At 44.8% G+C, this 139,222-nt stretch overlaps 14 protein-coding genes and 1 long non-coding RNA gene across 22 annotated transcripts in view; 8 read left to right on the top strand and 7 right to left on the bottom strand.

Annotated features, from left to right (window-relative positions):
- The window catches only part of LOC129593753 (uncharacterized), a 2,426-nt gene extending 2,267 nt beyond the window's left edge, over positions 1–159 (top strand). Inside the window, exon 6 of the mRNA XM_055490209.1 lies at positions 1–159. This exon is cut by the window's left edge and continues 148 nt beyond it. The gene's annotated coding sequence lies outside the window, so the exon portion shown is untranslated.
- Positions 160–2,640: 2,481 nt separating this feature from the next.
- LOC129593754 (uncharacterized) lies at positions 2,641–5,221 on the top strand. Its single transcript, XM_055490212.1, has 4 exons — positions 2,641–2,856; positions 3,696–3,796; positions 3,906–4,089; positions 4,401–5,221. The coding sequence occupies exons 1-4, from the start codon at positions 2,654–2,656 to the stop codon at positions 4,402–4,404; spliced, it is 492 nt and encodes a 163-aa protein (XP_055346187.1). The 5' UTR covers positions 2,641–2,653; the 3' UTR covers positions 4,405–5,221.
- A 20,408-nt stretch (positions 5,222–25,629) lies between these two features.
- On the bottom strand, positions 25,630–27,173 carry LOC129593704 (P2Y purinoceptor 8-like). The gene is made up of 2 exons (XM_055490143.1): positions 26,634–27,173; positions 25,630–26,046 (listed from the first exon to the last, which is right to left on the bottom strand). The coding sequence occupies exons 1-2, from the start codon at positions 27,171–27,173 to the stop codon at positions 25,630–25,632; spliced, it is 957 nt and encodes a 318-aa protein (XP_055346118.1).
- Positions 27,174–44,408: 17,235 nt separating this feature from the next.
- On the bottom strand, positions 44,409–52,415 carry LOC129593671 (fibroblast growth factor receptor-like). 3 transcript variants are annotated; one of them, XM_055490107.1, is made up of 9 exons: positions 52,067–52,415; positions 51,621–51,910; positions 51,515–51,553; positions 51,335–51,441; positions 51,080–51,179; positions 50,770–51,015; positions 50,392–50,702; positions 50,056–50,285; positions 44,409–44,932 (listed from the first exon to the last, which is right to left on the bottom strand). In XM_055490107.1, exons 1-9 carry the CDS (start codon positions 52,324–52,326, stop codon positions 44,650–44,652), a joined length of 1,866 nt encoding a protein of 621 aa, XP_055346082.1. In that variant the 5' UTR covers positions 52,327–52,415; the 3' UTR covers positions 44,409–44,649. The 3 variants fall into 3 exon arrangements, with proteins under 3 accessions (XP_055346082.1, XP_055346083.1, XP_055346084.1); XM_055490108.1 differs by lacking the exon at positions 44,409–44,932 and adding an exon at positions 47,411–47,659 and having other exon boundaries at positions 52,067–52,406; XM_055490109.1 differs by lacking the exon at positions 44,409–44,932 and adding an exon at positions 48,597–50,004 and having other exon boundaries at positions 52,067–52,405.
- A 368-nt stretch (positions 52,416–52,783) lies between these two features.
- LOC129593767 (peptidoglycan recognition protein 1-like) lies at positions 52,784–54,532 on the top strand. 3 transcript variants are annotated; one of them, XM_055490226.1, is made up of 7 exons: positions 52,784–53,097; positions 53,180–53,280; positions 53,368–53,529; positions 53,605–53,649; positions 53,744–53,856; positions 53,929–54,048; positions 54,170–54,532. In XM_055490226.1, the coding sequence occupies exons 1-7, from the start codon at positions 52,856–52,858 to the stop codon at positions 54,236–54,238; spliced, it is 852 nt and encodes a 283-aa protein (XP_055346201.1). In that variant the 5' UTR covers positions 52,784–52,855; the 3' UTR covers positions 54,239–54,532. The 3 variants fall into 3 exon arrangements, with proteins under 3 accessions (XP_055346201.1, XP_055346200.1, XP_055346202.1); XM_055490225.1 differs by having other exon boundaries at positions 53,156–53,280; XM_055490227.1 differs by lacking the exon at positions 53,929–54,048 and having other exon boundaries at positions 53,156–53,280.
- A 484-nt stretch (positions 54,533–55,016) lies between these two features.
- LOC129593763 (insulin-like growth factor 1 receptor) lies at positions 55,017–60,144 on the bottom strand. Its single transcript, XM_055490219.1, has 10 exons — positions 59,771–60,144; positions 59,283–59,578; positions 59,177–59,215; positions 58,970–59,076; positions 58,798–58,897; positions 58,476–58,727; positions 56,461–56,771; positions 56,132–56,361; positions 55,234–56,069; positions 55,017–55,076 (listed from the first exon to the last, which is right to left on the bottom strand). The coding sequence occupies exons 1-9, from the start codon at positions 59,998–60,000 to the stop codon at positions 55,856–55,858; spliced, it is 1,779 nt and encodes a 592-aa protein (XP_055346194.1). The 5' UTR covers positions 60,001–60,144; the 3' UTR covers positions 55,017–55,076; positions 55,234–55,855.
- Positions 60,145–60,650: 506 nt separating this feature from the next.
- On the top strand, positions 60,651–62,289 carry LOC129593785 (uncharacterized). Its single transcript, XM_055490245.1, has 7 exons — positions 60,651–60,950; positions 61,027–61,151; positions 61,218–61,379; positions 61,458–61,499; positions 61,564–61,676; positions 61,738–61,857; positions 61,990–62,289. The coding sequence occupies exons 1-7, from the start codon at positions 60,709–60,711 to the stop codon at positions 62,125–62,127; spliced, it is 942 nt and encodes a 313-aa protein (XP_055346220.1). The 5' UTR covers positions 60,651–60,708; the 3' UTR covers positions 62,128–62,289.
- A 663-nt stretch (positions 62,290–62,952) lies between these two features.
- LOC129593778 (mast/stem cell growth factor receptor kita-like) lies at positions 62,953–65,938 on the bottom strand. Its single transcript, XM_055490238.1, has 9 exons — positions 65,681–65,938; positions 65,147–65,436; positions 65,024–65,062; positions 64,822–64,928; positions 64,342–64,441; positions 64,027–64,272; positions 63,632–63,951; positions 63,268–63,497; positions 62,953–63,215 (listed from the first exon to the last, which is right to left on the bottom strand). The coding sequence occupies exons 1-9, from the start codon at positions 65,902–65,904 to the stop codon at positions 63,002–63,004; spliced, it is 1,770 nt and encodes a 589-aa protein (XP_055346213.1). The 5' UTR covers positions 65,905–65,938; the 3' UTR covers positions 62,953–63,001.
- Positions 65,939–66,286: 348 nt separating this feature from the next.
- Positions 66,287–68,311, top strand: LOC129593649 (peptidoglycan recognition protein 4-like). Of its 2 annotated transcripts, XM_055490078.1 has the most exons (8): positions 66,287–66,682; positions 66,745–66,869; positions 67,038–67,196; positions 67,266–67,310; positions 67,382–67,497; positions 67,577–67,695; positions 67,849–67,951; positions 68,245–68,298. In XM_055490078.1, exons 1-6 carry the CDS (start codon positions 66,441–66,443, stop codon positions 67,643–67,645), a joined length of 756 nt encoding a protein of 251 aa, XP_055346053.1. In that variant the 5' UTR covers positions 66,287–66,440; the 3' UTR covers positions 67,646–67,695; positions 67,849–67,951; positions 68,245–68,298. The 2 variants fall into 2 exon arrangements, with proteins under 2 accessions (XP_055346053.1, XP_055346052.1); XM_055490077.1 differs by having other exon boundaries at positions 67,849–68,311.
- A 2,594-nt stretch (positions 68,312–70,905) lies between these two features.
- LOC129593647 (uncharacterized) lies at positions 70,906–93,613 on the bottom strand. Of its 2 annotated transcripts, none has more exons than XM_055490073.1 (13): positions 93,375–93,613; positions 92,682–92,810; positions 92,438–92,500; positions 89,019–89,142; positions 86,308–88,652; positions 81,980–82,189; positions 81,736–81,859; positions 72,499–73,754; positions 72,280–72,372; positions 72,090–72,161; positions 71,975–72,019; positions 71,842–71,913; positions 70,906–71,579 (listed from the first exon to the last, which is right to left on the bottom strand). In XM_055490073.1, the coding sequence occupies exons 1-13, from the start codon at positions 93,487–93,489 to the stop codon at positions 71,218–71,220; spliced, it is 5,010 nt and encodes a 1,669-aa protein (XP_055346048.1). In that variant the 5' UTR covers positions 93,490–93,613; the 3' UTR covers positions 70,906–71,217. The 2 variants fall into 2 exon arrangements, with proteins under 2 accessions (XP_055346048.1, XP_055346050.1); XM_055490075.1 differs by having other exon boundaries at positions 72,090–72,158.
- A 1,947-nt stretch (positions 93,614–95,560) lies between these two features.
- On the bottom strand, positions 95,561–99,271 carry LOC129593703 (fibroblast growth factor receptor 2-like). The gene is made up of 8 exons (XM_055490142.1): positions 99,048–99,271; positions 97,936–97,974; positions 97,379–97,485; positions 97,209–97,313; positions 96,887–97,132; positions 96,509–96,819; positions 96,182–96,410; positions 95,561–96,130 (listed from the first exon to the last, which is right to left on the bottom strand). The coding sequence occupies exons 1-7, from the start codon at positions 99,269–99,271 to the stop codon at positions 96,210–96,212; spliced, it is 1,233 nt and encodes a 410-aa protein (XP_055346117.1). The 3' UTR covers positions 95,561–96,130; positions 96,182–96,209.
- A 470-nt stretch (positions 99,272–99,741) lies between these two features.
- LOC129593702 (peptidoglycan recognition protein 1-like) lies at positions 99,742–100,562 on the top strand. The gene is made up of 3 exons (XM_055490141.1): positions 99,742–100,061; positions 100,132–100,256; positions 100,348–100,562. The coding sequence occupies exons 1-3, from the start codon at positions 99,820–99,822 to the stop codon at positions 100,560–100,562; spliced, it is 582 nt and encodes a 193-aa protein (XP_055346116.1). The 5' UTR covers positions 99,742–99,819.
- A 70-nt stretch (positions 100,563–100,632) lies between these two features.
- Positions 100,633–102,926, top strand: LOC129593650 (uncharacterized). The gene is made up of 4 exons (XR_008691108.1): positions 100,633–100,667; positions 100,734–100,846; positions 100,924–101,177; positions 102,448–102,926. It is a non-coding gene; the product is annotated as an uncharacterized LOC129593650 (long non-coding RNA).
- On the bottom strand, positions 102,213–110,976 carry LOC129593648 (sodium- and chloride-dependent glycine transporter 2-like). Its single transcript, XM_055490076.1, has 18 exons — positions 110,891–110,976; positions 110,768–110,825; positions 110,111–110,318; positions 109,839–110,042; positions 109,725–109,758; positions 109,040–109,382; positions 108,925–108,945; positions 108,806–108,863; positions 108,518–108,594; positions 108,385–108,454; positions 108,287–108,320; positions 107,958–108,167; positions 107,812–107,831; positions 107,440–107,576; positions 106,969–107,138; positions 103,350–103,386; positions 103,089–103,256; positions 102,213–103,016 (listed from the first exon to the last, which is right to left on the bottom strand). The coding sequence occupies exons 2-18, from the start codon at positions 110,768–110,770 to the stop codon at positions 102,891–102,893; spliced, it is 1,920 nt and encodes a 639-aa protein (XP_055346051.1). The 5' UTR covers positions 110,771–110,825; positions 110,891–110,976; the 3' UTR covers positions 102,213–102,890.
- A 9,125-nt stretch (positions 110,977–120,101) lies between these two features.
- Positions 120,102–122,129, top strand: LOC129593672 (uncharacterized). Of its 2 annotated transcripts, none has more exons than XM_055490111.1 (2): positions 120,102–120,322; positions 120,459–122,129. In XM_055490111.1, the coding sequence occupies exons 1-2, from the start codon at positions 120,259–120,261 to the stop codon at positions 121,880–121,882; spliced, it is 1,488 nt and encodes a 495-aa protein (XP_055346086.1). In that variant the 5' UTR covers positions 120,102–120,258; the 3' UTR covers positions 121,883–122,129. The 2 variants fall into 2 exon arrangements, with proteins under 2 accessions (XP_055346086.1, XP_055346085.1); XM_055490110.1 differs by having other exon boundaries at positions 120,456–122,129.
- Positions 122,130–139,222: the final 17,093 nt, after the last annotated feature.

The raw sequence follows: 139,222 nt of genomic DNA, 5'->3' as shown, positions 1-139,222 counted from the left end.
TCTTGTTACTCTGCCAAGTGCCCACCAGTTTTTTTCGTCTCGGCATTTGCTGGACTTTGAACATAATAATACATAGGTATATCATTTCAATTGGCTGATTGTCAAAAACAGAAGTGAAAAATATGGAAAATAAATTATGTTTAATAGAGATTGATCGGTACGCGCCTTTTTAACTCGTACTTTTAGCGATGGTTGAAAAATTGTTAGCAAAATTCCTACGCTAATGTTCCTCTACCCTTCTGCAGAGAAACGAATTTTTTTAAGATTTATAGCCGGTGGCGGCGCCCTTGTATGTTAGAGCCGTTAGATGAGCCGGCCATCATGCTGCGAAGATTCTGAATTAAAACGCGTACTGCTTACTATTGATAAACTCGTTTCATAGAAGGCTGAATTATGAATACTGTAGCCGTACAAATAATATTTGCAGTGTTACAGTAATGATGATGAGCATTTCATTGGTGCTGGTTGAAACGGAAACATCTGAATGTGTACTTCGAATACTGCCTTATATGGGCTCCCCTTACATAGGCAGAAAATTGAATTCGATTTCCGGCACTGCAGGATAACAAATTCCTGGTTATCCACTAAAGGCGTAAGTACAAAGTACGACATGCAGTCAATCATTTGACCTGAAGGTCCCAGTTTCTCCATCGATTTACTGCACTTGTGACAGCTGCGCAACTGGAAACGATATTACTGATAACTATTGAAAATAAAATTATTCTGATAGTATTTCCTTACCTCATTCTGGTTTGTTAGTTTTGTGGTCGTCGGTGAACGGTTGTTGGGACTGGGTTTGTTAGTTTTGTGGTCGTCGGTGAACGGTTGTTGGGACTGTGTAGTACATGTTTCGACGTTTTTTTTGCATTTCGCATAATTTCACAATATAGATTTGCGTATGAGCACCTGAAACAGGTTATATATTTTTGGCGCTGTTCCACAGGATAAAAACTTTTCATAAATTGTTTACGTGGACGTACTTAGTGGTTTGAAAGCACTGCTTTCACACAAGCTTGTACATGGGATTCAGAAAGAAATATTAGATTTTCAATTATGGAACAACGCAGAGAATTTCTGTCTCTGGTATCCGAAGCGCGAATTTGTGTTATGAAAGTGTCTGGAATGCGATAAATGTCAAAGTAGAGATCGATTCGTTTGGGTGACTGAGAGTTACATAATTATCGAAGTAGCGGCCATGCTAACCGTTTTCCACTACGCCGATCTGGCGCACTGATTAGTCAATCTGCATCGCACATCACCACAAAGTGGCTGTCGGCTTGTATAAACATTCTCACCGCTGAAAGGAAAGACCACGACGACGCACAGCGTATTTTATCAATTTTATCAGCGTATTTTATTTTAAACGTTACTATATTTTAAAAGGTTGTGGGTGTGATGTTCTTTTATAAAAATGCTTTTTTAGAGTCCTGAATGGCAGGAACGACCCTGTTAAATGTTCAGTAACATACAGTACAGCTCGCGATGGGTTTGTAGAGAGGGGACGCCGGGAAAGATCATTAATTTATTAAATACGTTATGAGTGTGGTGCCACTCGCAGATGCAGTTTGACTTGTTGTGTTAATAATTTGGTATCGAGCAGCTGCAAGCCGGTAAAGGGGACTTTCACGTATCCCTATCCGTAGAAGAATATCAAAAATAATCTGCTGGGCTTGTAAAGTCACCACAACTCGTAAAAAACACCACAAATACGCACACAAGAGAAGCACACGCCGCAGAATTGCTGCAGGCTAATACGGGAGCAAAGCGCGGCAACGGCATGCACAAGCACTAAGCCCAGAACAACAAGATCAGTACTCGTATTGTATCACTCTAACTCGCGTAGTGTCACTCTAAATCGTAATGTTAGACCCTGTACTAATGTGCTAACATTCCTATAATATCATATAGACACGGCTGACAAAGGTCAGTATGTTGTGTATCTTAAAGCATATTTTGTCATATACTAAACTATCGTTTCCTTGTTCTTCCCATGGTCAACGAAAACTATCACAAAGGAGAGAATAGTAACAGTTTATAGAGTATTGTTTTATTTGTTTATACTATATAGTATTTTACAAAAAATTAATATTAATTTGTTGAGCCATGTAAGCGCTAATTAAGATACAGAAAACTTAACATTCTCTAATTGATTATCTTTACGCAAAAACAAATTTCTGAAAATATCATTTTTGAAAAAAAAAGGAGCTTTTGACTATGAACGTGTCTGCAGAGTGGAACGAACGCGCCTGCCACCTGATGCCATCCTTGCGCACCGTTAAATTGCCTGAATCACCGAAAGCCGTTTTTTTCCTGCGCTACATGCCGCTGACGAGGTGCGTGCCTGCAACTTTCGCCGTCTAGCATGACGTCACTTCCGGTACGACAGCTGGGAACCCTTGCCAACAACGCACCGACCACGGTCTAATGGGTTTTATCGTATCCTAATCACTGGCATTATGCAGCAAACGGTGTGTTTTAAGACGTGCCAATACGACGTCATAGGTTGGTCTGGCACTCTGGCTATCGTGACTCAATCGAAGGCACAGACGAATATAAACCTCATTTGCTCGCAAGCGATTTTTATACCTTCAAGACCTCTTCATATTTTTCAAAAAAGAGCCTTTTCTGGATAATAATTTTTAATCATTCAGCTATGGCGTCGTCAGCATGTTCAGCCGCCGGTCTTGACCTTTACAGTCTGAATACCATGCCCAATAACAACTTTCTCGCCTCGGCTTTAATGACATTTATGGTGGTGACCTATCCCATTGAGGATGTCTGTCCAGACAGGATTGATTGCGGGAGGTTCTTCAGCCATCCGCCCCGCGAAATGGCGCGTCTGCAGCACCCGTACAAGTAGGTCAAGTTACTGCGGTTCTTCTAATGAAAATATTTTAAAAATTCTACGGCATGCGTATAAGTTTCTCGAAACGGTTATTTTGCCAACGTTCAAACCTTTTTTTTGAGTTTTCATTTTATGGTATCCATAGCAAAATAACTCGCTGTCAAATAATGTTATTTATTAAGTACTGTAGCGGCGTTAACAAGTTAGACCACAGAGTTCGTTTACCGGAAAAATGCGCACTGATATACCCACGCTGCACGGGCAAAATTCACGGCTCCAATCGCGTTTACATTTACCGATCTTCAGATAGCAGATGTTTGCTTAATTCCGACTATTTTTCCACCAATATTTTTTGTATCATCAAAAAACGCCACTTTCTGCCTTCAAATGCTAAACAAAAACCGTCCCCCCAGCGTAGGGGCTACCCCAAAAACCACAACAAACCTACATGGTAAAATCAAAGCTCTAATTTGTATGCATTACTTTTAGCCTTCTGTAGTACAGTTTTTAACTAATTTTTAATTTTAGATATTATTAATTAGTTATAAAATGTTTAGTTACTCCAGAACATGAATGGTGCCCAAGGAACTCCGAATTTTTGCGTCGTGAATTTTGCCCGTGCAGCGTGGGTATATTCAGTGTACATTTTTCCGTTAAACCAACTCTGTGGTCTAACTTGTTAACGCCGCTACAGTATCATTTATACATTTACTGCTAGTAATCCATGAATGACTGCGTACTTTCTTATTGTTAGTACTATTATTAGCCAATTATAATTTTATATACTTAACTATTTTTATTTTTAGTATTGATTACTGTTATTCGTTAGTGCTATTATTCTTTTTTTCAGTTTCTTGGTTTTCGAAAACGGCACCGTTCTACGCGGGCAGTCCTGGCCGCGGCGGCAACGGGATGGTATTACGGCTCCGCTTGTCCTTGCCGTTGCCCAAGGTTAGTGCCACACTGCCACCACTGTTCCTTCACCGTTCAGCTTCTTAACACAACGAATCTGTTCTCTAATTTTTGATATTTAACCTGAGACGCTTCCATTGCACATTAGGAAACACGCATCGGGGATGCCACTTACTCTCAAAACCAGTGGCGAAGGCCATTAACTTAATTTTGGATTGTGCGGACGACCTTTACAACAGCAGCTACGCATTCATTGAAACGGCAGCCAGTGCACTACAAACTCCGTCGTTAGTTCTGCGATTCCGTCGCAGTGCAGTTAACGAAACCGATAGGTGTTTAAACTAACTTCCATACAGCCATCTACAGTACGAGAACATTATTATACTGCACAAAAAAACTGCATTAAATTAAAAATTTAACTACTTACACGCATGCATCTCTGTATTGTAGTTAAGTAAGTCTGTATACCTGTAGGCTGTATTTACATAAAACCTAAAGGAGTACGTGCAGTTTTTATTGTGTCTGAAAAATAACAAAAATTAAATTCACGCCTGCGAATATTTCGACCGATCCCCGAAGAAAACATATGTTTTTGGGATTTATTTTTTTAAAGTACTGTAATGAGAATAGAAGTTCTTTGTAGATAATTCCACCACGACCGAGCCAATGTCAAGCACAAACAACCAAACGAATACTAGCGGGCTCTCAGCCGGTTTGGCGGTAAATACTTCCGCAGCCACGGCCGCCAACGCATCGCTCGCGATACCGCCGCGTATGTCGGGATCCAACCACAGTGTCGCAGCGGCGGCGCTGCTAAACTCGTCAGCATCAGCGGCCGCTGCTTCGTCGTGGATCAGCCCGTTACCGGTCGTGAACGGAACCTCGACGATCGATGCAGCTGCACCGAATGCAACCAGCCACAACCAAATGCCGTCCGCCAGCGGCAGTGCAAGTTCAACTACCACCACGAGCAGCCCGAAGTCCGCTGCCGCGGTCTCCGCAACATCCTCCGTCACCGCAACATCCTCCATCACGGCCGCTATCGTTTTGAGTGTGGTGGCGCTGATGACGACCGCGTGGTAATTGCGGTGTGTAACTGCGTATTAGCTGACTACGTGTGTATGCACACAGCACTTTACACATTGGCCACAGCACACTTTGGGCGCCTTTAATAAACACTAGCTGCCTTCATTGCCGTATTACATTTATCGTTGCCTAAATCTGGCAAAGCAGCGGCTTGCACATTTTTTTTATTATGCACCTGTTAACTGTAGTTTCAACGTGTTCGTTTTATTATAACGCAATGTAGAAATAGCCTAATTCATTCGTCTGGCAAAAACTGTTCCATTTTATTCTATTTACTTTGTTCTATTATTTTACGTTGCGATTTTGCGTACATGATCGCTGTACCAGCCGGCTGCAATCGCTCCTGGTCGATCTCGGTATTGAGCAGAAAAGACCATTCGCTAGACCTGCTTGCTGCTTAATGTCATTAAGCAGCAAGCAGTTAATGCAAACACGTATTTATAAATATCGCACACTGTATTTATATGTCGCTCGAAACAGCATCTTTGGGGCCGAATATATTTGTTGTTAACTTGTTACTGTACAGAAATAAATAAAAACATATTAAAAGTAGGCGATTAATGTTGAATAAAATACGTAATTTATAAAGTACCACTGTACCAGTAGTAACATACACTGTGTATATTGCCAAGTGCGGCATTTCTCTGGCAGAAAATAACTACTGTTAGTGTAATAAAAAATAAATCATCATCTTAATAATGCTGCAGATTTCACCAGCAATGCTTGCAATTTTAACTGGAACCACGCATAAGATCAACATGGTTTTTGTTGTCCTTATAAAGCTGCTTCATAAAATGTAATGTACCCGTGCATTACCTGGATGACGATTTGAGATCAAAATAAATCGAAGGACAGAACCATACAGAATGAGATAAATAATTTGAGACAAAGATAAATAGAATGCAAGCTCTTGGTTTTGTAAACCAGATGATGATTAATAGTTCCTCTTAATCCGCCGAGCGCACAATCGAAGGGATATCGCAAAGGTCACAACTTCCTAACATCCCGTTGATTCACAGCGTGCGCAACAATTTTAGCGGGCGTAAATTGACAAAAACTACTGCGCTTTCAGAAACTGGTAGTTGGATTATTTCATCGTTTCTTTAGAGTGATTGCCGGTGCGCGTGCCTGGATGGCGGCGTTGCGGTGTTTAACACAGTCGATTGTATACATATACAAAATCTTGTATCACCACCGACCAACCACTTTCAGACCACGACGATGCCGCACTGATTGTGACAATCTGCATCGTACATCGCGAAGCAGCAGTGGCCACTTGCCACTTGTGTAAACTTTCCCAGGCCGCCCAGCTCAGTCACAGCGACGCCCGAATTGCGATAAAATATAAGTGTATAATTAAGTATTATTATTGAGTCGACTCGTGACAAGAGATGCTATGTCTGATGTCCTCTACTTATAACTCCGTTGGGGAACACCACAATGATTAGACAGATAAAAGTCACTCGATTGACTGCGGCACTGAATGCAAAAACGGACAGCAAGACGTTTCTGTTTTTCTGGTTTTACTACAGCATACTTCTTGTTTTTCTCGGCACATAAAACATTTTACAGTTTTTTTCAAAACAGAATAGATTTACAGCGTTTTTGTCTGCTTCAAATGCGCACACAATTTGTCTGTTTCCCAAAATGACACGTTTTTTATGAAATATCAGTTTTATTGCATAATGACATCCTGTTTGCCGTATATTGTACTGTACAGCAGACACTTAATTTTTCGTTATCGGGAGTGAAAATATACAATTTGGATTTCTGCAACAACTGAGTTACCACGCAGTTAATGAAATAATGGCACGAAGTAGTTTTTGGTACCCAACAATGGACGAGTCCGCACATTTTCAGTTGAGATAGGCACGCTTTGGCTCTGGCGTCCAGTATGCGGTATATGTTTTCTTAAAAGACCGCATGGCGCTGGGAAAATCGACGTCCATTGGTCAGCGACAAAACACCTTTTGTTTTGTAAATCATTTTGATTTCCAAAACTATTACCCAAAAAAGAAAACTGTTCCCGAAAAATGTCGTTTATTATTGTTGTTTATAGTAAAAGGAGGCAGGTAATCCATTACCTGCTAGGTCGGAAATCTAGAATGGGAATGTAAACGTGCTTTCATAATTTCTGTGTGGTCGCTCGCAGAAAATCTGTTTTGGTTATTAGCGCGTTCATACAGATACTTTGCTGTTTCCACCAAAACAGCCAAAACAGGAACACAGATGGAAAAAGTATGAGCACAACCAATGGTGTAGATGAGGCAGTCAACTTCCGCCTTTGTTATTTCAACACCAGCCACCACAGTGACCACGTAAACAGGCAAGACTTGCTGTAAAACTGCGTGATGAAAGCCGCTGGCAACTTGGCATGGTACATACGATACGCTGTGTACTTTATAGTACTAGTACAAAGAATCCAGGTAATCGCACTTTCCGATCTGATTTCGAGGTTACATGTTTAAAGTTGACTCCGCAACGCGGGAGAACACGAAAAGAACTATTAAAGAGTATTTAGCGGCCGGTCTAACCGAAGCCGACCGTGGGATAACCGCCCAGACTAGCCAGCGGGACGATGGCGTCAGTCTGCCACCGGGCTGTTTGGAAGCCGCCGATGACGGGGGCGTTAAATTCGGGCAAGCTGAGGCCCAGCTGGCGAAGGTTCGGGCCAAGGTAGTTCTGCTGCTCTAGCTGCTGCTGTTGGCGCACGGCCTTCAGACTGCGCTGTTGTTGCTGTTGCAGTCGGGTACCGACTAGCTCTCCTTCCGGGGCCAACGTCTTCGGAGCCAACCGCCAACGTCTTGGGCGCCCACCGCTGTAAATGATTTTTTAAACTTATTTTGAAAATATCGGTCTAATAGTTTATTTTTGAATATTTTAAATAATTTCCGTAATATCTGCACACATTTGAACATTTTATTTGTGCGTTATATACAAAACAATATACATCGCTTTTTAAATAAATTTGTAATTTCACCAAAACAAATTACAGATTCCACATCTTTACATTGATTATTGTTAAGTCCACAATATGTTTGTTATGTAATTAAAATCTACAAAACCTTTCCTTCAACTGGACACTAGAAAAAATAGCACTGTAATAATTATGTGCAGCTTATGCTTGCTGCATAACCTAATATTGATACCGAATACTTGGTTTCTCCAAAGCACAACGTGCGGCATAAAATTAGGATGTATTACGCGTGTACTCCTATATACAGAGTTCTTAGAATCGAATGGTTGCGATACATATCCGTTTATTTTCTGTTATTAAAGTTAAAGATTGTACACGTAACATGAACAGGATCTGAAAAACGGTGCAACATTGTTTAATGTGTGCTTATACTTTTATTTCAAACCATCACTTAAACACGTGTTGAAGAAACCGTTAAAAAACCACAACTCGTTAAACATTTCCGCTTTCCCCTCCGTGCCCAAAACAAAAACCGCGGTATCACGCTGTATCTCTATAATTATGTTTACTTACCCTCATTGTAGAAATTCGCGAGAATTATTAAAATTGACGTACCTCCGGAAGTAAGGAAGCTGACCGGGTCAATTGATCGCTGCTGCTGCTGACCGACCGGCATCACCGCTGCCACCGGGCTGCTAATTCCCGCCATCATCTAAGCAGGTTGCAGAGGAACCAGATTATATCAATAATTAGCTTTGATACTATATTTTTGAATTATAAAAAAAATTCAGAGAAGAAAAAAAATTAAATTAAATTTGGTTATACTCGTATATTTATTATATAAATTTGTTACATGTGTAGTGCATACGTACGGACTACCCTGTACGTATACACTACATTAATGTAGTGTATACGTACAGGGTAGTCCGTACGTATGCACTAAACATGTACAAGCCCATCCAACAATTCTTTGACCGCTGTAAGCGGGAATTCAAAGAAACGTGGGCTTGAGCCATTTAATGTGCTTCGACACGTCACGCCACATGGGTCTGCGCATTCAGCGTAAATAATCAACAAATCTGCATGTGTTGCAGTTATGTACTGTATCTGTGATATACATTGTAATATGTTTAGCATTGTTTATTGCCATCATAATTGATATTAATTTTATGCTTTTGTTGATTAACCTGATAATTTTAACTGTGATGATGGCTTTATCGGTGATTAATTGTGATCTGATATATTATTATTGGTTGAATATTATTTTATAAATATATCTGCCACTACACTACGATGCGTATGTGCATTACTGTGCGCGATTTATATGCGCTGCGCTTACAGCGGTCAAAGAATTGTTGGATGGGCTTGTACATACCTATATATTAAACGCAGTTTTATTTTCTATAAATTTGTAACATTTTATGAAAACTTTTTTGGCAGTTATTTCAAAACACGCGAGGAAATACAATAATTGTACGAATATCATACAAAATCGAACTGTAAAATAAATTATGTAACCCCAGTATAAAAGATAATAATAGTTTTTTAATGTGTAGTTATACCTGTTGCCTATGATACATATTATAGTTGCCGGGATAGCCGGCAACCGCGAAGGGAAAAGCGGTGTGGGTATTCCCGCTGGGCGGCTGCGTGAAATCGCACTGGCGCTGCCGCAGCAGCTCCTTCATCACTTCCCTTGGAACGTCCTCGCGTGTTCGCTCCTGCTGCGTCGCCGACAGCGGACTGGCGGAGTTGTTCGCTGATTGACCTTTAGCACACTGCACCACGGCCAACAGCGCCACGATCGCCGCTATTAAGCGCTGCATGGCAAATAAGGAAAAAGTTTCGGGATAGATTAGAAAGAACCGACCAGCGGTTCTAGACGAACTGTATGTACTATTAATGAAAAGTGGTTGCCGGCGACGAAATGTATATTTAGTAAATGAAGATGCTGGTCACGGTGGGAACATCTTTATACTGACCTAATGTCCATTTTCCCAGAACCAAAGATTGGCCTGTGCAATATGCGGATATATACAGTCTTGTACTGTGCATACGGTGGAGTAATGCAGTACCAGCTGACCTGTCCAATTCGTCGATTTTCAGCGTTATCTGGTAATAACAACGCCATTATTAATGATAAATTAGTAATACTGCGATAGGCGTTTCGATGCATATACAAGCTTGTCCGGTAATTTCTGACGATTCAGTACAGCGATTTACACAAATTTGCGTGTTACGCCAAACTTCACACTACGGCGCGCCACGCCACACTTTTTAAACACGTAACTTGAATGTGGCTGGCTGGTGGCTTGGTACACGCCATATAATTTAATAAGAATAATAGTAACTGCCTGGCAGAAGGTGGCTAGAAAATGGTCGGTGCAGTAAGCGACAATCTGACTGCGGAGCGCACTTAAGGAATTTGATAAACGTAGTGAAGTGGCCATCGTTATAAGCGCAAAATTCGCGCTAGCTGTACCTTTACGTAGGAAATTACCGGACAAGCTTGTACATATACTGTCTTTGCAGAATAACATTTTCCTATTATTTTATTATCTGTAAGTACGTACGCTATTGTGCATATACAGTTATTTTTTAAAAAGGCAATAAATACGAGAGTGTAATATTAGAATTTGTGAAAAAATTGTGTGAAAGCAAATTGACATAATTTTATCGCAAAAATACAGCTGGCATATGTGTTGTGTTACAATTAAGTAGTGCAATAATAAGTACCGTACAGATTTAGTAAGTAGCGATAATTAATGGTTAACGTTGACCTTAAGGCCGTTCTCACCGGTTCTTTGGTGAGCTACAAAGCATCCGCCGGAAGTAATATCGCCGTCCGTCAATTCGCATTGACCGAAGAAAGCGCTGCAATTCGTTTGCATTGCTGGATTACCGGCTTTGTTTTCCGCCTGTTAGTAGTACTTACATTAATTACACTGAAAATAAGACGTATTTTTAAAATACAAGTACTAGTGTAATCGTAAAAGTTCACTAAACAGTTCACATAGTGCATCTGTGTAACTATTTCCACCCTGCCATTGCATATAATTATGTCATTACTGCGTTATACGAACACGATAATTATAATCAATGCATACACATGTGTATTATGTACTATGAATAGAAGTATTAATTACTTTGATAACTCCGCAATCCATTGTGGCGGGCTCCCCAAAACGGGTTTCGCGCCTATGGATATACAAATCATTTATAATCCAAAAAAATTTAAATACATTCAGGTGTTCCAAATCTCATTATGCACCGACCTTCAAATTCTGCGTGTAAATGCCCAGGACCGTGAAGATTGTTCTTACGCCGATTCACTGCTTGTTTGGTATGTTTTTCAAATTTTAAAATAAATTTCAAGAATTTTAAAATTTATTTTAAAATTTAAAACAAATCGGGGGAGTCTGGAGCCGTGTGAGAACGATCTTCGTGGTTGCAAAGTATATGCAAAATTTGAGAAAATTTGAAGGAGATTAATCCACAATTCGATCTGTGGTGCACCTGAATGCATTTAAACTTTTTGGAATTTTGTTACCCTAATAACTCCGCATCCGGAAGTTGCGCGCGAAAACCGATTTCACGCCTCTGCACCCAAATCATTTGGTTATAGAAAGTCAAAAAGCAATCTTGAAAATTGTTTGGAAGTGCGCGAAAGCGAAAGTTCCTGTGGATATACACGAATTTTGTGCTATGTGCCGGGTCAGTGACCATTATGTGTTTAAAGCACAGTGCAATCAGCATCCAGTGATGGAATTTTAATTCGAATTCACCACAGAATCTAATGAAAAGCATTTACCATTCAAAAAATGCTTTAGCGCCGGGGACATCTGGCGTGGGCGACGTCTACGAGTAGCCGTTGACGGGGCGCTCTTTACAGTTGTTGATGTAAGGCCCATTGGGCGGCGCGCATTTTGGCGACTGCCGGAACGTGCGATATGTACCTAGTTTGCAGATGCCGTCCATTGACAGGTTCCAGCAATCATTGCAACTCAGCGGCGGTTGGGGTTAAAGCTGGACTTCTTACGCTCCTGACATCCCCAAGTAAGTATTTGATGGGGACATGTCAAATGAATTGTATGATGTAGCTTGCCAATGAACTGCAAAAGGCATTCGGCATGAGATCGCTAGTAATCTCATTGCAAAATGCTGCTTCGGTGGGTCAGGGAATAAAAGATGGCTGCATCGGTTACCAAAATGCAACTGGCCTGTACCCGTAATTGGTTATTGCACACTAGACATACACGGTTGATTGTAACCCATGTTGGCTAGTTATATCCATGTTTGGCCGGTAAGTCAACTGCTAGAAGATTTGGTGTTCAGCTCAGATTTCGGCGATATATGCGATAGTCAGCGCAACCGAATAAAATTCACTCAGTAATTTTGTGCTTCCTCGTATAGTAGTAATAGTACGTAGTTCGTATGTGATCTAGTTCGATTAACGAATTTCTCAAGTATGTCTTGTCATTTTTCTGTACATGTAGCGATACACTTGCCTTAATTTTTTATCTACCACTTTTATAATGGTTGGGTTACTGTCTTTCCATCTTGCCCTTTAATTTTCATTGCCAAAATTTGGATTTATTGTTGCTCTTTTTTAAATCATTTTTTAGCAAATTTGTAAAGAGAAATCCCTCGTTTGCTTGGGAACTGGAGTGAATTTTAAAAACGCGCTTTGCTTAACCCGAGCATTTAACGTACAAAACATTGGTATTCAGTTACATATTGTGCGAGTAATAAATTTTACAAGCCCTGGCTGCCGAGCATCAGAAAAAGCCAATGCGTGTAAGCGGCAAAGTAATGAAAGTCGGTGACTAATGTAGAGTATTATCGTGGCACAGTGGTTTCAACAAATTGGCAAAGTGGACACAGTTAAAGCATGAAGCTGCCAGGTAAAATGATCATTGTCAACGTTCCTCCTTGGCGGTATAGTCTCCAGTTAGCTTACAAAGTACATATACTAGTGATCGCAGTACATATACTAGTGATCGCAGTACAAAGCACAGTGAAATCAGCATCAGAAGAAGGGATTTTTAATTCACCCCAAAATTTAATGAAAAAACATTCACCATTCTACAAAGTCTTTAGCGCCGGGGTCATCTGGTGTTGGCTACATTGAACCTTTAATGGGGCCTGCAATGCAGTTGTTGATCAGGGGTCCCTTGGGCGGCGCGCATGTTGGCGAGCGAATGAAGGTACGATATAGACCTGGTTTGCAGACGCAGGAGGAGTGGCAATTATAGACGCATAAAGCCGACGGATTGGGGTTTTTGCAGGACCTCTCACACTCGCGACAGCCATAAGTCATTAATGGGTCGTCACACCAAAGTAGGAAGTCGGTTAATGAGGAACTGCAAAAAAATTTCAAGGCATCGCTATGGGTCTGCTAATTTTGCTGTGCTTTCGGGGGCCGTCTTTAGGCGTCTTATTATTAGGGGCAACATTTAGGCCAATCGATTACTCTATGAGAAACGCTCGGTTAATGCATTTACGGTCCGCCCCTTGCGGCCACATGAGTCCAAAAACGCAACCAACAGGTTCCGTTGTGTATTTGCTGTTAACCGCTTGCTCGGCTGAAGGTTGTGGTTCACTTTACCTTAACAGTTAAATAGTTTCTCTGAAATGTGTTTATAGCAAATTATGTTCACTTTACCTTAACAGTTAAATAGTTTCTCTGAAATGTGTTTATAGCAAATGACACTGTCGTAAACACTGTTAAATCTGGCATAGCCCTGTTTAAGTTCATGCTGCAAAAGTGCAACTGCAAAAGTCGGAATTAAAAAACGATTACAGCAATCGTACAGTACAGTAGCGATTAGGATTACAAGACATACACGGCGTTGTTCGCGTGATAGAAATAATTCTCAGATTCACATGTTAACCGACTAATTTCTTAAGAGGTCCAATAAAGTAAAACCTGCTTCCCCGTCTTAACGTAAACCGTTAAAATGTTGATGCTGCCTTACCTTCTTTTCGCTAGGTTCTTGACGGTGTCTCTTCCAGATTGTGCCGTTTCCAGTGTTGATTGTGGCATGCCCAGGTTCCACGGTGTGTTAGCAGACTGCGCGGTGCTGTAATACAGTAGCAGCGAGACGGTGGCCCACAGCATGGTGAGAGCAGCGGCGGACTTCATCGTGTACAAGTGAACTGGGCGAAGAACCGATGCGCGAACTAAGCTCACATTAAGCGTCGACTATTAAAACGGGCTGAACTGACAGACAGACTTTTATATTGGGCTGTCTAGGAACTATGTCTTCGGTTGTATGTCTTTTGATAAGAACCATTTAACAATACAGTGTTGAATTTTCAAAAAAGCAGCTTTGCTTTTTGCGCTTCTTGCCTTATACAATATATCGGTAAGAATTTGCGCTTTTATTCACAACTGGCTCTACACCACTACTCAGCCAACCACTCCAAACACGCCAAATTGGCGTGTTTGGAGTGGTTGGCTGAGTAGTGGTGTAGAGAGTTATTGGACCTCTTAAGAAATTAGTCGGTTAACATGTGAATCCAGAGGCGTGACGAGCCTAATAAAACGGGGGCCATGGCCCACCCCAAAGCTCGGCGGCGCCGAAAATTATAATGGGAGGCCCACCCCAAAGCCAACCGCGGGGGCCGAAGGCCCGCGGGCTTTGGGGTGGGCCACGGTCAAGGCAGAAGGGCCCCCCCGCTTGCCTTTAGGGTGATCTACGTAACAATTTATATGTAAACTTGAGCAGTGAAACCGGTGGCAGTCCGGAAATGAAAAAGTTAGTTGACAACGATAAGGTGATGATTTTTTCGATATTTTCTAAAAATAACTTTCGGTCCTGTCGCTTCCATGTTTAAAATCGCACAAAAGCCGCCGTACAACATACAAATAATTTGGTTTGAATGCATTTTTTAAATTTCTAACGATTTTCACAGTAAAACCGGCCGTTACCTTCGCGCTCCGCGCGAAACTAGCCCCTTAGTGAAACTACAGTACTTCTATAAATGAACTTCAAATCCCCGAGCGAAATATAGGCATTGAGTTCATCATGTTTTACAATCACACATGTTTACGAAGTATATTTATTATTTACCTATTTAAAATAGTAAACCATACTCCAAGGAGAGGTTTGTATGAAATTCATGATAATTTAATATTTTTCATCGAATTTCTCGTAATTTTCGTTGCAAAAATGTGCGTCAGCTTCGCGCGAAAGTTCACTAAATTTTTTTGAGTCTTCATGCCCTTTAGCTTTCGCTGTAAAAATATTTGGAATTATGGCTTAATGGAATTTCTAGCAATTTTAGCACCAAATCGTTCGCTGGCTTCGCGCTTCGCGCGAATTGTTGTAGTAATTTGTGACACGAAACTTTGTGTTCCACGAAAAAACCAAAACAGTTTAATTACTTCAAGAATTTTGAAGTAATTTCTACAGGAGATTAATTCACCATCTTTTGGGTTTCCGGATTCTTAGTGCCTTCCCACCCAAGCGGGTTAAATTCGCCTCTTCAGTTTGGTCATGCCACTCGCAAGCATTTGAAGCAGGTGCTACGAGTATAATTGGTCTAGCCTTGCCTATTGCTTTTCATGGCAAATCAAAATATTAATCTGATATCTCTGCATAACTTAGTGCATAAAGAAAGTTGCTCAAAGTAAACACTCATAAACACTGCAATAAATGCACTGGTTTGCCATTTCTGTTGATTCCTTTCATTATTTATTGGAATAATTATTTGATTTAAACGGGTATTAGCAATAAAAAAAAGAATTATTAATGAGAAATAACCGAGTGCCCTGTCGATTTTCGATAAACGGTAAATGATGAATAACTGGCTGCCGTTCTCCGGTAAGCAGATAAGCAGATACCCTTTAGTTTGTCTACGAGCTTGGTTTCCCTACTGCACCCCCACCCCCCGGGCACGTAAGAACGCTGCCCAAGTGTAACGAAATCGTCGTTATGCCCCTGAGTAGCCGAGCCCCAACCCCCCGTCAATTCGGGGGCGACACCCCTAAGGGGTTAACTTCGGCGCGCCTGGCCCACCCCAAACAAAAAAGGTCGTTACGCCGCTGTGTGAATCTGAAAATTATTTCTATCACGCGAACAACGCCGTGTATGTCTTGTAATCCTAATCGCTACTGTACTGTACGATTGCTGTAATCGTTTTTTACATCCGCGTGAGAAACGCAGAGCTGGCAGAAAATCTGCAAGCTGGCTGCTGACAGGTTGTCTGCTTGCTCACGGGTCACCCGACACTTCTTGAGCATACTGGCACTGATATCAAAACATGCCGTGCGCCCCAAACTGCATATCATTGCGTGTTTCGCAGGATGTGCACCTATCAGATTACCTGCGTTTAATTTTTATGCAGAAGTGATCCCTTTGTAAGCTTTGGTATGTCAACAAATCCGCTCATTTAAAATAGCACATTATTTTCGATGAAAGTCGTGTCGTCACTACAGGTTGAGGCGGTTTCACCGTATCGAAAGATATCTGAACTGGCAACTTTTTCCGTCAGCAGCAACTGCAAATCCATAGAAAACTATCAAATAATGTGCACGACCAAATATTGTATTCAGCTAACAGAACGCATAGTCCCCGTGACCTTTAATTGCCGGTTGGCACGTGACACTGCGGGAAGAACCCGGAATCAGCTTCACCTCGCTCATTAAATTGTGAAATAAGTATATAACAGTATGTCACAGCTGGGAAAGGTCTACGCGCTGAACATAAAGAACTACACTCCGATAAATACTGCAAAGAACTGTGGTAGCATGGGGACGCTCGCTGGCTACTACTCGTAAGTTCGGTTGACCGCCTATACTTATAGTAAGTGAATGGGCAATGATCGCTCGATCTAGCCTACTTCAATGAAAGTTCCTTCAGCGGTTTTTCGTCGATTCAGTCGATAACCAGTTTATAACTTTCACGAAAGCACTCCATACCATCCTTCCGTACGTTCCCTATCATCACTGACAATGTCCGCTGCTGTAAAACGACAATGCGGAGCCGCTCCGTAGGTCGTTATTGTAATAATCTTTAACACTTTGTAGGCCGACAAATGCTATTACGTACAGATCTGTACTGTATTAAGCAGCCGCGCATCCAAAGATAGAAACTTTAAAATATTAGAGTCTCACATGACCTCTTGTTGCCCAGAGCCAGAGGCAGCATTTAAATACACTATGGTTTAAGAAACTGAAGATACGCTGTCAGGATGTGACCGAAGAATTCTTCAGCTTCCGCAAGTTGCCGTTTACCAATATCCAAGAGATGGTAAGCTGAAGAAATCAAGAAATTACAATTTTAACCGTTTACGCCTGAAGCGGCACACATGAGCATAGCGGAACTTTTGCTTAACAATATTTTCCCTCCGGTCTGCAATGCATGCCAACGTGCATTTGCCTTATTACTCAACGGAAACTGATCGGGATTCTGGAAATGTGCTACAGGATAACAACAGCATGTCATGAATAAATTCGACACCATTCCGGAAATGTTGCAAAGCGTTTCTCGCGATAGTTTCAAAGTGATTTGCCAAATGCTAGAAGAAATACAAAGTGAACAGAGTAAGGCACGTCACACAACCAACAATGGTATATACGTACTTAAGTTAGCACCGCTCTAACCGGAATTCAAGCGCATAACTGACATTCCTCCTGGCGGGTATCTACGGCGTGACTAAATAATCTCATATATAAATGCAAAGCAATGTCAAGGCAAGAAACCAAGTCGCCGGTAATTCAAAAGACTATTGATTTCTTAAACATGGATAAAACGTTAGAACACTTGCTTGCATTTCGTGGCTTATCCAAGTCCACAACGCAATTTCTTCTTTTTGCACTCGTAGCGTTGCCGCTCGCCAAACCAATCGACGTCCAAATGGCCATCGAAGTGACACGTCCATTTGGCAGCACACAGGGATCAGGTAAATAAAGAAATTTCAATAGTACTAGTACACAATGCGAGCAAGTAGATAATACTACTTATCTCGTACCATACAGGAGTAGAAGTATACAATGATGGCGCGTTACATGTGACCGTTGCTGCTGCATAACAACCCATAAGATATGAAATCAATTCAAATAATTTCTTTTTAAACTTTGGCACTTTACCTATGCTTGGCTACCAAGTCTTGGTTAGTAAATTCGAGAAACCCAAGTAAGCCGTGCTTTCTAGGAAAAAACTACTGGGCAGGCACAAATGACTGGGCAGCGACACATGCCGAAATTCTACCGATCGACAACGTATCCAAACAACTACCATTTGCTCCTGCACGACAGAAACCCGCTAGTCCAGGATTGGCTGCACCGGCTCCAAATACACCCGCTCCAGGATTGGCTGCACCGGCTCCAAATACACCCGCTCCTGGATTGGCTGCACCGGCTCCAAATACACCCGCTCCTGGATTGGCTGCACCGGCTCCAAATACACCCGCTCCAGGATTGGCTGCACCGGCTCCAAATAAACCCGCTCCTGGATTGGCTGCACCGGCTCCAAATACACCCGCTCCAGGATTGGCTGCACCGGCTCCAAATACACTCGCTCCTGGATTGGCTGCACCGGCTCCAAATACACCCGCTCCAGGATTGGCTGCACCGGCTCCAAATACACCCGCTCCTGGATTGGCTGCACCGGCTCCAAATACACCCGCTCCAGGATTGGCTGCACCGGCTCCAAATACACTCGCTCCTGGATTGGCTGCACCGGCTCCAAATACACCCGCTCCAGGATTGGCTGCACCGGCTCCAAATGCACCCGTTCCAGGATTGGCTGCACCGGCTCCAAATACACCCGCTCCTGGATTGGCTGCACCGGCTCCAAATACACCCGCTCCAGGATTGGCTGCACCGGCTCCAAATACACCCGCTCCTGGATTGGCTGCACCGGCTCCAAATACACCCGCTCCAGGACTGGCTGCACCGGCTTCAAATACACCCGCTCCAGGACTGGCTGCACCGGCTCCAAATACACCCGCTCCAGGACTGGCTGCACCGGCTCCAAATGCACCCGCTCGAGGATTGGCTGCACCGGTTCCAAATACACCCGCTCTAGGACCGGCTGCATCGGCTCCAAATACACCCGCTCCAGGACTGGCTGCACCGGCTCCAAATACACCCGCTCCTGGATTGGCTGCACCGGCTCCAAATACACCCGCTCCAGGATTGGCTGCACCGGCTCCAAATACACCCGCTCCAGGACTGGCTGCACCGGCTTCAAATACACCCGCTCCAGGACTGGCTGCACCGGCTCCAAATACACCCGCTCCAGGACTGGCTGCACCGGCTCCAAATACACCCGCTCTAGGACCGGCTGCATCGGCTCCAAATACACCCGCTCCAGGACTGGCTGCACCGGCTCCAAATACACCCGCTCCAGGATTGGCTGCACCGGCTCCAAATACACCCGCTCCTGGATTGGCTGCACCGGCTCCAAATACACCCGCTCCTGGATTGGCTGCACCGGCTCCAAATACACTCGCTCCAGGATTGGCTGCACCGGCTCCAAATACACTCGCTCCTGGATTGGCTGCACCGGCTCCAAATACACCCGCTCCAGGATTGGCTGCACCGGCTCCAAATACACCCGCTCCAGGATTGGCTGCACCGGCTCCAAATACACCCGCTCCTGGATTGGCTGCACCGGCTCCAAATGCACCCGTTCCAGGATTGGCTGCACCGGCTCCAAATACACCCGCTCCTGGATTGGCTGCACCGGCTCCAAATACACCCGCTCCAGGATTGGCTGCACCGGCTCCAAATACACTCGCTCCTGGATTGGCTGCACCGGCTCCAAATACACCCGCTCCAGGATTGGCTGCACCGGCTCCAAATACACCCGCTCCAGGATTGGCTGCACCGGCTCCAAATACACCCGCTCCTGGATTGGCTGCACCGGCTCCAAATGCACCCGTTCCAGGATTGGCTGCACCGGCTCCAAATACACCCGCTCCTGGATTGGCTGCACCGGTTCCAAATACACCCGCTCCAGGATTGGCTGCACCGGCTCCAAATACACCCGCTCCTGGATTGGCTGCACCGGCTCCAAATACACCCGCTCCAGGATTGGCTGCACCGGCTCCAAATACACCCGCTCCTGGATTGGCTGCACCGGCTCCAAATACACCCGCTCCAGGATTGGCTGCACCGGCTCCAAATACACCCGCTCCTGGATTGGCTGCACCGGCTCCAAATACACCCGCTCCTGGATTGGCTGCACCGGCTCCAAATACACTCGCTCCAGGATTGGCTGCACCGGCTCCAAATACACTCGCTCCTGGATTGGCTGCACCGGCTCCAAATACACCCGCTCCAGGATTGGCTGCACCGGCTCCAAATACACCCGCTCCAGGATTGGCTGCACCGGCTCCAAATACACCCGCTCCTGGATTGGCTGCACCGGCTCCAAATGCACCCGTTCCAGGATTGGCTGCACCGGCTCCAAATACACCCGCTCCTGGATTGGCTGCACCGGCTCCAAATACACCCGCTCCAGGATTGGCTGCACCGGCTCCAAATACACTCGCTCCTGGATTGGCTGCACCGGCTCCAAATACACCCGCTCCAGGATTGGCTGCACCGGCTCCAAATACACCCGCTCCAGGATTGGCTGCACCGGCTCCAAATACACCCGCTCCTGGATTGGCTGCACCGGCTCCAAATGCACCCGTTCCAGGATTGGCTGCACCGGCTCCAAATACACCCGCTCCTGGATTGGCTGCACCGGCTCCAAATACACCCGCTCCAGGATTGGCTGCACCGGCTCCAAATACACCCGCTCCTGGATTGGCTGCACCGGCTCCAAATACACCCGCTCCAGGATTGGCTGCACCGGCTCCAAATACACCCGCTCCTGGATTGGCTGCACCGGCTCCAAATACACCCGCTCCTGGATTGGCTGCACCGGCTCCAAATACACCCGCTCCAGGACTGGCTGCACCGGATCCAAATACACCCGCTCCAGGATTGGCTGCACCGGCTCCAAATACACCCGCTCCAGGACTGGCTGCACCGGCTCCAAATACACCCGCTCCAGGACTGGCTGCACCGGCTCCAAATGCACCCGCTCGAGGATTGGCTGCACCGGTTCCAAATACACCCGCTCTAGGACCGGCTGCATCGGCTCCAAATACACCCGCTCCAGGACTGGCTGCACCGGCTCCAAATACACCCGCTCCTGGATTGGCTGCACCGGCTCCAAATACACCCGCTCCAGGATTGGCTGCACCGGCTCCAAATACACCCGCTCCAGGACTGGCTGCACCGGCTTCAAATACACCCGCTCCAGGACTGGCTGCACCGGCTCCAAATACACCCGCTCCAGGACTGGCTGCACCGGCTCCAAATACACCCGCTCTAGGACCGGCTGCATCGGCTCCAAATACACCCGCTCCAGGTCTGGCTGCACCGGCTCCAAATACACCCGCTCCAGGATTGGCTGCACCGGCTCCAAATACACCCGCTCCAGGATTGGCTGCACCGGCTCCAAATACACCCGCTGCAGGACTGGCTGCACCGGCTCCAAATACACCCGCTCCAGGACTGGCTGCACCGGCTCCAAATACACCCGCTCCAGGACTGGCTGCACCGGCTCCAAATACACCCGCTCCAGGGCTGGCTGCACCGGCTCCAAATACACCCGCTCCAGGACTGGCTGCACCGGCTCCAAATACACCCGCTCCAGGACTGGCTGCACCGGCTCCAAATACACCCGCTCCAGGATTGGCTGCACCGGCTCCAAATACACCCGCTAGTCCAGGGTTGGCCGCACCGGCACCTCAAGTGCCCATAAGCACTGCCACTAGCATATCGGTGTCGGTGTTCATTTGCGGTTATCTGTATATGCACCAGAACAGCATCAAAACTGATGTTATTGGCACTGCTTAATTAGACACTCCTGTGTATGATTTCCGCTGTATTTCTGTTCAGATATTACTTTTACCGTGTTTCGATTACTTGCCCGCTTGGTTTACATTCGGTATTGTACAATGCCTCACTACCAATGAATTGGATTTTACCTTTCATTTCGTGAAAAATCATACTGAAGTACTTTTAAGACTTCTTTCCACAGTTACGAGTTGCTCCTAGTTCTTTAAGCATATTGACGCTGAAAGCCGTACAAAGCGCTAACGCACTAAAACGATTACTGCCATCTGATTTTCGGCTCAAGAATGTATTACTTAATAAAAATTTATGATTCACTATCAGTTTGTGTGATGAGAAGGCTTCGAAGATGGATAAATCAGTATAATTGTTTTATTACACCGAACAACGGGTTCGAATAAAAAAGCATAAGCATGTTTGCGTAATACGTGCCACAACGTTGACATCTGTGCTGTTTTAAATTGAGCGTTGTGAACATGTACGTACAAAAAAAAAAAAATTTTTTTGGTGCGAAAATCGTGATCTATAAAAAAGTTATATAACGGATTTGATTTGACTATGCTGGGTTCATCTATTGCCCTCGGATGATTAATTTCCCTCATCCGTGTACGATGGGTGTCTACGAGACCTAGTCCGAAGGATTTCTTCGGAATCCCTTCGGAGGCTGTCGTGGCAGCTTGTCCCGTAGTTATCAGGCCCCCACCGTGCCGTACTCTGTAGTTTCTTTCCTCTGGCTTCCGTACTCCCCATTCTGCCGTGAGATTTCTGTCCATAGCTGCGATGACGTGGACCTGCCCCGACTGTCAGTTAATCTGCAAGCGCCAGGGCAGTCATTTAGGCAGTGGGAACTGTCTCGAGCGCCAAGCACAACGACTCGGGCGCCCCGTCGATCCTCCGCAATCCCAGGGCCAAACGCGCCGTTCTCCTCCGACCGCAACCGGGGCGTTGCCTCCTCCTTTCATTTCGGCTAGGAGAAAACTTATGCGACGGATACCGAAAGCAGCACGTGCCTCCGTTGCGATAGCCTTGGCCAAGCTTATGCGGAGCGCTGTATCTGCCAACGACTCATCTTCGTGGCTAAAGCTGCTTTCCGCTCCCTCAGCGATCCTCTCTCTCCCAGGCGCCAGTAAAAAGTCTCGGAAAACCTCCATCACATCGCACATCCGGGACCAGATCGCTAAATTTGAGAGCGGCGAACTTGACGATGAAGAAACCAAAGCCGCACCCGGTAAGCCTCGGCGCGCTACTCCCGAGGACGAGATCGCCCGTCGAGTGGGTATTCAGATTGATGATTTTAACGTCAGTGGAGCGGTACGCACTCTGCTCTCGTCGGACTCTGTAGCTGACAGTACCCCGATTGTAATAGAATCAATGAAGCTTAAACACCCAGCTGCCCCGTTACCTACACCGCCGCCCGATCCTCCAGCCTCTAGTTTCGCCCCTCTTACCCCCGCTGAGGTTTTATCTGTCCTAGAGGCGATGCCACGTGGCAGCGCAGGAGGCCTGGATTATCTGCGTCCCCAACATTTGCTGGACCTGATTGGGGCAAGAATGGATGACGCCGCATCTAGTTTGTGCGACGCTCTGACGGACCTGCTCAACCTTATCTTAGCGGGCAAAGCTCCTCCTGAGGTGGTCCCACTCTTGTGTGGCGCTCGACTGGTTGCCTTGCGTAAAAAGGATGGTGGCTTGCGCCCGATCGCCGTAGGAAATATATACCGCCGTATTGCTGCCAAGGCGGTGGATATCCGAATTAGGCCAGTCACAGCGGAGATTCTACAACCACATCAACTAGGCTCCGGAGTAAAGAGAGGAGTCGAAGGAATTATCCACGCAGCTAGAGATTTCCTGCTCGAATATAGTGGCGGCGTTAAAGCTCTTCTAAAAATCGATTTCACTAACGCCTTCGACTGCGTGTCACGCGAGGAAGTACTGCGGATAACGGCTGAAGTCATACCGGAAAATTACGCCTTTGTGAAAATGTGCTACGGTTCATACTCTTCGCTGTTCTTAGGTGAAACAATAATTGCCTCGCAGTCTGGCGTGCAGCAAGGGGATCCTCTTGGTCCGGCCTTGTTTTGTTTAGTACTTCAGTTCGTCATCGACAAGCTAAACGCTTACCTGAACGCTTGGTACATGGATGATGGGAAATTAGGAGGAACACCATCGGAAGTGATCCGTAACTTGCTGCTGATAGTGGAAGCTAAGAAAGTCGGCCTGGAAGTCAACATCGCCAAGTGCGAACTGTTTTTGTGCGGGGGCACCGAAGCACAGCGTTCATCGGCCGCTAACGAGTTCACCAGCTTGTTCCCTGGAATAGCTTTAGTAACAGCGGATAAGCTAAATTTGCTGGGATCCCCTCTTCTACCAGCCGCCGTAATCCCGATAATCAATGAAAAAATCAACCAGTTGGGAATTATGTGCGGCCGTTTGCAGCTTATTCCTAAACACCAAGCCCTGTTCCTGTTGAAGAACTGCCTTGGGGTGCCAAAAATAGTACATATCTTGCGCACTTCCCCCGCATGGATGTTTCCACAAGAGCTGTACAGACTGGACCAGGTATTTCGCGAATCAGTTGAGACCATCACCAATGTAAAGATGGATCATCCAACATGGCTGCAGGCCTCCCTTCCCGTTCGTTTCGGGGGTTTGGGAATCAGGCGAACTGAGAAGCTAGCTCCTTCTGCCTACTTGGCATCGGCTTCTTCGTTACATCCACTGATTTCCAAGCTGTGCCCGAAACTGACGGCAACGGATGTTACTACCGCCACTCGCGCCTGGAAGTTAGAGGCCGACACCGACGAAATTCCGGCGCAAGCCATCCGACACGTCCAGAAAGCCTGGGACACTCCTGTGACCTTGAATGCGTTTTCAAGGCTGACTACGCTACGGACTTTACCGGAGGAAGTCGCGCACCTGAAGGCGGTATCAGTTCCGGAATCAGGTGTGTGGATTCATGCTTTACCCGCAGCCTGCCTTGGTAATCTCCTGGAGGACAATGCCTTCCGCATCAGTGTTGCGTTGCGTCTGGGTGCACCAATAGTTACTCCACATGTGTGCGTTTGTGGAGGTTTGGTCGACGAGTTAGGTCGGCATGGACTTCGCTGTAAGCGGTCTGCCGGGAGACTACCAAGACATGACGGAATCAGCGCGGAATTTGCCCGAGGCTTGAAGTCAGCCGGTTTTCCCTCTAGAATGGAACCAAAAGGTCTGTCTGTGAAGGATAGGAAAAGGCCGGACGTGATCACACTAATACCGTGGGCGCGCGGAAAACCGCTGGCCATAGACGTCACCTGCGTAGACACGCTGGCGGTTTCGTATATCGACCGCACTTCCGTGAACGCCGGCGCAGCAGCCGAACTCGCTGAAAGGAAGAAACTCGCGAAACACGCTTGGTTGCAAGCAAGATACGATTTCGTTGCTGCAGCCATCGAAATTTACGGACCTTATGGAGACGGTACTAAAAAGCTAGTGGAAACGGTTGGAAACGGAATAAATAGCAACTTCAACTGGCCAAAAGCGGGCGAAAGAGTTTTTTAAACAGCGAATATCTGTGCAAATACAACGGGGAAACGCGATTTGTGTAATGGGTACGATCCCCGATCAGGATTGCATAGAGGAAGTGTTTCTTTTGTAAATGCCGTTTTGTTCTGGTGCATAGTTTGTACCCGTACCATGATACTTATTAAAGGTGACTATTTTGTACGTAAATATGTAGTGGCATCTGTTAATTAACCTTATTTAGCCTTCACTCGGGAAAAAATCGGGCTCGAAAAAACATTGTTACGCTTATTTGCGCACAAGCGACCAGGGTCAACCAAAATAAATTGTAACAGTAGACACATGAGAATAATTACTGTATTTCAAGTTCCAAGTTCCAACTGCACGAATACAAAGTAAATGAAAATAGCATTAATACTGCAAAATTTTGATGCTGTGCGCATTCTGCGGAAAACAGTTCCGTCAGAATGTGCGATACGGTTTTCTGTGCATATCCCGATTTTCCTACAAACGAGAACATTGAAAGAGATCCCGGCATGCCTCTCGGAGATCCTTAATTGCTATAGCGAACAAGAGCGGATCCACAGCGGAAAACGTCAGCTTGATCAGTTTGGCAAATTTGTAGAATTCTCCATTAACAATGTAGCGATTAGATAGAAAATACACATTCATCGGTGTCCAGCATACTACCACATTGGCAGTCAACAATGTCAGCACGAGGAACGACCGCGCCGAAGCCCGCGAGGCAGCCGTCTGCTCCGACACCTCGCCGGCATTTTTCACCGATTCACTGGCGCTCTGCACCACCGTGATCTTTCCCCGTATCCGGCAGCGTTGGCGCCACTTGTACAGGAAATATGGATACACAGCTACAATGATGACTTCGGTACCGATGTAGAACATGGCGCGGCATCCTTGCACCTGCAATATTATTCATCCCGTGTGCAAATCAGTACACGATACTTTCGCTGTGCTCTAGGTAACTTCATTTTTTCCTAGCGTTGAACGATTTAAAGGATTTTACCAGGAATGCAGAAAATTAATTCCAAAAGCAGCTTTCAACGAATGCTAATTTAAATGGACACCACTGCTTTGAAAATTACTCTTATGTTTTAGTTGCATTGGCTCCATATAAAGTCACAAATTAATTAAAATTGCTTGCACGTATATGCAACGAAAATTTAATTTTCAGCAAATCAGATGAATGTGGATTTGATCTGGAAAAATTATATGAATTTGGAATTCAAAACAAATGTTGAAACAGGTTGAATTGAATTTGTATCAGGGTTAGTCATTTTGCAGCACATCCTTGCAAATATACAACTTAATCGGTCTTTTTGGGGAATCAAAAAGAGCTTGTGCGTTTAGCCACCGTAGTTTGCCTTTGCCAAATCTTTCAATTAACAAGCGCAAATAAACTGATACGCTCTTTGATGTCAGCACGTACGAGATATTTTCAAATAGCGTACTAGCGTGACAGGTTATGAAACATCACGTTTTGTACATACCCAGTATGACCAATCCTGATTGGCCGTGCAGTGGACATTATCAAAGACCGTCCGGTAATACACACCATCAATGACGACACACGGGACAATGTAGGCGTTGAGGAAAACCCACATCCCAACGCAAATCCCGGCTGCCATTTTATATGAGTGATGCCGCCGGTAGGATAAAGGTGCAGCGATGGCCCACACCCGGTTAAGGGTGATAAGGACGTGCGCCACGGGGATGGTGGTGGTCAGGGCATAATTGAAGTAGACGTGGAAGGAGCAGAACAGCGCCGGGAAGGAGTGGTGGCGGATCAACCGGACGTAGAGATCCAGCGGGGTCTGGATGAGGCTGCATAACATATTAGCGATTAAAAGGTTGATGACGTAGACGGCGAAGGGACCGTGCAGTTTGCTGGAGCGGATGTACAGGAAGAGAATGAAACCGTTGCCGATGACAGTGAGGAAGATGGTGCATAAACTGTAGATGGGAGAGAAATCCCAGGTTGTGTTGGGCGGTGTGGAATTCGTCGGAGAAAATGTAGCATTTAGGGACATTTTTTACACTGGCTCGAAAAACTACCTACAGTGTAAGATTAGTAGACTGGAAAAAGGCCAGTTCACGGTTCCAAAGGTTAACAACAAAATCCATAAACAGCGCGCATAAATCGCTCGTACTGGTTCGAACGGGGACGCTTGTTTGCGCAATATCCGTTAAAACGAAACACCAGTTTTTAAAATCGTTAACTGTACCCTCTGCACGGGAAAAATATACTGTAATAAGCAACAGATTGTTCTATTTTCCAACACTGATGTCCATATGGCAAGTTGGCAACAAACCGGCAACTATCCACACATTGATGGACTTTAATGAAGCTCAAATTATAACAAAATTGCGTGCATGGTAAGGTTATTAAGGGCGCTGAAAGAAACCCCGCCGCACGGCGTCGTATGACGGCGTTGGCGGGCTTTGTTCAATAATTCACTGCCTCTCTGTGAATAAGCAAGACGAAGAATGCGTTGCACCTATGCGCGGAATTTATTGTCGTCTGGTGCGATATTTACCATATATGCACAAGGTTAGTCAGATTATCCGGAAGGAGAGCGGGATAGCGCAGCGCATTAGAAACCGTTTTGTTAGGGAATCCTCCCGGCTAAGCATTTGTTGGTGTTGCCCACTTTCGACGTAATTACCTCGTCTGCCAGAAAGAATGTCGCAGGCCCAACGGCGGTATTATGCGGTAAATGAGCCGAATAAATGCGGATTAAATTAGCAAAGGCCACTTTAATTCGAGCATACGAGATCGAAGAGAGAATGAAATCGATCGATAGCTCATTGGTAGCTCTGCACGGGATTGTATGATGGCCGTCCAATAAATACGTCCGTACTGAGATTTATTATGCATTTTCCATAAGGAGATTCATCAGGAATTCATAAGGATTGCATCCATATGGAGATTTAGAAAATCTTCATAGAATCCTCATTCTTAAAATTAATGCCTTGATGCAACTGTGCGTGAATGGTGTATCAAGAAAATGGTCATTGCATATATAGTATTATAGACCTGATATGTTTGTAACGGCTAAACTGGCGCTGACATAGGTTAAAAAAGTAATGAAGTGAAAATTAATATGGCAGAGTACAGAGGCTGCTGATGGGTTCTCATATCCCCCCTCATTAACCCACTGAATGCAATTATTCCAGAACGTACCGGCAAGATCCGGACGATACTGTAATTGTTCCTTCCAAGGCAATATAATTACAGACCGTAATTATTTACCAGAGACACCAACGGCTATTTTACCTACGGACTTCCGGCAAACGTTCTGGAACTTAAAACCGATTCGACAAAAATATTCCAGATAGTCCATTCTGAGCCCGTTCTGTGATTGAGGTTCCGAAGAGCCACGAATACGATCAATAGACCACAATTATAATGCTACTTGTGTGACCTCCGCAAAAATGGATAACAGCGACCACCAGTGCTGTTCATTACACAATGGCAGTCGTTAACAGCTTGTAAGCTGCGTTACTAGTAGGACAACGTTGTAACCCTTACATCTGCAGGCTGCTCAGTGGTTAGTAGCACTGACCAACTCTTATTAGCACCAAGATCGGATTGGGTTTGTGTTGTCTGTGCATTGTTCAAGAAGGCCTGACGTAATGCATACTAAATTCCCTGAACGTTGTACATACGGAGGCTTCAGTTATTATCTGTATTCTGTGCCTACAACGGGATTTTCACGGAATTACGAATCAGTTTTCTGATCCGATTTGTCGCTGATACACCAGATTTATAATTATCTCTAATTTCGGATTTTATTTCAATTTCCGATCTGATTACAGCGCATATTTTAATTGGAATACGTTTGTACAAAAATTACGAAGCAGTTTTCCTATCCGATGTACCACGGCTCCTTCGGCACGGTGGACGTTCTTCTGCAAGAGGGACACAATAATTACCCCCTGATTTTGTGAAAATTAAGTACGTACCATGACTGTCGGACGGCTAATATATAGACGGAAATAAGAAAATCTTCAGTAAGTTAATCTTACTTTCGAAGTTTTTGCAAGAACATATGTAGAGGAACAATAGTATGGGGATAAAAAATTATTTTCATCTGTCATGTTCAACAGTGAATGGCCAAAGAAAAATTTAAAGGTAAATTCGCACTGGGTTTGCAGGAGCATATTTGCTGCTTAATACTGGTCAATGCATTGATAGTACAGTATTCATGACATAGTCTTCTCGGAAACGGTTTATAATAGGAAGCAATACGTGTTGAACTGTTTTTTGTAAGGATCGATCGGCACGCGGTTTTAAACTCGATTAATTACTTTCAGCGATAGTTGAAAGTTTGTTAGCAGAATTCCTGCTCGAATGTTCCTCTACCCTCCTGCAGCAAACGATGAATTTATAGCCGTTTGGTGACGGCGCCCTTGTAAGTTACAGCCGTTAGGTCAGCCGGGCACAATATTGCAAAGATTCTAAATGGTTGAATGCAGTAAGCCTGGATCGATCTGTTAGATAAAAGAATACTTAAGCCACAAAATTGCGTTTTAAGCGAGCCAAGGTCACTTAACTTGCATGTACTAAATTGCAGCGGGAATGATAATACAGAATTATTGAGTGATGGAGCATTTGCAGTATTAGGTAAGCGATCTGCACGAGGGCGGTCAAATTGCATTTGTAAGGAGATTCTTAATGAATTTTCCGTAATAACCATATCCACGTAGCGATCAATGAATTTTTCATCAATTTCTTATTGCATCATTTGCACAGTGTTGTTGCAGTACGCAGAATTTAACTGTTTATGCATCGAGAAAGAAATTGTTCCTCATGCTCAATGAGGCAACTGGGCAGCTGTAAAATTACTGTAAAATATTCAGGCACATTTGACCTAAAGCTTTCCGAGTAATGCGATGATATTTTCATTTCGCTCCGATTTCACTTGTGGCTGGGCACTTATGGGTTGTGGACTGATGGACAGTATGTCTATGCTGAGTCATTCCTGACGTGTAAATCAACAGCAATTCCGTGTTGATTTATCTCCCAATTGACCTTGGCTACTACGTATTGATTTCATAAGAAAAACGGGCACTGGATTGTGTTTGAATAATGTTTTCGTATATATGTTATTTGATTCTGCGTAGCGCTGTGAAACGATACCTGTAAATTATTTTGTAATACAGATCTGCAGTGTGATATGCAATGGGATGCAGGAAACGTATTCTCTGTGTTTCTCCACATTAGAATATTTAATAAGTTTTACGAAATTTCGTGTACCAACTTGTACGAGAACATTGATTATCAAGTAATCAGTTCTGAAGAAGTTTTTGTCGTGTGGATCAGCGCGAAGAATACTGCACAGTGTCTCTGGTTTTCGAATTCATATTGTAAAATTGCCAGAAATGCGGAAAAACCGAATTATAGGAATCTACGTTGTCGCCTGTAGCACAATTTCCATGCTTGGGCAGTTTACAGTGTTCCTAACTGCGAGCTTTGCCTCTTATTTGCTCAAGTTGCATTCATTTAACAAAGTAAACATAAAACACAGCACTGATGAGCGCATGATGAGAAGCACATACCGTTTGGGAACAAGCACTGGGACGCACATAAGTTTGCACATCCGGCATATACCATGAAAGCGTTGACAGGAAAGTACCTTAACACTGAGCAGGAACATGAAAGTAAATACTGGCGAAATGAAGAGGAAAGTGAATACTGGCGTAGTCTCTAAACATGAAACAGGCCTGTGTTAACGAGTGCAAAATAAACATTACATTGTACAACACAGAAGCGCTTTCATCTTATCTAACCCAGCACCGTTCCTTTATAGCTTGAATGGACGTTTAATCCTCTTCAACTTTCCAGCCACTGTTAACCGGCATTTTTAACATTTCAGGTAGCGGCTGAAGGCTGTTGCATTCCGATACTTCATCCTGCCTTTTATTCCTCCTCCTTGTATTTAGTTGTAGTCATATGGCACTATAGCATTCGGTTTGAAAACCGTTTAAACCCTGTACGGTCAGCACAGCAATGACACCGGCGATCGCTCAACTGCGTCACGGTATTTCTGAACGCCCTTATCTTGACAGGAAGAGTACTTGCCTCTTATCCACGCCTGATACTAATGGAATGAATACATAATTCCTATGCCGTGTTGTGAAAAATGTTCTTTTTAGAATCGTTGACATTTCACCAAGTGATCCGCGTTTTCGAATTTCTTTGTGTGGCAGTCCTGAGCGATGCCTGTACAAGGAACCTGTCTTGCTCAAACAAGGGCCATGACAGTGTAAAAGAAAAAGCCAATAAAAAAAAAGCCAACGCGCTTTCCTTAATGATGTGGATTCTAGGTATGGATTCAGGTGTGGATTTTAGGTCAGATTATAGGTGTGGACTTTAGGTACCGGGGATTTATTGTGGATTTTAGGTACCGGTTTAGGGTGGACTTTAGGTACCGGGGATTTACTGTGGATTTTAGGTACCGGGAATTTAATGTGGATTTTAGGTACCGATTATAGGTGTGGACTTTAGGTACCGGGACTTATTGTGGATTTTTGGTACCGGTTTAGGTGTGGACTTAGGTACCGGGATTTAATGTGGATTTTAGGTACCGGTTTAGTGTGGACTTTTAGGTTTTGGGGATTTAATGTGGATTTTAGGTACGAGGACAGAGCTAGTATCTTCGGGAGCGCATTCACATGTGCTAGACTTTTTTTTACCATCTTTTTACCACCATTGGCTCCTAATACCACCTTTTGCACACCACTTTTGACTCCACATACCGCCATTTAATTTTTTTTAAACTGGAAGCAGAAGTGTAGGTTCTATTTAGAAAGTGAATTTTTTGACATCAAGAAACGAGGTCCAAATTTTTCCGTCTACTAGCTGGAAAAGGATGGCAAGTTTAAGGCATTTAGTATCGCAATTGACGCTATGGGAAAACAGTACGGCTTTTTCTGGATGCAGCCTATAATGTCAGCGAACACTGAACAAAGTTTCCGAAAACGGACAGTTGAATTTTCGAAAAGAAGAACTTCTGCCACTTAAAACTAGACGAGCCAGAAAAACTATTAAAAATCAGGTTTTAATACTGTAACCTCCGATACAGCATTACCGTATATGAAGCGCAGCGCGTCGATTTAAACGCGGCTGCATAGGTAAACCATTCGGATTGTCCCAGATATCATTATCATTTCATAATAATAGGTGGTAAAAGGTGGTATGCGGAGCAGACTTGGGCCACCTTTGCGTTTTCCACCTTCCACCCACCCCACCTAACCCCACAAATTTTCCGCTCCACCCCACCCCACCACGCTAAAAAAATGGCCCACCTCCGCCCGCCAACGATAAATGCTTCCACTGTCCACCCGCCCGCCCACTGGCTTTAAAAAAAATTCGTCAGTTTTTATTGCGTGTTTGGCTCGTGTTGCACTTCAAAAATAGTACAGAAATCACGTGATCAAAAAATTATTTAATTTTTCACGTGCTCAGGTCACCAAAGTGACACTGATGTCATCAAAACCGCGCGGAGCGCGGAATTTTTTTCCCGATTTGTGGCTGAAAAACAATATAATTTGATGTGGCGGGCCCGTTATCCTCCCACTTTTGAATTTTTCCCACCTCCGCCCGCGCTCGTATTTTCCACCCCGCCACCGCCCACCACCTTCAAACTTTCCACCCACCTCCGCCCTCCAAAAAAGGTGGAGGTGGGCGGAAAAGGTGGGATTTTTCCCACTCCACCAAAACGGTGGCCCAAGTCTGATGCGGAGCCTTCATCTTATATAATTTGCGCTGAACAGCTACATGCACAAACATCAGTGACACGCTCAGATGGCCAAAAATGCGTCCGAGGAAAAAACGGATCATTGAAAAATGGTCCGTTCGGCATAAGACAATATCTTTGTGTCGAGTGCTCGGACCATTCGTAATAGTCAGGATGGCAGTTCTAACTGATCCTTTGCCCATTCCCGGGTATATGCGATGTCAGTGCCGCTGATATTAGCAGCAACTATAGTTTTCAATAGGTCCTACACCCTTTCCATATGTTAAACTGGCTTCGTGGCAATCGCATCTATTTACGTTTCGCGCGGACTTTCTTTTTATTAAACAAATATTACAGTAAACGTAATAATAATATTTCTTGGATTATTCGCAGTGCCTTTGGTAATTAATTTTTGAAACCGCGGTTATTTGTCGAAGTGTACTTTAGTTGCACAAGGCGAATGCGCAAAACTTAAAGTTTAGCCAGCAGATGCACGTGGCTCTGTTTTTTCACACCAAAAGCCGTTTGTTTCGCCGTCCGAGCTTGTAACGCGACATAGTATTACGGCTGCTCTGCATGCTGCAGATAGTACGCTTGCTCTTCAAATGTAGACACACATCATGCCGGAAAATGAAATCTTTAATTCTGAACAGATGCACCAACTGAAAAGTTGATTAATGATTAAGAAAGGTCACCGGCTGCCATTTGTATTGCTTTTAACCGGCAAAGCCATTCCGTGTTGAATTTAACTGTCAATTGTCCTTGAATTGCTATGCACTTATAATTTAAATTTGCACTGGAATGTATTTAGACAATATTCTCATAAGTAAAGAGTACAATCGTACATATGTGTCACGAGCTGGCGCATAGTTTATTGGCAGCCATGGAGCTGCTCAAACGCAGACTGATATCAAAATATCAATTATGACACAAACACAATAACCGGCTGTTGCCAGGCCGCTACAATATGTATTTGTAGTTTGATTCTGCGTAGAGCTAATAAGCGGTATCTGTAAACTATTTTGTAGTACGGGGATTTAATGTGGATTTTAGGTACCGATTTCAGGTGTGGACTTTAGGTACCGGGGATTTAATGTGGATTTTAGGTCCTCGGGCAATTTACAGCGCTTCGCAATTGCGCGCTTTGCCTTTTGTTTTCTCGGGTTGCATTCATTTAACCAAGTAAACAGCAAACGTACAGCATGATGAGTGATGAGCACATGATCAAAAGCGCATACCGTTTGGGAATAAGCGCCGGGACGCACCTAAGTCAGCACAACCGGCATATACATACTGTGAAAGCAATGATAAAGTTCGAATTGAACAGGAAAGTAAATACTGGCGTCCACTCTCTAGAAAGTAGAAACAGGCCAGTCTTAGCGAGTGCAAGGTAGACAGTCAATCGAGCAGCACAGAAGCGCTTTCATGCTACATGAATGGAAATTAATCCTCTTCCAACTTTCCAGCCACTACCAATCGGCATTTTAATATTTTTGTTTATCAGTCAGCGACTCAGCGGCTTATGGCTGTTGCATTCCCGTACTTCATGATGCCTTTTATTCCTCCTCCTTTTGTTTACTCGTAGCCATATGTCACTGTCGCATTCGGTTTGGAAACCGTTTTAAGTTTTAACACTGTACGGTAAGCACAGCAATGACAGTGATCGTTCAGCTGTCTCTCGGCGCCCCTATCTTGACAAAAAGAGTACTCGCTTCTGATCCACGCTTGATACTAACGGAATGAATACATAATCCCTACGCAGCGTTGTGAAAAAAATGCTTTTCACAACGCAGAACAAAACAATGCAGAACAATGCAATGCAGAGCAATGCAGAACAGATGGCAGTTCTCCAAGTGCTCCCCAACTTTAGGATTTTTGTGTGGCAGTCCTGAGCGAGGCCTTTGCAATGGACCTTTTCCATATTACTCAAGCTTCTGTTAATTTCGCACTGTGAAGCATTTTTCTCTCCCTTACATCTCTTACTGTATTTACTTATAGTGTTGTTACGTATTTCCACAAACGCAGCAGGGTACGTACATGCTTGCATCTGTTGTCATTTGAGCCGAGCTATTAGGTTATGCGCTTTATAAAGCCGCACGCCGTCACTGCCGTACGTTGCAACGGACAAATACCCAAACAAAAAGACATCCGTGTTAATTTGATTCCATATCGACAACCGGCATTTACTTTCCTAGGTCACCCCGGGCATTCCAATCTCATCATCTGGTTTTGCAGTCTCCGCATCACAAGCGATATACACATCCTCGGCGGCAGCCGGTAGAACAGCTTCCACACGCTGGCGAATGGTGGCAAACACAGGACGGAGTTCCGGCCAATATTCCCCAGAAGTGGCTCAATCTGTACCAACATGGGATTTAAGCGTCACTGTCGCGTTGCGGACCAAGTTTCCGCGTTTTAGCGAACATTCACAGCGCAACAGGTCTTATAAGCCGCAACACGCAGCAACGGGCCGCAACAGTGCTGCCGTGCTTGGCTGGGCTATGCCAGCGCAACGCCGCAACAGGCGCAACACGGCTTATTAGCCGCAACACGCAGCAACGGGCCGCAACAGTGCTGCCGTGCTTGGCCGGGCTATGCCAGCGCAACGCCGCAACAGGCGCAACACGGCTTATAAGCCGCAACACGCAGCAACGGGCCGCAACAGTACTGCCGTTAGCGGCTGGGCTATGCCAGCTAACGTCGCAACAGGCGCAACACGGCTTATAAGCCGCAACACGCAGCAACGGGCCGCAACAGTGCTGCCGTTAACTGACTGGGCTATGCCAGCCTGGCGTCGCAACAGGCGCAACACGGCTTATTAGCCGCAACACGCAGCAACGGGCCGCAACAGTGCTGCCGTGCTTGGCTGGGCTATGCCAGCGCAACGTCGCAACAGGCGCAACACGGCTTATAAGCCGCAACACGCAGCAACGGGCCGCAACAGTACTGCCGTGCTTGGCTGGGCTATGCCAGCGCAACGCCGCAACAGGCGCAACACGGCTTATTAGCCGCAACACGCAGCAACGGGCCGCAACAGTGCTGCCGTGTGGCTATTGGCTATGCCAGCGCAACGCCGCAACAGGCGCAACACGGCTTATTAGCCGCAACACGCAGCAACGGGCCGCAACAGTGCTTGCCGTGCTTGGGCTATGCCAGCGCAACGTCGCAACAGGCGCAACACGGCTTATAAGCCGCAACACGCAACAACGGGCCGCAACAGTGCTGCCGTTGGCGCTGGGCTATGCCAGCGCAACGTCGCAACAGGCGCAACACGGCTTATAAGCCGCAACACGCAGCAACGGGCCGCAACAGTGCTGCCGTAGCTTTGGGCTATGCCAGCGCAACGTCGCAACAGGCGCAACACGGCTTATAAGCCGCAACACGCAGCAACGGGCCGCAACAGTGCTGCCGTGTAGCTATTGGGCTATGCCAGCGCAACGTCGCAACAGGCGCAACGGCTTGATAGCCGCAACACGCAGCAACGGGCCGCAACAGTGCTGCCGTGCCGGCTGGGCTATGCCAGCGCAACGTCGCAACAGGCGCAACACGGCTTATAAGCCGCAACACGCAGCAACGGGCCGCAACAGTGCTGCCGTGTTTGGCCAGACTATATGCCAGCGCAACGCCGCAACAGGCGCAACGACTTTAGCCGCAACACGCAGCAACGGGCCGCAACAGTGCTGCCGTGCTTGGCTGGGCTATGCCAGCGCAACGCCGCAACAGGCGCAACACGGCTTAGCCGCAACACGCAGCAACGGCCGCAACAGTTGCCGTGCTTGGCTGGCTATGCCAGCGCAACGTCGCAACAGGCGCAACACGGCTTATAAGCCGCAACACGCAGCAACGGGCCGCAACAGTACTGCCGTGCTTGGCTGGGCTATGCCAGCGCAACGTCGCAACAGGCGCAACACGGCTTATAAGCCGCAACACGCAGCAACGGGCCGCAACAGTGCTGCCGTTAGCGGCTGGATATGCCAGCGCAACGTCGCAACAGGCGCAACACGGCTTATTAGCCGCAACACGCAGCAACGGGCCGCAACAGTGCTGCCGTGTGGCTTACAGACTATGCCAGCGCAACGTCGCAACAGACGCAACACGACTTATAAGCCGCAACACGCAGCAACGGGCCGCAACAGTACTGCCGTTAGCGGCTGGGCTATGCCAGCGCAACGTCGCAACAGACGCAACACGACATAAGCCGCAACACGCAGCAACGGGCCGCAACAGTACTGCCGTGCTTGGCTGGACTATGCCAGCGCAACGTCGCAACAGGCGCAACACGGCTTATTAGCCGCAACACGCAGCAACGGGCCGCAACAGTGCTGCCGTGCTTGGCCGGGCTATGCCAGCGCAACGCCGCAACAGGCGCAACACGGCTTATTAGCCGCAACACGCAGCAACGGGCCGCAACAGTGCTGCCGTGCTTGGCGGGGCTATGCCAGCGCAACGTCGCAACAGGCGCAACACGGCTTATTAGCCGCAACACGCAGCAACGGGCCGCAACAGTGCTGCCGTGCTTGTGGGCTAATGCCAGCGCAACGTCGCAACAGGCGCAACACGGCTTATTAGCCGCAACACGCAGCAACGGGCCGCAACAGTGCTGCCGTGTAGCAGGCTATGCCAGCGCAACGTCGCAACAGGCGCAACACGGCTTATTAGCCGCAACACGCAGCAACGGGCCGCAACAGTGCTGCCGTGCTTGGCGGGGCTATGCCAGCGCAACGTCGCAACAGGCGCAACACGGCTTATTAGCCGCAACACGCAACAACGCCGCAACGGTGCTGCATGCTGGCCGCTGGGCTAATGCCAGCGCAACGTCATAACAGGCGCAACACGGCTTATTAGCCGCAACACGCAGCAACCGGGCCGCAACAGTGCTGCCGTGTGGTCGGACTATGCCAGCGCAACGCCGCAACAGGCGCAACACGGCTTTTAGCCGCAACACGCAGCAACGGGCCGCAACAGTGCTGCCGTGCTTGAGGGCTATGCCATGCAACGTCGCAACAGGCGCAACACGGCTTATTAGCCGCAACACGCAGCAACGGGCCGCAACAGTGCTGCCGTGCTTGGCCGGGCTATGCCAGCGCAACGCCGCAACAGGCGCAACACAGCTTATAAGCCGCAACACGCAGCAACGGGCCGCAACAGTGCTGCCGTGCTTGGCCGGGCTATGCCAGCGCAACCCCGCAACAGGCGCAACACGGCTTATAAGCCGCAACACGCAGCAACTGGCGCAACCAGTGCTAGCTCGTATGCTAGACTGGACTGCTGCAACGCCGCAACACGTTGCTACGGGCATGGGAACAGCCTAAAAAGCGCGACACAGCAACGGCGCTCTGTACTGTTTTGCATCGAATGACGGTGACTGAAGGATTTTCATGGTTTTTTGCAACTTCTTATAGGCTCTAGCAATTTTTTATAAATAGGTCTATAGCTGTAATTTCTTCTTTTTGTCGTGCGTAGTTTTTATTATGACATTTAAGCAGGTTAAGTACGTTCGGGGTAATTGAGCAGCGTGGAATTTGGACATTCTAGAACGAAAGGTAACGCAGATTTAGGCATAAGAAACTGGTTGGTCCACGAAAAGCTATTGCTTATGTTCCGAGTCAGAATCTATGTTTGCAGTAGAACGTTAATTGTAGTGAATAATTTACGTTTTCTTAAAGGAAGTGAACCGGTAATGAGCGCTGAATTCGGGTGAATAAAAAAATTTCAATCTCTCCACTCTCAAAGGCTTATTGAATCGGTTTACTGCATTCTGTAATCAAATGATTTGCTTGCAATGATATGAAGACCATTTGTGCGCCCATCATTCGGTTGGTGAATTAGATATAAAATATCTTAATTTTACTTATTTTTAAAAATGCACATCAACGAGCACAACTCAGCCTGTACTTTTATTAGGGTTACACAGACAGATAAGGGATTTGATCTAATTGACATAACATTGACTGTGCACGAAAATATAATCGAAGGTTTTTAAAAACAAAAAGGACACCAAAAGTATCATTATGGACCGATCTTTTTTTGCACAGAATCGTTCATACGCCTAAAGATCGATTTAGCACAAAATCAGACTTCCATTAAGTTCTTCCTGTTTTTAAATGTATATTCAAAATTTTAAAATCCGCTTTAGAACTAAAAAAAATTGCAGTATTCTGGTTCTGTGTCAAAACGATCTTTATGCTTACTTCATGCTTCATGCATCATTGTGCTTAATGTGAAGGAGTTCGGTCCATAACGAAACCTTTATTACACCTTCATGCGCTTAAACTTTTGCTGTTTTTTGCACCCGTAACTCCCGGCCAAATGGCCGGATTTTGCGCGCCACAACTGGTTTTTAAGCCGATGAATACAGCTTGTTTGGCTACCACATTGTGAGGAAACAATGCAACCAGGTCTAGAGGTGCAGAAAAATAAATGTTTTCGTGCATTGAACCGAATTTGGAACTATTTACTAAGTCCCCTCTCTAAGTTCTCTTTAATAAAACCCCGGGTTTTCTGTTTGCACGAGGAGTCTGTGAAGATACTGATGTTCAGGCTGATCCGCTGGTTGGTACAACTTACAAAACGGATAGAAGTTGAATACCCAGCCTGCAAAGGCCAGCAACAAACGGCAGCCAGCAATGGCATCAAGATGGTTAAATGCGATAACGTAGCGTTACTTTGCAATAAACGTTCGTAACGGACGAAGTGTATAAGTTGCAGTACCATCGCCATTATTTTTAATGCGTCGGACCACCAAAACCGCAGCGTCGCGATATGCTTCGTTCCTGACGTTGCAGCGATCGGCAGAGTCGCAAAAACGAAAATTCGGACTAAATTCAAAAGAGCCGGACCCGCAATAACACGGCAGCGAGCAATGACTTTATAGCGGTTAAATGCGCGGATACAATAGCGCGATTTCGTTACGAGTTTCTGTAGCGGAAGGAGACCTAAAGCTGTAGTACCGCTGTATATCCACGCTTCTTCGCGGCATTTAACGACGACGTAATAGACCTGGGCTGCGGTAAAATCATAGCGATCTGCTGCTTGACGTCATAGTTGTACTTACGTAACTGTACAGTATTTCGCGACGCCGTGGGATCCATAACCAACGTTCGGATGGGCCACCTGTCGTGGCTTCAGGCCTCCCTACCCGTTCGCTTTGGCGGTTTGGGGATCAGACGTACGGAGAAGCTAGCACCGTCTGCCTATTTTGCATCGGCTTCTTCGCTGCGCCCACTGATCTCCAGGTTGTGCCCAACGCTGATGGCTACGGATGTAACTGCCGCCACGCAGGCCTAGAAAGCTCTGGCTAACACGGTTGAACTTCCAGCCGAACCGCTCCGACATGTTCAAAAAGCCTGGAATACACCCGCAACGCTACAGGCCTTTTCACAGCTAGCAGCTTTGAAGACGACACAGAAGGAAGTCGCTCACCTGAAGGCGGTATCCGTTCCGGAAGCCGGAGTATGGATCCATGCTCTGCCTGCAGCTTGTCTCGGTAATCTGCTGAAAAACAATGCCTTCCGTATAAGTGTGGCGCTGCGTTTGGGAGCACCAATTGTTAAACCCCATGTGTGCGTTTGTGGAGGGTTAAGCGATGACCTGAGACGACACGAGCTCCTGTGCAAGCGGTAAGCCGGAAGACTGCCAAGCCACGACGGCATCAGTGGGGAGTTCACTCGCGGATTAAAGACGGCCGGTTTCCCAGCAAGAATGGAACCGAAAGGTCTATCCGCGAAAGATACCAAGAGGCCGGATGTGATCACACTAGTACCGTGGGGACGGGGAAACCGTTCCCAGTGGGCGTGACGTGCGTCGATACACTCACAGCTTCGTCCATGGAGCGCACCTTTGCTAACTTTTGGGCCGCAACCGAGCAAACTGAAAGAAGGAAACTAGCAAAACATGCCTGGATGCAATCGAGATATAATTTCACCGCTGCAGCGTTCGAAATTTATGGTTCATGGAGTGACGGGACTTAACTTTTAGCGCAAAAGGTGGGGAACGGTATCGCCGCTGCCACAGGCCAGAAACGGACGAAAGAGTTTTTTAGACAGCGGTTATCTATTTCAAATGCAACGGGGAAACGCGATATGTGTTATGGGTACAATCCCCGAGCAGGATAGCATTGAAGAAGTGTTTTTGCTTTAAATCTCGTTTGTTTTATTAGCCATTTTTTACTTACATGTAGGGTTGTCATCCCACCAAGGTTTTGGTGGTGGGATGTGATGGAAATGTGAACAGGAAGTGATTTGATTGGTGGGAATTGGGATAAAATACTAATTTACTGATTAATTTCTGACATACTGTATTTTTCGCAATAAAACTAAATCGTTTTATGCTAGCTGTTTATTACAACACAGAAGCCTTTCGAAAAAATGTAAAAGTAATTAACTGACGTTACTAACAATTCACTTCAGCATCCCAATCGCCGTCTATTTTGGCAAATCAAGCCGCGCCCAATTATAATGTCCATACCAAACCGCTGCACCTTTTTGCACATATTTTTAAAATAAAATTAAATCAGAGGTGAACCAAGTCACTCAAGACTAGAAGTACTGTACTCTATATCTGTACTCTGTATCTGTACTCTATATCTGTACTCTATAGAAATCGTTTGTTGCCAGTATGGTGTTGGAGATGTTTGCTCAAGGTGCATCTCAACTGTGTGATCTGAAAAGTACTACCGTAGCAGCGCTGAGTGACTTTATCACAACGCAAAACCTTCCGGTTGTGATACACGATCCAATCGGCCCTGAAATTGTAAAGGCAACAATCGAAGACACTTACGAAAAGAAAGCATTAGCGAATTATACAGAGCGGAGATATCCGCGGACTTCGGCAATTATTACGCTGAACTCTGATGCATTGGCCGACTTTCGTAACTTTGACGGGTGGGTTCTTTCAGGTTTTCCTTATTTGTTATACGGTTAGTCGGTTAGAATTAACGAGTCTGTTCCACAGCATACGGGGCATATCGCGCGGGAATCTGGTGTCCTTTTCGGAGCAAATTGCGGAACGCAGTGCGTCGCTGAGAATTCAGGACAAGAGTTCGTTTAGCTTTCTGTCCCAACATGCGGAGAAGCTGTACGTATGCCGGGACAGTGAGATTGCGTCGGTCGCACGTCACAGTGACTCAATCTTCCCCGAAGTTATTGAAATGTTGACGAAATACGGCATGGGTCAGTCAAAGCAGCGAATTGGTTTCAACATTTCGTTGATTTATGGATATGCTTGCACGGTAAGTAGTAAGCACCTGCGTACCTCCCAACACCCACTAGTCTACACACAAGCTACCGATCGTTTCGGTCCTTTTCATTTCGGCTAAAGGTTTCGGCCGTCATTCACCTCGGCCGCAGTAAATTTCGTTGACTCTCACTTCGGATTGTGTGCTCTTCGGCTGTCGTTCTACGGGCAATAAGGTTTTAATTTGATGCAGACCTCGCTACAAATCAGATTCATGAGAATTAATCAATTTCGAGAGAACAATTACCACGTGTGTTAATTAGTTTCGTTCCACGTTAATTTCGAGAGAAAAATTTGCATTTTAAACTAAGCCTAATTGAAAAAAATGTCTGTGATAACCACCTATACATATTTCATCATGTAGGAACACATTGCTGTAGATAAACTATAAAACTGCATGATCGCTTAAAAAAGGGAAGATCGCGCAAAGTCAAGCGCGAAGACAAAGTAAATCCGGGGAACTTGAAAAATACAAAACAACATGTAAGCAAAAGAAATTTAAAAAAGGTGAGCCTCAATCGGAAAAGGTGTTGCAAAAACTGACACCGTGTGACCGAAGTGTAACACGCCGGAATGATCGGACGCGCCTACACGCGCAGCAAACATCTCGCTCTGCAATAGTTTTGTCCCAGACCTTGCTAAAATATAACGGGTGCATATATTTGCGTATGACGGTGCATACATCTGCGTATTCAATGTCTGCTAGCCATTGAAACTAAAATGTTTACGTTGCTTGAACGGCTTTGTGTAGGCACTGGATATTGTGGATGTCAAAATGTGTATAAACAGGGAAGCTCTCCGTGATTTTGTCCTGAAGTTTATGTGCAAAGTAGCGGCTACCTGGCAGACGCAACCGCAGCCGAAAGCCAAGCACGCGCCTCCTCAGACACCGCTGTCGCCGAAGACTAAAGAGCAGAAAACTTCATCAGCTCCCAGCGACCTTAACACGATAATCGAAGGAGCAATCGAGAGTGCTGAACCAGTTACGGTAAGTATTTTGCAAGGCACAGAAAGCAGTCATGAAGCGCCTTATTACGTAGGCAGAAGGTTTTCGGTAAACGGGTTACGCCAGTTTTGCTTCAAGATAGCTTTTTTAAAGAATGCTTAACAGTGAAAACTTATATTGACGTTTTGCTAGATAAAAAGCAATGTCAAGATTTATACCGGAAAGGCCAAAAGTGGAGATCAAGTTGCTTTTCTGGCGTTAAAACTTGAGGCCTTTGAAGCGGACTTGAAGAGTAAAGGAAAGGATGCACGTTTCCTGGCCGGCTATGTTCCTGCACTTCGTCTAATTCCCAACGCTGAAGTTTCTCACGATGTACGTTTGGATGGGCGCATTTTAAAAGCGTCAATTGTCCCCCTGTCTTACGTCTCGAAAAGGGTTACGGAGTTGCTGGGACAAATGGGTAGGGAAACTTTCAGCGTACTCTGTATGTGGTCAAAGTAGTTTTCGTGTAAGATTTTATACCGTGCTAAAGGGTGTTGGAAATTCTGGCGAGCATACGAGAATCATTTGGACTTTATATGCAAGTCCTTAGGCTTTCATTCCTTGCTTCTGAAAGACTTATTTCGCGACTCGAAGATTACTCGAAAGGAGCAAGTTCTAGGAACTGCACAAAAATTGCAAAAGGGCAAAAAATCAATGTTTTATGCTCGTATTGGGTGGTCTTCCGGTAATAAAAAGACATTTCTTACGCATCCAGCCAATGGCTTTCATCTGCCAAATTATGACGCACATACAAATACAATGTAAAAGGTATCATGCGTACATGAATATGTAAATATAATAAGTACATTTTGCGTAAAACCAACAAATTCAATTACTTTGTAGAAAAGAATTCAGGGAAGAAAATTAAAAATGTGCTACACTATACGTAATCACCTTTTCGTGCACCCTGTGGCGTAGTATTTATGTTTTATTAAAACATATTTATTGCATTTTCCAAACAATTTATTGTTTGCGTCTAAAAGACCTGGTGTACCATACCAGTACTCGTAATGATTCATTGATTTTTATACTGAAATTTTTGTAAGCAGACATACGTAGATCAGCGCAGTTTGTATAAAAAATCAGGTAAAACTATTAGTTTGACGCGTCATTTTCTTTGTCCACAATAAGTCATTTTTTAGACTTATTGTTTGTATCCTACTTCGAAACCAACATTCAAATATGTGCGCAGTTACGCTCATGTTCTCATGCCAGTAAGAAACCTCGTAATCCAACAAACTAAGTACTATTTCCGAAAGAGGACGAATTGGGAAATCGTTTTGTTTGTCCCGACACCGTAATTTACAAACTGAGGAGCAATGGTTTTTAAAACAGAAAATCTAGGAAGACCTTCGCTTCGCTCCACTATATTACTAATCCATTAGCTGCTGTAAACAGTACATTGCAAAGTGATGCTGTCAAGTGAAATGAAGTTATCCTTCAAAATAGTTATATTTTGCTATTAAGGTATCTCAGGCACGGCCGCTGCCGGTCCTGACCAATCTCCCCTACGAACGAAAAGCCTTCGGCCTCTTCCGCTAATCAGCAGAGCAGTCTTGCCGTGCCCACCAGCGCCAATCCAGGAGGGATCACTGAATTGGGTATCGGCATCAACATCGCGCCGTCAAGTTCCGTTTTGGCAGACAACACGGATGTGACGGAGCAGTCCTGTTCAGCGGGTGGACGTGTCCCGCTGCACGAACGGATTGCATCGCCGGAAACCGTAAAGGGTAGCAGCATTGGTTGTCCCCATACCGAGCCCAAATCTTCGGAGGACGAGTCTTCTGCTGAAGGTGACGAACTACTTCCCAATGATTGCCTGCAACTGTTAATTGCTTGATTTACAAATAAAAGCATAACTGATAGCAATGAAGTTTTATGAGCTGCTCTGAATTTAAAAATATATTTCTACTTCTCGTTTCAGAAATTCCTGAACCGGAAGGCAAAGCGAAAAAGCGCAAGCTTGCCAGCACGGGTAAGACGTTAGCCTGTTAAAATTAATTGTACGTGTTTCATGAGAACGGCATGGCGGTAGCTGTGCATTGGAATTAGAGATCAGTGCACAGCTTTCGGTAGTACCACTAAGCGATAAAAATCGGATGTGTGCGAGGTCGAACAAAATAAACGCACAAATGTTAACCGAAGTTAAAATCTTGGAATAGCATGGGCCTGCATGGTAATATAGTGTTGTAGTACCCCCTGCAGATGGCAGTGTGTTAATCTGGACAAGTGATCATGACGCATGCCGCGGTCACTCGCATCCTTTGATCTGTGTAATGGTGAATTTTGACTGAAGCTGCATCGTGGTTTTCTGTTCGTACACAGGATCTCCTCCAACAACACGAGCCAGTAAGCATAAGGTTCGAGTCGTTTCGAACGATGATGTCGCAAAGGTCAGTAAATCAGTCTTTATACATTTTGTTTCATGCCACTGTGTCAGTGTTACCAGTGCATTGTTTGTTTAGTGCGCTAGGTGTGGGCTTGCGCTGGAAATCAAGGATTCAGGGATTGCATGTACGGTATGCAAGCTTGTGTTTCATTTGAAATGCGGAGATGTGAATGGCAGGCTAACGGACGCAAAGAAGAGAGCGTATAAGGGGTAATACTAATTAATGTTACTGGTACTGGTAGTGTTACTGGTAGTGGTACGATATAATGGTACTGGTACTGGTACTGGTAGTAAAAATGGTACTGTTACTGGTAGTGGTACTGGTTGTGGCAGTGGCATCACGTAATGGTACTGGTACAGTGGTACTGTTATGGTAACGTTAAAAATAAAATTTATTAGGATATGTTGTATTGGAGAACAACTTCATATAACATTGTTGCCGTATAACACCTGTTGACCTTTTACAAATTTAGGTTTAAACAATTTCGAGCAGTTTTTAATGTTTTAGTGCAGTTCTTATGTTTTAATGTGCCACTTTTGTTACCTGACATGTACTGTATCGAGTTTCACCTATCAGGTGAAACTCGATACAGTTAAACAAAAAATAAAGTGCGACAAAAGCTGCAAATCGTTTGCGGCATTTTGGAGTGTGCCCTGAGGTTTTGGCGGTAGCTATTCATCAAAAAGCAGTGGATAAATTGGTGGCGTTGTTAAACTCTCCAGCGCTGCAGAGTTGCAGTCGGTTCGGTATGTCCAGTTTGATAGAGTCGGCAGCTCCAGCGAATGCCTGTAGAAAACCACAAGGTACAAGCAGAGGAATGGGATCAAATACTCGTTCGGCTGCACCGACGTCGGTGCTTCGAGTATCAACAGTCTGCCCTTCTTCGTCTTTGACTACGCAGGCGACTGCTGCTCCGTGCGCACGTAAGCGCAAGCGTGCTGAGATCGAAACGCCTTGCATAACAATTTCACCTGATAAGCAAACGGAAAATACCGCGAAATGCTGTGGCTGCACACGAAAGTTAAAAAAAAATGATGATATGCCGCTTCGAATAGAGTTGTTAGTAATTTTTTTAACGCACCTCGCATTTACTTAGGAAATTGTTATGGTCTTATAATTATCTTCTCGGTCTGCCATTATGATGAGATGACCACTTAAGAATTATTTAGCATTTTGATTAGAAGATATACTTGTGAAATCACGACGTTACGTCGGATAAATGCCGGATAAATTTTATAATTATTATGACAGTCTACTTTTTCTGCTGTTATACTTCTGGGTAAACCGGATATTGCCTTGAAGTAATATTTCGTTAATAATAATAGCTCGTTATTAATAACGCATTATTAAAGTTATTGTGTACCAGCCTTGCGGCTCAGCATCCGTTAAGGTGTCTAGTTGTGCCGACTGCCGGTAACACAATCGGCGGTAACTATCGTAAGTGTTACCACTACCAGTACCAGTACCATTACGTGATACCACTAACACAACCAGTACCACTAACAGTAACAGTACCATTTTTACTACCACTACCAGTACCAGTAACATTATATTGTACCACTACCAGTAACACTGCCAGTACCAGTAACATTCATTAGTATTACCCGCGTATAAGTGTCAGTCCTGCAAATAGGACTACCGTGTTTGTTTGAAATCATGAATCAGTCGAACCAATACGCATATTTCTAGAGATAACGCCAGTGCTTTTTTAAAGGAAACAATGCATGTTTTTTTTAGCTTTTGACTTTACTCTTTATCGTTAGCATTTCTGTGCATTATCGCTATAACTTGCGGTTGGACCAAAAGCTGTTGGTAAACGGGTAAAGAGCCTGAATTCACTTGTACAAACATTAATTTTGATCCAATGCCTACAACAAAACCTGTAAAACTCTAAAGATTTTCGCTGTATTTAGGTATTTATTTAGGTTTGTTTTCGCTGTGAACGGTGCCAAATTTCAGTTCAGCCAATGAGCATAGTCGGCATAATCCGCCTAGTGTGCTTAACAGTTTTTCATAGACAGTTGGACAATAACGCAGAAGAGGCGTTGATGTCGATAACTTCTAGAGTAAATTTGGACAAAATTTAGATAAATCTTGCTAACCGTGGATGATCAGTCCGGTATGGAAGCCAAGATCCGCAGAAAGCTTCCACCGTCTTCTTTCTATGTACATCATAATCACTTACGTAACGCGCATCATTTGCTGCACCACTTCGTGCGTTGTCTGCTGCAGTAGTTCGACTGCTACAGCATTTATGTCATAGTGAATGCATCTTGCCCTTAATATGGTATTTATACTTAAGGCCCGTTGGGCAATTTAATGCCGTGTTACGGCTAGTTGCTGCGTGTTGCGGCTAATAAGCCGTGTTGCGCCTGTTGCGGCGTTGCGCTGGCATAGCCCGGCCAAGCACGGCAGCACTGTTGCGGCCCGTTGCTGCGTGTTGCGGCTAATAAGCCGTGTTGCGCCTGTTGCGGGGTTGCGCTGGCATAGCCCGGCCAAGCACGGCAGCACTGTTGCGGCCCGTTGCTGCGTGTTGCGGCTTATAAGCTGTGTTGCGCCTGTTGCGGCGTTGCGCTGGCATAGCCCGGCCAAGCACGGCAGCACTGTTGCGGCCCGTTGCTGCGTGTTGCGGCTAATACAACCGTGTTGCGCCTGTTGCGGGGTTGCGCTGGCATAGCCCGGCACGGCAGCACTGTTGCGGCCCGTTGCTGCGTGTTGCGGCTTATAAGCCAGTGTTGCGCCTGTTGCGGCGTTGCGCTGGCATAGCCTGGCCACGGCAGCACTGTTGCGGCCCGTTGCTGCGTGTTGCGGCTAATAAGCCGTGTTGCGCCTGTTGCGGCGTTGCGCTGGCATATTGACCAAACGGCAGCACTGTTGCGGCCCGTTGCTGCGTGTTGCGGCTAATAAGCCGTGTTGCGCCTGTTGCGGCGTTGCGCTGGCATAGCCCAGCCAAGCACGGCAGCACTATTGCGGCCCGTTGCTGCGTGTTGCGGCTTATAAGCTGTGTTGCGCCTGTTGCGGCGTTGCGCTGGCATAGCCCGGCCAAGCACGGCATCACTGTTGCGGCCCGTTGCTGCGTGTTGCGGCTAATAAGTCGTGTTGCGCCTGTTGCGACGTTGCGCTGGCATAGCCCAGCCAAGCACGGCAGCACTGTTGCGGCCCGTTGCTGCGTGTTGCGGCTTATAAGCTGTGTTGCGCCGATATTGTCGCGCAACGCATTATCTTGGTACGGATCAGACCTGGGCAGTTATGAGATTTCGACTCATAGTTAGAGTTAAGAGTTATTCGCAGCTCGCGAGTTACGCTACGAATTAAGTTAGCCGCAATAACTAGAGTTAACTGGAGTTAACTTCTAATAAAAAAAATCATGATTTTATTAATCAACTTCAAGTAGTCTTTTATGCATGCCGATATCACTTTCACCAGATTTGAGACACAGACCATTATTAATTTTTTTTTCTTAAAACTGATTTTGAAATTCATGCTTTTTCTTAGGTTTCTTTTTCATGTTTTTCCTGAGGGAGAGACCGAGAGACGCATTATTCTTGAGGGAGGAAGATAAAATATAAATGAAACATAAGAAAGAATAAGAAAGAAACAAAAGAATGAAACATAAGAAAATATAAATGAAACATAAGAAAAAATAAGAATGAAACAAAAGAAAGAAACACAAGAAAACATTCTTGTGTTTTTTTGTTTTTTCTTCTTATTGTTATCTCTCTCCCTCAAGAAAAAATCAAACATAAGAAAAGTCCTTATCTGACAAAATTTCTGCCTCTTTTTAACCACACAAAAATTCCTCCTTCTCAAAATTCCTCCCTCTATTTGACCCTGGCTTTTTACGGCCGAGCGCCGGCAACGCTGAACTTTTTTAATATGATTTAGCTTCACAAGGCTACCGAAGTTAGTGTAGCTGTTTGACAGTGTTGACCGCGTTATTACGCTTCCCTAATGGGCAGGTAGCGAAGACGCACAGACGATCAATTCGCGTGTGATTTTGGTGCGGAACATGATTTGTCCTCGCGTTGGCAAAATTTTGCTCCGCAAAAAATTACGTTCTCTGCACGCTGTTAATTTAGCTCAAATTGCACGACCACACTCACTGTCAGCATGGACTCCCCTGAGCATAATCATCTAGACAAAGCCCTGGGCGGTCATAGTGTACGTCGGCTCGAGAAATTTCGGGTACACACATACTTTTGTAATTATGGCATTTTATCCGATCCACGGTTAAAATGCCTTTTTTTCTGATATTTTCTATATTTTTATTTCATTTTTGCTTTCAACTGAAACCCGCAGAGTTACGTTAAACTCGAGTTGCGCTATATTTTTTTTGAGTTGCGCTAGAGTTAAGTTTTCGTCCTGGCGAGTTAAGCTTCAAAGTTAAGTTATAACTCGTTAACTCGAAAAAAACTCGCGTTAAGTTAAATAGTTAAAATTAACTGCCCAGGTCTGGTACGGATTGAGCCAGTCCTAATATTCCCAGCATTCACGAGTTATTTGACGGCTGCAAGAAATCGTTCCGTTATCCGCTTGTCTGGGTAGCCAGGTAACTTACATATCGGTGGGGCATGTTGCCGGAAGGTGCAGTCGGGAGTCATCTCGAAGGAAAGCACATAGCTGATCATACAGGATGCCGTTTGGAAAAACCTCCGCGTACGGCTCCGAACCGAACGTGTAGATTTCCCAGACGACCACGCCGAAAGACCATACGTCGCTTGCGGTGGAAAAGACCGCACGATTAGGCTGCAGGCATTCAGGAGCTAACCAGCGGACGGGCAAGGGAACCTACAGATAACAACACTATTAGCCATTATTTGATCCTCGACGAGACCAGGATTTGTTGCTAAAACCGCATATCACAGAAATGCTGGCGAGTTGGTTACAAAACTACTTTGTCGCGCTCCAGCGTGTATACAGGCAGCTCCTTGGCCATCCCGAAATCGGCGATCTTAGCCACTTTCTGCGCATCCAAAAGCACATTGCGTGCGGCCAAATCCCGATGGATGATGCTTTTGCTGGCGAGGAACTCCATGCCCCGGCTGATCTGGTAGACGAAACTGACCAGTTCCTTCGATACTTCAACCGATGTGGTATCCTGGTTAAATGGTTCGGATTGTCCATGTTGATTCGAGGTTCGCAGACTGTGCAAATAGGACTCTAAGGATCGTAGTTCGCAATGCTCCATAACCATCATTAGTTTCCCTAAAAGACATCATTACAACGCTGGGTGTTTAATTTTATTTACAGTCGTCAAGATGGTTCGGTGCACCTTGCAGAACCACGCCCTCTAAATTGACAATATTGTTATGTCGTCCGACTTTCATAAGAATGCTCATTTCGGACAGGAACGCGCTGGTTGCTGACTGGTTTCTAGGGAGATCCCGTAGCATTTTTACCGCCACAGAGCACGAACGCGATGTCTCAGTGGATGACCAACTGCCACGCCGTAGGTCTTTGCACTGCATCGAACCCAAGAGAACATGACCATCGCGACCGCTTCCCAAATGCTCATCCTCTAGAACCACACGCAATGTTACTACAGGAAAAGGCTGTATTATTCATGGGTGGTTTTCGTTTACTTATGTCGATTGAGCGCCGTGGTATCAAGAAGCGCTCCACTGTTTCTGCTGGGACACTTTTCTGCAGTTCGTTACGATAGTCGATAGCGCGGCAAAAGTGCTACAATAACAAGAAAAAAAATCTGGGAAAAACACAATGTATCCAGCAACTTCTGTTGGTTGATACATTGTCTCTTTTATATCTGTTGCGTTGCTTCTTATATTCTTATGTCTTTCTTTTTTTTTTCTTGTATGTGTTGTCATACTTGTGTATACCTTGTATCTGTTGCGTTGTTGTTTTCCCCGCCAATACGCAACAGCAAGTAGGATCAAGCCAATAAGCAGCGCGATAATCGATCCAGCGATGAACCCGTCGCGAAACGCTGTGAATGCAGTAAAAGCATGTGTACAAATTCATTCTGCCGATTTTACGTAATCGGCACTCATCATATGTACCTTGTGGTTCTTGTGGCGGTGGGGGCAAAACGGGTGGTGCTTTACCACAAGCAGATAAAAAAACAGATCATTATGAGTGTGTTCTTGCAGTCTAGCAAACACTTACGTAAAAGCAGATGGGGACTGACTATATAGTTGCGTATAATGGGGTTAATCTGAAAGGTCATTACGGAATGATTGACCGGATCCAACCAGCCTTGCGAGCGCGCGCACTGTATCAGAGCGTTGGCTGAGGCGGCTGTCTTATATGACATTTTGGTAAAGTCATCTCCGGATGGCGGATACTTTCCGATAAGCGCTACGCCGAAGCAGTATTCGTTGTACATGCGATTTACGAGTGGTCTGAAGGTCCAACCTCTTCCCTCGAGAACCGATCCATCGTAACCAATCAAGAAACTGCGGCAAATAAGCCATTGCGTACCAGCTGATGACGCAGTCGAAAATTTACCGTATTATATAGATAACACTGAAAATAGTGTCGTGCCGCTACTCCCGAAAATTCTGCAGTATCAAATTTACAACCGCAATTATTTAGGTGATTGACGTATGTACTTGTAAGGGATGTCAGGATGTTCGTTTGTGTCCATATTATAGATCTGCATGGCCTGCGTGATGAGGGAACAGTTGCGGGCATCGAAACAGGAAGCACCATAGGAATGAGTAAACACCATGCAGGTGGCGGGTAGCGGCAGTTTGACCATCTCCCATTCCCGAGCAGGTCGAGCGCCCCATACCGAACGCCGAATAATGTCTACTTCGGAGCAGAGTGTCGTCGCCATTGTATGCAGTATCAGTTCCGTTTTCTTTTGCATATGCGGAAGCGAGAATAATTACAAAGTATTACGGACGTCAGTGATATTATTACTAAGCAGCGTAATCATTAAGACACAGTGACGGTATGTATCATTCGCTATTCTAAACTATCCCATTGTTATGGTATCAGTTGTTTGTACTGGTCATGGCGCAGTGTTGACATTAGGTAACTGCGTCTTTAAACCCAGGTAAAACCTAACAATAATATTTGCACAAAAGTGCGGAAGAATAAGTTTTGACACAACTGTAGACTTCCGTGTACTATCACAGAAATTGACAGAATGCAAGCTCAAGCGGAGCCGCTATCGTTTGTATCAATACGTCGGTTGACTTTGCTGGATGAACAAACAATCCAGTGCCATAATTTGATTAGCAACCGGAACTGTCGGAGCTATGGGCTTTTGCATCGGTATTTTGGCCTAATAAGCCGGAACCACAACCATAAGCCATAAGTCATTCATTAATTAATGTTGTACTAGGGAGATGATTGGTACTGATGCCCTTTAATCGCTTCTCATACGAACAGAAATGAACTGTCCAGGCGTTAATATAACTACACGGTCTGACTGGGGCGCTCCCGCTTTAAACACTACTATATCGTTCTTGCTCCACCCGGTGCGGTACATGGTATACACCGACACCAAGGGGGATGCGTGTGCGGGTTTCGACATGTGTCGGGAAGTGGTCGCGGCAATCCGCGAATTCCACGCGGACACTACGTCGTGGACGTCCCAGACCGCCGCTAACTTCGTGCCGGAAATCTTCTACAAGTACATATGTAATGAAATTTCTGGTTCTGCAAATTGTAACTGCCGGTTATTAATTTAGCTTTCTGATCGGAATGGACGGTAGTGTTTTCGAAGGCAGAGGTTGGGATCGGCAAGCCGATTACCATCGCGATTACAATCAACAGGGCATCGTTACCGCTTTCATTGAGAAGATTCCCACAGCCGGTATGTACTGTGTAATGCCATATTTTGGACGACGAAATCCGAAACAATAAAACTGCGATTATCATTCATTCTTGTGTGTTTTCGCAGGGGACGGTTACAGAGCGCTAACGTACGCGGCTGCCAAAGCAGCCAATAATTTACTGCAGTGTGCACAGTGGATGGGCTACCTGAATCCGGGGAACGACTCGGTTATTGTCAACATTCATCCGCTGGCCAAGAACTACATTCTCTACCCCGAAGCTATGCAGTGTAATATTATAAACTGTCATTTTTCCTACTAAGTCCATATCTGGAAAAATCTGCATATTTTTTATGGCGTTGCAGCTCTGAACGACACGCCCACTTTGCCCAGCACCCTGGATAAGCCCAGTAAGACGGCAGCAGTCTGTCGTGATGCCATTTTAGGTTCAGCGTTCCCTAGAATTGTGCCGAAAATCTTGTAGGCCGGAATTTCCCTTTGTAGGCTTTTCGGAAGGTGTGGCCGCTGGAATTGCCTTCAGTATTATATTGCTAGTGGTACTTCTTCTGGTGCTTTTATCTCTACTCTGGCCGTATATCAAAAACGATTGGAAGAAGGTAATGCACGACATTGATAAAAGGCTTATGCTAACTGCAATTCGATCTAAATGCATAAAACTGACACAACAGGCTGATAACGAGTGTATCGGGTCAACTCGTCAACAGAAGCGGAAGTTGTCTGACATCATGTTAGGGACGTTAATGCGACTTGTTGACGCTCGTTTAGGCGGCAACGACCCCGCGGTTTCGGTTAGTGCACGACATTAAGCAGAGACAGCGTAATACGAGTACGAATGTCTTGCCAGGCTTAAACGGTAAACACGATCAGCAGTTTCGCTTAAATTAAGGTGTGTTTTGGTTTTTTTTGCAGGAAATTGCTGTGTCTCATGTGCATACCGAGTCAAGAAATTTACCACAGTACTGTACAGCGTGGACATAGTCAGACAAGGGGCCGGCGATTGCTTTGCGGAAAGATGTGGTGATTCGCTTTGAAGTTGCCAGCGAATTCTATTCTGCACGGTCAGACCTGTGTTTCAATCCGATTTCAGTAGCTCAATTGCCCAGTACGTTTTTACAAATGGCTGCACCCGGTATTAACATCACCTATTTCATATGAAAATTGCATTCCGGCAGCATGGGGCAGATTTGCTGAGTTGTCGCCATTGCTTTGCTCAGATCTAGGTTAATTGCCAAGCTTTTACGATGAACCGTATGTTTATTAAAATAAACAAAATCGCAACCATTACAAATTGTCGCCGCATACAGTTTGGCGATTTCGAATCGCCATGCTGCACTTACCCATGCGCTCCAAGGTTATCAGAGGCTAGCACCGACGCCTCGTGGTCAAAGCCTGCCATAGCGCTCGACGTCATGCGGCTCTTAAAAGATCGTACTATGAAGATTCTATAGATTGTACTATGAAGATCGATTGCACTATGGTCTCGTACTATGCATCCTTCAACATCGCATATGCCGGCCTTCTCAGAGCTAGCGAATACGAGGACAATTGGGTGCTGTGAACATACCCTGCACGATTAGGCTGCGATGAACAGCTGGTTAGCCGTAGCTCGCAACGCTACCGATATCACAGTCTGAATGCAAATGGCTTAAATTTAGCCGGCTGTTCATCGCAACCTAATCGTGCAGGGTATGTTCACAGCACCCAATTGTCCTCGTATACACGGCACCATTACCGACATCCTGCAGTAGCATACGTACGCTGATCCTCAAGGACCTCCAACTGAGCGCCGACACCGTCACAAAGTCTCTTGAATCGTCTGAAACCAACCAATACAGTCACGGTTATAAACTGCAACTGCGTAAGGCAGGGCCAGGTTCAGTCTGTCCAGTTCGTGCTTTTACAACATACGCGGCGTCAAGACTTGAACTCGGAAGTAAGCTTAAAACGCTTTCTTGTTGTTCAGAAGAGCCTACCTGACTCGTCAAAGCGTTGATCGATCGCTGGATGACCTGCTGCGTCTCTTGTCTGACATCCTCGTTACGGAACTCGAAGCTTCCGCAGCGGCGGCTCCATAACATCAGCTACTGGAGGATGCAATGACAATAAAATCCGGTGCCTGGAACGCTGGAAAAACAACTGTTTCGCCACCTATGTCTGTATCCAAATTCCAACGGATGGAGTTAGTCCTTGCGTCTGATCCTGGATGTTGTTTGGGGTATAATTGGGCATTCGGTTGCGCAGGGCACTGGTCTCTCTTCCGCCGACCTTCGGTCGGTCGGCTTGTCGCTGCCCCCCGGTCACCGCACGTAGCCGATCACGAGAGTACCAGCTGCCTACAGCCCGGGTGTCAGCGCCGATAGTGGACACCGGAAGCGGGGAACATTAAATAATAGTTTAATAATAATTTCATCACGGTAGCAGGTAACCCCTACACCTGCTGTGTTTCACATACACAGTATGGGAATTTAAACCTGGCCGAAAACAATACAGGTTCATTACCAAACTCTGCTACTGAAGGCATGTGATGCAACACACCTCAGCATTGCACGTGAAGCATACAGTGACTGTACATATTCGTAATACTCGTAATATTCATTAAAGCGACTGAACATTAATAACCGGCATTTCGCTGTCCATGATCACACGTAATGTTTCAGATTGATCATTTTTCGTACAGCAATCTACATCACAAGCGACATACACATCCTTGGCAGACACCGGCAAAACAGCCTCCGCACGATGACGAATGGTGGAAAAGCTTGGACGCCTTTCCGGTCCAAACTCCCAGCATCCAATAGCAATATCACGTCTGCAAGAAACGCTTAATGAAACAGGCAAAATCACCTACAAAGCAAACAAAATCACACCTACATTTCGGCGGGGCATATTTCTGGAAGGTTCAGACGAGAGCCGTGCCGTAGGAACTCGCGCAGCTGATCATACAGGATACCGTTCGGGAATTCCGCAGCGTACGGCTCTGAACCGAACGTGTAGATTTCCCAAACAACCACCCCAAAGGACCACACGTCGCTAGCGGTGGAAAAGACGGCGCGATTCGGCTGCAGGCATTCAGGAGCTGACCAGCGGACGGGCAAAGGAACCTTAAGGTCACAAAAATATTATTTGTCGTTACTCGTTTACGAGGAGTTTAGACTGCAAGATTTGCGAGTGCAAGCTGAAATGTCTGGTTGGTTACACACTTTGTCGCGTTCTAAAGTGTATATGGGTTGCTCCTTCGCCATTCCAAAATCGGCGATCTTGGCCGTTTTTTGCGCATCCAGAAGCACATTTCGCGCGGCCAGGTCGCGGTGGATTATGCTTTTGCTGACGAGGAACTCCATGCCCCGGCTAATCTGGTAAACGAAACTGACCATTTCCTTCTCGACATCCGGTGAGATGGAATTCTGGCTAGGTGATCCGGATTCCACAGATTCGGTAGAGGTTCGGGTAGTTTGCAAATAGATCTCTAAGGATCGCAGTGCGCAGTGCTCCAAAACCACCATAAGCTTACCTAGTTGTCGGAAATCATCCCTTATATGTTTTTGTTGTTAACAATTCTGTACACTCGTTATTTTCCGCAACCCTTTCACTCGGTGAGCTACTATATTACTGGAAAACATAATGATAACAAAATAGGAAATCACTATAGCCACCCCTTTTCACCCCTTTTTACATGGATTTTATTTCTCAGTATGTACAAAGTGAGCTTCGCTCCACAATTATAATAAAATCACCCCCTAACACCCCCTATCACCCCTTATAATCACCCCCTTTTTTATAGCCACCCCTTTTGGCTTTTCGCACCTTGTTTTTTATAGCCACCCTTTTTTACTATTCATCAAATAACGACACCCCGTTGTTGTTTTTTATAGACACCCCTTTCTAATTAATTTTTATAATTTATCTGAGGACTTCAAATTATCAGTTGTTTTAAGCCTTAATCACCCAACAGTGGGTGTGTTAGACTGATCAGATAACATGGACCGTATAACAGCAGCCTGCTACGGCCGTTACGCGCACATATTCGAACTCTTTTCTTAATCAGTTGATTCAGTTCATTGACTGGATTTCGTCCAGTACTCTTAGGACAACGCGCGATCTCTTTCTTTTTAAGCGCTTCCGCAAGCCATTTGCGCTGGGCTTCGGCTTTTGCAAACACGGTCTCGTCCACGGCCCGTAATCAATATCGGCCATGAATGAGCATACCAGCGGACCGCACTGGTTGGATTCAGCTGTCTGCAACTGAACCACACGAAATCGTGCAGTTATTTCATCCACTTCACCTCCACACAAATGGTCTCATGGATAACTGGAGAAGGACGTGTGGCGAAAGCTCACTGTTAAGGCTTTTATACATTCACTGACTCACACGAAGTCACACGAAGTATTCGTGTGCCACCTTACGTGGAAGCACAAAAGAGTGGGAACCGTACAGTGCCTGTACGCAGTCCATACCATTGTCGTCCTCGAACAGGTCAGTATATTAGTGAGCGAACGTCACATGTTAGAAGAGCGGAAAGGGCTCCTTCATTGTCCGAGCAACTGTACAAGCACAGACATCACAGCATCCTAATATAATTAAGTTACGCAAAAATGCCTATAAAAGGGGTGCCTATAAAAAACAGGGTGTTTGAAAACTTAATTAATTAACTGAGAAAAGGATGCCTATAATTAACGTGGTGCGGAAAAGGGGCGGCTATAAAAAACGGGGGGGGGGGTTTAAGGGTGGCTATAGTGTCACCCGGCAAAATAAATGCTTAATGCGGTTACATCACGTTTTCCATTAGAAGATTTCTGGCGGATTTTTTAAAGAAGTTTTTTTGACGGAAATGAAATAAAATTGTCAGCATCGTATCTGGATAGGATAAAGATTGGCCATGACGATGCCAAAGCCGCATTGCATCACTAACTAAAAAAGTTAAAAAGACGCAAATCTTCTGTGATTGCAACAATGAAGACTAATACAGTCATTCAACGTTCTTAATGCCATGCAGCTGCCGAATGGTACCATACGGCACACGGTACCATGGTAGTACGCTTAACGAATGGTGGGGAAGAAAAGCAAAATTGATCACGGTAGACCGGTAATGCAGTAGATGTCACAGGAGGTAAAACGCAGCGAATCGAAAGTAGTTTACGCAGTGCCGATTTGTAGTTTTTTCAGTGTACAGAGGTTTCTGTGGATTAATTATTTTCCATTGAATAGAAAACTTACCTTGCAAAACAATACCCTCTAAGTTGACAATGTTACGATGTGGTCCAACTTTCATCAAGACAGTCATTTCCGACAGAAAGGCACTTGCCGCTGCTCCGTTTTTGGATAAGCTGCGCAACATCTTTACAGCCACGAGAAAGGAGCCGGATGTCCCTGTTGTGTTAGATAACCAGTTGGTACGCCGCAGATATTTTGACTGCAGGACACCCGTAAACACATGGCCATCACGACCGCTTCCCAAATGTTCATCTTCTACAAGTACTCGTATACAGATTACGTCTTTATAACAACGACGACATGTCTAGTAACATATTTAACTGACTAATATCGACTGCACGTTGTGGTATCATGAAGTTATCCACAAGCTCCGATGGGACGGATTGCAGAAGCTCCTTGCGATAATCAGCAGCGCGGCAAAAATGCTGCAACAAGTGTGCAAAATTAATGGTGATTCGCTGGACCAGCGTTAGTCAATTTAGGACCGCGGTACTCACCTTGTATCTCCTGCGTTGCTGTTTGCCTCGCCAGTACACTATACCAAATAGGCACACACCGATGAGCAGCGCCATAACTGATCCGGCAATGAATCCATCGCGAAACGCTGTGGGAATCAGTTGCGAGCGTTTAATTGATAAGTACAACACTATTCATTGAATTTCCCAGTTTTACTCCAGTAAGTCCAGTTTGACCTTTCGGCGTACCTGGAGGCTCTGCGGGTGGTGACGGCGAAATGGGAGGCGCTAGAAACACAAACTTGCATCCTACATTCACTACTGACTGCAGCATTGGCTTTTAACAAACACCTACGCAACAGTAAATGGGGATTCATTATGTAGTTTCGCATAATGGGATTGATGCGGAATGTCGTCGGGAGCGCGAAACGATTGTTTGGTTGCAGAAACCCCTGTGAGCGAGCACATTGTATCAGGGCGTTGGCGGAGATAGCCGCCTTGTACGACATTTTGGTGAAGTCGTCTCCAGAGGGTGGGTATTTCCCAATAAATGCGACGCCGAAACTGTACGCGTTATATTGGCGGTGCAGTGATGGCCGGTAAAGCCAGCCTCTCCCTTCGAGTACCGATCCGTCGGAGCCGATCAAAAAGCTGCGACACATAAGCGATGACTCATGATAAGCGATTTATGATTGAAATAGAGGAAATTGACCAGTCAGTCCGCAGTTAAAAAATGTTGTAACAAAATTATTAAAGCTATTGATTTACCAAACGACTACGCCCTGAATGTATCGGTATATGCGCGCCTTTACCATTGTAGCATTGTACTTGTTGCTACTTTACTTGTATGCAATATCGGCAATCTCGTTGGTGTCCATATGATAGATCTGCATGGCTTGAGTGATCAGGGAACAATTGCGGGCATCATAGCAGGCAGCGCCATACGAATGCGTGAACACCATGCAGGTGGCGGGCAGTGTCATGGCGTAATCAAACATGTCCTCCTCGGAGACAACTCGAGCGCCCCATGCCGAGCGCGAAATGATGTCCACTTCCGAGCACTGTGCCGCCATCCGTCTTCCGCGGCTGTAATTCCTTGTCAAACAAAAAAATCAATTGGTATTACTTAATATCAAAGTAATGCCTGATCCACTTAATTCATTCGGCTATAGTCTACAGCCAGTACCATACAATATACATTGCCGATACGAATACGCCTTCGCGAATTTCCACTAACTGAAATTTTGAAAATTTGAGCAGTGCAAACTAAACAGCAGAAATTAGATTTCATAAGCACAATTACTTCGTTGTATTATTATTCATATCCATGCGTCGGACGCTAATCTGAACTTCGGACACTCCTGGTCCCCCAGCAATGGCGGCACGATATGTTTGTGTTTGTTCTGTTCACATGTTGAAATTAGGTAAACTACGTTGTAACATTAGATAAAGCGTGGTCATAATGTTTACCGAAAGATACAGAATGCCCATGTTTTGATTATGCGCGGACGATCACAGAATGCTCACTGATCCGAATGGCGCTTGTTTGTACTCGTTAAGTAAACAATTCCACTAATTCCAGCGCCTAATTTGATTACATAGCGGAACTACCAAGGCAATACGCTGCATCTCTTGTATTTGCTTACCCTATTAACCGAATTGCAGCTGCAAACAAAGTAGCGGTGTTTCGAAGTAAATGACACTAATGCCTTACTAACGCTGTTCAATTGTACACGTGCCGGCTGAATACTAATACTTACTGCAGATACAACGCTGCAAACATGGAATGTCCCGGTATCAACATAACCGCACGGTCCGCTTGGGGCGCCCCCGATCTGAGCGTTAGCATACCCTACTTGATCCATCCTGTGGCGTACATGGTGTACACGCATACCAAAGGGGAGGCCTGTACCGATTTCGACATGTGTCGGACGGTGGTAGCCGCCATCCGGGAATTTCACACGGATCCTAATTCGTGGACTGCCCAGATGGCCGCCAACTTTACTCCCGAAATTTTCTACAAGTAAGCCCAAAAATTCTCCGGTTTGTACTGGATGCGTCGTAATGCAGTATGACGTGCTCCCAATGTTCGCTTTCAGCTTCCTGATTGGCATGGACGGGAGCGTGTTCGAAGGACGTGGTTGGAATCGGCGAGCCGAGTACCACAAGGATTACAACGAGCAGGGCATTGTTACCGCCTTCATTGAGAATATTCCTATTTCCAGTACGTATGATTCTGAATTTTTTCGGCAACATCCCGATCCAAACATGCGTTTTTGCTTGGTTATAGATGACGGCTATAAAGCTTTAACTTACGCTGCCGCGAAAACAGCGAATGCTCTCTTAGTCTGTGCCCGGTCAAATGGTTACTTGAATCCAATGAAGGACTCGGTTATCGTTAATATTCACCAGCAGGCCAAAGACTACATTTTACACCCTGAAACACTGAAACGTAGGGCTAATGTCTTCTTTTGAGTATGATCTCCTGCACATAACAAACTAATGGCAAATCATCATAATGACATTGCAGCGCGGAATGACACAGATGCGCCCTTTGTTGCGGAAAAGCCCAGTAAGAACGCACAAATGACGATGGTGTCGCTCTGTTGACAGTTTCGGTTTATAACTCGTGCCAGACTTTTCGGAAGGCGTGGTGGCGGGAATTGTTTTCGGTATCATACTATTAGTGGTGCTTGCTCTGGCGCTTTTGGCTCTGCTCTGGCAGCACACCAACAGCACCTGGAAACAGGTATACATTCTGCCGGCATAAATGTCAAACCACTAGCACAACTGACAGCGTTGACTCACAGGCTGATAACGTCGGTAGCGATTCACGAAGCCACCGGAATCGGAATTGGCCTGATATAATCTGGACGGAGTTAACCCGACTTTTTCATGTTCCTGCGATCGCCAAGAATGAAGTGGTTTTGGTAAATGAAGACAAAACTATTAACCCACAAATCTTACAGATTGTGAAAGTGACGAGTGCACCGATTAGAAACCGAGATTTCATTTGTGAAAACGAAATTTATTACCAATCAGCACTGTGGTTATATTTACAGGGTTTCGCTGAATCCAGCCGATGTGAGAACTCCAATGATGTGATGCTGAACAGCCTGACGAAAAGGGGTCAATCTGATGTTGGCCACGTGGAAGAAGCGCACCATAGTCCACCTCATCAACCCGCCACTGCACCCTAATCGTTAACTAAACTCTGTGAAAAGCCTTTCAATATTTGCGTATGGCGGAATTAAGCGTGGCCGCCGTGTGCGGCTCCCTGCACAGAGCTTAAATGGTTACGAACTGTCATGACAGTCATGTTCACTATGTTCTTATGATTGTACCCCTGATGTAACCAAATCTAAATGCAGAATCGTGAAGAGTTGGTATATTTTATACAAAAGAGGCAAATGCCAAAAGTAGGAAAGAAATTTCAGAAATTTCAGGAATTTCATAGCTTCTACTGGCTCCACAAATACTTTATATTGCTAGTGCATATTGTCGAACTGGCCGGAATTGGCGATCAGTGACTGTCTGATATCGACGATCCCACGGCAAAATTATTTCAAATCCTAGTTTTATCGCAGCTTTGTTTGACTCTGGCTCATCTTGCTTTGCTTGGTATTTTCTATGGTTTGTGAACAAATGCGGGCGGCGGCTTGGCACTACGTCGCTTTACCACATTGAAACAACTGTACATCCAAACGTAATACTAGCCCATCCGGAAACAAGAGCATAAGTGAACCCGTACTGGCGTAACATGCCGTAGTTTTTCTAATGGCTCAAGGTAGTTTTTCTAATGGCTTTTCATTTTTCCCGCTTACACTCTTTGCTCTTGTTTCCGGATGGGCTTGTAGTTATGTGGAGATACTCGTACTTAACTTCCGATCTACGTCGCTGAATACCGACTATCGTCGCAACCATTCCTACGCTAGAACATATAATGACGGATGTGCACGGATTCACTTTTAAAGGAATTCAAACAAAACAACCACGTCCAGTGCACATTGCTTATGTAGCTCAGTCGATCAGCTGCTATATGCAGCATAGAATAACTGTCGCAACACTATTTTATTAAAGCGACTGAATCTTGATAACCGGCATTTCGCTATTCAAGATCACGCGTAACGTTTCAGACTGATCATTTGGCGTGCAGCTCTCTACATCACAAGTGACATAGACATCCTTGGTAGATACCGGCAAAACAGCCTCCGCCCGACGATGAATGGTGGAAAAGCTTGGACGCCGTTCCGGTTCAAACTCCCAGCATCCCATAGCCATTTGACGTCTGCAAGAAAGAGCTTCATGAAACCATCGCATAAGCATGCAAAATCGCCTACATTTCGGTGGGGCATATTTCTGGAAGGTTCAGGCGAGAGCCTTGCCGTAGGAACTCGCACAGCTGATCATACAGGATACCGTTCGGGAATTCCACAGCGTACGGCTCTGAACCAAACGTGAATATCTCCCAGACAATCACCCCAAAGGACCAAACGTCGCTAGCGGTGGAAAATACGGCACGATTTGGCTGCAGGCACTCAGGAGCTAGCCAGCGGACGGGCAAAGGAACCTTGAAGTTCACAAAACTTTTAGTCTTTACTCATTAGTCAGGAGACAAGGATTTGCTGTTTGGACCGTATATGGCAGAACAGTTTCCCAGTGCAGTAACTATGCTGTCTTTGCTTGGTTTTGGTAACAAGTTACCTTGTCGCGTTCTAAAGTGTACACAGGAAGCTCTTTAGCCATCCCGAAATCGGCGATCTTGGCAGTCTTCTGCGCATCTAGCAGCACATTGCGCGCAGCCAAATCCCGATGAATGATGCTTTTATTGGAGAGAAACTCCATGCCACGGCTGATCTGATAAACGAAACTGTTCAGTTCCTGTACGATGACTGTTGAGGCTTGATGGTTCGGATCTTGGCTATATGGTTCGGATTGTACAGATTCAGTCGAAGTTCGCAGAGTGTGCAAGTAGCAGTCCAAGGACAGCAGTTCGCAGTGTTCCATAACCATCATGAGTTTGCCTAAGCAGTGGTTATGCGATTAATGAGAATTCAGTATTATCAATTTGTCTCTGCAAGAAAGGCGACGAGAAATACCTTGTAGGACAACACCCTCCAGATTGACAATATTGGTATGTCGCCCGACTTTCATCAGGACGGCCATCTCGGAAAGAAACGCGCTTGCCGCTGGCCCGTTTGCGGATAATTCCCGCAACATCTTCACGGCTACGGGCAATGCGACCGATGTGTCGGTGGAAGACCAACTGGAGCGCCGCAGTTCTTTGGAGTGCAGGGCACCCACAAAAACATGTCCGTCTCGACCACTTCCCAAGTGTTCATCCTCTAAAATTACCTGGATTATTTTGCTGTTAGCAACCGACAAGAATTATTGCAGTGCCTGTTTTAATTTACTTATATCGATTGAACGTCGTGGTATCGTAAAGTAATCCACAGTTTCCGATGGGACCGTCTTCAGAAGTTCTTCTCGATAATTGGCAGCGCGGCAGAAATGCTATAACAGTAACAAGGGTTAGGTCAACTACTGCTTATAGGATGTTTTTAAAATAAAGTTGTACAATTCTTTTACGTGCTTTGAATATCATTTCTCGAGCGACTGTTGGCACTGCAATCCTTCGTTACGTTAGTAAAATGATTCCATGCGTTGCTGTAAAACCCGACGATGCCCTCCATCTGAATGATGAGGTATGGGGAATTAGGGCTTGTCAGAAGATTAAGTTATTGCAAAACGACTTCTTTTTAGACTCATTTTTTAGTGCGAGTAAATTCGACAACGGTTCTACATAAGCTAAGCTCGAAAGATTTCAAAACAACAATACTGCTTAAGACCTTAATACAGTATGCCGGGCAGTTTTCGGCCCCCAGTCTAATCACCTTGTAATTTTCTCGTTGTTGTTTGCCGCGGCAGTAGACAACACAAAGAAGGATTAGACCAATTAGAAGCGCCATGATCGATCCCGCGATGAACCCATCCCGGAACGCTGCGAAATCGGTTAAATAACATTACTGATCACATACAAAACTTAGATTTTATCCATCAGTTGGTAGAACGTTACTCGCTGCCATTCCCGTTTACCTTGAGGTTCTTTTGCCGGTTGTGCCGGAACCTGAAGCGCTACGAGCAAAATCCACCCATTACATCAATTACATTTCACCAGTTTTTGCTGCCCGATATACGAGTACATCATAGAATGCTTACGTAATAGTAGACTGGGGTTCAGTATATACTTGCGCATGATGGGGTTAATGCGAAATGTCGTCACAGAGTGATTATTGGCATCTAACCAGCCTTGCGAGCGCGCGCACTGCAGCAAGGCACTGGCCGATACCGCGGCTTGATACGACAGTTTAGTGAAGTCGTCCCCGGATGGAGGATATTTCCCAATGAAAGCGACTCCCAAACTGTAGGCATTGTACTTCCAGTTAACCGTCGGCCTGTAAGTCCGGCCCCTTCCTTCGAAGACCGAACCATCGTAACCAATCAGGAAGCTAGAATGCAAAATGGCTTGTTACATCCCACCTTTAAAACTATAGTTTTTGCATGCCATGTACGGTAGTCAGTTTGCTATCTAGCGTAAATCGGAAGTAAAATAATACACAGAGGGCTACAATGGATGCTTCTTTGGCTACATATATCGGTTAGCGTCAAAATTAATTTTGTAGTCCATTGTATGTTCCTCGATGGGTAATGATCCTACACTAGAAGTCAAAGTGAACGGTACAATAACTTTACTTATAAAAAATGTCCGGCCTTTTATTGGTGTCCATATTATACGTCTGCATGGCCTGAGTGATCAGGGAGCAGTTGCGGGCATCAAAACAGCGAGCGCCATACGAATGCGTAAACACCATGCAGGTGGCAGGTTGCGGCAGCATATCCATCTCCGTCACGCGGACATCTCGGGCACCCCAGGCCTTTCGGGAAATGATGGCTACTTCCGGACACAGAGGCGTCATCGTAGTACAACACAGATACCGTTCGCTACATAAATTCCCGTGTGGAATCTGTACTTCCGTAAATAATATCGTAATCTCAATAATGACTTCGTACTTGCAGTTAAAGGCACCGTAAACACTCAGACTGACAAAACTACAACAATCGCGACAATCACGGTAGAGCGGCACTGCGGCATCCAAATCGCCGCACCGGCATTATCCGTTAATTGTTTGTAGAGATAAAAAGTGACATAATATTTGCACAAAGGTGCAGCATGCCGGCATATTTCCTGCCGCTATCGGCCGATATTGCGCAGTTAAAGCACATCGAGCCGTCTACGTTATCATATAGTTATTACTGTGTCGTTCGTCTTCGCTCACTGAACAAACGATCCAACGGCCAAATCAATTACGAAGCGCAACTACGGCGTTACCTGCTACAACATTTCTGTTTGCCTGCCCTAATAACCCGATTGACCCATACAAACGTTGCAGCAGTACTTCTACTGGTGTTCATAGTTGCGACGTCACCACGCACAAAATGTAGTGTACCAAGCATGGACTGTCCAGGCGTTAATATAACCACAGGGTCCATGTGGGGCACTCCCGAGCTAAACGCTAGCATCTCGTATCTCCTCCCTCCCGTGCCGTATATGGTGTTCACCCACACCCAGGGCGAAGCCTGTACGGGTTGGGAAACGTGTCGGGACGTGGTGCTTGCCATCCGTGAATTCCATACCGATGTCACATCGTGGACGGCACAGACTGCAGCAAATTTTGTACCGGAAATCTTCTACAAGTAATAATTACGCCCATTATCAAGGATGATTAGGCGGACACAAAAAGTTATTTTTTTCTTAGCTTCCTTATTGGCATGGACGGTAGTGTTTTTGAAGGACGCGGCTGGGATCGCCGAGCGCAGTACCATCGTGATTACGATGAACACGCTCTTGTAACTGCCTTCATCGAGAATATTCCTGTATCAGGTAGGAGTTTGTTAACAGTTTCTTATTTTTGGTGCGAAGCGTGAGACTGGGGTAAAATGCGAGCAACGTGGGGCTGCGCAGTTGGTGGCCTTGATAATTTCCATAACCGTCTGCTCAGTTTTTAATAATAAACAGCAGCTGGTTGACATACGTATACTACTCGTATAGGGGACGGATATAGAAGACTAACTTACGCAGCCGCCCTGGCCGCCAACTCCCTGTTAAATTGCGCCCGGTCAAATGGCTACTTCGATCTGGACTACAAGCTTATCGTCAATATTCACCACCAGACCAAAGACTACATCCTTTATCCGGAAACCATGCAGTGTACATATTTAGATCCTTAGAGCACAACATCATGCATCTTGCTAAAAAAACGTTTTTGTGACTTTACAGCCCCGAACGACACAACAGTTATTTCCACTGCCTTTGAAGAACCCAGTAAACAACGCAAGATTCAGCATTATGTCTTTTTTCTAGGCTGGAAGTTTTTGATGGCATTGCTTCTGCAGGCTTTTCGGAAGGGGTCGCGGCAGGAATAGCTTTCGGAATTATTTTGCTAACGGTTCTTGCTGTTGTGCTGTTGGCTTTACTTTGTCAGCACTGCGAAGGCGAATGGATCATTAGGGTAAAGTCGACACTCATTAATACTCGTATGAAAATTAATATTATATCCAGAATAACAACCTACCGTACTGACGCGACAGACTGATGAAGGCCGCCATGGAGCGCAAAGTCACCTGACGAGAAAGATGTCTAGTGTTACTGTGTTATGATACAAGTGGCCCTGCGGCTGATTTCCTCTCGATCGTTCGCCTGCCCTAAGGTAGGTAACTGCAAACGATCTTTACTACTATTTTTTTATACAAATTAGGTAAACGATTAAGCCTTTGTAAAGTAGTTAATGAAGTTGCGAAAACGTCAAGGTGTAGCCACCGCTTCAAATTAAATTTGTTTCTTACTGTGCTTTTACATCCAGGAAATCCCAAAATCGCGAGTGCAAGATGACTCAGACTGTTTTCCGATGGGCAGCAGAACGGGAACAGAGCCAAGTGGTGCTGGTGTTAGACGGGAAACACCTGGTGAGACTGGGTGTCTGTTTTCAGTTTGATCTTTAACCCTGCATGAATGTTCTCTCTATATGTTCCTACTTTTTTATTGGGGTACGAGTGGCTGGAGTGGTCAGGCCATCGTCATAGGGTGTACCAGTAGGTACACTACCGGGTGGCTGAACAAAACGTCGGTCTACTGTTTTGGTTTGTTTCTCGCGAACCGGCTGCCGTACCGTTAACTACTTAGGCTCGTTCGATAGATAATTATGTTAGCCCCCGAAATCAAAAATTTTTTGATAAAATTAACCTACGCTCGTTTGCAGCGCTGCCAATTAAAATCGTGCGGACGTTTTTCGTGTCCCAGGTTGCAAAACATGTTATCTCGTGGCATTTCTTTCACGTACGGGCGTTTTGAATATTTTCAGCTGTTTTGTTTAGAGGAATACCTCTTCTTTTAAAGCAGTTGTGGTCCAACTTGTGGATACGCTGCTCGCGCTGGACGAGCTATGCAGTTTGCGGCGTTGCGCACATGTGACGTTTCCAAAAAATGCAGGTGATTTGATTGATTATTTGATTTATTTGATTTGATTTATTTTATTTGATTTTTATGGTTATTTTTTGTTAAACTTTTTGGCTACATGACAAGTTGCAATAAAAAATTCCGGTTTAACATTTTAGTTTTGAATGACACTATCTTATCAACAGCCAATACTTTCCACACTAACCACCCAGGTTTCGCTAGTCTGTCTCTTTTTCCTTGTCAGTTGACGCAGTCTTATTAAAATCACGAGATAAAAAGCCTCACTGACCATAAAGTGCTGTGATTTTGTCACAATACCCCTGCTATAGAGTGTAGAGTTCAGTAGTCATATAAGTCTGCTGCTGCGTCGTCCTGCAAGCCTCCCAATCTTCCTCGCTCTGTTAAAGCAAAGCTGTAATTTTTGCATTTTTAGTCATAATTATTATGTATTTTAATCAAAAATTAAATTAAAATTGCGGAAGGATATAATGGTTAAAAAAGCCAGCCCCGTAGCTGCTTTTGACCATGTAAATAAACGTGCAACATTGTTTATTACGGTTTATTAAACTTACTCGTACGTGCGACAATATACAGCCCTGCTCCACCACACGCGGGCAGTTTCTTCCAAAAATTGCCACAGGTCTCCGGTCGACAAACTAACTAATGTTTCATTTTCACATGATCACAGTATATATCAAACATCTTCTTGATTTATGACTTCCACTCTGAAAGCGTTTTTCAGATTACGGCGAGAGCAAAACAAGAGCAGACCTGCTTATAAAAACGGTTCGACCCTTCTGCTTTGGTTGCCTTCGTCTCGTTCAAAATCTACTTATAAATTCTGTTGATGCCGCAATCCGAAAACGTTAACTTTATATTGTTTGCTATTTAATGCTCTTCAAAATAATACTAGACTGCACCCTAATTCCGCCAGGGTTCCATGACCTTTGCAATATGACTGAGGGCACTGTTAAACTGCAGGATGACCTCCTTAAATCGTTAGCCGTACAGTCCTGGGATGCCCCAGATAATCAGTTCTGATCAAATCTTGCTTGCGGGATCCTAAGCATTAAAATATGAGTTTTCAGTTGAAGATGAAGCCCGAGACACACCAATTCGATAGGAGAGCCTGTTGCCGCCGCCAGATAACCCAAGATGGCGAAAAGACTTAGACCGGCCGTGACACTGGTTAATGTGTCCGCAACGGAAACTACCAGAGTAACCAGAGCGTTCGTGTTGATAAACACCATTTTTGATGTTAGTTTGTTAATCGCATATATCGGCGCTACCAAATGTTTATATAACTATTTTTGAAATGTAATAAGGCACACTCACTGGTAACAATTGTTGTTCCTTTGGTTGTACGATCCTGAAACGCTATTTTGAGTAACAGACCATGAGTACCCGCACAAACCTTTCGCCTGCAAAAGTACCTAGCGTTACTAACGATCCAAAACCAACGGACAGGGAGTAAAATATTTGCTCAGCAGCATCTCGCCATGTCTAAAAATGTAAGATGGATACTTCATATAAAAACATATCCGTATAAAAAGTATCCATATAAAAACCGTAGTCAGTGGCAATAAAGAGTTACATTGATTTTCAGCAGTCTGCTGAACTGGGTGTGATGAAGTAAATTATCCCCTCCGCTGCGTTTTCTTGTGCAGCTCCTGTAAGATCAGGTTAATAAAGAATACTATATTTTAAATGCCAACGGTTGACGCGTTTTATCTACAGAGTTCAGCACAAACACTTTAGCGCGTAATACGTTTTGTCAAGCTTTCTAGCAGCACACATGGTTTCCTGCAGCCTAAAGTTCTGTAGTAACTACTGTAGTAAGTACTAATACAGTATTTAGCTATCCAGCCTAGTCATTAAATTATGCATTTTTCACTTACCTATCCCGAGGAGAATAATGAGCACAATGAAAGGGAGAGTTGAGGCGACATACACGACCTTTATTTACCGAGTCAATGTAGAAATAAAACAGTATAATATTGAAACGGATGCGGAGAAGCAGGTACCTTTCCCGCTGATTTGATGCGCTGAAAGCAATACAAACCACTTTCGGTTATATTATACATATTAATTTAAGTTTTAGTAAAGCCCAGAACTACCTTATTTGTTAGAAATACAGTTTTCGTTGGCATACCTTGACTAACGACAGGATAACAGCGAGATTGACCGTTTGGAACCAGGCGATGCCACCGGCACCGCGACATGGGTGTCAACTGTCAAACAACACCATTGGGCGTTTTTATGGTCCTAACCATAAAAACGCTCAATTCTATAATAGTTCGGCAAAACATAACCAACCAAAGCAAACGCTGTGAGTGTACAGTGCATAAGGACTTAAAAACAAAGGTATTGCACTGACTACCCAGCAAAACTGGAAAATAAAGAAACATCTTCTTTATGATTTAGTAATTGATAGATAAGTGGATACCACAAAAGCAGCCTCAATTTAAGACCAATAACAATAATTTTCTTCTCCTGCCCCGGAATGTATTCACGACGGCAACCACGATTAGTAAAACTGGTTGGGCAGAAATTTATTGGACCACATCTACCGCCATGCTGGAATGTGCAGTGCCCGACCATACCGACCATTACAAACTTCCATTTTCTGCACAAGCTTGTATGAACATCCCAGCAAATTATGCCGAAACTCGAAAAACGTAAAATGCATGCATGAAGCCGGCTGTCCATTCAATCATGCTACAAGTTACATGCTCATGAGGGTACCATCTATCAAATCAGGATGTCTTTTACGCGACTAAAACGAACGGCAGTCTTCTGGCGTATCGTCGCTGCTCATTTCGACAGCCAACATTACAGTCGACTCCGACATGTTCGATGCCGATTCCAATCCCTCCTGTGCGTCGCGGTGGTTATGACTAATTAACGCAATGGATTGCAATGAATGAGACGGACTCTGCTCATTGCCAAACAGCGACACCGCGCGATGGTCGTGCTCCAGAGGACGGACTCTCCCATGTCGTTGCCAGCAGCTGAAAATACGCCGACGCGCGGCGTAGACCATCCCGAATAAGATACCGACACCAGCCAGTGCCGCAATGCAGCCATACAGCCAGTGTGGTGGATTAGTAGGCGGGGATAATCTCGTTTGATCATTGTCTGTGGAGAAGTACGGAAATGTATAAACTCTTCCAGCACAACCACAAGATACCCAAGACACATAACGTACTAGTGCCCCGGCCCGATTCACTCTCCCGTAATTTAGATATCTCTTTTATTTTTTCCTAAACTTGTGGAATCTCTCTTAACACTGTTACCAGTGAAGATTGCTGTATAGTACCACCTCGAAGGCTTGACGAATAAAGAGTAACCTTGGGCTTCATTAAAAAAAATAAAGAAACGACCATGTTGAACAAATTACCATTTCGTGGCAAAGGTGGTGTGGACAGACGATCTGGAAAGAGATTATAATCCGCCGCGTAAGGTGACATAGCTAACAAAAGTTGACGGTGTTACATCGAAAACCACTGAACAATGAGAGAGAGCGTACTAACCATGGTGAATTGGTGTCGCGTTGTGCATGTTGCTGGCTGCTGCCGCTATTCAGTATCATAGTCACCGCTTAATCCAAACGTAATTAACTTGTTTAGGATTGAAAAACAATCGTACCTTGTATGGCATGTTTGATATGGGGTGCAAATTCACTTATATTTGTCGGTAGGTGATAGCTACAATTTCCTGCTGAAAGAAAAATAATGTCAGCGGGCATGCACACCACTTGTACCAGGAAGACATCATTCAATTGGCAACAATAATTAATGGTGTAGCCAAATTAATGGTTTAACATTTTTTGACATACCGTCGCATTTGACTAACTTTTCGATAGACCCAATGCCTTCTATCTGGATAATGCACGCCTCCTCAGTTGTGACGTCATCGGCGTCGGTATTACCTGTATAAGCAAGAAGGGAACAAACACATTTATTACGAAGCGCTTGCGCAAAATATCATGAACTGCCGTTATGACTCTTCGACAACGCCGCTAGAACAATGGAAAAGAGCAAATCTGTTATCTTACATTGCGGCTCGTTGATAGAATATTCCAGTTGATAAATGTTAACCGCCGCCTCCGTTATTGGAAACGACTCGGCGCTGCAGTCCACAGGATAGTACAAATCCTTCCTGGTATATTCGTCATTGACCATGATACCATCGAGATAGTGTAGCCCCCCTCTATGAACTTCTTGTCGCAGGACCCGGTTATTGTTCCGCCATTGACGAAACTGCGCAAACCTGCAGCTGCAGTGCAGCTGGTGCAGATAGTCCATCCGCAGTCCAAACGCCACGCGACTATCGTTATTGAAGAACATGCGTGGGCTTCTGTCGAAGATGTTGCTCTCCAGACTTAGTACTTCCAAAGCTGGTAAATTGGTAAAGGTGCCCAGTTCAAGACTGCTGATCGTGCTGGTGTTAAAGATTAAAATTTGCAGTCGGTTCAGTCCGTGAAAATCAGCCTTCTTGATAATCAGCCCGTAGCACAGCTCTAGCTCTAATTTCGCCAGGTTAACGAAACCCAACAGTGAGAACACGGATGTGGAATAGCAGTCTTTGCAGAAAATAAAATGCATAAGAAGAATTTGTCGGCGAATGAGACGGAAAGCGTCCGGTGCATCATACAACGCCATATTGTCAAACAAATATAATGAGACCGCATGCAAGGGAAGCCTGGCTACGGTCGCTGCGGTGTCCTGCCAATCCCGTGCGCTTGTGCTAGCGTTGCACAAAAGCCTTATGGTTTTGGATGTGCTGCAGTCGACGGTTAATGGTTCTCCGCATTTTGCGTAAGCCAGTGTCTCACACACGTGCGCAGACATAGGACTCCGTATAAAATTGGGAACTGGTTCCAGCAGCGAATCGCTGTTAGCCGTGCAGTTGTAAGCCGTATAGAGCTTAACGATATCTTTAGCGCTTAAAGTGCGTCGCTGACCCATCTTTACGCGTTTGCCCTGGGAACCGGTTTTAGGAAGGAATGCCGGCAGATCAGCTTGCTGGCGATCCGTCAAATCAAAGGCACCGTAATGCAGAATGGACTCCAGGTCGTACTCCACGCCGTACGTGGGCATCCGCGGCAATTTACGAAGGATGACATCTGCTGGCAGCAGGTTTGTTCGATTGTAATATATTTGCAAATACGCATTACGATCCGGCCGGTGATGTTCGTGAAAAAACCCCAGGGCATGTAGGGTTAAATGCTGAATGCCGCCTCGAAAAATGCACGCCGGCGACAACTGAATATTCTGCTGCCCACCTTGCTTTCCAACTTTTGATTCGCATCTATAAAGCGCAGCTAGTTGTCTTCATGCATCATCGCCTACCCGTACGGTCGTTCGGTTGGCCACCTATAGTAAGTGAATGGGCGATGGTCGTTCAAAGTGGCCACCTTTTATTACAAATTCCACAAACCGATTTCCTTCCGGTCTTCTTCTTTACCCAATTCAGCATAACGTACTCTATACATAATATTTGGAATTTCTGAAATATCTTGAACCGTTTTCTTGCAAATGCGTCGTTAAAAAAACAGTGACGAAACACTTAAACCACGCCACGCGAGCCACTGCACTATGCCATGTTTATTGCAGTAATCGCCACGTTTGTGCGGCTGCGCAGAATAATGCAGATTCACCGCATTCACGTATTTTTAATTTGATTACTTTAATTATTGGAAATCGCTGTAGCCACCCTTTTTCACCCCGCTTTTTATAGCCACCCATTTTCGCACCCTGTTTTTTATAGCCACCCTTTTTATATAGCCATGCAGTGAACGTATCAAGATGCTTAATTTCCATATTATAAATCGAGCGACCATGGCAATAAACCGTATTTAACGTGTAAAGAACTCGTACAAGTTTTGCACTTACTTAAGGGGTGCCTATAAAAAACAGGGAGCCTAAAAAATTAATTAAATAATTAAAAAAGGGTGCCTCTAATTAACGGGGTGCGGAAAAGGTTTGGCTATAAAAAACTGGGGTGTTTGGGATGGCTATAGCGTCATGTCACCCTTATTTATTTGTTGAAAATTGTTCGTTAGGCATATTCACTTTCACTGTGCACATGTGTTATTTACACAGAGACAGCGCAGCCGCACCTGTCAGGCGGTGACTGCAGTAATCATTGTGTAGTGCAGTGGCTCGCGTGGCGTGGCTTAATCGTTTCGTCACTGTTTTTTTAACGTCGCAATTGCATGAAAACGGTTGAAGATATTTCAAAAATTCCAAATACTATGTATAGAGTACGTTATGCTGAACTGGGTAAAGAAGAAAACAGGAAGGAAATCGGTTTGTGGAATTTGTAATAAAAGGTGGCCACTTTGAACGCCCATCGCCCATTTACTTACCACAGGTGGCCAACCGAGCGACCGTGCGAGTAATTTATGAACTAAAGATTTTCTCCCTTTATCCCTCTGGAACGAACACCTTGAAAGAGCTCATCTCGCACAGCCACCACATTCAGGTTTATGATTACGACACGTGCGATTTGGTACTATGAATATTTTTTTAATATACTTTTGTCCAGTTAAAAAGTGTTTTACTGGCTATCACTGGCGTCTTGCGTGCTATGATATCAACTGAGGTTGTAAAGCGGAAGTACATTTTTTTTTACACTGTCGAAGAAGGTCGAAAACTAATTTAGCGGTTGGTCTCGTAGTATCGTTCATTGTTTTCTGTTTTCTACTTCACTAACTGGTATACTGCTTACCCAAAATACTATACCTTCTGACCGACAGCCTGCGTTTCGGCGGATTCGGTAAACGACGTTTTTTTACGTTTCTCATGAGAACTGGTATGTTTTGTCGCACAAAATACTCATACATTTACGGGAAATTTCGTTTTCGCAATTCTGAACCCTATTTTGCATTGCTTATCACATTCCGTACACAAGTCATGTCAAAAGTAAGAAAGAACTTTTGGAAGAAAGAAGTTTTCTTAGGTCAATAGTAAGAAAGAAATTTCTCCAGTTAAAAGTAAGAAAGAAATTTTTATTATGGGGCTGGAATGTATTGCATTCTTTGTACATTAAAAACACATTTTACTACCGCGCACAGTATGCACAGTTCACAATTTATTAATTTGTGTGACTAAATGGCTTTGCATCTGCAGACTTTATGAATTGCATTGCGCACACATGCAGGTGTATTGCATCTTTGCGTAACGATTGTGCTATCTACGCCGGGAGAGGGCAGACTTGTGCCCGCGTGCCCGTCAGCTGTACTGGTCTAGACTTGGAAAATTTGGCCTTTTGAGGGCCAATGTCAAAAGTAAAAAAGAACTTTTGGAAGAAAGAAGTTTTCTTAGGTCAATAGTAAGAAAGAAATTTCTCCAGTCAAAATTAAGAAAGAAATTTTGTCGATGCCAATTTATTATGTACAACAAAAATTAAATTTATAGACGTGTACAGTACATGTATTGCTGGCTGGCTCACTGGAACGATGAACTGAATACAACCGCTAGTGCACGTTATAGTAGAAGTATATATAGTGGCATACACTGTACACCGAAGAGCGGGAAGCAAGGCGATATCAAAAGCGGCAAATAACATGCTGGATAAAGCATTCCTGCGGTGACACTCAGGTGTGATCTGGTCTGATTCCTTATGATCATCCTCAAAACAAAAAAATTTTCCCAGTCTAGACCAGTACAGCTGACGGGCACGCGGCACAGGTCTGCCTTCTCCCGGCGTAGATAGCACAGTCGTTATGCAAACATGCAATGCACCCGTGTGTGTGCGCAATGCAATTCACAAAGTCTGCAGATGCTAAGCCGTTTCTTGTGTGCAGCGCATTGCCGCTGCTTCTTTAATATAAATATGGGTGAACATGTTTTTCTCAAAATATAAATTGCACAAATTAAGCCCAGAATTTGACAATCAAATCTGCCGAAATCCTGTGCTGCCTGTTTTAACCCGTGTTTGGAAATCATCTTGGAAATCGCCAAGCGATAGCTTTGCATTAAGTAGCATTCGCTCAGCAATGGCTAACATGGAGCAAGGTTATGAAACTGAAGATGCAAGCAGCGACGAAGACGCATATCCGGCGTAAGAGATTTGCTCTAATATGCCACTGATTTTGTTTTTATTTTCAGTATAGACTGATTTATTAGTTTTACGTCGCGACATAACAGTCATGAGTCAAATCCCTACGGCCAGCATTACCCACTCAAGAATTAAAAAAACACCCAAAATCAGTACTTCGCTTCCTGCCTTATATGGGCTCCCCTTACACTACTCTCCCTTATCTGGGCTCCCGGCTAGTGAGCAATACCCGTCAAATTATTTATCGAATTTATAGCAGAACCCTTTTCTACTTCTTTCAACCGGATTTACAAGTGAGCACACCAAAGAATTCCGAAATTTCACATCCGAATTATATTTATATACTTATATTATCTATATATATTTTAATTATATCTTATTATCTATATATATCTTAATTAAATTAAAATACACTCAATGCTACAAAAGTAATGGCGAAATAAGTATTTTACATAAATCTAAATTTTCATTCAGTCATAACACTTAGATAACAGCTGCAAAACTGTGAGTAATAACGTAGCCGCCGATTTAGAGGGTTGCTCATATTGCCCGGGAGCCCAGATAAGGGAGAGTAATATAAGGGGAGCCCATATAAGGCAGTAAGCGAAGTACTATCAACAAGTTTATTCTTGCCCGATAAAGTTCCTAAAACCGCAGCCGCATTGCCTTTAATAATAGCCAGACTAATACGCTGCTTTAAGAATGCCGTGGATCTGCTTTCTCCAGATCTGTCCTTGATTTTCCGCCCGAAAAAGCTGACCACTTCTCTAGCTGCTTCGCCAAGCACTCCGAGGGGTTCCACGGCAAAAGGATAAAACCAATACTGGTCGCCCAGACCCCGATAATTGTGTCGTTTACGGATTTCCGCTTGATGTGCCGCTGCGCCCGCCGCCTTTGCTGACCGTATCAGGTAAGATTGTGCTAACGTGTCTGCAAAGGTGGCGTCCCATACCAGCTGCTTTCCCTCTCGCACTGGCACCAGTGTCATTCCATCCGGGCGTTTTCCGTTGTCCTGAATACACCTTTGGGTTCCAGCTCACATGGAAACCCCGCTGCTATACATGCCCGCTCCAGTATACTGTTCAATTCTGTATGTTGGCTCCATCTACCTTTGCTGTACAGGCAGGACAATCCGTGGTGACCGTCAGGGGTTACTTGGAAGCCACATCCTGCGCATTCATGCGGTGCCACCACTTGCAAGCCAAATCGTAATCCTACGGCCACTCTAACTTGTTCGTCGTTTACCACCGTTCCCAAGCACGCTGCCGGTAACGCGTGCAACCATGCCGCTGACTCCTTCTCAGATGCCGCTAATAGTGCTGCCATTACTTGCGGCTTACCGCTGGCCTTCGCTTGTAGGCGTATCTGGGAGTATTTACGTTCCACGACCGGCCAATCCCAGCTTTTCTGAAGCTTTCTTAAATTTTCCGGGGGCATTTCGCACTTATACATCTTAACCCACTTCTCCATAGCCTGATCTAGACCAAATAACCGGTCGACGGGAAGCATTTCCAGGCACACTGGCAAAACCGAGGACGCCGAAGCGATAAACGCCGACAAAGCTAGCTCCTCTGCCCGCCGTATTCCCAGACCTCCCCAACCGACCGGAAGAGTCATTTGTATCCAGCTCTTGTCGTCGATATGGGCATTAACAATTGCAGTGACCGCGCTTCACAATAAGTTATCAAATTCCCGCAGGGCCTCGGGGTGTTCGTAGCACTGGCTGCTGCGCAACGTATGCATTAATTTTGGCACGCTGAGACAATTTCGGAGCAGGTACAGTGCTTGTTGGGACGGCAACAGTTTCAGCTTTTCGACCAATTGCTGGATCTGTTGAATTTTGCCTCTCAAGAAGGTTGGCACTGCGACTAAGTTAACAGGTGCTCCCAGTAGCGTCAGGCTTTTGCTTTCTAAAATTTCAAAATCCGGCCGTTCCCAAACCAAACGGTGCTTGGCGGCCGCTCGCTCTTCTTCAGTTCCGCCAAAGAAAAAGGCTTCACATTTGCTGTAATTTAACACGAGGCCAATCTTTTTCCCCTCTTCTTCTATTGTTCGAATATCTGCCATTACTTCTTCAATCAGTCCCGCTAAAGTTACGTCATCCAAAAAGCCGGCTTTAAATTGGCTCTTTAACTTTCGTAGCAATGGAAATGTTACCAGGCAGTATGCTAACGGTCCTCCTGGATCGCCCTGCTGTACGCCGCTTTCCGAAGCGATGACGGTATCTTGACAGGCAAGATGAGACACGGGTGCGTATGCCTGATCGAAATAAGGATGGTACGCCGGAATGAACGCCTGCACTTCTTCCAACACTACGCTTCTACTGATCATGTTGAAGGCATTTTTTAAGTCCAATTTCACCATTACGGGTGTTCCTCCGTGATCCGTTTCCAAGTAACTTCGCGCTGCGTGCACGATTGCCTCCGCACCCCCTTTTGTGCCATATCCCAGTTGGATGGGGCGGAATAGTGCACCAAGTTGTTCCTGACACCTCGCACTGACGATTTTCGAAGCTACTCTGCGTAACACTTCGCCAACTGCGATGGGACGAGTTCCTCCTGTGGGCTTTTTTAGAGCGATCAAATTGGCTCCAAACAGAAATGGTCGCACTTCGGTTGGCACTTTACCGTTGAGTACAATGTCCATTAGGCCCGTCATTGCCAAACATAGCTCGCTTTCTACATCATCCCTACGGTTCAGCATGTCTTTCAAGTGTTGGGGCTTCATTCCCGTAAAACCTTCAGCAGAACCGGCGGGCATACTGAAAACGGCGTCCAATAACTCCGCAGGAGAGACACGCGGTATTACTGGTGGCACTGCAGCGAGAGTAGGAAAATTTTCGTTGGTCGGCCGCTGAGGATGTTTATCCCTTAGTGCAGCTAAGGTTTCAGCGTTCATCCCCGCTACTGTATCTTCAGAGGAAAGGAATTTCACAATGTCCTTGGTCCGCCCGTTTTGAAACATATGCGCCACTCGTTTACGAAGTTGCTCTGTATCATCCATTCTCTTTCCCTTGTTTCCTCGTGGCGCTTTATGAGTTGGTCGACTGTTGGCGCGTTCGGTGTCTTTAATGCTCTCCTCCATCGCATGCAGATTCTTTTTGATGATAGTGCTCAAAGAATCTTTTCGAAGGGCTTTTGACTCGGGTAGTGCCAGTGCGAACCTAGAAAAATTCAGCACTGCGCTCCAGGTTGCCACGTCATTCTGCTGCACACAGCGACGGACTCTCTTTAGAAATTCCAACGCACAAAGGTGTTTGACAGCTTTGGGGATCCTGGCAGATATCTTCACGCGCGGTCCGGTTAGCAATTCCTGGAGATCAGCACCAGGTGAAGGCTGCTTAGAGGCGGACTGCCCATCTTGACTGGCCACGTGGTCCTTGGAGGCTTTGAAGCGCATGTCCAAAGAGCCATCCTTCTTTTTTCGTAGCTGAGCCTGGCCGTTTGTCGCCATGAGAATAAAACGAAAAACAAGGCGGCAGTCCGTGTCCAAAAATCAAAGAAAAACAAACAGCAGGAGGAGAAACTTACTGGGTCTCCGTTGGCGGTCGCTGGATGTCTGCGGGACAGCTGCCACCACACAGCCTCTGGAGAACACCAGTCTACCAGACTCAGGTCCCGCAGCCACCCTCCATACTGAACGGCGGGAAATTTGCCATTCAGGGGCAATAATAACAAGCCGAAATCAAAATATCAGGTTTCTTGTGAATATTACTGCTGTAAATTGTAATTAATTTACCAATAAAGTACGAGTAGTACGAGTAGCTTTTTATTTTTATAATTGCGCTTTTTACAACCGCATCTTTTTTACGTTTCGATTGTGCGTGCCACGGTTGTTTTTCCGTAGTTCATTTCTTGATGTGTCGCTACTTCATTTTGTACTTTTTTTATTCATGCATAGACAAGTTCAGCGGACGCAATTATTTTCACTTTTTACCCTTTTTTAATTCACTTAAGCCTGGTTTTAAGCAGTTTGTGGGCAAATGGGTTTTGTCAGCTAAAAAACCCTTTTAGCTGTTTTGGTGTGTTTTGGTTCTGGTTAGAATAAAAGTTTTGTGGAGAGCAAATCGTCACACAAATTGTGAACTGTGCATACAAAGTACTGTGCGCGGTAGTAAAATGTGTTTTCAATGTAGAAAGAAGGCGATACATTGCAGCAACAATAACAAAAATTTCTTTCTTACTTCTGACTGGAGAAATTTCTTTCTTACTATTGACCTACGAAAACTTCTTTCTTCTACAACTTCTTTCTTAGTTTTGACCACATAAAAGTTCTTTCTTCCAAAAGTTCTTTCTTACTTTTGACATAACATTTGTACGTTTGCACACTTTTGCACAGATAACCGCTTGCGGAGCATTGCACACTGTTGCTTTTTGTTTAGTTTTTGATGAGCGCTAGATGGAATTCTCAGAGTTTTGGCCAGTCTTTCAGCATTATGTTGTAAGTGCAATCTAAACTTTCTCCGGCTAGGTTTTCGTGCTAGGTTGTCACTTCCGTCGGGAATGGAAATGGACTATCTGCTCTGATTCAAATCAACTTAAGAATACGTACAGCAATTCAACATACAGTAAATTAAATCAAATTATCAAAAACAATATGTACATCTGCCACATCTTTTCCAGTAAAGGTAAGACTGTACGTTTCATCAATTTTCGCCAACTCTTTGAGTTTCACTGGTTTTGTACGTGTTTCTCCATGACGTTTTCTGTTGATGTACAAGCTTGTCCGGTAATTTCTGTCGTTAAGGTACAGCTAGCGCAAACTTAGCGCTTAAAAACGATGGCTATATTTCGACCACGCTTATTTTCCCGATAAACCGGTGAAGTGGCCATCGTTTTTTTGGCTAAATACATTCCGCAGTTAAATTGTGCCTTATTTCATCGATCATTTTCTAGCCACCTTCCGCCAGACAGTTACTATTATTCTCAATAAATTATCTGGCTTGTTCCAGTCACCAAGCCACGAGCCAGCCAAATGAATCTTACGTGTAGAAACAGTGTGGCATGACGCGCCGTAGTATGGAGCTTGGCGTAACACGTCAATTTGTCTGTTCCTCTGTACTCCTACTGATTCGTCGAAAATTATCGGACAAGCTTGCGCTCGTTCACGTATTTACACTGCTGATTGGATCGCATGATCTTGTAATTCTATCAATTTCTGCATACCTTCAGGATATTACTACGCCGCGGGAAGCAGTTGAATTAATAAACAAGGATTAATCAGTTACCTTTGTCCTGGCAGGAACTCAATCCAGTCTGTTTCCTTATCACGCGTTGCGAACGTTATACACTGCGAAGTGTAAGATGCAATGGACTGTAGCGCATCCTCGATTTCTGCTTTGTCGGAGTAATCTTCAAATGTAAAATGGCGTTAATCTTGGAAATAGACATAACTAGGAAGGTAATTTTTGTACAATATTATCAGCAATCTGTGAGGCTCCGCCGCTCATCTACAGCAACTGGTGTGCCTACCGAAAGCTTCGCTAATTATGTAAGGGATATTTCTGCCTTGGTTAGGCCAGAATCGGCTCTCCGGAAGGTAGCCACGGTGGTGGATGACCGGATCGTTTTGTAGATCTTGATCGTCGTAGAGGTAGGCGTGACCAGCTGCGTCAACCGCCCAAGCCGTTAGTTCAGATCTGCGTTCTTTTATAATCGGCTGATTAAGAGCTGTTGTAAAACCTGGACATATAAGGCTTTTGATGAAGACTAGATTTTGCAAAGGTACCCAAACGCGTAAGTTTTCGTGCTGGGTAAGCGCCAACAAACTTTTTCCTACGCTTATCGTTATCGGCTAATCCCATTGCACCCGTATAAGGGATCTTTTAAGATACTACTTTCGCCGATCTATAGAGAATAGTCGCACATACTATTTTAACCCCGGGTGCAAAAAACGAATTGTGCACGTGTAACCGGCTGGATGGTGGCGGGTTGATGGTTGATGATCAATGAGGGTCATCAATCGTTTTGCCACAGGTCATAAACCTTTCTCTAAACGTCATCAACTTTCTGCCAAACGCTAGCAACTTTTCTCTTTAGATCATCAACCTTTTCCTGAAGGTCATACACGTTTCTGGCAAAAGTCATTCACATTTTTGCAATGTGCTCATGCATTTTTGTTGAACCTCATCCACGTTTTCGGCAGTCCATGAATTTTTTACGAGGATAAAACAACCTAATAATAAAAATTCGTGCACACTAGAAGAGATGTCGCCATCTCTTCTTACACTGCTATCCGTGTTTGTTATTGATATCAGCTGACCCGCAAAAGGGCCGAAACGCATGCGTTGGATAGGTCTAAAAACGAATCGCTAAACTGCAGAATCTCTGCCCGGGTTTTCCAATTTTCTGTCTTCAAATGTGCGTTTGAAACTGGCAAGAAGGTAAATTGGTGAAAGGTGGACGTTCAGTGAAATTGCATCTACCTTTCTGCCAGTCTGGCAGACATTAACGGCTAGTCCACCTTCCTGTTGAACCAACCTGTCGGCGCCGATGTATCAAATAATGACGCCAATGAGTGCATTCAGGCCCAATATGAGATCAGTACAAGCCGTCACTGCCTCGGAAGAAAGGTGGAGGATGCAATCGTGTAGATACGCCGATCACATTTCTCACATCTCTCGTACCCCTCGTTTTCCATCTCCTGACAGGTTCTTAATTTACAGAGGGTGGTTTCGCAATATGCTTCCAGCATGGACACAAAGTTGCAGTAATTCTCCCCCTTGTTCCTTCCTTCACTTCTTGTCGCTTAAAAATACTTCAATACGTGCTTGATAATTCATTGTTAGTTGAAATTCTAAAAGCGAAGTAAATGGCACTCAAAAGTGATTTTAAAGCGGAACGCCCAGTTTTCTAAACTGAAACAAATTTTTGACGAGGAAATCTTTTTGCCACTTTCCTTATTTTCTGAAATTTGACATAGACCTTCGCAATCGGTGAGGCGCAGATGCAGCTTCTTTATTCGGACGGGAGATACAAAATTCCGTGCTGCCACTTTTAAGTATCGTAATAACAAAAAATCAAAATTTGGTAAAAAACGAAAACGAATGATGTTTTTTTTTCCGAAATTATTTACCGGGACAATAATGCAGTGCATGTGGTCCCTCCCAGTGTTAAAACCACCGTAGATGCCTATACTGAAAATTCGCTTAAAAAACTTCTCAGAAAAAGCAACCTGGATTTGCAGCCCGGGGAGGAACGCAAGGGGAACAGTCAAAATGGCTATCTCCCAGTTCACAAAGCTAACACAACGTACCAGTGCCTAGACTCTCACGAAGCCAGATGTTTTCTGAAGGCCACATGATGTAAAAGTTTACTAAACCTGGCACCCATAGATTGTAAATTGATGACTATTTTTTAGCAAATTTTTAATGGAAAGCATTGGAAAACGTTCTGCGAATTGTTACAGTGTTGCGCACAGACAGACCCTTGTCGGTTTGCAAAATCCCACCCGGACCCACCGTAGTCTGAATTGTTTTCTATTTCTTACAATTAATTTGTTATGATTGCTAAAAGAAAGGGCTTTCCAACTTAACGGCTTTAAAAATAAAATATGCACGGAGAGGATGGCAATAAATTCATAAAGAAAGTGGAAGCATATTGCGAAATCACCCTCTGTACGCATATTGAATTAAACTTTAGAGGTCGACGAGGAGCATAGCAGTCACGTCGCCGTTAAGCTAGTCAGCTGGCTGTCTCCATGACGGATATATAAAGGCGATTACCTTCACAGACAGGTTGATGACCTTTAAAGAAAGATTGATGACCTTTACATAAAGGTGGATGCATCACTCTACTTGCATCCTCCTCGTATTTTTCTCCAAGTTTAATTGTTTATAATCAAGGTTCAAGTTTAATAGTTTATAATCAAGGTTTAAATTAAGGTCATTCTCTGCGCCACAAAAATCCCTGGTGCGTAGTCAGTTTGCTATGCGCCCGGAAATTTGCCCGGAAGGCTGGCAACTTGCATTGTACACCATCTGAATATTATCTGAACCAACTGAATCTGAATTTTAGACTTTCGGTTGCACTGGGCGCGTTTAAAAAAACAGCATTAGTACTGACTAGATGTTTTTCCCATCCCAAAGCTCAAAGACTGTTGTTACCAGATTTTCAAAATTGTTTTTGAATTTATAACTCATTCCTGGTGCGGATAACTGCCCGTAAATTTACACAAAGGCATTTCTGTTCGCAAATAACATGCAGCACGAGGACTTCTAATTTTAGCGAACAAATACGAGGGGACGACGGTAGCGCATTTCAGCACTCCCTGTACTAGCTGCCGTAAGTCGGCTGGAGTTTGACGTTATGGCTAAACATGGTGCTTATGTACCACGCCAGATTTAGCCATATGTGCTGCCGTAACGTCACACTCCAGGCGAGTGACGGCAGCAATACAGGGGATTACTGAAATGCGCTACCATCATCTCCTCGTATTTTACGCTTGTTGTACACATATAACTGTTAAAAATTCCAAAATAAAAGATATGTGCATCAGAGGAAAAATTAAGTGGATCAGAGGAAAAATTAAGTTGCTAATCCCCTAGTTTATGGAAACGTTTAGTTCTGTTGTGGGAATAATAATCGTTGTTGTAGGAAGATTTGTGCGCTCTGTTAGTAAATAAAAACCCATTTGACTACGCGCCAAGAATTTTCCGGGCGCATTGCACTTTCGTTAAATTAAATGTTCGACATAAGTAAAATCATACAACGAGCATACTAATCACAACGCTGTTCAGCTACCGTAGCTAGCTGGTTATCTCTGTAGCCTCGTTATCTCTGTAGCCTCGTTATCTCTGTAGCTAGCTGGTTATCTCTGTATCTCACACCCTTTCTTCTGATTCAGTCCTAGATAGAACTAACAAATGTACAATGTACATTCAAAAAGGTAGAGCACATTTAAAAGTATTTTGGTACGAACAAGCTGCTAATTGTGACGAACGAAGTAAATCAGAGATAATTCACTTTTCAAAGACTTGCTCGCAGTTTTTATTAGACTCAGAAACTTTTGGTTTCAAAATACTACCAAGTATTTGCCCTTTAAAAAGTTGATCAGGTGGTTTTATATAAAACCATTCCCATTCTGTATGAACAATACCGACGGCATTCATTGATTTCACAATGGGTTTGAATGCAGTCCATGGCGTCATTGTTAGATCAATCGACGGCGAAGAATTGGTTCCGCAGATCAGTGGTTAAGTCGTACACCATTCTGCCTGATTTCGGCAGGAAGATGGATGAAATCCGCAGAAAGGTGGATAGGTCGCCTACTTTCTGCCGGACTTCGGCAGGAAAATGGATGCAATTTAATTGAGCGTCCACCTTCCTGCGGTTGCATGCGTTATGGCTGGCACTGGCCGGCAGTAAAGTTCTTTTGCTGCTTTCCTTGACCAGTGCATCTCTGAGAGCTTTGCTCAGTTTGCTGTCCACTGGGTTGAGTGGGTTCACGTATGACCCTTAGAGAAAACTTGATGACCTTCACTGATCATCAACCATCAACCCGTCAACATTCCTGCCGGCTACATGCGCGCTGCATCGGGTTGGCAGGACCTACTCTGTAGCTGAAGTAAAATTTCAAAGGTATAACATACCGATGCACTAAGGTCCTGTTATGTGTAAACCAAAAATTTTCAAAATTTGCTCAAGTGTTTTGACACGAAACCATGGCTCGAAGTTTTGGCACGATATTGAATTCTAAAATAAATTTTAAAATTTGGAAAACATTTTAATATAGATCTGGCCCAGCAAGTAAGGAGAGCCATCTTTCGTCTTAACGCTTTTGTTAGTTACTTCCAGATTACCCCTTTTCCCTTCCTCTTCACTCCCGGAAAAGCAGTTGGCGGTATCGGAATCCAACAATGCACACCGAGGCATTGTGCTATTGTTACAGGCCGGGACGTTGACAGAGAAATTATGCTGGTCGAAATTTATCGGTAGAGGCATGTCGGGGTCTTTGATAGCGGAGCAGTCAAAAGGCAGGTACAGTTCTGCTTTGTCCAGACAGAGATATTGACCTGCAACGTGGTGCGAGCGTTCATCAAGATCCAGAGGAACAATAACCCGCCCGGTTTGCGGTACTGCACTGGAACACAGTGCCTGCAAAGTCCGATTAGTATCACCATAAATAACATCGTCATGCCAGATCTCCAGAGACTGGATTATCTGCGATTGTAGCCAGTCTCGGAAAGGTGCAAACTGGCAATCACAGTGCAGTTTATGCAGATATTGGCGAAAGTGCGGGCCCATATCCGGCAGTACATAGTTCAGTTTGTACTCCACCGACAGCACCCGCAATGCAGGCAGAGAGCTGAAGCTGGACGGGGTGATATCGCTGACGGTTGACGACAGGAACAGCATCACACGGATATTTGGAACCCGCACAAAATCCGCGGCGCGCACAACCAGATCCCGACAGTTGGTTAGCGTGAACTGGATCAAACTGCCAAATCCCAACTGCGACAGTTTAGCTGTGGGCCGCTGATCCTTGCAGTCGAAGAGATGCATATTGAAGACCTGAGTGATGATGGGAGCAAAAGCTCGGTACACGATATGGTCCCCGTCCGTCAGAAGCAGATCCACACGGCGTAACGGCGGTCGGGCCATGGCAAAGGTCATGTCCTGTAGCTCCCTGATGGTGGTATCGTTACCACAGCAGTTAATCTGTAGATGCTGTCGGGCACCGGTCAAATCCTTCTGGTTTAAACAGTAGGTTAAGAGAAATACACTAATAGCATCCATGGTCGCGTACGGAACAATGACCGCTCGGCAGGTTTTGCTGAACTGCGTTAGACACTGCACGGGATCGAGGGGGGCGGAGGAAAAAGTGCGTCGCAGCTTCAAGCTATCGTAGGTGCGGTTATGGACATTCGTCGCGCAGCGGGGCTCGTTGATAGAGAACGCGGTTTGAGTGAGGTTAATCATGGTCAAGTCGGAAGGAAAAGGTTGCACTGCGCAGTTAATTGGTATATAGACATCGGTCGCGGAGACTTTTATGTTGGTCAGACCATCGGACAACCAGAAAAGTTCATATGGAGCAGCGCTACGTCGGAGCTTGGTATTGTGTTGCAGCCATCTGCGCAGCCAGGCGAGTTCGCAATCACAGTGCAGACGTTGCAGATATGCTTGTCGCGCCATCCCCAGCTCCTGATCATCATGGTCTTTGTCGACTGATGAATTGCTTGCACTAAGGACCCCAAAGTGCCGTGGCAGGTCTTTGTGCCAGGCCAATATCTGCAAATCTGGTAATGCTGTAAAGGTACCTTCTTCTAAGTACAGGATGGTCACATTGGTAAACAGTACCGCTTTCAGCTTGGGCAGAAACTGAAAATCGGATCTTTTGATGCGGATATCTATGCACTGCATTAAGTGATACAACAGGAGATTGGTAAACGAAAAAAGCGGGAGTTTGGCGGTGGGATCGCGTATGTAACAACGCATTGCCGTTAGGGCAACGGTTTGCTGCGCCACGGCCGACAGCGCATCGGTGGTCACAACATGTTCCACTACTGTGATCTGCACATATCGCAGTGGCGGCGCCGCCATCGCCGCGGTCATTTGCTGCACTTCGCTGATGCTCACCGCATCATCGCACGTGATCTCCAGCGAAAGCATGGCACTGCAGTTAGCTGGCGTGCTTTGGCTCGCGTAACAATGTCGCCCGAACTGCAGGCCGCACTGTTCCTGTGTCATGGGTTCCCCTGAGAACCCCGGGAACGACAGAGGCTCGCTGCGCCCTTCTCGCTCCTCAACCTGGCATTTGTAGGCATTGCGCAGCTTCGCCACATCCCGGACACTTAGTCCGTTGCGTTGGCCCATGCGATAGTTGGCCCCGTCGGCACGGGGGATCATCGTCGGTCGGTTGATGCTGCGGGCAAAGTCGTACGGTCCATAGTGCATTATGGAGTCCAGATCGTAGGCCGTTCCAAAGGTGGGCATCTGCGGAATAACACGGAAATTGGCTTTATGACTGTCCAGTATTTCGTCGTCGTAGACGATCACACTACTGTTGCGATCACTGCGGCTGTGCTCGTGGTAAAGGCCAAGGGCATGCAGGATCTCGTGCTGAACGGTGCCTAGCTGCATACATTGTGCACGATCCAGAAATATGGGCTGCATGCCGTCGCAAACGCCAACGCAAGACGAACAGCTACGGAGAAAAAACAGCATTTTTTGTGTACAAAGTAAGGTCGAAATCACGACGAGTAATTACTACATTTAGTTCATACATCGATTAGTAATCTATTCATAACTTCGCATCGTTTCACACTCACGCGGGAGCTTTGTGCGTTGCAGTGGTTTGGAAATTAATAGCGAACACTAAAGTTTTACGCATTACTTGAAAACTTTGCGCAGTTCTGGCCGCTCACTTCGCGACCGGCGCGCGAGGGTGTTTATGATTGAACTTTTTCAATTCAAGCGTTATTCAAACTAAACTCCCACATAACCACCGGATACGTTCTTGCTGTCACTCACTAACACTTCCGTTAGTGCGCATAGAAGTATATCAACTTACTTGTCCCCAGGTTTAAATTCAATGTAATCCGTCTCTTTCTCTCGCAGCTTGAAGGTCACACATTGAAAGGTTTTGCGTTCGATTATCCGCATGGCCTGCTCAATGATGAATCTATCCTGTGCGCCTGCGAATAAAGAAATAATTAAATTTTATTAATTGCTTTAGTGAATAATTGTTTGCTTCATTTTCCGTATTTTGGCCTCGAGATTCAACGCGGTAATCCTTAAAGTATTTTTAGAATTGATCCGTAACTTCCGTCTAATGTTACTGTGATGATGTGACATAGCAACGTATAGTATTGTGAACAGCAGCAGCATAATACGCTGCCAGTATGTGCTGTGACTTTGTGAAGACGTGACAATCTGGCGTGAGGAATCGAGCTCGTTGCCGTTTAGAGTGAAAAAGTGTTTACGAACAGTGTGGTTATGCCTTCGGGAAGTGGCGCAGCCATGCTGTCGGGAGGAAGAAAGGAGGACACTGGTGGATTGATGAGATTTGAGCCAGCCGCAATGACCTGGCGATCCTGGCAGTATCGATACAAAAACTATGTAGCACTGCACAAGGTCACGGACTTGGCCGAGCAAAAAGCGGTGCTGCTGGACGCCTTAGGCGTGGAGGCGCTGGAAATCCTTATTTCTATGTGTCTGCCTGGCAGTCCGGACGATTTCACCGCTGGCCAGCTGGCAGATAAACTGGAGCAAGCGTTTGTGAAGAAAACGCTGAAGGAGACGGAGTGGGCGTTATACTTTAGGATTAAGCAGGAACCTGGAGAGACGCTCCTTGAGTTCTCAAACAGACTACGTCGAAAGCCCACGGTGGTGGGGTTTCCGGCGACGGTGTTGGAGCAAAACATGATGGCCGCGTTCACGAACGGACTGGCAAGCGAGAACACAAGACTGCACCTGATGTCTAAATCCCGCACCAAGCTGGAGGAGTGCTTGGAAATTTGCGAGCTGTATGAGCTCGCCCGGGAGACGAAAAAGACCACGGAGGCGGTAGATGTGGCTCGAGTTCGTGATGGGCGTGGCCCGAGTAAAGGTCATGGACCTACTGGCCGTGGAGAAAGGCCGAAATGGCGAGAAGGTCAAGATGAAAACCGCCGCGGCAGGAGCGGCAGTGGGGAGCGAGACCACGAAGGGGGAAGCGAGACGCCGCGATGGCCATATAATGGTGGGTGCTGTTACGGATGCGGAGAGCGCGACCACCGCAAGGCCGAATGTTGGGCAAAAGAATTGCGGTGCAGCAATTGTGGTAAGTTAGGCCACATTGCCAGGGCCTGTCGCGCCGATCCGAAGGAGAAAGAACAGCAGAGGGATGGTGCACGGCGCACCAATCTGATTGCAGAAGAGTTCGATGTGCTACAGGTTAATGGGGATGATGATTTTGACTGTATGGTTAAACGTCGGCCTAGCTATACCAGGCGAGCCAGCAGCCGCCCTTGGAGGTGCAGCAAGGACGGAGATGCTGTTCTGGATACTGTGCTGGGCGAGTTGGCTGCCTTGCGTATAAAGGTGGACGAAATGACACGACGGAGCACAGAAGCGACTCCGCGATATTGGAGACCGGTGGAGCATCGGCGTTATCAGCCGGAGCAGAACCGGAGCGTAGAGGAACTAGCGGCGATCGACATGGCAGAAGACTGCGACGTTCAGCAAAGCGTGGTGGCAGTCAGCGATGGCGGAAACACTGACGGGGTCAGTATCGAACAGCCAGAAAATGATATCCCGCCAATCGGAAGCGTATCCGAGAAGGAAATGGGAACGGTTTCAAGCAGTGTACTGGTTAAGACTCGCAGCCAAATGAAGCGGGAGAAGAAACGGAAAAAGAAGGAAGCACTGAAAGATACCGATGATATTTTGGATTTATTTTCTGATTAATTTGGTGATAATTCTGGAATTTTATGTTCAGTTATCGTGCATTTTCTTTAGTGTGTTTCACACACTGGGGAAGGTGTGATGATGTGACATAGCAACGTATAGTATTGTGAACAGCAGCAGCATAATACGCTGCCAGTATGTGCTGTGAAGAGCCGAGTGAATTAATGACTTTGTGAAGACGTGACAGTTACAGTAATTGAAATGGACTTTTCATTATGATTATGTCAGTGTAAGCCCGTGCCTTTTGCTAAACGTGCTGAAAAAAGTTGACATTTGTTAATATCCCATGTTCGCTGCTGTAGTTTATAAAATAAATTGTTCTTGGAGATTGTACTATGTGGTATAGTGACAGGCACGCTTGCTAAGTGGTCAGGATAATCAAAATCTGCCCGATGGCCTTGTGCCGTTGGCGCGACTCAAATTCCCTTTTTCCTCCCTTTTTACGTGGAAAAATCAAAATCCCGTACGCATATATACAAACTCAACCGCGGAACAATCAGCTTTGCATAACTCTGTACCAGACAATTGCAGGCCAATCAGCATCTCAGACCAAACCCCCGTTACAGGCTAACCAGCTTACTCACCCGACACAAAAGCTGATCAGTTTGGCGCGTGTTATGCGACTTGGAAGGGCAGTTCTTCAGTTGGTCGGTTTTTACAGCGTTACGAAGTGTTTATTAAATTTTAATAAAAATCACCACGATCCCGTGTACTCTCCAGCTTTCATAACGTAGCCCAATAGCTCACAACGCCCAACATTCCCCTTTCTCGGACGACGTTCCGCGTCGTCCTCTCAATAGCAACATCAAAGTTCATGTGCGTAGTAGCGTCTTCCGTTGCTTTGGCGACAACCCAAGTGGGCTGCGACATTCTGTTTTGCGACTACTTGTCACCAAACCGTTTCGCCACTTGAGATTTGGTCGCGCCGATTCGCGCGACTTTTGGGAGCAGGGAAATTAACGAAGAGTTTATGGTTATTTGCTAGGCGAATATCAGAACAGATAAGTCCTGCGCTTATGACAACCACCATGTGACCGCGTCTGCCTGGTTCGTTCAAGCTCAAGCACGACTATCTTGATGTCTGTTAACATTGCGGCTCTGTCACCGTACAGTGGCTGTGCTACGTGGATCACACTCGGTAGCCGGTGGTTCGATTCCGTCACAGAGCCATTTTCTGAGATTTATTTCCGCTGCTGATTAAACTGATTAAACAAACAAACTACGACTTCATCTAATCGCCCTCCCTTCGCTGAAATCCCAAGGACAGCCGTTATATTTGTATGATAGCCTCTGGTGTGCGAAATTCTTTTAAAGTTCAATATAAATGTCCTGCCGGCGACTGGCTCACCTGTCACGACGGATACCCCCCATGGCCTTCGGTCTATGGCGAAACGCATCACGACCAAAAGACCCCCGAGGACCTGCTCGGCGCAGCCGTTCCTATGCATAATTATTGTGCACAGCACTGCCCAGTGCAAGAGTAAAGGACTAGTGCTTCAGTGGACCGGATTATGCTGCATCACTGCAAAGTTGCACGCTTACCAAATGCTCTGTTGATCTCATAAGGAACTTTCGCATTTTTCCATAACGTAAGGTTTCTCGCTCCTGCAAAATATTATCACTCTGTGCACAAACTAGCGGAGCAGCTGACTACGAGTTGTTTTGATAGCTTTAACAGCTACTCTAGAAGCAAAATACCTTCCTTACTCTACCTTTGGTTGCTTAACTACTGTATTTGCTTAAATTGGTGTACAGAGTACATTACTGAACACCAGTTAATTGATACCTGAGAAGTTTCCTGCACCAGAGCCAATGCCTGCGTCAGCAAACAGGATGTCATCACCAAGAACGTTACGACGGTCCAGATTGGACAGATGAGTTTGCATGGTGTCAGGATCGATACGACTTTCCCAGTCTACAAAATGCGTTCGACAGCGTGGTTCGTAGAGAAATGTTCATTTAAATTACTATGTAATAATTAACTATTCAGCAGTTATTGGAAATGTTAGCACACCGACTAGCTTAATGTTTCGTAGCACAACATTGCTGTTTTTTATCAGGCCAAATATGAGAAGATTTTTCCACATTTGAATAAGCGCTTCATCGTGCTAGTTTGAAAATTTTGTCAACGGAACACTTATCAGGAACTGAATTCTTCATCAGAATGCGATAGTTTGGAAAGGTGGAAAGAAAATTACTTCAGTTCAAAGGTTGCGTCGGCTAAAACGTCGGTCCAACGTGTATTTGTAGTATATGCCGTGCTTACCTATGTGAATGGCTGGCATTGACAGACAGTACTGAGCAAATATGGTCATCCTTGTGACCTTTTCTGCTGTCTGCTACTATCTCTAAATCTCACTCACAAGACTCCTAATATCCGACGCACAAAACTTAAATTCTCATTAATTACTATTTTCATCTGTGTCGTCTCAGTTCTGAGCAGATTTAATTACGCTTCTTTGGTATTACGATTTGTTACCGTCAGGCAGCTGCTCTGCATCATCGTCCCAATCGTCGTGGTAATCTCTGTCGTCCCAAAAGGCAGCAACGAGGAACAGAGCGCATAAGGCCACAATTATCTGAAAACAGTGCATAGCTTAACAAAATCGTAGACGAGCGCAGCAGTGTGCCTGTCGGTAGAAAACCGGTCTATATCGTGGGCATGCGATATGCTACATGCAGATCGCTGAAAAGCAACCGTCCAGCTTTTGGTGGAGAATGCTGTTATGCAACTGTTTGTGTCACTAGAAAATAAATTTCATAGCAGCTCCAGTTTTTGCTTCAAGCAAGTTTCAGCTTGCTGTATTGTGCTCGATGAAATTACGCAGACCGCTCATACCGTACATCGGTGTACAATAATGCTTATAGCACTACGTAGGCGTAGTCGGCATTTCGGGTAGCACTGCGGTAAATCAAAGATGTACTGTAAAGAAATCAGCAACAAACCAGTCTGCATTCTGGCCTGGCGAAGCGTGAGCGGAGATACAATATTAACTGTAAACAGTGTAAAGTAAGGTATTAATAGTACCATAATGTTCGATTATCATTAAGTATACACGTTCTGTAAAGTGTTGTGCACAACATGCCCAAGGAATTTAGTCTCGATAACGCGAAGCACTATGACGGTAATTACCTTTGGGACCGGTCAAGTCTTTCTCTGCCAGCCACCGGCCAAGAGAAAGCGCTGCCCCTTTCTTTTGGTTTTTCAGTGCGTCTTTTCAAAAGGCAAAAAGAATCGTTTCCTCCTTATTGATCCCACAAATTCGCTCGCCGCTGAAATTTTGTTCTCATTTTTCGGCACTGACCGGATAGCGCAACAGATAGGATAGCGCGGAACATTGCAGCAGGCATCCAGCGAGTAATCCATTGTTTTTCTGTTTATGTGTTTAATAGTTTCATCTCGGTAGCAGGTAACCCATAAACCTGCTGTGTTTTGCATACACAGCATGGGAATTTAAACCTGGCCGAACACAACACACGCTCATTACCAAATCCGCTACAGAAGGCATATGACACACTACAGCTCAGAATTGCAAGCATTATTAGACCCATGCACTGGCACAATAGACAATGGCTAAGCACTGACATAAACGTGTATAAAGCACGCAGAATAAACGCCTTAGACAACAAGATCCGTATCGTTTGGCCGTATGATGGCCCGTATCCGTAGTTGAGTGAGAAAATGGAGCGCGGGTGCTTTATCCTGATGCGACGAACGAGTTGAACCATGGAGGATCTGTTCAAGCCCAGACGTCGAAGAAACGTACACGCCACTCAGTACGGTCAGCGCTGATGCTGACTGTACCCTCCAGATGGTCATCCAGCGACACCCTTTTTGCAAAATATTCGACCAGAGCGGGGATTGAACTCCGTACCTCTCGCTTGCTGTCCGTATGGCATGACCATGACCACTGAGCCACCGTGAGGTGGCTCAGTGTGATATTATAAAACCTAAAGAAACCGCGGGGCAGGTAACTTGGCAGCAGACTTTTGCGGCAGCGCAGTGCAGGATTTGCAGCAGGCAGTTACTGGCGGTGGCAGCAGCGCAGACCTTTGGGGGTTTGGAGGCATACCTGCGTGTGTGCGGGCGCTGTTTTGCGTTTGTTTGCTTACACAACTTGTTGTTCAGTGTGTTCCACCCTCCATGAACATGTGCATTTGTGGTTCTACACCAGCAGTTAGACATAGTAACACCTAATACAAAACATCTACTGCGTTTTCCCTAGGGTAGTATGTATTATGCCTTTCGTAAGGACCCTAACCATTAGCTTATCAGAAATCATGCATTGTCCATGCCACAATGGTAACTAGAAGCAATACAGGGCATACAGAAATTCTGAATTCTGCTACTATTCTTCACCAGTTCAGCTGTGCTTTGCGTCTGCTTGCGATAGCACATGGCCATCAGAAACTGGATGACCATTTGTTCAATGCCATATGGCCACCGACCCCTCATTGATAGTGCTGACCAAATGCTCTTTCCATCATATACATCGACTTGCTGCAACGAGCAGTAGGCTCAAATAAGGCAACACAAAAGCTCCTCCGCCGTTGGCATACACCGGAAGCAGAAAATGTGGGCGTTGCAGCAGAAACAGTATATGCCAGTAGGCTTATATTCATTTATTTCACAATATGGACAACAGTGAACACGGCTCAGTAAATCCGATCAAATGAGGAACCTATCCCAATTTGCACGAGAAAGAACTGTGCACAATACGCTCATAGCTTTACCACGCATAATCTCCAAACTTAAACATTGAAACAAAAAACAAGTGGAGCGGCTCTCGCCCGTTCTAATGAACAGTTTCTTACCCATTTTCTTTAACAAAGGTACTGTAACATCACACCAAGTGCATGTCTCGCATGCAATGGGAACAACGTCTGGACGCTCTCCATTCTCTCGCAGTAGGCTATGTTTCTGTTGCGAAGATAATCTCAGACAACCAGCCATCCGAGAGTTGCGGGGTTACCTTACACGTTTATAAAGATAGGTCTAAGTTCTAACTGCCGACTGTGCTAAGGTCATCCACTAAGTTAATAATAGTCCTTCGCTTATCAGAGCCTCAAGCCTCATGGGATTTGCGAGACCATCAATTTGGCGCCCCGATCGCCGCATCACAAGCGATGTACTTTGCGATCATTGGCACAAGAGGTTCCACACGATTACGAATCGTGGAAAAATCGGGACGCCGTTCCGACCAAAACTCCCAACATTCCAGGGTCGTTTGACGTCTGAAAGAAACGATGCAGGATACGCTCGTATTTGTAGCAACAGTCACGTACATTTCGGTGGGACATCGTTCAGGAAGGTTCAGGCGTGTGCCATCTCGAAGAAATGCACACAGCTGATCGTACCAGATACCATTGGGGAATTCCATAGCGTACGGCTCTGCACCGAGTGTGAAAATCTCCCAGACCAGTACGCCAAAGGACCACATATCGCTGGCAGTGGAAAAGATGGCACGATTGGCTGCAGACATTCAGGCGCTAACCCACGGACAGGCAGAGGAACCTAAAGGTCACAGCACTTTAGTTGTTGTTCGCGCTGTAAACGACAGGTCGCGCGTTGCAGATGGGTCTTCGAGTGCAAAACCTTATATCTGTGGTTACTTTATCGCGTTCTAGTGTGTAGATAGGTTGCTCCTTTGCCATCCCGAAATCGGCGATCTTGGCAACCTTCTGCGCATCCAACAGCACATTGCGAGCGGCCAGATCGCGATGTATGACGCTTTTACTGGCGAGGAACTCCATGCCCCGACTAATCTGGTAGACGAAACTGACCAGTTCTTGTGGAGCAATTTTGGAAATGGGGTCTTCACTGGACGATTCGGATTGTAAAGGTCCTGTAGAGGTTCGCATAGTGTATAGATATGACTCCAAGGATCGTAGTTCGCAGTGCTCCATAACCATCATTAGTTTTCCTGTAAAATACCATTATAAGACTGGCTTTTTGGTTCCATTGGCCAGTGTCAGAATGGTTAGGTGCACTTTGCAGAACCACGCCCTCTAAGCTGACTATGTTGCTATGTCGTCCGACTTTCATCAGAACGGCCATTTCGGACAGAAATGCGTTAGTCGCTGACTGGTTCCGAGGGAAATCCCGTAGCATCTTCACCGCCACGGGCCATGAACCCGATGTGCCCGTGGATGACCAACTAGCGCGCCGTATGTCTTTGCACTGCATGGATCCCATGAAAACATGGCCATCGCGGCCGCTCCCTAAGTGTTCGTTTTCTACAAAATACAATCACACTAAATCGCATCGTAAGCACAGAATGACGTTTGTCGTTAGCGTTCTTTTCCTGGTTACTTATATCGATGGAACGTCGCGGTATCAGAAAGTGATCAACTGTTTCCGCTGGAATAGTTTTCTGCAGTTCGTTGCGATAGTATAGTCGGTAGCGCGGCAGAAGTGCTGCGATAGCATCAGAAAGGGGTGAAAACGTGTTAGTACTGGACCGATGGAGCTAACAAACACACCTTGAACCTTTTTCGCTGTTCTTTTCCCCGCCAGTAAACGATACCTAACAGGATCACACCGATTAGCAGCGCCATTATCGATCCGGCGATAAACCCATCGCGAAATGCTATTTAACAATACAAAATACAAAAATTTATCGAAAATGGGGTCAAATGGAATTCACAACTTCGAAATAATAAAATAAAAATTTGTTCAAACAACAATAATAATCATATTTGTGCGAAAGTTTTTGCTTTAACTAGGGCGTCAAAATGTTCAAGATTTCCAATTTTTCCGTTCCTTTTGAATATATTTATTATGGATTTATGTCAAGTTTTATGTGATTCCATGAATTTTTTTTTAGTAAGAGTTTATTGCATTTATTATTTTAACAAATATTTTCCGTTGTAAAACATTTCAACATGCTTCGCTGCACACTCGCTAAAATCAATGTTGAAACCTTGTTTCAAATGTAAAAGAACCATAAATAAGAACGAAAACATATATAAGAAACAACTAAATGCATAATTTTCTCTCAAACTTTGCCCGCTTTGACGGCGGCAACATTCCATCAAACCTTGTGGTTCTATGGGTGGTGATGGTATCACGGGCGGTGCTAGAATCACAAGCAGCGAACCATCATGAAATCGCGAAAATGCATTGCACTACAGAAAACACCTACGTAATAACAGGCGGGGATTTGTTATATAGTTTCGCATGATGGGATTAATCCGAAATGTCACCACGGAGTGATTGTTCCGATTTAACCAGCCTTGTGATTGGGCGCACTGAATCAGAGCATTAGCCGATACGGCATTTTCGTGAAGTAGTCTCCCGACGGCGGATATTTACCAATGAACGCCACTCCAAAGTTGAACGCATTGTACTTTTTATGTAAAGCCGGTCGATATAACCATCCTCGTCCTTCAAGTACTGACCCATCGTAGCCAATCAAGAAACTGCGACAAAAATATTGCAAATTGAGCAGAAGGAATTGGTAAACTTGCAGTTCTACCTGCAGTTAACCCCAGCGTTGTTTATGCTATTGCGATTATAGCCGGCAGAAACGTTTGTTGGTTACGATCAAAGAAGAAAGACAGAAAGGTTTACGTTACGTAAACCAGTCTTCCGGACTATACTGGCGGCTTCCACTGGTCCGACAATGACACGCTATGCCCATTGTGTTTTGGGCGCACAAGCTACTATAGGTGCAAGGTACGTCCTATCCTTTCACAGTAGCAAGGATTAGCATAATAAATTGACTACTCGCTTCTTTTGTCACGTTCGCTTTTCTCGCACAGTCCTGTTTGCTGTGTTCTGGTAAAAAAAATCAGAATGGAAAATAATGGGAATTTTTGAAGTTCTCCAAGATAAATAAAATGTGCTTTAAGTCGCCAAACCGGGCAGCGTCGGAACTTTCTCCTTCAATTCCGGTTTTCAGCTCTGATCCTTTCATGTTACTACATCAAGCCAGCTAGGAAGCAGGAAATCGACTGCTACCGAAATACATGTCAAATTTTTGGATTTGACTGTTTTTCTGATGTTGCTGTCAACCCTTGGTTTACTGAAATTGAATACTACGTACATCTGAAGGTCTCACGGTAGACTGACTCTTAGTGTAGACTGAATTTTAATGCGCCTTATATTTCTAATAAAAAGTACAAAGTGTGGACGACCCAAACAACTTACTTGTAAGCAACGTCGGAAATTTCGTTAGTCTCCATATGATAGTTTTGCATGGGCTGCGTGATCAGGGAGCAGTTGCGGGCATCATAGCAGGCGTCGCCAAACGAATGCGTGAACACCATACCGTTGGCGGGCTGTGGTAGCTTTGTCATATTTGCCACGCGGGCAGGACGGGCGCCCCATGCAGAGCGCGAGATGATATCCACTTCTGAGCAGCGCGTCGTCATGTTTGAAATAAACCACCTGTAAATGGTTTAGTGGTTACATCAAGAAAATTAATTCAGTTATTGTGCAAAGGGCTTTGAATGGGTAGTACTATCAGCATTATCGTTAAATAGCATCAGCGCGGTGGCTTGTACGTAAGTCAATCTGAACTACTCCCGTTAACTGCAACACCGGTTGTCTGGTATTTATTTTCTGCATTAGCCGCTCTTGTTGAAATTAGGTAACTGCGTAGCGTAGAATTTAGGTAACTGGTGAAACTCAGATAAGAAGCAGCCAAAATATTTGCACAAAGGTGCGGAAGCCGATGCCGCGGTTACATGTGCACGATGATACCTCACTGAACAAACAGTCCAGCGACATACTTTGATAACCAAGCGGAACCTTTGATAACTACGGGCACACCACGTTGCATCCTCGGTATTTGTTTGCCCTAATAGTCCAGTTGTCAGCACAAATTATTAACGCTCTTTCGCAGCGTAGTAGTCAATATTACGCTGATGCAGCAAAAATTGCCAGTGAATGTTCTAGTAAACACAGAGCATCAAGCAGCATGGACTGTCCAGGCATCAACATAACCACACGCTCTGACTGGGGCGCACCGGCTCTAAACGCCAGTATTCCGTATCTGCTCCATCCGGTACGGTCCATGGTATACACCGACACCAAGGGAGAAGCTTGTACGGAATTCGACATGTGTCGGGCGGTGGTTACCGCCATCCGGGACTTCCACACGGATACTACGACGTGGACGGCACAAACCTCAGCTAACTTTGTACCCGAAATCTTCTACAAGTACGTAGGAAAAATTTTGCTGGTTATAATTTAAACGGAACCCAAAGTTACCCGGCATTAATATACACAGCTTCCTCATCGGAATGGACGGCAGTGTTTTCGAAGGACGCGGCTGGGATCGGCGAGCCGATTACCATCGAGATTACAACGACCAGAGCATCGTTACCGCCTTCATTGAAAATATTCCCACAACCGGTACGCACAATACCAACATAGTTTTCGCGATAAACTCAAAAACAGTGTGCGTTTCAATATCAGTCCTTATTACTGCGTATCTTTACTGCAGGCGATGGCTACAGAGCGCTAACGTACGCGGCCGCTAAGGCCGCCAATAATTTGCTAAAGTGTGCACAGCGGAAAGGTTACCTGAATCCGGGAAATGACTCGGTTATTGTCAACATTCACCAGCAGGCCAAGAGCTACATCCTTTATCCGGAAACTATGCAGTGTAATCCCATAACCTGGCATTTTATGTACTGCATAACCACAGAAACTGAATAATTTGTTTTGGCGCTGCAGCACTGAATGATACACAGTGACTGTGTATCATTCAGTGCTGCAGCGTGTGTAATACACACACCTTACCCAGTGTCTTGGGGAAATCCAGTAAGACAGCGGTATTTCTCCATTTCGAGCTCAAGGTTTTCCTGAATTTTGCCAATTACTTTGCAGGCTTTTCGGAAGGTGTGGCGGCAGGAATAGCCTTTAGTATTATATTGCTAGTGGTACTTTTTCTGGTGCTTTTATCCCTGCTCTGGCAGTACGTCGAAAACGACCGGAAGAAGGTAATGCAGGATACCCATAAAGGCTTATATTAACAGTTACTGCAGTTCAATCCAAATGCACAGTACTGATGTAACAGGTTGATAACGGCTGTATTGGATCAACTCGTCAAAGGAAGCGGAAATTGTCGGATATTCCAGAAGATGCGCAGAGTCAAAACGCGGACTTACATCGAGCATCTGCGACTTACATCGAAACGAGAAATAGGCGTACCAAGTCCCAATTGGCTGGGCTTCGATGTAAGTCGCTTTTTGCTCGATGTCTGTCGTTAGGCGTCGACGAAAACCGTTACCAACATGGGCGTACCTTGTAACGGGTCTAAGCGACGCCCAGGTACTTACAAACTTCGTGTTTCCGCGATTTTTAATGGTGGGTCAGCATTCTGAGTTAGATCGAGGCTGCCCACCGCCAATAGCAAAATTCAAAACCACGTGATCGTTTCTCCATACTTTGGGCTGACAGCGACGGTTAAACAGTAAAACGACAGGGTTTTCCGTCTTTTTTTAAGTTTTTTAAGTTCTTGCCTTCTAGTTTGTTGTTGAAATCAGAAATATGAAACTGATATGCATCTACAGTGCAGGGAAGCCTGTGTTCTGGGAATCCAGATAAGACGGTGCAGTATAGTGTTTGGCCAGATGCACTCCTGTTTATACTGATCGCTTGCTACCTGATTATCGTTCAATTTAAATTAATTTGAATCCCACCGCAGCTGACTAGCGTATTACAAATTGATTCCGACTTGCCAAAAGGTCCATGAATCCTTGTGGCTGTCTCTAACGATTTGTGGTATACTTGTCATGTATTACTGCCGTCGTATCGCAGGGAACCCTGCGCGCTGGCTACCCAGCTGTGGGTGTTGATTGCAGTGCATTCTGTGCTTGAATTCCTGATCGGATGTGGAAATCCGACTACGATTTATACTCCTGGACAACCCCATTTTTGGTTTTTCGTCCGTATATTTTGACAGAGAATTGTATGTTTTGCTTGACCGTGTGGCGGGTTCCCGCTGTGATCTGGCTACCCAGAAGTATTTTTAGTATATCTTGTTGTATTTTTTTGTTTATTTTAGCTTAAAATAATACTGCATAGCAGTACCTTAGCGCGCCTTGTTTTGCTACTTTTAAACAGGTTATATCAACTTATATGTCATTGTTTAACTTTTAGAAATGTAGTGCTACAGTTTATCGTTAGAAGCATAATGTCAGCACAGCACGCATATTAACTGTCAGTCTGTATGTGCTGACTGTTGTGCGCATGCGGTCGAGTTTAGCCCGTACATACATACATGCAAGACGCGTAAACGGGCGCGGTTTTGCGTTCGATGTCTGTATGTAAAGGGTGAAAAGCGTTGTAAGTAAGTCCCCGAAGCGCCTATGCGCATCTGGTCTATTGTTCTTGAGATGATAATGCGGCATGTAGACGCTCGTTTAACTGGCAACGGCGGCACCCATCCGATGGTTCCGGTGAATGCACGACATTAGAAATAAACAAAGCAGTGACAGTATAATAACGTAGAATGTTTTCTCAGCCTAAGATGTACTGTAATTTTGCTTAGCAGTTCCATTTAAGTTTAAACGTAATTTGGTTTAATTTTTCTTTGCAGGAGATCGGTGGATCTAGTCTGCATACCGAGTCAAACAATTCGGAAACTTGCAACATAACCAGACCCGGTCAGGCAGACGATGGACGCACGAGGGAAGCATTTGGCGGTTCTAATGGTAACCAGTGTCATAACGGGATGCCTTAGCATCACGCTGTTTACCTAAATCACCGATACACGCCTGCCGAACGGTTATTTACTGCCATCCGCAGTTTGTCTCTGCAAATTTTCTCGCTATTTAAGAGAAATTGTCTCGTAGCTCTTGGTTTTAACCAACATTGTGCATCGCTTTCTTATTTTAATCCAACCAACTAACATCCAATTTTGGACGATGGCAACAGACGCATTCTGAAATTCGGTTTATGTTATACGCCCTGGGTAGAATGAAGTTCTCTCTGCTGCTTCCTTCCCACAGTTTAAATGAATCCCCGGTTGGCGCGATCACACTACTGTTCCAAGCGTTTATTGTCAAAATACTTAGCCGTTTGCATTTCCGACAAAGGTATTTCATTCGGTGAAACGGTCGTCTTGTTCTGCAAAAATTCCCGCGGCCACATAGCTTCGTGTAATTTCTGCAACGTTAAATATCCAGAGTTCAGCTTACGACTGGGGTAGTGCCAATTTGCGAACCGTTATTATCATACCTCAGAGAACGTTCTTCCCGGCGTCTGCCATACTACAACAACGGCAAAGGCGGGAATCTGTATAATGGAGGACAGAGCGAGTCCCCATCCAAGGAAATCGGCCCATTCGGGCAGCGTATCGCCGTGATTAAGTGGCGCATAGAAGATAAATGAAAGAACCAGAATAAACTGAAATCATGACGAAAATTATGCGGTAACCGCCACCACGACATCAGATCTGCAATGTTCGAGTTCTGATTTTGCAACCAGTTTATAACTCACGAATAAAGTCAGTGGCGCCAGGAAGCCCCAAGTGGTTCTGAAAACATATGTGCCACAATAAGTTACCACAATATAGGTAATAATCAATCTTCCACATCAAAACATACAAACAAACTACAAAATTATACTGAAATACGGAAGTTGGTTTGCACAACATTAAAATTTGTACTTCGATTACAAATACAGAACTAAACGCGTGCAAATTGGACAGTCGGTTTGCGATTTTAGTAAAATAGTAAAATCATCAAATAGTGAGCAAAGGGAACATGTGCATGGACCGCCAGCGCTGGGCTCATACAGAGGAGCGCTTGTCTGCTTAATCTGGGTTAAAACCCTACTCAGCACTCAGCACTAGTGCCGATTTACTACTAATCTACTATAAAAAAAAAGCAATTAAGAACTTTACCCGTCTGATAAAACGATAATTATGTCTAAGTTGGGATCCGTATTCTGTGCTCATTCTGGTGTTTAATTTCCCTACACCGACCAAATCGGGGAAGGAACCCTCTTGGTCTGAAGGGTGGCTTGGAGGATGTAAACGTTGCTCGGGGGCTGCGCCGCAGAAGGGGACCCGTTTGCACGCTTCGGGATTCGTTGCTTGCAGCGACCCGGTCCTCCAAGCATCCTGCTCGTTTCAGGACTAATCAGGTTAGTCGCTCTCCATATGACCGTTTTACACAATGAGCAACGAGAAAGTCCCCTGTCCCTACTGCAAGAAACTGTATTGCAGAGGAGGAGGCCTCACGAGACATAAGAAGAAGTGTCCACTGCGCCCAGCCGACTCTCCGTCCTCTCCTGCTACTCCGGGTGCCGCTGACAATTCCGCAGGAGCAGCCCCTACGCCGCCATCGACGGAAAGCTTTAAGCCGTCGAAGGAGCGAGTAATGCGTCGCATTCCTCACGGAGCCCGTACCACGGCAAGGGACTCACTTAGGACGGCGCTGCAGCAGGTCGCCATCAAGAATGACAAGTCCTCCTGGGAAAAGCTGTTCTCCTTTGCCCCTACCGCGCTCCGTGCTCCGCCCAAAGCCAAGTCAGACCGGACCGAATCTCTGGCGACAATTGTGAAACGGAATGTGGGCGCCTACGATCGGGGAACCGAACTGCCCCCGACACCGCCCCCGCCCGCCCCTAAGAAGAAATCTGCCGAAGATGACTTGGTACGCCGTGTCGGACAAAAAATTGACGACGGCAGCATTTCTGGAGCCATGCGCCTAATTCTTTCAACTGACGCCGTTGTAGCCCCTTCCCCCGTTGTGCTACAGGAGCTGCGGGAGAAACATCCAGAATGCCCACCGCCCCCAACAACGGCTCCGCTCGCTCCGCCCGCAGACGCAGCGCCACCTATCACAGCGGCAGAAGTGTTTTCCGCGGTCCACACTTTCCCCCGCGGCTCAGCTGCAGGTCCAGATGGCTTACGCCCGCAGCACCTTCTGGACATGGTTGGTCACAAGTTGAACGAACACAGCAGCCCGTTATGTGAAGCGCTTGCCGCTGTGTTAAATTTGTCGGTCAGTGGAAAAATCCCAGCCGAGATCCGACCGATATTTTTCGGTGGCAAATTGCTCGCCCTCAGAAAAAAAGATGGCGGCCTCCGCCCGATAGCGGTAGGACTTACGCTGCGCCGCCTTTCAGCCAAGATCATATGCCACCGAGTGGCTGATCGCATAACTCCTGTTTTGACGCCCCAGCAGCTCGGATTCAATGTACGGGGCGGCGCTGAAGCCATTGTGCACGCTGCCAGAGCTTTTGCGGAATCTTCGCCACTGGAGCCAACAGCAGTGTTGAAGATTGATTTTAAAAACGCTTTCAATACCGTTTCCAGAGAGACTATTCTAGCCGCAGTGGAACGCCATTTACCGGAATACAGCGCATTTTTTCGATCTGCATATGGTAGTCATTCTTGTCTCTTCATCGAACAGCTAATAATGTCATCCGAGTCGGGAGTGCAGCAGGGAGATCCGCTGGGCCCATTGCTGTTTTGCCTTGCACTTCAGCCAATCGTGGACTCCCTAAATGTTGATCTAAACGCGTGGTTTCTCGACGACGGAACCCTGGGCGGCAAGCCAGCGGATGTAGCGCATGCCTTCGACCAGGTTACAGCAAGAGCACGCGCCATTGGCCTCGTGGTAAACGAAGCAAAGTGCGAGCTATACGTTTCCGGGGGAACGGAAAAAGCACGGAGTGACATCATTGCAGACTTTCTGCAGAAATACCCGAAACTTCGCATCCTTGCAAACGCTGATTTTATGCTGTTAGGAGCACCGGTTCTAGATGGAGCCATTGGGCCAACAGTTGCCGAGAAATCCTCCACCCTGAAGATAGCATGCGAGCGTTTGGCACTCTTACCACGACATCACGCTCTTTTTCTCCTGAAAAGCTGTCTAGGAGCTCCCAAAATTGTCTACATGCTCCGTTGTTGCAACGCCTGGAAACAACCGCAACAGTTGTACCAACTGGACGAAGTTATGCGCAGCTGCTTTCAGTCCCTGTGCAATGTACGTACCAACCATGACGACTACCCGTGCTGGCGGCAGGCGACACTACCAGTGAGCAGAGGTGGCATAGGCATCCGTCGAGCGGAGGAATTAGCACTCCCTGCCTATTTGGCATCGATTCACTCCGCGTCCGATTTAATGTCTAAGCTGCTACCTGGTCACCCCCCGTTGACACTTCCGCTGCCTTGGAATTGTGGAAAGCGAACGCGCGCCTCACTGATCTTCCCGAGCCTAACTTTCGGAAGTTACAACGGTCCTGGGATTTACCGCTGTGTAATGCATCGCTATCGACACTTCTGGACGTTTTCCGCCATGACGAAGTAAATAGGGCTCGACTCCTGGGTCAGTCGACTCCAGAAGCCGGGTTATGGCTGAATGCCTTGCCCTCCGCGCATATCGGTAATCTTCTCGACGATGACACCGTAATGATATCGATCGGGCTGAGACTGGGAGCTGCAATCTGTGAGCCTCATCTGTGCGCTAAATGCAACAAGCCGGTCGACGTGTACGGCCATCACGGCTTATCCTGCTCTTTTTCGGCCGGAAGACATGCTCGCCACGGTGGCTTAAACAGTATTGTGTGTAGAGCGTTGGTATCAGCAGGCATCCCCGCCAAAGTGGAACCCCGGGGAACTTCCCACACGTCAGATAGACGTCCAGATGGTTGCACCACCTTCGCTTGGAAACGCGGGATGTGCTTGGCATGGGACGTGACATGTGTGGACACTGTCGCTGTGTCACACCTACGATCAACATCAACGACAGCAGGATCCGCTGCCGCACAAGCGGAAGAGAAGAAAGTGCGATTTTATTTGTATCTGGACGGTAGATACATTTTCGCACCGCTGGCTTTCGAAACACTTGGCCCATGGGGAAAGTCAGCTACCCGTTTAGTGAAAGAAATTGGCAAGCGGCTTCAGCAGCACACGGGAGAGCCACGCTCGCACGAATTTCTCCGCCAGCGACTGTCACTGGAAATCCAGCGAGGAAACGCCGCTTCCGTGCTCGGAACAATGGAAGGAGCGGCGTCATTAAACGAAATTTTGTTTTTATGATTACCTGTTTATAACTGTGATGTTACCGCGTTTCAATGAAATAAAATATAATGTTAAAACCCTTACCTCCAGTAATAGCCAACGTCTCCTCGCTTGCCAAGCATATCTTTGAGGTCATCAATGAACCGGCTAAGACCATACACCCACATAATAATTACAACCTCAAAAAATGCGGTGAAAAGCACACTGAATCCACCGGCGTAGGAATCGATGATGTCGAAAAGGTCAAGACCACCCTTTTAATAAAAGTATACGTATAACAAAATACGTATTCTTAAATACTCGTTCATTAGCGAAAACTCACAGTGAACTAATCTAAAGAGAGTGAATAAAATAGCAGATCTCAAAAATCACATGGAAATCGTAGCTACGCTAAATTAGCAATGCAAATGGTAAATCGGTGTTTATAAATGCAGTGCAAATGTTTATAAAACCATCGGCTTAATACATAATACACACTTGTATGTAACTGGAATTTCTTCAACATCGCGGAGTGGTAATGAAGCTGATATGGCTTATTAATTATTATTACTACACCTGCAGCATAAAGGGAAGTCCCAAGATGAAGCACCCAAAACAAAATATCCCACACATCAGTGGCTTTTTCGCTCGTAGTGATGGCCATCGATCGTAAAATACAGTCAGCACGGTCTCCAAAGTACCAATTTGAGAGCCTGTAAAATAATCAGTAACTATTTCAACAGTTACGAAAAATCACCGTTGCGAAATAAGGAATAAACTAGCAGCAGTCTTGTAGGAGAACGTTTCCAATATTCAGGCTTCCCGCTATCCATTTACATTCGGAAAACTTTTGGTTTGTTTTACAAAAGTATGTTATGTATTGCTTTAAGACAGCAGGACAGGTGTTACTTTTGCTATAAACATGAGCTAAGATCATTATGAACATACCTAAACCGAGAGTGAACAACCTGAAAACACAAATTAACAAAGGTAAAAGAAACATTTTACGGTGTTTTGGTATTGCATTAACGGCGTTGCGAGCACAATGTAGAATAAAACGTTGGATTCGAATTTAGGAAAGTTATGTTGCATACATAAGGAAGAAAAGTATTGCCCAGAAATGAGATCCCCACATCAAACTGGCCGCTTCAGGAAAGGTCACGAATGCCAGCCCTGGTCCAGAAACAGCTACAGATTCAATACGGGAATCTGTGGCTGCCGCCAGATAACCCAGAATAGCGAACAGGCTGAGACCGGCTGTGATACTGGTTAATGTGTCCGCAATGGAGACAATCAGAGCGTCCCTGTTAACAAACATCAGGGTCTGTTTTAATTTGCTAATTATCTGTAACCACGTTCGCGCTACCATATCATGTACATAAAAATTAAAAAATACTAACATACGGTAATTTGGTGCACTTACTGGTAACAATTGTTGTTCCTCTGGTTGTACGAACCTGAACGATAGTCAGAGTAATAGTAATCGTAGAATCCCCTCGTTCGTACACGTAATTATCTTACCCAACGTTACCAACGATCCAAAACCAACGGACAGTGAGTAAAACATTTGCTCAGCAGCATCTCGCCATGTCTAAAGAAGTAAAGTGCGTATCTGTAGACATAATAGCCGTAATCATTGATAATAGCGAGTTACATTAATCTTTAGTAGTTTGCTGAACTGGGGTGTAATGAAGTAGAGTATTCCCTCTACTGAGTTTTCTTGCGCAACTCCTGTAAAATCAGTTTCACTAAATATCTTGAATACGAGTACTGATGATTAGTGAAGCAGGTTACGAGATCTACCGCACAATTAGTGGAACGCTTATTTCAGTTTGTCATGATGTTAGCAACACACATTTTTCGCTTAATCGCATATTCTGTGGCAAATGCTCATACGATTATTTAAACAACATGTGACATAAACGTACGCATTTCCACTTACCTATTCCGAGAAGGATAATGAGCACAATGAATGGTAGAGTTGAGGTGACATATACAACCTTTACCGAGTCAATTTTGTAAATAAAAGAGTGGCATACTGAAACGAAAGTGAAGAAATACCTTTCCCGCTGATTTAATGCCCTAGAAAACAAAAACCCTTTCAGTGATGTAGCAAGGCTTCGTAAAAATTGCAAGTCTTTTTGATTTGTGACATATGCAGTTAGCGTTGGCATACCTTGACCAATGACAGAAAGACCAGTAGCGAAACACCAGCGAGATTGGCCGTTAGGAACCAGTTGATGCCACCCATACTGGTTTTGAGGCCGAATTTTGTAGATTCGTTCCCACCTTGCTCATAACGCATAAGGATGACCCGATCGAAATACTGCTGTGCCGAAGAAAAGCGCTTAAAACTGCGCGCCTCATTGGTATCAAAACTGACAACTGGAATATCAGTAGCGTTGATTTCGGGAGCTTTCTGTAGAACGATACAGGAGTCTTCGTTAGCCCATGGTGAAGTGCAGAAATCACCGCTCCACGGCACTGGTCGCCCTTGACAAGCGGCAGCCAATGTCGTCCTAACACAAAAGCATTTATATGAGTAGAGAGTACTAAATTGCGGAGGAAGTGTTATTTTTAAAAAAACAGCTAAAATGTTTGGAAAAAACTTAATAATGTTGAATTCTTAAATGTTCCGCGGTATGAAAATCGCGCAGTGTAAACTGATAATTAGATATAAGTCAAATTCGTGCAGCACGAACACATCATGTGCGCATAAATCGCCGGCGCTGGGTTTGAAAAGTAAAAGAGCTCATCTGTTCATCATACGTTAAGATAAAGCATCTACTGTTTTTGTCTTAATTTGTATCATGCCGTTTGCAAGGATCCTAAATTGCTAACCATCAGCTTAGTAGGTTTACCAGAAGTAATACATTGTCCATGCCATGATGATAACTGGAAGCAGAACATTTAAAATTCCTTCTGTGATTATTCCTCTCTGTTCTCCAGTACAAACGTGCTTTATGTCTGCTTACGGTAGTACATGGCCGTCAGAAGCTGGATAACCACCTGCCCAATGCCGATGCCCTTTGCAATCGGCGACACTCGCTTCCAGATGGTCACCGGTCCCTCTTGGTGGTACTGACCAAAGGCTATTTCCATAAAATACATCGGTTTGCCGCAGAGGAGCAGTAAGATTAAATAGGGTAGCAAGAAGGCTCCTCCGCCGTTGGCATACGCTGTAAGCAGGAAACGTAGGGATGCTTCAGCAGAGACAGAAGGCCGATAGGCAATAACAGATTCGTACCGATATAAGGAAAGCGCCATACATTCCCCAGACCAACTGACAGACTGAGACAGGCCAGCACAAATTCTGCTTTGTGGCTCCATCGTGTGCGATTCGGCACGCGACCATCCTGACCGGTGTCTGGAGCTGTTAAGCCGACGGGCAGCCTGGAGATCCCGGCATCTCTCGTTTTCCACTCATCATGCTGGAGACTGAGACCATCTTTTGTCTAGAAATAGGATTCAGTTTAATAGAAAACCTCTCGTTAACAGACCGTTTCTTTTGCATAACTTTTTCTATAAGACAAAGGGTCAACCAAATACCGCGGAGCTAACTGGCACTTTTAGCCTGAACTAAATACATCCCGCTTAATAAATCTCGAATTGTTTACGCCAATAATTATTAGTCAACTTTAGAATGCAAAAAAATGCTAACAACGTTTTTCATTATTTTTTACGTGGTATACCCTCTTAACAATATTTTCCAGTAAAGATATTTTTTTATGTATAATAGCAAAGGAATATTTATATTTGATATAGGCTAATGTTTTGCTTCAAAATTACTTACGATTTTTCTATATGTGGTGGCGTTTAACTTTTATTGTTTTGACTGTACATACCGTTAAATGTTGAATAGCAATAACCTGATTAATTGATATACAGTGTCATTAGGACATACCATTTTGAGACCTCAGCAGATGTGTGGCATGTGTGAATCTGTGTAAATCCTGTGGTCCCTGTCAACGATAGGATGTCATCCGGCATACAAGAAACTTATCCAAGTATTGGAGGGTTCTTATACCACTTTGCTCTGTACACGTCTTGCTCGGGACTGGAGAGCACGAGTTCTATGTGTGCTTACCAGTGTGAGTTCTACCAGTTTGGCCAGTAGCTGTGCCGAAAATCATTCCAAATAACATCAGACACGGTGTAACAGCGTTGCCGTGCTTATCCCTCTTACCAATGCTCAATGGCAGTAAATTATTGTTATCGACAAATTGTCGCGATACGCTATTGTGACTACAAATACTAGTGTGCAGCAACGAAGTATGAACTGTAAGTACAAAATATTATTATAACAATAATCTCAAGCGACTAATCATAGAGCCTGTTTTAGGTTATACTCATACACGTAATATAATGTCGTGCGTGCGCTGACAAGGAATGTCGTGCCACCTCGCCACTATGCCATCTTTTTGACATCTTCAATACCCTAAAATAGTTATACATACTATCGTAGTAGATGAGTATTGGGTAAAATTTATTGATTTTTTAGAATTTAAGTTCTATGTAGTATGTATGCTTTTAGACTTAGTTTAGACAGTTGGGCATGTACGTACGTCAAGCAAGAATATTTGAGTACAGAGAGTAACGGTTAACAATTTACGAATTCGCCATATACGTCCACGAATGGCAATAAGTAATACTTTAATAGTTAATTAATACTACATAATTATTGTTGTGAACAGTAACTGCGCAGCAGGTAGAATGACAGGAATATAACAGGAAGACGTATGAAGTAAAACAGTAGTTGCTAGGACAGCAACGAACACGACAACTCGTCCCCACGTATCGAAAGTGATACGGAATTGTAATTTGTACGTACAGGAGGTAGAAAAGAACTTGCATAGAATTTAGAAATAGGTAAGCACTTGTAATTAAGTAGCGTATTAGCGAAACCGTATAAGCAAGTATAAGAATTAATCCGTATAAATTAAAGTATTGCACTGCATTGTAAAGTGCATGTAGGAGTACGATCACGGATCCAGGCAACCGAACTGGAACGGTAACAGGAATGCGAGTTGAAATTCATCGCATCATCCAAGTGCAGGAAATGCGGTGTAAACCATACGAACCGTAGTAGCAAGTTTATTCGAACTCAAAGTGTAAGGCGCCATACGAAGGATTTAACCATTGCGTAGTCGGCTCGAATATCGGTGTAACATTGTACGATACTGTGTATTGTACTCCAGGACAGGACGTACTGTACATTCGTACATAACGCGTTCGGGTTGCTCTGTGGATTACGGAAGGAGGTAAACAAGGATACGTATTGTACGGAATTACTGGGATGCAGAGCAAACGCTGCACAGAACAATGGTGAACGCAGCCCATGACAACAACCAACAGCAACTGAATGGAAATTCCCGAAAATGACGTGTAGTGCGAAACAGCGCTCTGCAAGGTCATCAGGGCGTTAACGAAGAATTCGCTCCATCCAGATCATCCAGAAGGACGATTGGCATTACGTTGAGCAGTTTGGCGATGCATGTTCAGGCAACTACACGGAACGAAGATCCGTTGGTAGCGCTATGGTACTGGCAGAGCGGTACCAGCCGTAAATAATATCCACCAGCATCGTGGGGAAAAGGGTGGCAGAGCATCCGCTGCCGAACAGGTGTGAGGCGGTGGCAGTCTGCCAGGCGAGTGCATGCGGAATCGGCATCGGATCCCTCCCATGGCAGATTATGACCGTAGAGTGTAGTCGTAGGAGAATTTAGTAAGCATGAATTCGAATTCTTCACGCCAATGTGAAGTATTGTATAAGTAATACTTTAATAGTTAATTAATACTACATAATTATTGTTGTGAACAGTAACTGCGCAGCAGGTAGAATGACAGGAATATAACAGGAAGACGTATGAAGTAAAACAGTAGTTGCTAGGACAGCAACGAACACGACAGTTGGGCATGAACGTACGTCAAGCAAGAATATTTGAGTACAGAGAGTAACGGTTAACAATTTACGAATTCGCCATATACGTCCACGAATGGCAATAACCGTGCTCACAACAACATGCCACCATACTACGCTGTAATTTACCTTATTCGCGCCTGCTGATGGTCCATTTCTTCTGATCCCCCATTAATTCCGCTCATTCATCCACTTTTATTGAGATCTTTTGCCAAACAATTTCTGGAGATATTCAGTTAAATTTTGCCATCCACAACCGAGAACAACGATTCCGGTTTTTGCCTTTTTCTGTAAGTTCTGTTGGAAATGGAAAATGCGCGTTTCTGCGAAAGTTGCGAAAGTTTCCCTCTTATTATGGCGATAAATTATGGCTATCGACAAAATGTCATGATACGCATAATATGACTAGGATAGCGAGCAGGTACGTACAGCGTAAAAGCAATCATTAATTTCCAAAACAACTCATGGTATAGCTTAATGCCAGCTGCGGAGGTAAGGCACCGGCGCTTTACATCCAGGTGAATTGTTAAACTTATACGTACTTGGTTGCCGCATGCAGATGCATTTTTCGTATCTTCACACGTAAACCTGCCGCTATTAATGCACGAGAGCTTTGGGCGATACAGACGGAAAACATGGGGGGCATCTCATATTATAATCGAAGCAAGCTTTGTTAAGTTGCAACCGCACGAGGTAGCTGTATGTAACTGCCTTTCCCACAGATATGATTCACGAAGTCACTGCATCTAAAATTTCTAAACCAGCTTCTTTTTTGACTATAAGGCGCGCCACTAGAAGCATAATTCGTAATGCGAGGAGGCTTTTAGCCCTTATCAATAACGCATTCATTTCCCTTGAATACATTATAAGTCATGCCCGACGTGCATACTAAACCCGTGCGTAAAATAAACTCCAAATGATCATTTTGTATAACTGCATATAGGTGGTGTATAACTCTTTTACGCCAAGTGCAACTCTTCGCCCGAACTGTTGCGACAAAAAATCGTAACAGTAAGTAATCCAGAAACTAGTTTTGTTTCATTTGCAATTTTTCTTCTCATTGTTGTACTGTTGTTCTACATTGTACATCACATAACACAACCTAACCGTAAGAACGACCCTGCATTAATTCCGTGAGAGCCGTGGGAGATTTTTATATGGAAAAGTGACAGGAAGACTATAACCGAATTCACCATAGAAGATTTTTTTTACTATGCTGATGCGTGCTGGAAATGGAAAACTCGACGGCAAAGATTTTATCAAAGAATTGTGTGCTGTAAATATCGCAGCGACCTACGCTAATCGGCTCGGATAAAACGCGTGGACGAAAATGAGGATGACCCACCTTTTCGTGGATGAAAATTCACCGTCCGTCACTTCGTCGAACAGACACGGTGTTGACCCGTTAGAAAGTCAAGCTGCCGTTTTGCCAAACCGTTTCAGTTTTCTTAAGTTTCTAAGGTTTTGTAGGTTTCTTATTTTTCTTAGCTTCTTAGATTCCTTAGTCTTAGCATGTTTTCTTAATTTAGCGTGTTTTCTTAATTTTCTTAGCCGTCGCCCTCCTGACGGTCAACATTATATATGTCGGTCGACGAAGTGCTTGTCTCCGTTTCGTCGACTAACACTTCGTCGACCGACATAATGTTGACCGTCAGGAGGGTCGAAGTGTTAGTCCACGAAACGTCGATGAGCCCGGCGGCGCGGCCTAGCGGAAAATATGCTCTCCATGACTTTATTGGCTGTGCTGGGTCGATCCAGTCTGCCGTGGCCGTAGCGTGCGGCGTTGTCTGTACTCTGCATCGAAATCACAGTCTTCGTTAGCAAACAAATGGCATCACGCAGACCGGCATGCATTCCCTAATGTTGCTGGCACAAGTCGCTGAAATTTCGCCACTGCACAATTACTTACTAAAATTACTAGTACTGCAAAATTACTCGTAGTATTTCTGGTCTTGATTTTCCGGTACTGGATTTGTTTTATCAATCGGTTTCTATCGTGTATGCGCTGAATAACCGCCGTGACCTGCCACCATTTATAGAACGTTCACAAATCAAGCGCCAACAGAATCCCCGATTCGCGCTGCGCTATGTGCATCTCAGGAAAAAGTACTATATACTGTAGCCGTGCATACAGTGCGCCGGTCGACATATTGTAATAATGATTGTTATCCGTCAACGACTATATCACAAAATTCACTTCACAATTTGCGCGCATAATTTATTGGCATGGTTGGCTGCACTCTGCTGAGGTGCGGACTGCCGGCATGACACCTGATGCGGTAAGTTTTGCATGGCCACTATGATCAGGATTCAGGAGAGAATTACTCGTATAAAACTTTTCATCTGCATTTTAAAATGACAGGAAGGCTCGCGATACGGTCGCTGTCCATGAAAGCCAGACAGGCTGACACACAACTGTCAGAATCAGCAATTTGCCATCAGAATAAGTTTTACGACGCGCCGCTTCACTGCCATCAACCCATCACACCAGTACAGCACCGGTTAACAATGGGTGCGCGAATAAAGTTAGCCGTGTGTAACCATTTTGCTTCCGCTTCGATGCAGCAACCTGCCTCTAGCATCAAGTTACTGGCACGTTATCGTATTAATTTTGCCAGTATCTGATTCTGTAGTAGTAAGTCATTATTCAGGCATCGGAGAATGCGGCGCAGCGGCAGTGAATATTAATGCCAAACAAGATCGTTAGTAACGACTGGTGGACCAATCTTGGCATCCCCGTGGTGATGTTGCTGATCATCAGTGTTTTCGAGTGTTTCTATGTGGTTAAGGCATCCCCTCCATTGGCAGCGAAAACAGTTTGGCCAGCGTTAATTTAATCTTGTTGGCAACCAAAATCTTAGGATGGGATGTGGGTTTCAAACATCGGCTTATCGGATCCCATCGAAATGAGACATCGGATGTTTGCAAGGGATTAGTATGAGGCCGCTGTTTAACATCCCTGCGTACCGTTTCTCTCCGAATGCAGAACCTCCGCCTGAATGTTTCCTGGTATTTGTTCGGGAGGAATTTTTCGGTGCGTATTCCTCTCGGAGTACTTTGTCTGATGCGACATTAGTGACCATCATAAACCGAAGACCGTGCCATAACTTGGAGCACCTGTAGCCTGCAAGTATGGCACGATTTCCTGTTTACGATAGGCTGCAATTCGGCTTCTGCCTGTTTCGGACTTATGGCGGTGCCTACTGCCAGACCAGTCTAGGATCACTGGCAATTAGGAATCCGTTAAACGGCCTGACGCTAATCGTGATGCGGTGTTCAACGGATTCACAACCACCAAAACGGATCGCTATCGGTCAGTATGCTAAAGGACGCATGCTAACCGACAGCGATCCGTTCTGATAGTTGTAATCGTCCTTTTGACCGCCGGAACATCGGCCGGCTATACAAACTCCTACAGGATATACTCTTCGCACCGTGCAGTTGTTGGATGCCGGAAAAGGGAATATTGTCAGTGCCGTGCCGTGTATTTATCGTGGCCAGTAAGTAATTTTCAATTGCTGACTTCCAGTAGTGTCCTTTAACGGGCCTGGTGCGCACAATACTTTTAACATTGATTATTTAATCAATAATTTTTTAACAATACCATCACTATGTTACGCATAAAAATATCATAGTTCTGGTTATATAAATTTTCAATCACAGGCCGCAAGAAACTTGCCATGTCCGGTGTATAAACTGGACAACAATGTTCTGGAGATAGCATTGCTAATCTAAAAATGGACAGTTTTCAGCACGGCTGTTTCGTACAGATAGAATAATGCTGCTGCTATAGCGGGACAGTTGATCGCGCCGGTTTCAATAACACTTACTTACTGTCGGCATCGCTAGAAAACTTTTCAATGTCTTACGTCGGGAACGAAAGAGAATTGTAGGCCCTAGTGTGGTCCTGTTAAAGACTCCGCCAGCTCATTTCGATAGCTGGGTTTCGTAAACCGTCATTATTCTGTTTATGCCTTCTTATTCATGGCCTCATTTCACAAAAACCATTCAAGATTTTCATACTGATAACGGAAACTGACACAAACACAGAGGCAGCGCATATTGAAAATACGAAAGTCGTCGAAGACTAAATGCTTTAGTAACTTAACCGTAAAAAAATTTAAAAGACCTCCATTATCGGACCTCCATTATAGGCTTTATTGAACGAGAAATTTCCGGTGTTTTTAGCACTAATTTTGGCACTCAGCATGCGCGCACACCATGTGAACCTTTGACCAATAGTAGTCATATATGTATTCGCATATGACGAGGTACAAAAATAATGAAGCATTCTACTGCTGATTTTACCCGCGCAGAAAAAATCATGCTTGATGTGGATTAGAATTCTGATAAAACTTCGAAGGATGTCGGAAGTCGCATGGTTTTAGTGCATCAAAAGATAATATGATGTGATTTTCTTTCAACTAGCTGGGAAAATAATAGTCGACTTTTCCTTGCGTTAAACCGTTCATCTTTAGAACACTGGTCTTTCGTGTCCGCTGCCCAACGAGTGCTGGCTGCAACGAGGCGCAGTGTGTTCTACAGAACGGAACCGACACCACGTTCAGTGTGCGCCTACATTTTGCGTATCGCCAGCCAAGTTTCCCACGAAAACTAAGCATTGCTGTGAATAACATCCACATGCAAGACGCGCCAATGTTCCGTACAAGCACCGAGCAGTGTGGCGAATTTGTCTTCCTTCGCAAAGAAGATTATTCGGCTCTGCTGCAGCAGGTGGTAACTAACAGTCTCGATGCTGCTCTGGAGCCCGATGAATTCGTCGACCACGAACAGTTTCAAGAGCATTTGACGCGGTTGCTGCCGGCTTTCCGCAAGAACATCACCGTCATCACGTCAGCAACACAGTCTACTGTGGCAATGTGGGAGGCAACATATTGGCCTGAACCACGTCATCCTGTTGAGTCGTTGACGTGGCGATGTACTGCTTGGATCTGCAAAGACTGCATGAACAAGACAATTTCCGAACGCTCGCCATCCGGGCCAGCAAACTGCACGCCGATTACATCCTGGCGTCCGGTATCAGTCCTTCGCCACTGGTCAATTCTCTGCAGCATTAGGTCAATCTTTTGTTAGATGCAATACCACCAGTAGAAGAGGGCGTCCAGATACTGCGTGCCGCGGAACCGCCCGTTGGGTCCATACAAGCTGTGGCTGTGGACAACCACACGTCGTGCTGGTGGTTACGGTGCAATGGACAGCCGTTCAACGTCACCGAGTATCCGCAACTGACTTGCTTGTTGCCCAGTGGGCTTACACCGAATCTGGAAGGCCAGTTGTGTGTGGGCTCTGATGCGTCGATGCCAGTCGAAGTAGTGGTGGCAGAAGAGGAACATTATTTACCCGTTAATGAGATACCTGCTTATCAGCACCAAACTTATCATAATCACGCTCGACCTTGAAATGACCACCCACAAGTTCAACACTGTATCACCACCTACTTCGACAATCAACATCTGGGCTTCTATTGCTAAGTGCAACACGAGCCGGCAGTCACGCTCGCACCCGGCGGTAACCAGGCTCATAACAGTATGCCTCTTTACCACGCTGTGGTTTGTCTTATGCGTGCCTGCTGAACTTTGATTTACTGCAACTCATAGTGTTTTTGATTCCTTTTATGCCTCCCGTTTTCAGTGGATTTCTCAAAGATGTTTCACCCATAGCGGACGGCGCTATGCTAAAGAGAGGTATTCCGTTACACCATTTTGAAGTCCAGCCACCAGTGTATACTATAAGATCTAACGAACAGAATGCAACAACATATATTGCTCATCAGACTGCCAGCGCGGCCATGCGGACGATGGTAATAATTAGAGTCTTTAAATTTTTAATTAATTTTTCTCGTTTATATTTTCGCTTTTATGCAGCTGTAGCCGTTGCAGTGTCAAGGGATCACAACTGAATTTAGGACCAGCTCACTTCTACGCCACGACTCAGTCGGTAGAGCGCTCTTTAATCTAAAACTGTTACAGCGAATCACTTGTAGAAACGACGGGGAAAACACAGGAACACGATAATCAGGAATCCCTGTCTGGAACTCCTCAGGAACACGTCCCACTTCCACTTCCGGTCTTATATGTGCAGAGTGTGTAAGATACGAATAAACCACGTATTACCATGTATTTATATGCTACAATCTGTCGGCTTCGCTGACCATGACCATATCCTTCGCTAAGGCAACGATTAAACATGTAAAGGTAATGAGAGAAAGTTGCTGAACCGACCTCCTTTCTTTACCAAAGGAAACAATTTTAAGCAGGAGATGCCAAAGAAAAAATTCTGCAGCCGCATTACATGACCCTTTAATTGCAACAAGTATGCGACCGACATCGACAGGCATTTTTTTAAGAGTAAGCAAGAAAAAAATATTATTAAAGTTCGAGGCCATAAGACTCGTATAAGGCTATGTGCCGTATTTGCGAATAGAAGACCTCCCATCACTGGAAGAAATTCCATTTGAAAACGAAATCGAATACGCAACTTCAATCAAATTTAGCTGCATAGAAGATTAGAAGGGTATTCCAGATATCATTTCAGAACAGTATTACATCATCGAAACTTGAAAACTTAGTCCTATATATATACATTTGTATATAACAAGTACAAAATTAGTTATATACATTTTTGCGAATAGAAGACCTCCCATCACTGGAAGAAATTCCATTTGAAAACGAAATCGAATACGTAACGTCAATCGAATTCAGCTGCATAGAAGGGTATTCCAGATCTCATTTCAGAGCAGTATTACATCATCGCAACTTGAAAACTAAATCTCGCGTTGGCCAGACCCAAAAAAAATACACCGAAACCGAAACACGGGGAGCAACTATGTACATAATATTAGGATTATGTAGCGAAGGCTCATTGCTGTCGAACTCCCAGCCCGGATGCTGAACAATAAAATGTGAAACAATGGTCGGCCAAATCACCCGGCGGGACAAAGACTTTTTGTAGGGCCAACACAACTGTAGATCGGATCGCCGTCGGAAACATTTCCGGTTTCCGATAAAACTCGGGGCAATCGGTGACAGATATACTGATTGACATACTGACTGATATACTGATAAGGGACTGTTATACTGCACTCGTTATTACTTCCTGTTTACTGAAACAGTTCTTAAATGACAATACTTCGTAATGGTAATGACGGCACTTGCGTCATGATTACCTTTGTAACAGATTCTGTTATTATCGCTCGGATAAAACGTAATCATCAACAATTATTACGTTTCCCGTCATATGCCTTCTACGTCGTATAATTACGATAAATGTGCAATATATAAGCAAGCAAACTTGGTCTGTTACGGCACATTGTCTACAAAATATACAGAAGCAGCAAGCTGGATGAAGCTGGATAATATACTTAAATATTAAGCAAGCTGGATAATATATTTAATTATTGTCGATATAATTGTTTGGATGCCACAGCGGCTGTAGGAACGGAGCGTCGTATCAGTATGGCATCACTACATCTGATGTTGCTGATTTTGGCGCTTGTAACAGTGCCAGTTTTCCCTACAGGTGCAGCTCTTAAATTTACTGAAATCTGTAGACGTAACAACATACTGTAATTTTTGCAATTCTAAAGAAAATTAGTGCCACGAGCGGTCATGTGTAACTTGAACATGTAGCCGAGGGCTTTTTGTGATTGCAGCAGTTGTCGACGTGTCCTCGCCAACCTTCACGGTGCCATACGATGGCCGGCAGATCGGAATCTTCCGGGCGGCATCCAACACAGCAGATCCCACCTTCTTCTTCGCACCCATGGCGACGCTGCTGTCCGATTCGACGGAAGTGATATATGACAACATCATCGACTCGTACTACTTGGAATTGACGATAAAAATGTGGGATGACGATTTTGTGCAGCAGGTCAAGAACTATATAAAGAAGGAGACCGGAACCGAAACGGTGCGGGTTTTTCCATTGCCCTTTCTGTGGATGCACGTGGAGTATTCTGTCGGCAGTTACCATGCTCGCACATCCTGGCAGCCAATAACCAATCTACCACAAACTCTGGTCTTCCGCATCCGCTGCTCAACCGGTGCTGATTGCACCGAAGCGCAACGTAGCTTACGAAATGGCACCGGTACAACCTTCACCGTGCACCTGCATTTTGCATTCAACCTGCCAAGTGTAAATCCGCGACAACTCAGGGTCGATGTTAATAAAATGCACCTGCAAGACGCGCCGATTTTCCGGGCAGTTATTAAGGAGTTTGCGGGATACGTCTTCCTCCGCAAGGAAGATTATTCAGCTTTGCTACATCAGATGTTAACCAATTGTCTTAACATTGCTCTGGAATTAGATGAATACGTCGACTACGAGCAGTATCTGGAGCACCTGGCGCAGCTGATGCCGGTCATTCGCAAGAATATTACGTCATCCACACAGTTCACTGCAGCCATGTGGCAGGCGACGTACTGGCCGGGGACACATCAACAACCGGACGTCGCAATGTACTGCCTGGATTTGAACCGACTACTTGAACAAGCCCATTTCTTGACGCTGTCCGTCCGTGCTAGCAAACTCCACGTCGACTACAGCATGGCGGCCGGTGTTAGCTCTGCACCGCTGACCAGTTCTCTGCAGCATCAAGTAAATCGTTTGGAAGCCGCAATGCAGAATCAACTAACACCTATTGGTTCCATCCAGGCGGTGGCCGTGGATATGCAATCGCTGTGTTGGTTACGATGCAATGGGCAGGCGTTTGACGTTACCGTATACCAGCAGCTGGCCAGCCTGTTGCCCACGGGAAGAACCCCCAATTTGGAGGGTCGATTTTTGGTGAATGCCGATTGGACGATGCCTGTTGGCAGCACCGGTGGAGAAAAGGAACACTATCTAACAATTCATGAAATGCCCTCTCATAACCACCGACAAGCCTGGAGCTCGGCAGGATGGAGTATGGACACGTCGAAGTTCTATGACTGGACCAATCATTACTATAGCAGAAATCGTCATGGTTACTACTTTTCAAAGCCGGAGGATAATGTAGTAACAGATGCAAGGGGCGGAAACCAGGCTCATAACAATATGCCTCCTTACCACGCAGTAATTTTTCTGGTGCGCGCCTGCTGAACGTTAGCTTGTTGCGATCCGCAGTCTTCTTCAGCTTGTTTTTTCTGATTTAATAAAAAACAAATTTTAGCGGACAATCTTTCTGTAACAGCATGTTTGATCATCTGATAACCAGCTTCCGCGATGTTGAATATAGTACCCAGATTTCGACATTCGATTTGTGGCCAAAGGGAAATTCGTGAGTTCGGTCTGTGTTTGTGGTATAAAATATTCCCGAGGGGTGTAAAGAATAAAATGCATAATTAGGGTAGCACTGCATTCTTTCGTGCTAGTACAACGATCAGGCATCTGAACCGCTGATACGAGTTCGATTCAGCGATAAACGTGTGAAGTGAGTGTGTAGGTATAATATTAATGCTAGAATTGCTACTGTGTTCTCGAGCAACTTGAGACCTTTTCATAAAGCGAGTTCCAATAAATTTGCAACTGGATAAGTCTGGTTCCTTTATTTGTCTTAGCGCCAACAGCGACAACCCGCTGAAAATGTGTACGAGTGCTTCTATGAAACGGTAGTGCAACAATCGCACATTTCGGCTACCCGGCGTACCCGCTTACACGGGTTTCTCAGGCTCTCTATTGTTTTTTTCCGATTTTTTACACCGCCGTTGAGGTCTGATTCTTGCATCCGCAGCTGACCAGTCTGCTGCCCGTCTGGCGGTGCCCAATTTGGACAGCCGGCTTTTTTCGAGCGCCGACTGGACAATGCCGAAGAAACCAGCAGACTCACAACTGGCGTATTAATTAATCATTTTACGAATTATGCAACTAGATCTACCGATCACCAAATTCTGACCCGTGGTAAACATGCAACACGCATACATCAGGTGCACTGAACGTACTGGACATAATAATGATATGGCAGTAAGTACGCACAATACTACGTAGTACGTACGCAGGTATGAGTTAAACGATGCGGAAATTTATGTGCGTACAATAACGAAGTACAGTGAAACCTCCTCGTACGTACACTCCCAAGATACGTACACCTCACTTAAGTACAAAAATTCTGTACCGAAACTCTCCGTAGACTGCAGTACAGGGGGGAACCTCTACGTGACGTACACCTCTACGATGCGTACACGTACACTTTTCTCTGAACCACCTGAGCATTGAACTGTACGCCATCACCTCGAACATATGTACAGTCGTACACCGGTGACTCAGCATTTGATTTTTTAAAAAATATTTGATGGGAAAATTGAGAAAATCCAAAGAAGCTAGCTCAACATTGTATGTTGTCTTTTGTTCTGAACTGATTCGGACGATTTTTCTGTTTGAATTGTGAAGGAGAAACTTTTCCGCCTGCTTATATGCTGTAAAAAGATAAAAATTTGGGCACACTAATGCAACATATGCATTTCAGAGCAGCACGCAGTGTACAGTGCAGTTGCACGCACTGTATACTGAGCACCCCGGGGTGGGGCAGTGCCCCCATTATACAGTCGCCCCCCAGGGGGGCTGGTGATTCTATGTTACGTACACCTCTGAGTTACGTACGAAATTTTTGAACGGAGGTGTACGTATCTTGGAGGTTTCACTGTAGTCAGTACTTTACGAAAACTATACAAACGACCCTATACGTACACGCCCACTGTCTCCGAGTGTCTAAACTAAGTCTAAAAGCATACTTACTATATAGAGGTTAAACTCTAAAAAATCAATAAATTTATGCAATGCTAATCATGAGCACTCAAAGCCAAAGCCACTCATGCTGAACAGCACAGTCATGTGTTTGTTTGTTGTAGCGACTGCAAGAGCAAATTCCAGGACAGACAGCGCAGAAAGCTCCATAACCATATTGTTATAAATCTGTATAAATTTACCAATAATAATTATCCAAATTATTATAAAATTAAATATGACAAAATAATATACATAGTAAAGTAATTATAATAAGAATAGAAAGTGCTCTTCAAGCTGGCTGACATTAACTGGGAAAGTTCAAATTTTTTAATGATTTTCTTTGACATTTAGCAGCGATTTCACCAAAAACGTAAGGGCTTGCAGGTTATCTCGCCTTGGCAGGCTGAGTCACATTTGGCGCAGCAGTCTTCGAAGGCGCGCTCTTTACCGGGATTTGGCTCTGCCGAATCGGATCTGATGGCGCACCAATAAGCGCCGCCACTTATTCCACAGAACGGTTTTCGCCCGCAATTGTCGGTGCAGTCTACGCAGGCCTGAAAGGTGGGTTCACCGTGACAACGGCACCCTCGGAAATCCCTGCAAAGAAGCAAAACATTTTAGCGCTAGTACGTGTCACAGTATTAAACAATCTTTCTACTTACATAGTGCATGTCACGAGCTCACTCATAATGCCGACGACAGCCACGACAACAACTAATACAGTTGATGGCCTCATTTTAAAAACTGATGTGGGTTCGAAGAAGGAAAACTTGGTAATTAAAACAGGGACTAGAGTGGGTGAATTGCATTAAATTGTGTTAAATGGCGCAATATGGTCTTCTGCCGCATTGCTGGTGCAGCTTATATACCAGCGGATTTTCTTGGCTGTCCAGGATATGCGCTTACATATATTGCTAAAGGGTAATATCAAACAGTTTTGCCACCACCGCTGCATGGTCACAGTAATGCGATATCCGTATTCATATTCACTTTAAAATTGCTAAAGGCAAACTTCCTGATAACTAAAAGCATACGTACCAAAACAAATTCGTACACGAAAGCGGTATCAGGAAAAGATAGTTTTTAGTCATGCAGCTACCGTTAGCTGATGTTCCGCGAAATTTTTCACATCATCATTTTGTGCCAGCTTCTGAAGATGATTTAATGAATCCGGCAGCAACGGTTGTCTAATTAATCAATTTGCTGCGTAATACTGACTTCCGGATGTTAGAAGTCTTTGCTTTGTGTTTATTTTTTCATATAAACGCTGTTCTTGCAGTATATCGACATTTCTTAACGGATCGCTTCGAGTATACAAAATGAACAACGAATCATCTGCATCTTCAAATTTCCTGATGGTAATTTTAAATTCCTTTTTTTACTTACTCACCACTTCCATGGGTTTTTTGCCCTTTAATTTGGTCATTTCTTGCATGATCCTTTTGAGTAAGCACGCCGTGAACTGTGCTTTGTTGCGTTTGACCGCTTGAGATGACCCAGCTTCATCCCAGTTGCAGCTGCCTGAGTAATTTATCAAGTCAGATGAAAGCGTTCTCAGCCGCAACGTTGCCTTTGCCTGATATGCCACATTTCCATCACAAAAACCGCGTAATCGTGGTGAAGACTGATCGGCACCCCAGTAAACAGCAGCCAGACAGGCTGTTGTTACAATAATACCTTTAGTATACTTTACAATACTATGTATTTGAGGTCGGTCTTTTCTGGTTTGATGGCTTGATGTTACATATGCGTGGCACTTCGTGACATACTGTAGATCTGGATGTTTTTGCCGCTTTAGAATTTCTAATGGTTCAGAAACTGAAAAGGGGAAACGTTACTGGGCGCGGGGAATTCTAACCCTAAGCATTTAAAACCAGAACAAAATACCGAAACAATATAATAACTATTCAAACTGACGAAAAAAATGGTTAAAAGTCAAGAAACATAAAGTAAACCCGAATTTTGAAACAATTCTACTATGACCTTTATATCTTCATTTTAAAGACCGGAAAACTCGTTTCCAGTATTACGAGTTTCTCCGCTGGTTATTTTCAGTCCGTGAAGCAACAAAGAGAACAGTTACCGGACAAAAGACTTGAATGACACTATATAGTCTCATTTATGGCAATATTGGTATGAAAGTGACTAAGCGGACACTTCACGTGAAAAGATCCGGCATTTGTACTCGTAATCACGTGCTCCAGTCCTGTATTTTTACCGTGAATTTGCGGCCAGCAGGTTCCTCTGCCACTGGGGAGACGAGCGGAAATGCATGCGTTTCCAAATAACGCAGATTTACTTAAATTTACGTATACTCATACAGGATACAAACTGGTTTACATACCGCAAGCACCTGCATTGGTCTGCGATTCGGGTATCGCGTAATGCAGCATGCATGCACTATGCTCGTCGTTCCAGTTAACGACAAAACACGTGTAAGACTGAGATGTTGAGAAACCGGCAAATTTCAGAACTGAAAATGTGCTGTAAGCAAAATGTACCGTACTCGGTACTCCTACTGTCGAGTGCCGACTAACCGAAGCCTATAAGCGATTTTTTTGCCACTGGCGTTTAATGGTAACAGTAACGCTTAAATTACTAGGAAAACCGGAGCAAGTCCTAAGAGAAATTAAGCGAAACTTCTAAATTTCTTGAAACAACATTTTCCTTAATTAGAAGTAGCGTTTTTTGAAAAGAAAGGTCAAAAACACTGAGAAACTGACAGAAATTCCAGAGAAACACATTAGCAACAGAGAAAATTATACTTCTACCTATAATATTATCGATCGAAGTAGTTGCAAGCAATTAATTTTTGCATTCAGTCGATCGCTTATTTATTCCGCGAATTTGCGCGGACCTGGTAGGTAATGCATATTGTAATCTGGATTCTGGATTGTACAACAACTATCGCTTTCCTATCGCCATCCGTTCCTCTGTCAACTCTCCTACAGGCGAAAGGTATGTGAAAAGGTCATTATCGGTGAAAACATGCGTGGCGACACACTTCACATCCCAAGCCAGGCACTTTCCCCTTTTCTAGGCGCAAGTTGTACAACCGTCAAGGCGTCGATCTGGTATGGAGGACGTGCCGCGTGGTACAAGCTTAGCGGGAACGCCGGCTGAAAAACAGGCCCAGCACACAATGCTGTTTAATCCACCGTGTCGCGCTTGTCTACCGGCAGAGTAGCTGCACGATAACCTGTGGTGCCCGAGCTTGTCAACATATGATATTTGGTGCATTTATGTGGCTCGCAAATATCCGCTAAAAGACGCACACCAATGGAGATCTTATTCGTCTCGTCGTCAAGGAGATCGAGAAACGCATTCAGCTGGAAGGCTGGGAGAAACGCATTGGGCCAAATACCGGCTTCCGGTCTGGACTGCGCAAGAAATTGGGCTACGTTTGTCTCGTAGTCGCAAATTAAGTTAAACAAAATTGAAACCGGCACATTACAGAGCTGCAAGTCTCATTTTTTTTTGCAGCTTTCGTAAGTCACATTCTGGCACTTCTGTTTGTCGGCCTTCGGCTTTCCACAACTCCATCGTTTCCGAGGCGTCACTGCCGGACGGTGAGAAGGCATCAACGATATCAATTTAGATATGGAGCGAAACGAAGCCAACTAGGCTGGGAGTGATATAATTCCTCCGCTCGACATATGCCAATGGGAGTCCTGATTAGAGTCGGACGATATAACAATATTGTCAATTCAGAGGAGCTTGTCACCGGCTGGAAGGTTTTATATCATAACTGTTATTTTCTACTTTTTTCGACCAGAAAGACACGGTAGCTCCACGATTTGAACAGTGTAATGATAAAATAATGAACCCTTTTAATAATCATTGGTTGTCTGCGACCGCTTGGGGTTATCCGGCCGCGTTTCCTTTATTGTCTTATTGTCAGTGCAAATGCAAGCAACTAGTTCAAAACTCCGTCATTTAATTCAAAAATTCAGATTATTATTACGTACTTTTACACAGTTCAGTGTTCCGTGATGATTATTCCTGTTTATGGAGTCAGGCGTTAATGCTGTTTTTGTTTTGGCACATATCCGATGCCGTGTAATTACCACAGATTTTTTTGCGGTCATGGCCATGGGAGATGTGATCATTTACGTCTGGGCAATAATAAACAAATTCTGCGTACAGAATCTTACTCATTAAGGCTTAAGGCTTGATAAAATTCGATAATTAAATCTGCGTTGGGTTCATGGCCCCGATAAAACTATTACATAACCGAAAAGTCTACGGTAGAGCATTTCTAGGTAGATTATCAACATTTCGTTCTGCTGGCGCGATGCTACTGAACCCGGATGTTTAACAACAAAATGCGAAAAAAGGGTAAATCGGATAAACCGGCAAAACGAACGCTTTGGGTACGACCAGTACCATGGTATATCGAACTCGCTTGAAACGTTTCCGGTCCCGGTAAAACTCTCAGCTGCAATCGGTGACGATGATACCGAATATCTATTGCTTATCGCCATACTGCACTAGTTATCACTTCCTGTTTACTGAAGCACTAGTCGAAACACCATGATGTGTGAAAAAAGCGCCAGCGTTATATGAGCTTTTGTTGTTGCAGTAATTAACTGTCTTGATTGGCACGTGTATCCCCATATGAACGAAAATAAAGTGGGAAATGGTAAAATGTGCAGATTCTCATTTATTGCGTATGTGGCTGCCGTAAACGTATACATCTGCAGATCTGCTACAAAAATCACCCGGTAAACGCTCTTTCGCAATCTTCCAGATACTTATAGGAAGTGTGCCGGTGCATGGCACAAAATTCGGTTGCATATGCTTAAACTTTTACTTTCGCGCCCTTTCCAACCCTTTTTTGTATTTTTTCATCACATTCTGTAGCCTAATGATTTGTATACACTGGCGTGAAAACCATTTATGCGCGTTACATCCGGTTCGGAAGTTGTGGTTGTAAGAACATTCCGAAAAGTTTAAAGCATTCAGGTGTACCAAAAGTCTCATTATATGCCGATTTCCATTTCCTTTAAATTTTGCATGTAATGCGCTCAAGTATGACGATTATTTTTGAACTGAATTAGAACTGCACCATTTTTTTTCAAATTTTAAAATGATTATCAAAAATTTTAGAATTCATTTTAAGATGTGAAAAATGCCAGACCGATGATTTTTTGTAAAAACGGTCCTCAAGCATGTGTGCATTCACATGCAAAATTGAAGGGATATCGGTCCATATGAGACTTTTGGTACACCTGAATGCCTTTAGCAATATGGAATTTTTTTACAGCCATAACTCCCGAAATGGATGTTGCGCGCGCAAACAAGTTTTCACGCCAATGGATACGAATCAAAATGTCACAGATTACAACAAAAATACATTGTATGCTTGGGAGCGCGAATATGAAAACTTTCGTTCATGTGTACGAATTTGGCATATGTGCCGGTCACTTCCCTAAAATTTGGCTTTATAAACCCCTCACCTGGACCATCACCGATGAAAATATTTTTTCAACTATTTCCAGTGCATATTTTGTCTTCAAACAGAAACCAAAATTTTGCTGCAAACAAACCGCACAAAAACTGCATTTTGAGAGGAAAGCTTCTGACCGGGCCCGGGTAAGACGTAGAATTGTAGTTCTGTGGCGACCTGGACAATTATATAATTCCATAGTTAAAACCAGTCTACACTATCAGGTGGTCGAAGCTACTACGTAAGTAAAAATGGCAGTTGGCAATTGCCTGATAGGACTATCGAGCGAACTGTCGAACTATCGCTGTTGTAATGGTTCGTGTTGATATTTCAACAACAAATCCATCGCAACGCGAGCCAACATCGGTCTGTCCCAATGTCCCATTACCAAAATTAGTGATTAAACGGAACGCTATCCTTTATAAATATCAAAATTTCTGATTATGGATAGTGGGCATATGATTTTACAGTGTCCTCCAATGTTCAACGTTCGTTCGCAGCGGATACTGTCCATCATTTCGGTAACGACAAATGACATAATATCGGTCATAACCGATCGAAAGGGCTATACTAATTGGAGAAAGAATCGGCTTCCGTTGATCTGTTGCAGTGGTTATCAGCTTGCTATCAGCCAACGAGCGTCACTTAACAAGAGCAGGGAAGCATGCTAATTATTCTATAATTATCAAAATGCAGACTAGAAAAGAGTTCATTCGATGGTGCAGCAGGTTTAGCTACGTTGAATAGGGTATTTGGACACTACTTAACGTCGGGCATGTTATGGCTTCGCTACGGTGGATAACGTTGCTTTTGAAGCTGCTTTCAGCGCCGATACATACTAAAGGTGCAGTCCGCATTTCGAATTGTATAACCATTTTTTACAAAGTCTGCAGTATACTACTGAGTATTGGTAATTAACTGACACACGGATTAAAGAATTTTTCGTAATTACACCATTCGTCAACCTATCATCCCTAACCTTCTCGGTGCCGTACGATGGCCGGCAGATTGGTATTTTTCGCAAGACTCTGGACTCCGCTGACCCTACCTTCTTCTTTGTACCCATGGCCACTCTACTGTCCGATTCAACTCAAGTGATATATGACCAAACCGTAGACGCGTCTTACTTCGGGCTAACATTACAAATGTGGGATGATGATTTCGTGAAACAGATAAGCAATTATGTTATCAAGAAAACGGGAAACGAGAAAAGCGAAATTCTTCAACTGCCTTTTCATTGGATGCACGTGGAATACTCTGTTGGTAGTCACCACGCTCGTACATCTTGGCAAGCGATTACCAACCTCCCGCAAACTCTGATCTTTCGAATCCGCTGCTCTACGAGTGTCGCCTGTACTGAGGCGCAACGTGCCATAAAAAACGGGACCGCTGCAACTGCTACCGTCCTTCTGCATTTTGCATACACTTTACCGAGTACACATCCGCGTAAGGTCAACGTCGATGTCAACAAAATCCACTTGCAAGACACACTGAGTTTCCGTACAATTCTCGAGCAGTTTACCGGTTATGTCTTTCTCCGCAAGGAAGATTATTCGCAATTGTTGCATCAAGTGTTGACCAACAGTCTCGATGCTGCTTTGGAAGCGGATGAATTCGTCGATCACGAACAGTTCGAAGAGCAGTTGACGCGACTGCTGCCGGCTTTTCGCAAGAACATCACGTCAACCATACATTTCACACCGGCCATGTGGCAGGCAACATACCGGCCAGAGAAAGGCCACCATTCGGACGTTGCAATGTACTGCTTGGATTTGCAACGACTGCGAGAACAAGACCACTTCCGGACGCTGGCTATCCGTGCAAGTAAACGTCAAGCCGATTACAGTTTGGCGGCCGGTATTAGCTCTGTACCGCTGACCAGTTCCTTGCAGCATCAAGTAAATGTTTTGAAAGCCACAGTGCAGGATCAAATCAAATTACTGGATGCTGCGGATGCCCCCGTTGGTTCCATCCAAGCAGTGGCTGTGGATTTACAGAAGGCATGCTGGTTGCGCTGCAATGGACAGGCATTTAACATCAGCACGTATCCCCAGCTGGCCAACTTGTTGCCCAGTGGAAGAACACCGAATCTGGAAGGTCAGTTCCTTGTGGGCTCTGATGCGTCTATGGCCTCTGGCAGTAGAGGCGGGGAAAAGGCACATCTTTTGACCGTTAATGAAATGCCTTCCCATCAGCATCATCAATCCTGGCACTCTATGGCATGGAATCACCAACCAGTTCCTAAAGACTTGGTCTTCGTTTACTACGGCGGCCACAACGGTCAATCTGGTTTCTATGTAGTAACAGCTTTTGACCAGCTATTTACTCATGCAACCGGCGGTAACCAGGCACATAACAACATGCCTCCTTATCAGGCTGTAATTTATCTTATACGCGCCTGCTGAAAGTTGATGTGTTTCGGCACATATCTGACCCTGCTCATTCTTTCGATTTTACGAAACTTCTTCCGAGCTGCGTCTTGGTGAACTGCTTTGTGGTTCGAAAGCGCCCACATTGTGGAGGATTGCAATTTTTAGTACAGTACCAGTTTACCACTATACTGCTGATCTTAAGTTGCACATGTGATAAAGAAGTTATGAGGCAGACCAGAATTAACTAGCAAAATGCATGATGTCATGCATCGGCAAGCCGAGCGATCCTTCGAAAATAGTTTTGCTGTAGTTTTAAAACACTCTTGTCTTCAATTAAATTTTAAAGGAAGAGTTTCAGAGCTGACAGCTGAATTGCAAAGTTTTTTATTGCAGCTCCTACCGTGGAAATGGTCACATTCTAACAATCGGCTTCGGTCCCGTAGCTGATATTCGATATTTCTACAATGCTGAATGCTCAAATTGCGTATAAATCTCCGTCAAGTACAGGGTTAGTGTACAGTACAAGGCTCAATGCGTACAAATCTCCGTCAAGTGCAGGGTTTAGTGTACAGTACATGGAACTTTTAAAATTAATACAAATCAGAAAGAATTCGTTTTACGGCGCAAGGGGCCTATGTCGAGTAAATTATGTGGGCTTCGACGCCGTTTCGTCCGACTAGCGAATTTGTACCCATGCATTATGTGGCGTCGTTATTCCGGACAACGCTACTTCTGACGCTGTTTGCAGTGCTGGGTTTCATTGCAGGTGCCGTTTGAGCTTAAAATTTATAGATGACTTTTACAACGTCATTTACAACGTCATATAGTTCCTGTCGCGCTGAATGTCTTTCGTAATGTCTTCAGTTTCTAATTCTCTAAGGCTGATTTTCATTCGTACGCATAATTTTCAACCTGTCATGGCCGGTCAACCTGTCATGGCCGGCATTCAACGTGCCATATGATGACCGACAGATTGGAATTTTCCAGATGCAGATGCAGAATGATTGATGGTGACTAGTGAGCAAGTGGTTTTTACAGTGCACTGCAATTTCGAGCGTTCGTTATGACAGTATTAAATCTTATCGCAGTGCTGCAGTGCAGTCAAAAGCATCCGCAAATATACGATAATTGTAGTCAGATTTCAACATCTGGTGTACGATTTGCAAAAATGTACGATTTGTAGAAATGCTTACGACTGCTTCCTTCCAGTGGTTTTAGAAAATCCCTGATTTGTGCAAAATTTAAAAAAATGCCGCCGTTACGGACTGTGGTGTACTGGTGACGTCATAATGTTCGTGCTGCTGTTGTGCAATGGCGCTTCCGCCTTCTTTGATGACTGTGCTACTTAAAGCCAATACGATTCCAACGTCTGCTCCATTCAGAGCAGTGCTTGTCCACCAGTTAACTTCCGTGAACAATTTGGTGTGCTGGGATTTACGCCCACAGTTACACAAAGCAACCATTGATCACAATGTGATTTTGACCCGCATTGAGTTGCGGTGACCGACGGACATCACAATTTGCAAACTGCCGTACTGTGTAAAACGCTAGCATGTCCAGTTCACGGGCGAAATCTCCGAAGGGCGCGAACATCTCCGCGCAGACTATTAGCAAAAACCAGGTTAATTTGTTGTAATTATTTTTGGTTGAGAGTCAGGTGAATTAGACGAATATTGAGGCAGCGGTTACTCGTTAGTGTATTTTACTGTTTAAAATACGAATTTATAAATAACGAGTAATTGAGACTTGCGTAAAAATGCGCAACCGGAAGCCTCAGGGAGGAGCCACCATACCTGTTGTGGCCATGATGGCCGCTAATCCGTTCCACTCCAGCTGCCGGTCACGGTACAGCTCCTTCAGATTGTCCATGATGAGCCTAAACTCCCTTTTGGTGCAAGGCACGGTGTCGCTTAAAAGGGTACGGTAGTAGTCACATCTGCTCGGTATGACAAGCGCAATACCGGAATGGACAAGCTGTGTCCTGGCCTGAAAGTAGCGTAGCTTCATGTAGGGATACAGTGCTCTAACGTTTAGGTATTTCTAAAACCGTATTTAAACAGTGATCTCATTCAAAATATTTTGGCATTTTGTCGGGAAAATTACCGCCATTAACTCGAATCGGGAGCAAGTAAAACATACAAGACTCGTTTCCCGATTCGTTAAAGATAAAATTTGGAATCTACATTTAGCCATTTACTACTGTCCAGAAAACGTCTTTAATCGGTGAAACCGGTGAAACCATGCATGCGCCGCCTCAGAAGGACCTCCACCGTAACTGAAACCGTAAATATTTTCTTCCAAGTAGGTTTTCCAGAATAATTTCCTATATGGCCGGCAAAAAATATTTCATCCTAAAGAAACGTAAGCAAACATTTGAATCATAGCATAAGAAAGAGGCAGAAGTAAACTGAAGCATAAAAATAACATAAGAATAAGCATAAGAAACCGAAGAAAATATTTCTCATGTTTCCAAAATGAATGGTCTCCGAAATGAACGGTTTCCGAAATGAATGGACACCGATGAAATAGAAATAATTTTGATTCGTAACTATTGCGCAACCGTGACCTAAGGTTGCGAGTTTATGACCATACAGAGTTTCGTTACTTTGTATGTAAAATTGATCATTTTGCATACAAGTACTCTACTTTCTTTCCCAACGGATGCAATTCCTCCTGGTTGTTACTAAATCAGCTTTGTATAAACAGTAACTACTCGATTCCTGTGGCCGAGCCGCCGGCGTTATTGAATTTTCATTTGCGCCAAGTATTCTACAACAGTTCCCATTCCTTTTGCAGGGATTGTTTTACCGCATCGGTCCTCATGTGCTTGTTTGAATTGGCTGACTGTCCGACTGATACACGAAACCGCCTTAGCGATCAACGGCCTGATAAGCTTTGACCTCCTATTTGGAACTGCCGGTTTTCGTAAACCTTTACTTTACAGATAGTACCGGCTTTGGTTCATTCGGCAGGCAGATTTCATATAACCTTGTGCTGCGAAAGCCGTGGGAAGTCGATACTTAGGACTGTCAAATATCAGCAGCCCGCTTGTATCTGCGGCACGACAGCTGCGCACGTATCGGCTACTCATCTTTCCGCTATGACTAAGAGAAAAAAACTGAAAAATGTTCCCACCAGTGATAACGGATACACTCGTAGAAATAAACACCAAATCTGACAGCACCGTGAATTCTGCAATAAATCTGCCTTCAGTGCCATTCACTACCATGGACAACGCAACACAACAAGCGCAAACTTATTAAGAAAAATAATTTCACATAGCTTAATGACATGTAATATTAATATTTTCTTCATGTGTAATAAATTTGCTAATTAGGTGCTAAAAAAACCAGGTGCGCAATTACTAATTAGTGGCAGATTCGCTAATTAATTAGGTGCTAAATGTGCTAATTATGCGTGAATGAGTTTAGTTAGTTCATCAAACTTTCGCTCAATTACTAGTTATTAAGTTAATTAATTACATTTTATTATCTTAAAACTTAATGACGAACTACAGTAAGTACAACGTAATTACATACAGTTTAATGCAGCCTGGATCATTACGAACGTTTATTAGCAGTGCAGGATAATTTTAAAGAGTTGACAAGCGGTCATGAATGTGAGCGCGAATTATAAAACCGAGCTCAACAGCTCGGTTTTCTAATTCAGCAACTGATTCTCCATCTGACCAATGCGCGCGGCGTTATCAGTGAATCTGTCTGACTCACAAATCAGTGCGTGAGTTGTTGCGCACTCGAGAGTTCTGACCTTGATACAATTCACATCAGAGTCCCAATACGTGGTAATATTTGACGCAACTACTGGCAGCTTATGTACTGTATTGGCTCGCACATCTAGAACCACATAGTGTGTGTGCGTGGGAAAAACGCGCATTTAATATACACACTCTAACCGGGCAAAATTCCCAAGTACGAAATACTGCTTTTTTGGTTTAAAGATGAACATTTCTTCTTGTGAATCTGTCCAACAAATCAAGACTTTTAATTTAAATTGCAATTCACTTGGAAAAAAAGTTCTGTAGGTAAGAGCTCGAATCGTTCTGTGGCCCATTGCCAATAAGAATGTTGCCGCTGGACGTACCCCTCGCCCCTCCAGGGTCATCCCAAAAACCACAACAAATCTGGTTTTAAGTAACTCGAGCTTACAACAAAGCTGTATGTTAATGGTTGCTTTCGAGCATAACCATAATTAAAAATTCTTAGAGCGCTAATTTTTCTTAATATTCAAGAAGTTCTCCAGGCCCGATTTTGTAAGACATCCGAAATTTATCAATGCACACCAAGTGCGACTCGCGCGATTGGCCCGGTTAGAGTGTGTATATTGAATGCGCGTTTTTCCCGTTCACACACTCTGTGGTCAAGATGTGCGATACAAAAACAAAAACAAGCAAGCAAGAAACAGCGAAGCGCAAAAGTGGACGAGAAAACTCTTTATCACAAAATTATCCGCTGCAGAAATCTCTGTAACCCTGTTATCGGGTATGATGAATGGGGAAACTTCCGGTGTTTGTTCATCTATTGAACCCAAACATCCGAAACGCACACGTAATATTACAGCTTTCTGCATGTGACTAACGAAGGCAATGCTCGCTGGACGAGGCAATATGCTGTTTTTACATGCTGGCGTAAGTTTTGTTACTACTTATTGGGTCTCCCTTAATTCACTTAATGTATTGTTCAGTGGGCGTTTGCAACAATTATGGCGTCGTGTTATCTGCCACCGTTTTTGCTGGCGCTGTTCCAAGCTCCTTGCTTAATTACAGGTAAACGTGAGCCAGGCTTTATACTAATTTCATCTCTATACAGAGGGTTCAGAAAATTACTGCTTATAATTTATGTTCTAATTATCAACTATTATTATTTAAATACTTACTTGTTTTTTTGGTATTTTTTTATAATAATTTATTATGCTTTTTTCACCAAGTGAAAAATCGAATAAATTAATTTAGTAAACGTATTTTAAACGCGTCTATTGATTTTATTTCCATTTCAGTACTGTACATACGACAGTTAGGCCTTTGCTACTGGTCAGAGAACTATTTTCTTTTGCCTGCATTTGTAAACATGTCAGCACCGGCATTGACCGTGCCATACGATGGCCGCCAAGTTGGAATATTCCAAACGGCATCGGTCTCAGGTGATGCCACCTTCTTCTTCGCACCTATGGCTTCGTTGTTGTCCAATTCATATATAATCACCTACTTGAATCTTTCTACATGAAGTTAACGTTGCAAATGTGGGATGATGATTATGTGCAGCACATGAAAGATTATATCAAAAAGGAAACTGGAAGCGAGAAGCGACTTTCTCCCCTTCCTTTTCAGTGGGCGCATCTGGAGTATGCCATCGGCAGTCGGACTGGTCGCACATCATGGCTGTCGATTACCGACCTTCCCAAACACTGATATTTCGTATTCCATGCCAGACGAATGATGCTTGCATCAATGCGCAAAGTGCCTTAAGAAACGGAACCGCTGTATTTCGCCTACCGTCTGCCGAATTATTAGATTGTGTTCGCTACACACGAACGATAGACGGTCCGGTATACGATACGCTGGGACACCGTATCGTGACTGTACCGTTGACAAGTTAGAGTGATCGCAACGCGCAGACGGTAAACGATACGGTCCAATCCTGCCTCTGACGTGAAGCATGCAGCGGTTCAAACAAGTTTTAAGGCTTTGGCAGATGGTAACAATCGTTCAATTGTAAACTCGATGAAAACTAAAATTCTAAACTATTTTTTGATACCAAAACATCCAGATTTAAGAGCCCATGAATCTGTTTACGAGCATTTTAATTTTAATACAGGCGCCTATGGACTTTAAATGACAGCTCGCGCAGAGAACTCCAACGGCTCCGTAAGCTTGGCATGCTAAATTCAGATGGTTGCAGATTCATTCATTTTTAGATAAACTGCACTCGCTTGGTATCAAAAAATTCCTTAGAATTTTATCTTTCTTCTAATATTCTTTTCTATTGAATCAAGTATAAGTAAAATCTGCCAGAACAATTTTAAAGTTTCATGATTTGGCAGCTGCAAACGTTGTGCTTCATGCCACTGCCACTGAGGGTGGTTGCTATATCGCAGACGCCAACGGTAGGCATTACGATATCTCGGCCTTCTACCGTCGATCCTACCGTCAAACGGTCCGGTAAGGGTACACCGTGATGACGTAGAAGAGCCTATCGTATATCGTACCGTATATCGTAAGCCTTTTTGTGCTTGCGAACACAATCTATTCTCGGAAAATTACCGTCAACATCGATCGTAACCATTTGACCGACTCAACTTTCTTCTGCACGCTGAACGATCGGTTTGCAAGTTTTGTCTTCCTCCGCCAAAAAGGCTATGCGACGCTGGTGCAGCAGGTGCTAAGTTACTGCTAACCAACAGTCTCGATGCCATTTTGGAATCAGACGACTTCATCGATCACGAACAGTTTGTGCAGCAGCTGCCGCTGCTGTTCCCGGCTTTTGCTTAAACGTCACGTCGACTGGAGACCATAACCACGCCATGTGGGAAGCGACATATTGGCCAGAGCCCGGTCATCGCCCGGATGCAGAAGTAAAACATTATAAAAATCTATTCACGACGGCAATAAATGGCTGGAGAAAGAGCTAAGAGGCAACTGTACAAATGTTGTGGCCGGAAATCTTCCGCAATCGGTGGTTGATGCGCTGGCCCCACTGCGATCTCCTACCAGCATTGTGCAGTGGGACGGAGACAAATTCGTGATAATGTCAATGAGAATGCATCGCCTGGATTTGGACAAAGGCTAAGGCTATTTTGCCGCATTTTTTCCCAGTGCGGCAAAATAGCCTTTTGCTATTTTACCGCACACTGCGTCAAAATAGCCTTTAGCTATTTTGCCGCAGTATGGTAGGCAAAATAGCCATTTGCTATTTTACCACACACTGCGTTTAAACAGCCTTTCGCTATTTTGCCGCACTTTTGGTCGCATCTAATTTGCCACAGTTAAGGGAACGGCCATCTAGACTCTAGAGCTACATTTTGTGTTGGATTTGAGCTGATGCCTGAACCTTCCAGCGGGCGGTACCCGAAGGAGTGCGAATATCGCAAAAAAATTGAATTGAAAAAGGGAATTTTTTTAAAAAAGGGGAGCTTGTGCTAACCATATGTCTGTGGCAGTGACTGTGTCGCTTGCCAACGCCAATGCACATGGACAGTCCACAGCATAAAAACGTTTAAATCTGTGAGGAATTGCAAGACTAATTACGCAAAAGCAAAACTTCGTTATATAGCACAAAAAAATATTTAAAATGGAAGTGTAGAAACGGTCAAGAAAATGACCTGTGGCAGTCTGTGGCAGCCGGTCTCTGGAAACCATCTGTGGAAATAGAAGATGAGCCGATGCCGACATTCAGCGGCACGGTAATCCACTCGGCTAATTCTATTACGGTACGGAAGAAGCGTGAGGCTAAGAAATCGGCCTCAAAGAAGGACTCTCCGAACCGACTGCCCAAGAAACCCCGTGGCGGCGGAGATACCGATGTCTCGGACGTGAAGTTCGCCAGGATAGAACCCGAAGAAGGGTCCGACCCGAGCTACCATCCTCGGACAGTGAGTCAGAGTCCGCATCGAGCCGACAGGAACCCGACAAGAACCGGGGGCCTAGGCCTGAGCTGAAACCTGGCCAGAGTGTCGACAACCGGATCGACGAAATTCGGAACTGGGCCGAAGGGAATCCTCCAAACGAGGTACCCAAGGTGAAGCGAGAGAATGAGGAGCCACAAGAAGACTCCATTACCGCCATTCCTCCAGCAGATGGTCAAAAACATCCGACAAAGGGACCGTGACTTAGCACAACTGGGGTCGGCCTCCCCGGAGATCAACATGGAGGATACCCCAGTC

This window comes from Paramacrobiotus metropolitanus, unplaced genomic scaffold (genome assembly GCF_019649055.1).
Source record: "Paramacrobiotus metropolitanus isolate TYO unplaced genomic scaffold, Prichtersi_v1.0 Parri_scaffold0000063, whole genome shotgun sequence".
NCBI lineage: Eukaryota > Metazoa > Tardigrada > Eutardigrada > Parachela > Macrobiotidae > Paramacrobiotus > Paramacrobiotus metropolitanus.
The sequence above is the reverse complement of the archived record's forward strand: the minus strand, read 5'-3'. Positions and strand labels throughout refer to the sequence as shown.

Coding starts and splice junctions, on each gene's coding strand:
- LOC129593754 (XM_055490212.1), top strand. CDS start 2,654: ATGGCGTCGTCAGCATGTTCAGCCGCCGGTCTTGACCTTTACAGTCTG. Junction 2,857..3,695: donor CGTCTGCAGCACCCGTACAA/GTAGGTCAAGTT, acceptor TCTTTTTTTCAG/TTTCTTGGTTTTCGAAAACG. Junction 3,797..3,905: donor TGTCCTTGCCGTTGCCCAAG/GTTAGTGCCACA, acceptor ATTGCACATTAG/GAAACACGCATCGGGGATGC.
- LOC129593704 (XM_055490143.1), bottom strand. CDS start 27,173: ATGTCCCTAAATGCTACATTTTCTCCGACGAATTCCACACCGCCCAAC. Junction 26,047..26,633: donor ATCAGGATTGGTCATACTGG/GTATGTACAAAA, acceptor ATAATATTGCAG/GTGCAAGGATGCCGCGCCAT.
- LOC129593671 (XM_055490107.1), bottom strand. CDS start 52,326: ATGCAAAAGAAAACGGAACTGATACTGCATACAATGGCGACGACACTC. Junction 51,016..51,079: donor ACGGCGCTCAATCGACATAA/GTAAACGAAAAC, acceptor GTGTGGTTCTAG/AGGATGAGCATTTGGGAAGC. Junction 44,933..50,055: donor GCAACATGCCCCACCGATAT/GTAAGTTACCTG, acceptor AGCAATTAACAG/TTGCAGGCAATCATTGGGAA.
- LOC129593767 (XM_055490225.1), top strand. CDS start 52,856: ATGAACTGTCCAGGCGTTAATATAACTACACGGTCTGACTGGGGCGCT. Junction 53,530..53,604: donor CTACCCCGAAGCTATGCAGT/GTAATATTATAA, acceptor ATGGCGTTGCAG/CTCTGAACGACACGCCCACT. Junction 53,650..53,743: donor CAGCACCCTGGATAAGCCCA/GTAAGACGGCAG, acceptor TTCCCTTTGTAG/GCTTTTCGGAAGGTGTGGCC.
- LOC129593763 (XM_055490219.1), bottom strand. CDS start 60,000: ATGGCGGCACAGTGCTCGGAAGTGGACATCATTTCGCGCTCGGCATGG. Junction 59,216..59,282: donor GAATCCCCATTTACTGTTGC/GTAGGTGTTTGT, acceptor TTGTGTTTCTAG/CGCCTCCCATTTCGCCGTCA. Junction 56,362..56,460: donor ACACTTTAGAACGCGACAAA/GTGTGTAACCAA, acceptor TGTGACCTTAAG/GTTCCTTTGCCCGTCCGCTG.
- LOC129593785 (XM_055490245.1), top strand. CDS start 60,709: ATGGAATGTCCCGGTATCAACATAACCGCACGGTCCGCTTGGGGCGCC. Junction 61,152..61,217: donor TGAGAATATTCCTATTTCCA/GTACGTATGATT, acceptor GCTTGGTTATAG/ATGACGGCTATAAAGCTTTA. Junction 61,858..61,989: donor CCAAGAATGAAGTGGTTTTG/GTAAATGAAGAC, acceptor TTATATTTACAG/GGTTTCGCTGAATCCAGCCG.
- LOC129593778 (XM_055490238.1), bottom strand. CDS start 65,904: ATGACGCCTCTGTGTCCGGAAGTAGCCATCATTTCCCGAAAGGCCTGG. Junction 64,929..65,023: donor ACCGGCAAAAGAACCTCAAG/GTAAACGGGAAT, acceptor CCGATTTCGCAG/CGTTCCGGGATGGGTTCATC. Junction 63,952..64,026: donor GGAGGGTGTTGTCCTACAAG/GTATTTCTCGTC, acceptor ACCACTGCTTAG/GCAAACTCATGATGGTTATG.
- LOC129593649 (XM_055490077.1), top strand. CDS start 66,441: ATGGACTGTCCAGGCGTTAATATAACCACAGGGTCCATGTGGGGCACT. Junction 66,683..66,744: donor GTACCGGAAATCTTCTACAA/GTAATAATTACG, acceptor TTTTTTTCTTAG/CTTCCTTATTGGCATGGACG. Junction 67,311..67,381: donor CACTGCCTTTGAAGAACCCA/GTAAACAACGCA, acceptor TTGCTTCTGCAG/GCTTTTCGGAAGGGGTCGCG.
- LOC129593647 (XM_055490073.1), bottom strand. CDS start 93,489: ATGCACTGTTTTCAGATAATTGTGGCCTTATGCGCTCTGTTCCTCGTT. Junction 71,914..71,974: donor CGCGACACCAATTCACCATG/GTTAGTACGCTC, acceptor AACTTTTGTTAG/CTATGTCACCTTACGCGGCG. Junction 71,580..71,841: donor ACCACCTTTGCCACGAAATG/GTAATTTGTTCA, acceptor ACTTCTCCACAG/ACAATGATCAAACGAGATTA.
- LOC129593703 (XM_055490142.1), bottom strand. CDS start 99,271: ATGACGACGCGCTGCTCAGAAGTGGATATCATCTCGCGCTCTGCATGG. Junction 97,314..97,378: donor AACAGCGAAAAAGGTTCAAG/GTGTGTTTGTTA, acceptor ATGCTATCGCAG/CACTTCTGCCGCGCTACCGA. Junction 96,411..96,508: donor ACACACTAGAACGCGATAAA/GTAACCACAGAT, acceptor TGTGACCTTTAG/GTTCCTCTGCCTGTCCGTGG.
- LOC129593702 (XM_055490141.1), top strand. CDS start 99,820: ATGGACTGTCCAGGCATCAACATAACCACACGCTCTGACTGGGGCGCA. Junction 100,062..100,131: donor GTACCCGAAATCTTCTACAA/GTACGTAGGAAA, acceptor TAATATACACAG/CTTCCTCATCGGAATGGACG. Junction 100,257..100,347: donor TGAAAATATTCCCACAACCG/GTACGCACAATA, acceptor TCTTTACTGCAG/GCGATGGCTACAGAGCGCTA.
- LOC129593648 (XM_055490076.1), bottom strand. Junction 109,383..109,724: donor TGGACAATGTATTACTTCTG/GTAAACCTACTA, acceptor CTTTTGTGTTAG/GACGACATTGGCTGCCGCTT. Junction 108,455..108,517: donor GCAAACTACTAAAGATTAAT/GTAACTCGCTAT, acceptor TTACTTCTTTAG/ACATGGCGAGATGCTGCTGA.
- LOC129593672 (XM_055490110.1), top strand. CDS start 120,259: ATGGCATCACTACATCTGATGTTGCTGATTTTGGCGCTTGTAACAGTG. Junction 120,323..120,455: donor AGTGCCAGTTTTCCCTACAG/GTGCAGCTCTTA, acceptor TTGTGATTGCAG/CAGTTGTCGACGTGTCCTCG.